This window comes from Chenopodium album, chromosome 11, assembly GCF_948465745.1.
Source record: "Chenopodium album chromosome 11, dcCheAlbu1.1, whole genome shotgun sequence".
Taxonomy (NCBI): domain Eukaryota; kingdom Viridiplantae; phylum Streptophyta; class Magnoliopsida; order Caryophyllales; family Amaranthaceae; genus Chenopodium; species Chenopodium album.
The window spans coordinates 2444509-2587501 of NC_137844.1; the positions used below are offsets into that span (position 1 = coordinate 2444509).

General features: G+C 33.6%; 16 protein-coding genes and 1 pseudogene across 17 annotated transcripts in view; 6 read left to right on the top strand and 11 right to left on the bottom strand.

Moving 5' to 3' along the window:
* Positions 1-3936: 3936 nt before the first annotated feature.
* LOC145568059 (uncharacterized) lies at positions 3937-5827 on the bottom strand. The gene is made up of 2 exons (XM_081627498.1): positions 5611-5827; positions 3937-4466 (listed from the first exon to the last, which is right to left on the bottom strand). The coding sequence occupies exons 1-2, from the start codon at positions 5825-5827 to the stop codon at positions 3937-3939; spliced, it is 747 nt and encodes a 248-aa protein (XP_081483624.1).
* Positions 5828-8790: 2963 nt separating this feature from the next.
* LOC145567147 (transcription factor UNE12-like) lies at positions 8791-12547 on the bottom strand. Its single transcript, XM_081626382.1, has 6 exons — positions 12085-12547; positions 11549-11668; positions 11110-11175; positions 10411-10476; positions 9764-9841; positions 8791-9604 (listed from the first exon to the last, which is right to left on the bottom strand). The coding sequence occupies exons 1-6, from the start codon at positions 12418-12420 to the stop codon at positions 9374-9376; spliced, it is 897 nt and encodes a 298-aa protein (XP_081482508.1). The 5' UTR covers positions 12421-12547; the 3' UTR covers positions 8791-9373.
* A 2106-nt stretch (positions 12548-14653) lies between these two features.
* LOC145568204 (uncharacterized) lies at positions 14654-19273 on the bottom strand. Of its 2 annotated transcripts, none has more exons than XM_081627642.1 (7): positions 19062-19273; positions 18848-18969; positions 17950-18085; positions 17737-17864; positions 17461-17659; positions 17250-17363; positions 14654-15144 (listed from the first exon to the last, which is right to left on the bottom strand). In XM_081627642.1, exons 1-6 carry the CDS (start codon positions 19120-19122, stop codon positions 17254-17256), a joined length of 756 nt encoding a protein of 251 aa, XP_081483768.1. In that variant the 5' UTR covers positions 19123-19273; the 3' UTR covers positions 14654-15144; positions 17250-17253. The 2 variants fall into 2 exon arrangements, with proteins under 2 accessions (XP_081483768.1, XP_081483767.1); XM_081627641.1 differs by having other exon boundaries at positions 14654-15248.
* A 939-nt stretch (positions 19274-20212) lies between these two features.
* Positions 20213-25244, top strand: LOC145568206 (tryptophan synthase alpha chain-like). The gene is made up of 9 exons (XM_081627643.1): positions 20213-20577; positions 21766-21912; positions 21987-22052; positions 22160-22268; positions 23386-23462; positions 24174-24251; positions 24386-24463; positions 24695-24754; positions 24839-25244. The coding sequence occupies exons 1-9, from the start codon at positions 20377-20379 to the stop codon at positions 24971-24973; spliced, it is 951 nt and encodes a 316-aa protein (XP_081483769.1). The 5' UTR covers positions 20213-20376; the 3' UTR covers positions 24974-25244.
* Positions 25245-25956: 712 nt separating this feature from the next.
* Positions 25957-30455, bottom strand: LOC145568207 (V-type proton ATPase subunit F-like). The gene is made up of 5 exons (XM_081627644.1): positions 30301-30455; positions 29940-30030; positions 29122-29203; positions 28311-28393; positions 25957-26309 (listed from the first exon to the last, which is right to left on the bottom strand). The coding sequence occupies exons 2-5, from the start codon at positions 30000-30002 to the stop codon at positions 26148-26150; spliced, it is 390 nt and encodes a 129-aa protein (XP_081483770.1). The 5' UTR covers positions 30003-30030; positions 30301-30455; the 3' UTR covers positions 25957-26147.
* A 1968-nt stretch (positions 30456-32423) lies between these two features.
* LOC145567148 (histone acetyltransferase GCN5-like) lies at positions 32424-41448 on the bottom strand. Its single transcript, XM_081626383.1, has 13 exons — positions 40757-41448; positions 39297-39361; positions 39106-39186; positions 38795-38866; positions 38152-38320; positions 36846-36889; positions 36559-36658; positions 35721-35789; positions 34926-34980; positions 33958-34076; positions 33166-33259; positions 32797-32938; positions 32424-32704 (listed from the first exon to the last, which is right to left on the bottom strand). Exons 1-13 carry the CDS (start codon positions 41384-41386, stop codon positions 32644-32646), a joined length of 1701 nt encoding a protein of 566 aa, XP_081482509.1. The 5' UTR covers positions 41387-41448; the 3' UTR covers positions 32424-32643.
* Positions 41449-42471: 1023 nt separating this feature from the next.
* Positions 42472-43446, top strand: LOC145568060 (protein ELC-like). Its single transcript, XM_081627499.1, has one exon. The coding sequence runs from the start codon at positions 42472-42474 to the stop codon at positions 43444-43446; it is 975 nt and encodes a 324-aa protein (XP_081483625.1).
* Positions 43447-44071: 625 nt separating this feature from the next.
* LOC145567149 (uncharacterized) lies at positions 44072-54552 on the bottom strand. The gene is made up of 16 exons (XM_081626384.1): positions 54072-54552; positions 50986-51088; positions 50694-50763; positions 50548-50586; positions 50329-50446; positions 50185-50242; positions 49921-49992; positions 48787-48847; positions 48429-48488; positions 48293-48312; positions 48132-48197; positions 47483-47650; positions 46750-47007; positions 45969-46181; positions 45016-45287; positions 44072-44494 (listed from the first exon to the last, which is right to left on the bottom strand). Exons 1-16 carry the CDS (start codon positions 54161-54163, stop codon positions 44353-44355), a joined length of 1812 nt encoding a protein of 603 aa, XP_081482510.1. The 5' UTR covers positions 54164-54552; the 3' UTR covers positions 44072-44352.
* A 10716-nt stretch (positions 54553-65268) lies between these two features.
* Positions 65269-67985, bottom strand: LOC145567151 (uncharacterized). The gene is made up of 3 exons (XM_081626385.1): positions 66919-67985; positions 66647-66836; positions 65269-66286 (listed from the first exon to the last, which is right to left on the bottom strand). The coding sequence occupies exons 1-3, from the start codon at positions 67267-67269 to the stop codon at positions 65700-65702; spliced, it is 1128 nt and encodes a 375-aa protein (XP_081482511.1). The 5' UTR covers positions 67270-67985; the 3' UTR covers positions 65269-65699.
* A 13235-nt stretch (positions 67986-81220) lies between these two features.
* Positions 81221-85617, bottom strand: LOC145567152 (pyruvate kinase isozyme A, chloroplastic-like). Its single transcript, XM_081626386.1, has 6 exons — positions 84857-85617; positions 83640-83730; positions 83356-83549; positions 83121-83242; positions 82218-82696; positions 81221-81852 (listed from the first exon to the last, which is right to left on the bottom strand). Exons 1-6 carry the CDS (start codon positions 85385-85387, stop codon positions 81551-81553), a joined length of 1719 nt encoding a protein of 572 aa, XP_081482512.1. The 5' UTR covers positions 85388-85617; the 3' UTR covers positions 81221-81550.
* A 2125-nt stretch (positions 85618-87742) lies between these two features.
* On the bottom strand, positions 87743-88380 carry LOC145568061 (two-component response regulator 24 pseudogene; annotated as a pseudogene).
* A 2756-nt stretch (positions 88381-91136) lies between these two features.
* Positions 91137-91848, bottom strand: LOC145568062 (two-component response regulator 24-like). Its single transcript, XM_081627500.1, has 2 exons — positions 91645-91848; positions 91137-91307 (listed from the first exon to the last, which is right to left on the bottom strand). Exons 1-2 carry the CDS (start codon positions 91846-91848, stop codon positions 91137-91139), a joined length of 375 nt encoding a protein of 124 aa, XP_081483626.1.
* Positions 91849-95019: 3171 nt separating this feature from the next.
* LOC145568208 (F-box/LRR-repeat protein 25-like) lies at positions 95020-97329 on the top strand. The gene is made up of 2 exons (XM_081627645.1): positions 95020-95174; positions 95671-97329. The coding sequence occupies exon 2, from the start codon at positions 95681-95683 to the stop codon at positions 96554-96556; it is 876 nt and encodes a 291-aa protein (XP_081483771.1). The 5' UTR covers positions 95020-95174; positions 95671-95680; the 3' UTR covers positions 96557-97329.
* Positions 97330-98845: 1516 nt separating this feature from the next.
* LOC145568209 (putative histone H2A variant 3) lies at positions 98846-102006 on the top strand. Its single transcript, XM_081627646.1, has 2 exons — positions 98846-98994; positions 101438-102006. The coding sequence occupies exons 1-2, from the start codon at positions 98887-98889 to the stop codon at positions 101732-101734; spliced, it is 405 nt and encodes a 134-aa protein (XP_081483772.1). The 5' UTR covers positions 98846-98886; the 3' UTR covers positions 101735-102006.
* Positions 102007-102612: 606 nt separating this feature from the next.
* Positions 102613-104706, top strand: LOC145568210 (beta-carotene isomerase D27, chloroplastic-like). Its single transcript, XM_081627647.1, has 7 exons — positions 102613-102844; positions 102945-103084; positions 103345-103437; positions 103557-103618; positions 103737-103843; positions 104292-104384; positions 104488-104706. Exons 1-7 carry the CDS (start codon positions 102613-102615, stop codon positions 104526-104528), a joined length of 768 nt encoding a protein of 255 aa, XP_081483773.1. The 3' UTR covers positions 104529-104706.
* Positions 104707-111995: 7289 nt separating this feature from the next.
* LOC145567153 (uncharacterized) lies at positions 111996-119056 on the bottom strand. Its single transcript, XM_081626387.1, has 4 exons — positions 118694-119056; positions 117229-118593; positions 116934-117144; positions 111996-113303 (listed from the first exon to the last, which is right to left on the bottom strand). Exons 1-4 carry the CDS (start codon positions 118856-118858, stop codon positions 112693-112695), a joined length of 2352 nt encoding a protein of 783 aa, XP_081482513.1. The 5' UTR covers positions 118859-119056; the 3' UTR covers positions 111996-112692.
* A 21530-nt stretch (positions 119057-140586) lies between these two features.
* LOC145567154 (2-methyl-6-phytyl-1,4-hydroquinone methyltransferase, chloroplastic-like) overlaps positions 140587-142993 on the top strand; it is a 3133-nt gene continuing 726 nt past the window's right edge. The window contains exons 1-3 of the mRNA XM_081626389.1: positions 140587-140741; positions 140844-141433; positions 142338-142644. Of these exons, the coding sequence (XP_081482515.1) occupies positions 140862-141433; positions 142338-142644 (879 nt within the window). The 5' untranslated portion in view covers positions 140587-140741; positions 140844-140861. The remainder of the gene's footprint in view (positions 140742-140843; positions 141434-142337; positions 142645-142993) is intronic.

The following is a 142993-nucleotide window of genomic DNA, read 5'->3' on the forward strand; positions in this document are numbered from 1 at the left end:
AACTGGGCCCGGTTTGATCTTTACATGCGGCCCAATGATCTAGGGAATGGTCCAATGTTAATTATTATTCCTAGAGTTATTAGAATTAATTATAGTCTTCTAGAATTCTCTAGAAGGTTCTCTTTAGTCCTAATAGAATTAGAATTAATAATTATATTTTGATAAGTTTTATTTGGAATAAAATACTATTTTATGAAAAATACGATTTCAGTTTTCATACAGACTTTACAAATCGATTTTGATTGATAAGTGGACTCCGTGTTTGAAAGCGCGTAGGAATCCAGGCTGTCGCCAAACGACAGGCCTGTCGCTACGCGACAAGCCTTGTCGCCACGCGATAAACCCTGTCGCCTGGCTACAAAGTCGGTTTTGCAGCGACAGAGTGGAGTTTTATTCCTTATCAAATTCTACGTATTTCCGGACTGTTTTCTTATAAATAGGGTCCTGAACCTCCGTTTTTATGGACAATCAACAATCCACAATCATCAATTCTCATCTATTCTCAATCAATTCTCTCTATGCTCTCATCTCTCTAGCTTTTTACAAACAAAATTCCGCATTCACGAGATCTAGACACACCCAGCCAAGTTTGAAGTTGTCTTCGCCCTAGACGTGATAGGTTATAATTTTTAAGGGTTTGGTCCCTAATCTCTATTTCAATTATTTAATTTGATTGTTTGATTTTATATTTTCCTTGAAGTTACTAACGCGTGTATTTTGTTATTAGAAAGAGGTACGAGGCATCAAAGTATGTAGTCTTATTGCTCTATTCTTGTAGAAAGCATGTTTATTATTTATTAATTCCTAGCATCATGTTAGGATGTTATTATTGCTTTCTAGTATCATGTTTAGGGTGCTTCCTATGCTTTCTAATATCATATCAATATCATGTTAGTATCATGCTAGGACTAAAGCTTTGATTTTTATTGTTTAGTGACATGCTAGGGTTTGTTATTAATCTTGTTAGTATCATGCCTAGGATCTTGCTATTATATTTAAGCTTTATTATTAACATGATTATAATTATGATTGTTATTATGTTGCTTGATGATTATTATTGTTATTGCTTGATCACGCCTTTTATGCATGTTTAAAGGGAATTTGCACTTGTAATCACGCTTAATAAGATAATTAATAATCTTGTTTAGGGCTAATATGATTATAATTCAAGTGATCGCCAATAATAGTTTGCTTGTGCATTAAATTCAACCAACATAGATAAACAGGTTTAGGGTTAATCCTATTGATTGCATGTTAGTCAGAAAGCGCACATGAATACGAGTAGAATAAAGTAGAGGCCTATTTAGGGCAGGTTCAATCTCTTTTAGGTTGGATTTGTACCTTCATCCCCGAACACCAGTCATGGTTCCAGACCTATTGGAGTTGACGATCTCCTAGATCGTTAAGGGGTGTAACCTTCACCTCGTGAACGGTTTACAAGTTCCTAAAACTTGTTGGCGACTCTTTTGCTCTAGCTTCCTTCCATTTGGACGCCACCATGCTTAAATGTATGATCACAGTGGGGTTCAAGTTTGGGGTAATGCTTGAAATATTCCCTACACCTTGTGAAGACCAAAAGCTTCAGCTACAAAGACGTTGGTGGTTCCAAGGTTGAAAGCTTAAGCTGCAATGGGTTTACCGTCACTGTCTCTGATGATGACTCCTGCTGCTGCTGAATTGATTTTTACCGAACCATCGAAGTTGAGTTTGAAGGAGTTGAGAGGAGGAGCTTCCCATGCAACTAATTGTGGGTTAGAGTGGTTTGGTTGAGGAAGATGATGGGTTTGGGATCTTTGCATTAGAGACCCCGAGCTTAAAAAGGTATCTATGAGCATGCGATAATTCCACTCTTTCAACGCAAATTGCGCTCGGTGGAAGGTTCTAGGGATGTCAAGAGTCTCATTCTTAAAATAATAGAGTTCCGTTCTTTCCAAATACTCCATAAGAGGAAGATAACCTTTCGGAGGGAGGAGTTGTTTTTCCAAAGCGTAGATAGTGTCGTTATTAAGTCTGTAGGTGGAAGTTCACCAGGCAACCAGCTTTGGGTTAAAGTGTGGTTCTAAATTTCTTTGGCCCTATCACAAGTAAGAAATAAGTGATTGTGAGATTCCGAATAAGCGGAACAAAAGGTGCAAAGATTAAAAGGAATAATCTTTCTTTTATAAAGGGTGTCTCTAACTCCAGACTATTATGCATTATTTGCCATAAGAAGATTTGAAGTTTAGGAGGGATATCCAGTTTCCATATCCAACGATGTGGCCGTTTTACAGCATTTGGCTCTAAATCATGTGCTATCCATGTAGCCGACTTTACCGAAAAATTCCCCGAAGGCGTAGGGCGCCATACTGGTGTGTCAATCATTTGAGTTCTAGGTAAAGGGATGCCTATGATTAGTTGTACAATATAGTGTGGTAATAAAGAACAAAGCTTATGTTTATTCCAATGTCGATTTGGGAGAATAAAGTCTGCAATCCTTAAGTTAATGTTGACTTGGTGGCCTTGTAACTCCAAGGTTTCTAGGAGATTTTTATTTGTGACCCAGTTGTCTAGCCAAAAGTAAATGTCATTGCCATTATCGATTTTCCAGTGAATGCCTTTGCGCAGAATTTCCCTTTGCGCAAGAATGGTTTTCCATATATGTGAGTCTTTAGGTTGAAGTTGATATTCAAAAAATGAGGAGTTATGGAGATATTTCTCTTTTATGAGTTTAACCCAAACATTAGTAGGGCCTGATAGGATCTTCCATCCTAACTTGGCTAGGAATGCTTTGTTTAAGGGAAGGGTTCGCCTTAAACCTAGGCCGCCGTAGTTCTTAGGTTTACAGACTTTATTCCATGCTATTAGAGGGGTACCGTTTTTTTCTTTTTGTTGCCTCCAAAAGAAACTTCTATGGAGGGAGTCTAGATTTTTCGCAATATCAGTGGGAAGGAGAGACAAAGAACAAATGTAGGACAGAAAAGCTTCTAAATTACTTTGGATTAACGTATGACGACCCGCTTTAGAGAGGTAATTTGCTTCTTAAAAGCTTATTCGTTGTTGGGTGCTATCAAGTACTCTTTTAAAATCTTTTTTCATAGGGTAATAGGAGCTAAAAAAGACCCTTAAATATCTTCCGAGAGATGACTTGGGAGTCATGTTGAAATGTGCTGCAAGGGCAGTGCGACGACTATTTGTAATTTGGCGTGAAAAAATGATTGATGACTTGTAGAAATTAATTAGTTGACCAGAGGAGGAGCAGAACTCGTTTAGTATTCTTTTTAAATTATTACAAGCCGACGTTGTAGCTTTACATAAAACTAAGCTGTCATCTGCAAAAAGGAGACACGGAATATTAAATGAGCGAGGGGCAATTTTGAACCCGATCCCTGATTTATGTTTTTGACTTTCTAGGGATAATTTCCTAATTAGAACTTCCATGCATAAGATGAAAAGATATGGAAAGAGGGGATCCCTTTGTCTTAGCCCCCTTGAAGGCTTGAACCATTCTGTAGTTTCTCCATTGATTTTGAGAGAATATGACACTTTTGTGACATATTCTTGAATCCAATGAATCCATCGTGGGGAAATCCAAAACCTTTTAAGGTATCCCACAAAAAATCTCATTCAATTCTGTCATATGCTTTTTCCATGTCCAACTTTAGTGCACACCAACCCGTTTTATTTTTTGATTTATGGAAGGTGTTAAGTATTTCTTGCACTACAAGAATGTTATCATGTATTAGCGATCGGGGGTAAAAGCATTTTGTAAGGGGCTAACCGATTTCTTTAGGATTGGACATAGACGATTAACCAGGATTTTGATATGGCTTTGTAGATTGTGTTTACCAGGCTAATTGGTCAAAAATGATTTAGGGTTTCTGGGATATCTATCTTCGGTATTAAGGTAATAATAGTATGGTTCACAAAGGGGGGGAGATGCCCATGCGAAAAAAAACTCTAAATTGCTATATTGATGTCGTTCTCAACTATTGGCCAGTAAGCTTGAAAAAATTTAGCCCCAAAGCCATTGGAGCCGGGGGATTTATTTGGATTCATATCAAAAAAGACCCTTTTTATTTCTTCTTTAGAGATTGGACTGAGGAGGGTGTTGCAATCATCTGGTGAGACAATCGGTTCGATAATCGAGAGATCAAGTTGTCGACTAGTAAGCGAATTAGAACTGAATCTATATTTGAAGGTGTCAAGGAGAAGTTTGTGGATTTCCTCTTTAGATTCTACCCAAATATCATCAGTATCTTTTGATCTGTAAATTGTATTAAGAGCTATCCTTTTATGCATTTTATTGTGAAAAAATCTTGTGTTTCTATCACCTTGGGTAAGCCAATTTTTCCTAGAAAGGGCACCCCAATGTCGTTGGCCAAAGAGTAGAAGTTTTTCTCGTTGGCGTAACATTCTATTCATATGACTTACCAAAATCGGGTTAAAGGGTTGTATTCGTAATGTTTCCTCGAGATCCTTTATTTTTTCTGCATTAAGTATGAGCTTATTATTATTATTCCCATATCTTTTTTGTGCCCAATGTTTTAATTCGATTTTTGTACAGGACAATTTTTGTTGAATTATGTAGAATCTTGAACCTCGAATTGGTGATGGCCACGTTTTTTTCACGATTGCAAGAGCACCGACCTCGAGTGTCCAATGGTTTTGGAATCGAAAGGGTCGATGGGGCATAATTTGATCATTGTAATGAGAATCATAAATTAGAGGAGCATGGTCTAATATTGTAAAGACGTCAAATTTTATTTGAATTTTCGGGAAAATTCAAAGGAAGTCATTACTACCGATCGCACTATCTATTTTTTCATAAATAACTTTGTTATTGACACATTGCTTCCATGAAAATGAATTTTGGGTACTAGGGATGTCTATTGCATGAGTATTTGCTATAAAATTAGGTAGGCGTTGTAATTGATGAGGAAGAAACGGTCTCCCTCCAATTTTGTTATTTACACACATCATTTCATTAAAGTCTCCTAGAATAATCCAAGGCATAGTAATATTTGAGCTAAATGAATCAATGTAATCCCAAAATTCATTTTTATTAGACTCTTAGGCTGGACCGTAAATGCCACTTATTAACAATTCACAATTTAGAGGTTTAAAAATAATAGTTAGATGGGCACACCTTTTTGTTAAAGTAGATTGATTGATACTGATTTTATCATCATTCCAGCAAACCCAAATGTCACCAGAGTGACCATTTGGTTTGATAATAAGTGTGCGATCAAAATTTAGAGATTTTAGTATTCTCCTACTATTAACAAAATTTGTCATAGTTTCCAAGACAAAGATTACGACTGGCTTATGCTAGCTTTTTAAAGGAAAATTTGTCAAAAATAAGCCAACCTTTGTCCGGTTCGCTTAAAATAAGTCAACCTTTCGATTAACTCAGAATAATCCAACCTTTATAGGGTATTCACTTTAAATGAGTCAAAACCTGTTGTAACCGGTTATTAAGGTTGGATTATTCTGAGTTAATCGAAAGGTTGGCTTATTTTAAGCGAACCGGACAAAGGTTGGCTTATTCTTGACAAATTTTCCCTTTTTAAATGTACTAGTTCAGCCAACGCTTCGGGTCTTTTCCCACGACTCAAAATTGTAAAACAATACCTGAGTTATTTTGATTTAAAACCCTTGGTATTGCCATCCTCTCTAGTCTTCTTAACCCGAACCCGAATACATGGGGTTGAACCCAATTGAAATTAGGTAGTAAATTTGCTAATTCATCACCCTTTAAAACCTGTTCTGCACACTCCTCGATCAGCTCCGACAGCAAACTAGATTGTAAAGTAGGTATCGCGTTCGATTGCACTACTAACCCGGCCATTTTAAGGGTTTGGTCGAAATGTGGAAGCTCTAGTTGTGAAATATAGGCGTTCAATAAGGGAGGCCAGTACGTTAGAGCTGAAATTGTGAAATATAGGCGTTGTATAAAGGAGGCTAGTAGGTTGAAAATGGAGGAAAAATAAATGTGCAGTAGGTTGAAGAGAAAGAGAGATAGGGGAAAATAGAGAGAGAAAAATAAATGTAAAAAACAACTTGACAATGAAAATTGCTTAACTTACTGTAATGGTACCATTTTTTATATCTTAGTTTTTGTTGAGAGGTTGGAGGGCAGACAGACGGGGGGACTGCACCGCTCCAAGTACATCTTAGTACTGAACCATATCTTTTCGAATAGTGACAAATTAAATTTCTAACCCCCTCAGGTATGAGGGTCTGCCGAACTGCAAGGGCAGGAAGTGAAAACCGGTAGATGAATATTGTGAGAGTAACAGTAGAGACATCCAACAAGACGACTATAATGTGAGTAATATCACATATAATAGTAATGACAACAACAATACAGTAGAAACTAACGGCAGTATAATTATGAATATGTAACCTGGTTGGACCCATGTCAATGAATCTGTGACAAAGTAACAACACTTCTAGCTGTTATCTTTGGTGATTTCAGAGAAAAAAGTGCGCACTGGAGCATCAGGATTATCTTTCTCCTTAGCCTTGCAGTTAAAATGGAAAATACATGTATCCGCCTGCTAGGGGGCCAGTCTCCACAAGCTCAAACTTTGTTTACAGCCATGATTGCATATTTCTTCCTTTGTCAAAACCTTCGTCTTCAGAATCAGATAATATCACACAGACCAAAGTTATCACAGATCATTAAATTAAATGTATATCAGCAGAGATCGAACAAAGTGCAGTCATAGTTGGGTGTAGTGTCACGTATATAAGTTACATTCTTGGAACCCTTAAGTTTGACTACAATGATCCCGGAAACTCAACATCCTTAGTGTACAATAAGAATTAGTATCATGTTTTATTATCCACTATACCAACTAATGTAATCAAACAATTACATTATATCATACAGTTATAATTGAAGGAAGTCCAGGTTGATCTCCAAGATAAACAAAAATCGTTTATTTTATAAAATTTTGATAAATAAATCAATAACTTTATCCATTAATCATATCAACTTGTATTTTCTCTTATAATTGGCGCATAATATGCACATAATAATTTGAGCTTTCATGTTATGGTTGTCAAATTCTATAAGCATGCTATTATAAAATGTTGGTTTTTTTTTGTAATCTTGATCGACTATGAAGTTGATCTTCACAGTTCGTAGTTGTTTGTGTTTTCATTCTCATCATCCTCTAGCAGGGGTTGTGTCCACTTGGTGCCGAGTTGATAGTTTAACTATGCCCATTGTTCGAAGTAATTGTAACGTACTGTGTTTGAAAAAGTTCATACTTTGTATTTCATTCATCTTCTAAGGGTTTCCCAACATTATCACTATCATACGATTATTGGCGCATTCTTCAACTACAATTAGAAGGCACATTGCCAGGCGATTTTATGGAAGTTGTAAAGAAAGCATGTGCTTCAACCTGAGAGGATCAAAGAGAAGTATACTTGAGGTGGCTAATGGACCACATCAAAGACTGGAACATCATCCAAGTCTCCAACAATTGATCAAACACAGATCAACAAGGTTAACTCAGTTATCCCAGCTTTTTATGCGAGACAGCCCTGCTCCGTACATCAGTCTTAGCCCTGGTTTTTAACATGGTTGTGGAGTATTTATTCATGTGCCTTCACTCGAATAGATGCAGAATATACAATGTTTATATATGGTTAACATTTACACTTTCAAATATACAAGTATATTGTAGAGATAATACCCTGTGTTATTACTTATCAAGGCAAATTCTTGGGCTGTGAAGGTTAGTAAACTGCTTCACAAAGCACCCCCCAGGCCTTAGACTGAACCCCCTCTCCCCGAGTCACTGGTTCCCAATTTCAATTTTAGGTTGGGAGGGAAGTAGGGAACCTATTCTCCCAAAAGTACCCTCATCATATGCACATGCACACAGCACGCGCGAGTGCACACACACTCACCCTTGATCTCTTTCCCTCACCCCAAAAAAAAAAGGCTACATAAAAATTGAGATCACTCAAAGACCTTTAGCAGCCACTCAGCCTCCCTCAAAAACAATACTAGACTGGCTTGATACAAAGACAATAGCCAAGCAACCACTTCACCTTACATAGGTAGCCAAATGATTAAACTCATAGTGTGTCTTAGCTAACTCGATTGTGGTAAGCAAAGTGATCACAGCACCCCTCTATATTATACCACTTCAAGTATTGGGTTTGTGACTAGCTAGACTTGAAACAAAACCAATTCACACTGATTTATAGTAAAACACTAAAACATATACTCGGAAAAATTTACAGGTCTCCTTGATTTCAGAATACTAATGTGAAACTGTCTCGTATCTAATTTAGCTCTGAGTAGGACGCTTTTAGTGGATGTTCCTTTTTCTCCAATCCCTCCAAATAGCTTTTTACCCTCGCTCGCTCCCTTCCTCCCTCCAAGTGCCTAGGCTCTCTAACTACTAGAGTGGCTGGAGATAAAACCCAAAACCCAACCACCCCACTTCACACAATAAAACAAAAAAGTAAGCTCATAGTGCTTAAGAAAGCGACTCGGGGGTATCCCCTAGTATGTACACCTACCTAGACTCCTTTCAAGAGAGGTTGGTAAGATAAATCAACAGCTACTTTGGCAGCAAACTATGATGACAAGTGAAATACCCACCTAAGCTGCAAAGTAAGCAAATGGGATCCCCCCAAACAAAAAAAGAAAGGAAAAAAAAAAAACTGATTCTACAGGCATATAGTTATTCAGGGGATGGGGCTAAAAAGAGATCAAATTTGTCAGCTGACTTTAAAAAACATAAGGCCAACCACCCTCCTAAATAAAGATCAAAACATATAATATAATTAAATGATATGAATTGAACTATACAATAAAAGAAGCTATTCTGGACAACCAAACATTATCCTTTCTAAAATCTGCATTCTTTCCTGATAAGAAAAATACATAACATCTTACAAAAGATATATGTACTCATCCATTCCTTTATCAAGGTCCCACCATCCACTAAGAAAGAGGAAAAGAAATTGACAACCCTCCACTAACATAATATTACATAAAGTGCTTTTGTCATCCACCACTAACTCTTCATCCCCACCATATTAGAATTCAAAATTCAGAAAATCAAGTTAAGCTTTGACAATTTTCCCCAATTTCTTGCCTTTACTTGAACTCAACAAAGACTAATGTTAGAGGTGTGCTTCCAATTTTTTAGCCATGATATTAGTCCCTATTTGTTGACAAAACTAATAAAGAAAAGGTCGGGCACTACGGCATCTGACTTTGATATCAAATTCAAAGATGAGATGATTGAACTGATTTCTGTGGAGAGGTTGGATTTTGACAGCTATATAGAGTGGGACCCAAGATCAGATTAGCGAGTTAAGATGAAGGAAACTGAGGAAAATCACCTTCTGATATGGAGATTTATGAAGGTGGGTTTGACTCGGGCTTCACAAGTGACCCTGCATCTGGCGGCTGAGTGTGGTAGATTGCGGATGCAAGTGAGATAGGCATGATGCAAAGTGCCTTGGATTGAAGGAATTGCATTGCGGCCCCAACATTCTCTTCCATGAGCTTTGCAACTTGTCTTTCAGTTCCGTCATTCGACCATTTTTCCCACACGGGTTGACCTCGCCCACCTTCCCCACCTTCTTCCTGTTGGGAAAATAAAGCGTACAAGAAAACGACGTTAATGGAATGTCTGAAACTATATCATGTGACATGAGATGAGATATGTCAAACTATTGCCTTTTCGTTTTCTCGTACCAGAAACGATATAATATGACTGTTCTTTTAGGGTTTTTTTAATAATACCTCAACAGATGATATTGGCATGTCTGTAACGAGTGGCACCACTGCACCAGCTCCACCCAATCTACTCATGCTCAAAACCTGACAATCAATGGTTAATTATCAGCATTCATACTAACTTTAATTTAAAACAACTACACTAATATAATTGAGGGCAAGTGTCTCCTTGAAGTAAAGAGGGAAACAATCAATTTAAAAATAGCAGGACAGGTTACAATATAATAACAACAATCTAATTATAATCATTTAATTATAGTGTCTGGGACTCTGGGTTATAGATACTTATATTAAATTGAGAGCCTAAATATAGGGAGTCATGATTGAGGGTCTAATGTAAGAATTATAGATAACTGTATCATGAAGTCATGATATAAAATGATGAAAGACCGTACTAGGATCATAGGGCATTATTTGCTTAATAATTCGGGCTATTAGTATGGGTCCATGTGTCAATCGAATAAGCATAATGAATGGAGCAACTCACTGGATGCTAACTACTGGGGAAAAGAGACCAATACATTATTTTTGGATTAAAATTATGATGCTAGCATTATGCTAAGCAGCTGAATAAATCTTCCACCAGGAAGCAGCTGCTTCCATCATGAGACAAAGAATGAGCAAAACAAATCCCAACTCAAACATAAGGTTACCTTGACTTGCAACCTCAAGAATTTCACATAATCCACGATTTCATCAAGCATAGCAGCTCTGTCTGTCTGCAAAATCAAATGTAATGATGCAAGGATTACAACCTGACATAAATGAACTCTTTTCAACAGTAAAAATGCAACTATATAGGTAGGACATTGAATTAGTAATGCTTGTTGCAATGAAATGCAATATAGTGTAATATGCTGCCATTCAAAATGAAGTGTGGTGGAAACTCTGTTTGATGGAACCACATAAGATTAAACCCTTAATTTGAACCAATGTGAGACCTATGAACATGATGAAGGATGAAACTAGACTGGAAATATGGAGATCTTGAGAAGATGAGGGTGTAACCATTTGTAAAGGGCACAATTGCACCTAAACCCTTCTGTATTGTGATAATGTCCATGAAGCCACATAAAATAACCTTTAGGCCTCAAAAGTGGTGTCATAGTAACAGAACTCGATTCCAATATATAACAACACAAGATGCTTATCACACGAGGAGTGTATTGTATCAAAGATTTGTAATCCCAAGATTATGTTACAGGTTTAATCAAATCAACCAAACTATCTGCCATGTCTAAAATAAAAGCTAAGGCATACTTTATCTGCATATGACAAGGAAGAGACATCTTAGCACCAAACAATCCATGTTATTCTGAGGGAAAAAAAAAAAAAAAAAAAAGCAAACTGACCTTGTTGACACTTGGAACAAGCTCTTGCAATGCCCTGATTCTTTCAGCAATTCGCTCTCTACGCAACTGTTCAGAGAGAAATTGAGAGTATGTCAGGCATAATTTTCATCTAAAGTGGTTCAAACATACAACACTTGATAACATCCCTGGATGATTTCTCTTATCCAAGACATAATTTGAGCCAGAAGCAAGATGAGCATTATATTCACAAAGCCTATATATAACCAATTCGCTAGAAACATAAACCGACATATGGAAGTCTAAGCAGATCCACATAAAATTCAAAGACGCAACCTCTTCTCTCCTATTGATGATGGAAGGAAGAGTTGCATTTAGACTCTCAAGTACATCAAAAACTGTACCAATGAGATAAATTTGACAGATAGTCATGCTCATAACCAATACTTCTTTTCTAACACCAACTTAACTGAAATCTTACCCTCTCAGCAATACTGTGTGGATCAGTAGCCTGTCCTCGCCTAGCTCGTACTCTCGGACGAACAGCAGGTTGATGCGGCGCCACGGGAACAGGATTCGACATTGGCTGGCCATGGTATACCTAAAAAAAGTTCCACACCAAACACATCCTCAACAACTCAACATAAAGATAGCAACTTTAATTAAACAATGTAAAGCTTCAGCTTTTTCTCACACCCTTCATTTAACTCAGCAACAATCATATGTTGCAACTTTACCCAATATCATATTCATTAATAATTCTTATCCATTATTTTCCACAAACCCATTTAATTAACACCCTTCTTCCCCAAAATTCAAACTCCAAACTCCCTAATCCAAAATTTAAGACATACATACATACCATATGCTAAATTTCTAATATATCAAAATTGTTACACAATTATACACTTTCAAACATATACTATTCCAAAATTCAGTAAAAAAAAAATGAATATAAAAGAAAAAAGAAAATTGCCAAACAAATTATATTTCTTAAAAATAAAATTAAAAACTTACATTCTTATGAGCAGAATTAGCAGAAGCATCAACAAGATGATGTTGAGGGTCATCACGAAAACGCTTATTAGCACTACTAGAACCCTCGTCATGTTTCATAAACCCAGAATTGGGCTTACCAGCCTGGTCCAAGCTCAAGCCCAACGGAAAAACGGGCGGCCCATGAAACCCACCTGGGCCGGAGCTTAATTGGAGCATCATCGGAGCTCCGGGGCCCAAATTCACATCAGTTCCCGCCAAATTAGGGTCACCGGCGGCAGCTGCGGCGGCGTAAGTCTGCATCTCAAGAAGCTGTTCGAGGAAATCTTGGTTAGGAGTATCTGGGTTGTTCGCCATTGAAGAAGAAGAAGAAGAAAGCAAGAATTTTGAAGAAGAAAGAATGAAGGGAAAGAGTGTTTGGGTTCTTTTTGTTAAGTAGTAGTAAGAGAGAGAAAGAAGAGAGAAGAAAAAAAAGAAAAGAAATGATGAATTTTTGGGTGTTTGGTAGACTTTTTTTTTTTTTTTAAAAAAAAAAAGTAAAAATAATATGGTTATTAAAATAAAAAGTGGGGTTTTTTTTTTTTTTTTTTTTAATTATTGGGCAGCTGTAAAGAAATAAAAATGGGGGGAGAAATAATTATGATAATTGTATAAATATATAATAACGTGTTGTTTTGGAGTTGTTTAGGATTATCTAACTTTGTTTAGGTCTTAATCATGGGATGGATGATAGAGTTTAGGAGCACTAATTGAATTATGCCATGTCATATTTTGTAGGGTTGTATGAACTAATTAAACATTTGAGGATGAATCTAGTTGTTTGATAAAAGCTAAAAAATATTGTACTCTATTTGTCTCTAAAAGTTATTCTTATTTGGACGGTGATTGTCTAACAAAATATGTCAAAACATGATAAATTTGTAGAGACGGATCATATGGAGAGTATTTTATGTATTACCTAATAATTCATAATTTTTCAAATATGAAGCTGAACTTTTTTTATAGAGTATTTATGGAATTATTTTTGTGAAAAGGATAAGCTGATGTTAGAGAGTTTTAATTCTTGTACTTGGTTCAATGAATCAAATTCTAAGAGAATTGTAACTGTAGGTGTGAGACAAACATATCCAAACAACATATGAGTGGTTGTTTGAAATTTAGAATGTGAGATTTTAGGCATTTTGCAAAGTTTTGTTATATTATAGGGTTGTCTAGAATTCTATTCACTTATTTTATTTATTTATTTATTAATATTCATCATTTGTCATTAAAGAAATGATAAGAAAATAGCAACCTTAGGATTAAACGATTAGCAAAATGGTCGAGTCAAACCATTTAACTTGAATTTGATTTTGAAATAATTAAAGTAAACAACACATGTTGCAAAATACCATAGTCAAAAAGTGTTTGTTACCATCAAGTTGAGTTTGAAGATGCCACAATTCTACAACACGAGTATAATCGTCATTCACCAAGGAGACGCAGATATTGACATGAGTGGGTGCTTGATAATTGATATTATTCATTAAGGAGTGTTTGAAGATGTTATAGATATAAGTTTACTGGATGCTATAGATATAGATGGCATAATAAGGATTGTGAGATAGCTCATGTAAGTTTGAGTAAGAAATTCTAGTGCAACGCACTATCTTGTGAATGATCAAAATACTTGTTGAATACTTGTCACTATACGAGAGATTGACCAATAACTTAACCTTTAATTTGAATTAAAAGTATAGTAGTTATGAGGAGAACAAAAATGCCAATCAACTTTACCAAATTTAAGACATCACAAAGAATTTAGGGTACAATTAATTCATTTCATGCTTTTACTTCCCGCAAACATGTAAAGTAACTTTCAATAATAATAGAAGGCAATCAACCATACTCTAGCACCATATTTAGACACGATTTCGATCAAACGATTGAGGAAGATTACTCTCCTTTTTCTCAACTCAATTAGAACCATAGATCCAATGTCATAATCAAAGTAAACTCAAGCTCGTTGCCTTTATGAGTTATGACTTCCCCAACTTTAAAAAATAAATACATAATGTCAATCACTTGTCAAATGGGAGTTAGGTTTCAAATCCTAAAATAAACATAATCCTAACTTTCAAAGAAGTCATCTCCTGTGGGAGTTGATCACCTTAATAATTTAATATAATTATTAGAATAAGTACAATATTACCAACTAGTATTAGTGGAGCAAGCCGTTTTATTTAAAGAAAGTTCACTTTTTTTTATTTTAAAAAAAATATAATATTTCTAATAATAATGTGTAATAAAATAAAATACTTGTATATAAAAAGGCAATTACGCGTGCGGCAAATGGGTAAAAAAGAAGTTGACAAAAATGTGTCACGGGGTAAGTATCTATCAGATGATTGTCAAAAGTGTCATCATTTCGCTATATTCATATATTCTACCGCTCCATCTCTTTTTTTTTTTTTGGACATAGATTCATTCCATGTGTTTTTCAATCTAAAATGGCAAATATAGACGTAGTATATACCAAGTGCTTGTATATACGAGTATTCGTATATATAAGTTGATGTTAGATGTCGTAAAACAAGATGTTTTTGCAACAATTGACCTCCATGCATAAACTCTAAAATTTCTTTAGCTCAATAGAATCCGTTACATAATGATTTGAGAATATACAGTTTATCGCAATTAAAGTTATTGCTCAATCCCATTGTTAATGTAGTATTGGAGTAATATGTTACCTTGACTTCGCTGCAAGTTATTGTGAGACGTTTCATACAAGATTTGCTGCTTTCTTTTGATACACTTCGTATTATGTAGCATAACTGATAGCATACATTGTAATAAATAAATGCCAGCACCATATGCAGTTCTCACCTAAGTCAAGACTTGAGTCATTCTCCCTCGCCAAAATATACTGAAGATTTCAACAGATCGTGGGAAGTCCTGCAAGGATCGTCAATCAAGGTTGCGTTGCATGAATCAGACTTTTAAACTCCGGCTCTAGCCAATCTTGAAAAATTCTTGGGTATATAGTAAGATGAAATTCCCACAGCAAAAATTGCATGCACATACAGGAATCACAGGTAATTGCTGCCATAAATAAACCCCAAAATTAATATACTTCTGGATCAACTCTGGCAACTAATGGCTCTCTTGACCAAGATTTGGAGGCATAACTGCAGTAAACCAAAGAGCTGAAAAAGAACTTACATATGTAAGAAATCATCCGGCGACCTTGTTAGTACATTAAATGTTTATAGTTCAAAGTATGACCTATCAGCTCTCAAGTCAATATAATGAGGGTAAATAAATATGCCAATGATTTTATGCATTAGAGTTTTCTTTCTCAAAACTTCAGCAAGAGTGCGAGTCTCTACTTATACCTAGACTAGACACAATTTAGTTACAAAAAGAGTTTAAGGAGTCACAGGTTCTCCCATTCATTCTTTAAACTTTCCTTCATGAATTTCTCTCATTCACGCCACCCCTACCTCAAAAAGGATAAAAGAAATTTGTTCATACTGTTCATCACATATACGATACACATACAATGATATGACACCCTCAAAAATGGAAAAATATAAGTTTTGTTTAAATTGAACAGCTGCAGGGGCAAGAATTGGTGAATAAATGGAGCTGGGAGCCTGAGAGTTAGGAGAAAGACGATAAATATAAGGATAAGCAACGCAAGGAGTCACATTTTGCCTCTCTGAAGTTTGAAAGAGCAGAATAACCAATTAAAGCAAAAATGATAAAAGGGCAAGAAAACTAGATTAATAGTGTATTTGGATATAGGGAATTGGAGGGAAGGGAAGGGGAGTGAGAGCCAGAGCGAGGGATCTAATTTCACTTATTTGGATAAGAACTGGAGATTGGAGAGAGAGACGGGAAAAGAATTGAAGGAAACAAATTTCCTTTCCCTTTCAATAAACCAAATCCGTCCACTGTTGAGAAAATTCGAAGGAAAAAAGTCAAAAACTCACTCCTTCCCTTCCTTCACCTTTATTCTCCGTCACTTGCCTTTTCCACATTTTCTGAACCTTCCCTTTCCCACCATCACTTCTAACACACATTATAAGAGTGATTGGCCCATATAATCTGGATATAGTATTAAAAACAATTCTTGTCTAGTGCCTAACACCTAGAAAAGAGAAATGATCCTTTCTCCAGCTAAGCACCACTAAGCTTCTGCTATGAAATTAATGGAAAAATGTAAGGAGAGAAGAAGGAATTTCGATAATTAAACTTGAATTGCAGCAAAATGAAGGATATTCAAGCTTTTAATAGGTTTAATTCTCTTCCAATCAACAACCTGAATGCTAAACAAAGCACCCATCAATATTAACATAACCCCTCCTATCTCTAATTAGCTCTATTAACAGAAATTTCCTGTGACTGAGCTTATTATTTAAGCCACATACAACTACCTACATTGCCCCTCCCCCACCCCTCCAAATAGGCAAATATCAATTCATAGCTGCTTCTATGTCAGCTACATTGCATAGAACAACACAAAGCACCCATGTCTTCCCCATCTTTACCCCCCTTTTCTTTTAAGATGAATGAAATATTATGAATCAATGAAAGTATATACAACCCACATAAATTAATCAAGGAAAGAGGGAACTTATCCAGGAATGAAAACCTCCAGAATTTCAACACATTTAATCCAAGCTATCCAACATAAGCCTCATTTCTGCACCAATTCAACTCGCCCCTCAATATTACAAGCTATGTCATCCTCAAAACTCTTTCAGCAACTATAAGATTCAAAGAGAATTAGCACAAGTCTGAAGAAAAATTGGTGATGATAGTCAAGTCAATTGAATGAACTTTGAATGGGCTCTGAAACAAGTATACACCAGTGAATGGCAACTATCTGAGAAGCTGAATTTGTTCAGAAATGACCTCTTTCCTAGAGGTACTAGGCAAACATCACAATAGTAGTCATTTAAAAGTTTTAAACTATTTACTAACGTTTGATCTCCAAAGATCCATGTAGACTCCTACAAGCAACAAATTCAAAGACAATCCTACAGCCACAGTTGCAGAAAACAGTCAACAGAATATGTAGTATTGGAAACTTTTGTTCAGATTTTCGGAGCTGAATATTGTTAGTGGGGCATGACAACATGTTTGCCAGAAATCTAACATAACTAGACTCAACGTATAGACAAAGGTGTAAGGGAACTTACTAATTTATTCAAATTTGATCTCATTCTGTGGCTGGGAGAAAAATTCTTTGGCATTGCGAGCAACTTCTGCCTCTAATACTGCTTCTAGAACAATATCAGAACCTGTTACTTCACCTAATTCATGACACAAAAGTCAGTCTCCTTTGATTCCAGTAAATCTCTCAGCAGTTTAAGCAAACATCTACAAAAGTATGATGACATCAAACCATACCTTGACGATTTGGCAGTAAACCTGCACTCTCAGCAGATACAGGAAGGACTGACAGAAGGCCAGGTCTGTCATCCACTGTGTCCATACTGACACTACCTTCTATTGTCCCAGATTTTACTGCAGGGGTTTCTGCCAACTTAGCATAAGCTGTTGCTTGACTATACAAACTGGATGTTCCAGAAGCCACTGAGCCATGTTCCTGGAGAACAAAATCTCAATGAGTTTTCCATCCTACATGTATAACATTGTAAATAGTAATTTGTTCAGCTATGAAACCTTAAACACTCTAGTCTCTGTCTTAAAGCTGTGCAGCTGTTGTTGGATTTGTTGAGGTTGGACCAAATGTTCCCCAGGAGCAGTGCTCTCTTCACTGATCTTTAAAGGCCCAGTATTGGCAGTAGCCCCTAGAAAACAATACAGCAAATTACATTGTATTCATGGTACAAATAATGGGACATCATTCATAATAACCACAATATCAATTAATACCTGTGTTCGTATTATCTTGGTCAGGATTATCCATCAGTCTTCGTGTCAATGGACCAGGGTTCATGACAGAAATGCTGCGAATTTCATAGCGAATAGCTTCTAGCTGTGCCATTGTATCTTGCAATTCTTTATTTACCTTGAAAACAAGTTGAGCAAAACAGATTTGAGCACTTGAAGTTAGTAGGTGTCAGCCATAATATCATTGACTCCCAAAGAGAACATCTGAACAACAACTATTTATACAAACATAGGAGCATTAATAGACCAAACTACAAAAGACCAGCATTATTAGCAAAATGCAACCTTAATTAACTCAAACACACATATCAAGCATATTATTAGCAAAATGCAACCTTAACTAACTCAAACACACATATCAAGCATATTATTAGAAAAATGCAACCTTAACTAACTCAAACACAAACATCAAGCATATAAAGCTCAGAATAAGCAAGCTTCCATTCAATCAACGCTTTTTACATCACACACTAAAATATAAGCAAATTAATAAGTTAACTCATTATAGGTAGATCATCAAATTACTAGAAAAATCAATTCAAACCCTCGATACAGGATAAACCAGTTTAAGCATATCCAGTCAGGTAATATCAAATATAGATTTGGTAGATTGTGGGTCAATTTCTAGATGACAATTCTTTTTTGGGTTGATTTTAGAATGTTGGTTCAAGTTTTGGGGCCAAAAATCGAAAACCCATGTTCAAGACCCTAAAATACCAGAAAATCTCACTTCGGATTTAAATTGACCTAGAAAAGATCACCCGATACAGAAAACATCTATATGTACCCAAATTACAACAAGAATTCCCCAATACAGATAAAATCAACTCAATCCATGAATCATATTAATAATAATACAATGTATAAAATTGAAAGAGACCTGACGAAATTGAGTTTGTTGCATGACATTTTCGAATTGACCACGAGCTAATTGAACATAACCAATAGCTCGGCCAGCTAATCGACCGGCAGTTCTTGCAATGAGCGGAAGATCCTTAGGCCCTATTGATTGTAAAATCGAATAAAATCAAAACTTTCACAATAAAATTGGTTGATAATCTCATAAAATTGCATAAAAATCAGGGGATACAAACCTATAAGAGCAGCAGTTGCTCCAAGAATAACGAAAATTTCACCATATGATAATCCCAGCATGATTGATTACTGGCGTTACACGCAGCAGAGTTGTTGATATGAGGAGCCGAGAGAGAATAGACTAATCTAGCATATTTGAGGCTGCACAATGGTGGGTTCAGAGGCTGCACGGTGGTGCTCAGGATTTTCTAAACAGAAGAAGAGAAAGGACGAGAGGCTCGCCCAATTAAACGCTCCCCTTAGCGCGTTCTTATTTACTAAATTGAGCTAACTGAACTGAAATGAATTGTTTAAATTAGGAATTGAACTGAAATGAAATAAAATTAAGCTAAAGAGAAGAGGCCATTAGTATGGGTGTTTGGATAGTCATGTGTTGGCTCTCTTGCTTGCTACTCGGGCCCGATGGAAAACCTGGAAATTCCAGCTCTTAATTTTTACGAGTAGCTTTCACCTTATTTTTATTTATCTTATCTAAGTTAAACTTATTTTTTCTGGCTTGATCTTTAACGGGCTCCGTTCAATTCACCTTTATTTTTAAGGATTGGAATTAATTTACTGAAATTGTTGAAGTTAAATTATTTTTACTGAATTTAAATTATTTCCTCAATACAAAGATTGTTAATGGTTGATTAACAAAGTAAAGGGTGTGTGATAACTGATACAGGGTACGAGAGAGAAAGAGAGGATAATTAATTAATCAAGGGTCATGGAAGTGGTTGTGTGCACGTTTCCCTATACAAAAATTATTGCACGTTTCCCAGTATAAAAAATTTTTAATGGTTGGGAAATATATAAGCATTAAATATACTTTTTAAAATGGAATTAAGTTGGAAATTTATGACAAAATCACGCGCAGATCAGTATAATGAATGTTAATTTATCTTTAATATTTTTCTTTAGGGCTATATTTATCATTTTTCATTTTAGTTCACTAAAAATAATTTTAATTAATTAAAAAATAATTTTTGTACTCGTATTAGGAAACGTGTAACAACATAATTTTAAAGTTGAAACAGAAAAAGCACACCTTGTTACACATTATTTGAAACGAAGAAACTACTAAAGGGTCGTTTGGTTCACTAAGTTGGAATGGATTCTCAATTTCTCATACTTGGGATGGATATAAAATCCTCCAACTAAGATACTCCATACTTAAATAGCCCAACCAAACAAATAAAACCATGGAAAATTCAACCAAACGCTCCCTTAATTAATTGGAGTAATTATATTTTGTTCCATAACAATAAAACTTGTTCGAAGCAGCAAACCAGAAGTGAGAGAGTGAGCGTTTCCCTTAGATAAGAACTCATTCAAATGGCTATAGCTTTCAAAGCTACTTGTTTTCTGCAACACAAACGTTTCGAAACGCAACCCTTTCCTTCTCCTTCATCCTCACTCAGATTCCGAAACGTGTCGCCAAAGAAAACTTTCGTAACAATGGCTTCCCTTGCTACCTCCGCTCAACCAATTGTCGGACTTTCTGAGACTTTCAATCGATTGAAGCAGCAAAACAAAGTAATCTTCTTTCTCTCCTTCGATTTTATCATCGTTTGATGAATCTGGGTATTAATCTCGTTGAATGAATGGTTTCAACAATTGGGGTTGTTGTTATTTGACTAATTCTGCATTTGGGTATTTTTAATTCAAGAAATTTGCTACAAATTTCAACTAGATTTTTGAAAAAAGTTTTAACCTTTTTTTTTTTTTTTTTTCTATTTTTTATCTTTATGAATCGGAAAGGTTTTTGTTTCATGTTAATTATTAATTATTCGATTGCTTTGGGTGATTATATGAATTTATTAAATTTATGTGATTTACAATGCATGTGAGTAATATTCAGGGAGGCATGGAAGAGGAGAAATTGGATGACATATATGGCCCTCTTCTTCCAAATGTCTTAGTTTTAAAGGGATTTTGATGGGGTTATTAAACATACTTTTCCTTTGATGTCATTATGTTTGCTGTTATTCATATGGTCTTATGTTGTCAAATTGGAGGAAACTATTAAAATTCTTGTTGATTAGCTACCCATGTCGTATATGCTTGTTAGTGTCTGTGTAATTGAATACTTGTATGTTTTGCTTGGATAGTTGTGTAGTGTGTTTGCGTTTTGTCAATGCTGAATGTTTATTTGCAAACATGTGTGTCAAAGGTTTGTGTTCATGTCTGCATAATTTTCCTGGTGAAATGAATTAATAGATGAGTTTTCAATGCGATTGCTCTATGTGTCATACTTACCTCTTTTATTGGGGTGTGATTTATTAATTTTTTGAGTAGAAAAGGTTGTTGGAAATGATGAATTACATCTTTTGTGTTCATCACAATTCACAACTCTGATGGGCAACGTGTAATATTTGAAAATCATGCCATTTATTTACATTTATGTTCAGTACTATCTTGTCCAGTTATTGTGGCTTCCTAGTAAGTTTTGTGGTATGTTTCTTTGTGTTGTCCTCTGCTGCATTAAACATTAGGATTTCATCTTTTGTGCTTTTGGATGATATATTGCTGTTATGCTGATCTTTGTTGCATACTGTTTGCTTGAAGCATCTTTCTTGAGGATTAGCTTCTCTGATTGCAATCTTGTTGTATGTTGACGGAGATGGAGGGGATATGAATCATATGATTAAGAGTACTAAGGTTTTTTTCCCTTTCTAATTCTGTGAAGTCCTAACTCTTGTTAAATATGTATGTATTACATAGGTGGCATTAATCCCTTACATCACAGCTGGTGATCCTGATTTGTCAACCACAGCAGAAGCTCTGAAAGTGCTCGACTCTTGTGGTTCAGATATTATAGAACTGGGTGTACCATACTCTGATCCTTTGGCAGATGGTCCTGTTATTCAGGTACTTTAGAATTTTGCTATTGTGAATTCTGTTGCCAATCATTTCAGAATTTGAATGTAGGTATGTCTTTGTAGGCTGCTGCTACGCGTGCCTTGTTAAAGGGAACCAATTATGATAACATTCTCTCCATGCTGAGGAATGTAAGTTCCCGTTGTCTCTCTCTCTCTCTCTCTCTTTTTTTTTTAATCTGAACAGTGTTTCACATTGGTAATTCTATTATTTCTAATCTTCTGCTCTCCCTAACCAGGTCATACCACAACTTTCTTGTCCAATTGCATTATTTACATATTACAATCCCATACTCAAACGTGGTGTTGAGAAGTTTATGTCTACCATTAAAGATGTTGGTGTCCATGGTATGGTTTTAATTTTGATGTCATAACTTCCATGTTTTAGAACTACTGTCATTTCTTTAAAGCATACTGAACTACTGAAGCGTGTTGACAATTTCAACCACAATCAGTGTTGCCAAATTCTATTTTTTTACAGATGATGGCCACAGATAGACTTACTTTTGTTTAGAGGAAAATTACTTAAGAGGAAAGGTTGTACTCCATAAATAGAATCAACAAACTATTAACAGTAGAGGAGAAAATACATTAGATGCTGATTGTTAGCTGCACAGGAAATAAGTGTAAATTTATTCTTTTAGGTTAATTTGTTTCTGCCAATCTCATGTGATATTCATCCATCTTGTTAATAAAAATTTGAGCCACTGAGCTTGTTTTCTTAGTGTGTTCCATCTCTCAATCATGATGCTTTTTGTTTCCTTCAAAAATTATGATGCTTTTCTCTCTGATATTACCCTCCTATTTCTTTTCTCGTCCAGAAGCTGTTAGGTCTTTAAATTAACAGGTTTTTTAAAAGGATGAAGCAAGTTTGCAGCTGTTCTTTGCTGTTATTAGTATCAAGGAGTGTTGTAGGACTGGTTTCCTTCTTTGAGAAGAGAAATTATCAATAATTACATTCTTGCAAGCTGAGCTGCACAATTTGAATAAGTAGCAAATACTTAAGTAGAGCGATTGCATGAGTAATTGCACCTCTTTCATTGATTGGTTGGGATAGGAGAAAACTGTGGCTTTATTTTCTGTAAGCTAACTAAAAGCATTTAGGCGAGTTTAAGCATGTGGAGCTTCCTTTGATACAGTTGCCATTTGACGCAATTTGTTTACCTATGCGGCTGCTTGCTTCATAGATACACATAATTTCCTATCCTATGCAAGTACTCTCTTCCCCTAACTTGTGCAGGTTCTTTGACTCTCTTACCCTAGTTGAAATGGAAGGGATTTTTTTTTTTTTTATTTTTTTTATTTTTTTTTTTTTTTAATAAATCTTGATGGGGAAAGGGTGGCGGTGTTGGGTTATGTGGCTACAGATGTCTCATCAAATCATACTGTTATAGTTGGACCATTTTTTCACTCGTGTGTATGTGTATGATAACATTCTGTTCATGTCCAATATCTATCCTTATAGGGTTGGTGGTACCAGATGTTCCCTTGGAGGAGACAGAAATCCTAAGAAGGGAAGCTCTGAAGCATGGAATTGAATTGGTAGGCTTCTTCATATGACCACTCCATATTTTGGAAATTGTTTTTTTTTATACAGTTCCTAGTAACGTAAGTATTAGCAAGAACAAAATTGTGAGCTTATGCTGTATCTAGAAAGCTGGCCAAAACCAAAAAAGTATACTTCCTCATAATATAATGAAGAAAGCTTCTTATAACTCTACAGGAGAACTACATGATAATTAAAACATGATTCATTATAACCCAGATGGCCAGGTGTAATCTAGAGAACTCAATAGATTATGTATATACATAAAATTGTTTTTGATACTGAGCTTGAAAAGGCTATTGGTAGCGAGCCAGTAGACAGATAATTACCTTGTTTAAGCAAACTAAGGAAAGCCATTAACTTTTTGCTGTGCTTTTAAATGAATAAGATTGTTAGGAAGAAAATCAGGTCAAGAATTATTGATATGTGTAGTAATTATAGTTAAAGAAAATTAAACAAAAATAGTTAAGAGTATTGTGATATTTGTAGCTGAATATTGCTATACATTCGATGGGACAATCATGTTAATGATAAGAGGTAAGTTACAATAAATTCTTTTTTTTTTTTTTTCTTTTTTCTTTTTTCTTTTTGGTTTGTCTGTTTTTTTTCCTTCTCCTTGTTTGATGGGTAAGGAGATATATGATTGAAGTATTCATCAACAATGTTTACCTTCTGACCTATTCTGACTTCTTGTATTCGTGGTTAAGGTCTTGTTGACTACACCAACCACCCCTAAAGATAGAATGAAGGCAATTGTTGATGCTTCAGAAGGCTTTGTCTATCTTGTAAGATCTCTTCTTGATTATATGTAATACATCGTTTGTAATTAGAATTTAACTGTTGATTTGGGACGTGGTGCTTGCTTATGTCTTCTAGACAAATCTTGCTGTTTTGTGCTGAATAAGCTCTTCATGAGCAGGTGAGCCAAGTTGGAGTTACTGGAGCTCGAGCAGATGTTGGCACACGAGTTGAAGAGCTACTTGGTGAAATAAAAGAGGTGTGTTCATTTGTGAAATACGCAATTTGTTGCTCATGCAACTGCATCGTAATTTGTTTTTATTTGATATTTTTAATCTGGCACCACTTTAGGTCCATTTCTGAATATTATTGTATCTGATTATCTACTACGGAGTACATATTTTAAATCAAATATGACAAAATCACTACCTCCTTGTAATAAATTTTGCAAAATATTTGTTTATCTGACCCTTTCCCTCTTTGTACTTAGGCTACTAGTAAGCCTGTGGCTGTCGGCTTTGGTATCTCGAAACCTGAGCACGTAAAACAGGTGAATTTTCTAATAAATGGCTTGATATGATCTTGGACTGCTTGTTTATGATGGTCTGATTGCTATGTTTTTGGGGGAGCGTAGGTGGCTGGATGGGGGGCTGATGGTGTGATTGTTGGAAGTGCCATCGTGAGGCTGTTGGGCGAAGCCAGTTCACCCGAAGAAGGGTTGAAAGAACTCGAGAAGTTTACTAAGACTTTAAAGTCTGCCCTTATTTGAGAGTGGTTTGAAAAAACCGCATGAAACATCATTATTGTTACCTGCATTCTAGTACATGTAGCGCTGCCCTTTCAAATAGAGTGATCATGTATGTAGTTTAGTCTGGCCGTTTGTTTGAGAATGTCTAGCAATTACAATGATGATAGATCAATCATACAATAAGGCTCCTGTAATAACTAGTAAGTATTCGTGAGCCATACTGTTCCGTTTTAGGAGGAGAATCCTACATTTTGAGCTTCAGTGAAAATGATAACTCAATTTATTACGAATACTCTTTTTGGTGAAGAATCAGGGCTATTATCTGAAATCACTTAATGCTAAAATGACTACCAATTAACTACATTGTTGAACTTCCTACTGTTTTTATTTCTGTAATTTAGATTGTCGCAAAAAGTCAAGCTACTTTCTAAAGTTTATCAAGTTAAACCTTTTGGTACTGAACTGTGCTGTGAGAATTATTGCTGTACAAAGATTTTTCAATATGTAATCTTAAACACTTTGATCTACAGTATTAAAAAAAAAAAAAAAAAAAAAAAAAGTTGGAACCTTTATACGTAGTATTACTCTACTCTTAGCCAAGAATTCCACAGGGATTATAATTTATAAAGTGATTTACTCCAGTAATAATACCTTTTGTAGTCTTCTATTAGTTCAGTACAGTACAAAATTCTGCAAACTTGCCCCAAATTACCTTCAAATTTGTCAGAAAATTTGGTTCTATGAGTGACTCAGTTTTTTTGGTAGAGGTAAGAAAATACCTATTGAGTTCTTTTTTTTTTTTTTGGCAAAGGGTAATCCCAAATTGCATGTAATGCCAAATTCTAAGTTAATAGGCCAAAACAATCTCTGATGCATCACATCCGCTTCAATGTATCCTGCATTACCATCCAGTGCATACATTGAACGATGCACTCCCTCTAAAAGCAAAGCTTGTATGTATTGGTTGATTAGACAATTGAAACAGATAAAAACATGGTTACCAATGCTGAACGGAGCATAAAATATGGGATTGCTGAATTCATGTTTGGTTCAGAAACAAACTCGTTTAAGGTTGACATACAAATGTGATAACTTAATTACACTCCTTATTCTGAGAACATAAGAATGGAATATCAACTCAAAATGTGAACAGTTCTACAAACTCAAAGCATTCAATATTTAGACAAACATCTGTCTAAAATCTGCTGGATGCTGATTCAGCGGAGAAGAGGTACTTCACCCGTGAAAGAACTGAGTCATGAGCAGCATCATAGGGATGGTCCTTTGATGGGATCTCCAAAATTGCTGGAATTGGTTTGTTGTAGCTATCAACAAGGAATCTTATCATATTTGCAATCTGCAACAGGGCAAATGAAGCTTTTTATGGGCAACCAAAATCAGAGAGAGCGAGAGAGAGAAAGAAGAGGGGGGGGGGGGGGGGGGGGGGGCAACAAACCAGAATGCTTAAACAGACATGCAATCAAAACAAAGGATAAACCAACCAAAGGATCAGATAGAAGCACTTCATAACAAGATGGGAGAGTAGTTGTGTATGATTCCAAAGAACATTATATGATCTCAGATGCCTCCCTTACCATCACTTGAGGGTCCTAAAAATGGTCTGATTTCGTGTATTATACTTTTTAAATTAGGTCTTCAGATAACTTATTTTTTATTCAACAAGGTTATGAATTGAAGTGCTTCCAAGGGTCCCCAAAGGGCCCCAAGAGACCTATTTGGTGTCGGTAATTGATCGACCCCACTTTATCATATTTTAAGATGCCTTGTTTTGCCTAGCCTTGCGAAGTTGTGTTGCCTTGCCTTGCAAAGTTGTTGCCTTGGCCAATTGTTGCCTTCACCCTAAGGCAAGCCCAGTGGCGGATCCAGGAATCCGAACTAGGGGTAGCACTAGACAATAAGAAAAAGAAAAAGCATAACATTGTTGTAACGTAACATAATATAATCAGCCAAATATGGATATAATGCATTGTGTAGTCATATAATAATTAACAATCAAATTTAAACATTTATATTGACATTGTTTTTTTTTATAACTAATTATTTAATTATATTGTAAATATCGATTATACTATTATAAACTTTCCACCTGTGTATTTTTTATTTTTGTCAAAGTTGCATATGAAGTTATACTGAAATCTTTGGTATAAATTTTTCCTTGTGCACATATGCTAACGTAAAACTTTGACTGAAAATAACTTTAATAATTAAACTTATAACAATTGAATATTAATAAATTTGACGGTTCCAACAAGTACCCACATGACTATATTTATTGTTATGTATAAATCACAAATATTAGCTAAAGTGAATTAGACGAATTGTGCAAAAAGTCAAAACGTTTCATTTATTTAAACACAGATGGAATATGATATTTTATATTCATTTTAGTGTAAATTTTCATACTTTTATAAACAAGATTTAATAATGGCCAAATAAATATTATGTAATGAAAATAAGAAGAATGTCATAAAATATAACGGAGAGAGTATTTCATATTAATAAGGACAGTTTATAAAAAATGTGAAAACGGAAAAAAGAAATTTATCATGAAAATATAGTAATAGTTTATCCTTGTTTTAATTAAATAGGAGGAAAGTGGAAAATCATTTGAGTTAAAAGAAAAAAAAAATGATGCTGAGGGGTCTCGAACCTTGAACTTCAGGAACAAATTAAACCCACTTCACCCATCCAACTCCCTTACCACTGAAGCAATGCTGAAGGTATTTACTATAATTACAGATTATAATATTTATATAGATATAAAGACTCTTTTTTCAGCAATTTTTTTTTTTCTTTTTTTGTGGGGGTAGCACGTGCCCCCCCGGGCATCAATGTGGATCCGCCGGTGGGCAAGCCAACATGCTACCCTCAATTGCCAAAAATAGGTGTATTTTTTTTAGGATGAGGTGTTTTTTTATGCCTTGTCCTCATGCCATGCTCCTTGCCTAGGCCATGGCGTGCCTTGACTTGGGCAGAAGTACCCAGTTCCCATGCCTTGGCTTAAGCAGCAGCATCAATGTGCATGGGCAGCAGCAGAGACACTGAATGAGGGGGAAAGAGCATTTACATAATAGACTTCTTTGATTAAATCCATAGCTGGGGCTTGTCTCTTATCATCCTCCCCCCCCCCCCCCCCCCCCCCTCTTTTCCCCCTAATACGTAACACTTAAGTTAACTAAAACTCAGAGACTCTAATTAGTAATTAATGGGAAGAGAATATGCAACTTCATTTACAAGTCAATCAGTCAATAGAACAGTCAAGGAGCATCTATCATTACAACAATCACAATTAGACAAATAAAGATAAATATAACTTAAATCAGCAATTGAAACTTACATATTGGCTGATCAATACGATTGCTATGTCCTCCCTTGCTGTGAACTCCTTAAATGCTTCTTCAATTTGTTTTACCGTTGTTTCTAAGTAAGATAAACAGGGTCAATGAGATAACACATAACAGTACCAAATTACTTCGTATAAAAAAGGTTTACCAAGAGTAAGATTAGCAACTTAAAAAACTCAATTTTAATATACGAAAATTATAAAATGTCTATAGAGTCTGGCTCGCCCTGGGGTCCAGGAGCACAAGCTCCTGTCTTATACAGTGGTTGAATGTAGAGTAGTCATAAGCAGGGACAAAAGTATACCACAAATAAATAGACTAAGTGCAATGCTGAAACTATTGAGAAAATTTTGCTATAATATCGTACACTGACACAACCACATCTTACTATTCTTATAATACGAAAAAGGCTTAGCATATGATAGGAAACAAGAATCAATACATTGCATGATTACATTTTAAACAACCGAAAATTTCTTTTCTTTATCTTTTTTTTCTTTTCACATCGAGGCCTTGTTTACAAGTTGACAGTAAAGGTCAACACTTTCAAATTAATGCATCAAAGGTGAAAAGACAAAACACCCTTTTTTTCTTTTTAGGTTACATAGAATACAACTCACCAATAAGATAGAATTGATCACTATTTCTTGCATTGAAAAAAGGCTATTAGATGCAAGTCAAGTTGATATTCAACAAAGGTACAAAATTTTTCAGTGCTGGAAAAGGGTAGAAGAGATTACAACTGTAGCACACTAAAGTACTAGACTACAAGCATTATATCATTTTGAAGATTCAGGCACTTACTATTGTCCACAATCAGGTAATTTGTCTTCCTCCGGATATCAACGTTACCAACTCCAGCAAGCAAAAAGCCAGTAATGGTGTCCTACATGTAAGGAATTAATAAGATAAGCTTATAAAGAACATCAACAATCCAATATAAATCTCACTATAGCGAGAGTTTGAGGTTGTCATGATGTAAGCAACTTCCCTCCACAGGCTTCAACCCCAAGAGCATGATTTTATATTAGTCCATGCGGTGTGTCTCTTATATAGAAATTTGGAAGCATCCCAAATAGCTCGAATTTGGAATACATTCAAGTTTGATCAAAATCTAGCCTCTTATATTATGTAAATTTCTTGTTTCAAAATCAACAAAATTCCAATAAAAAAGTTGATCATTATTGAAAAACTCTAATAGAGGATATAAGACAAATCTTAACCCAACTTGCATCATCAATCAGCAATAAAATACGAAGGATCATAAATTCATAATTCTTAGAGGCCATCTGATTCGCATCTGAGTTGCAATTACTAAGATAACAGTAACACAATCCCACCAATGCTTCCAAGAAAACACCATAGTATCATCGAGTCACCCTCGATATCACATTGAGCTATTGATCACTAAGATTGAAGCTAAAGCATTAACAAATTCAATTTGATGATAATAATTGCACAAATAAACTTAACCCTCATTGACATGCTCATTCAACCCAAATTTTCATCTTTCTTAAATGTTTAGCAGCAAAATTACACCCCATCAAAACTAAAATTAATACCTCCATAACCTAAAATACAAAGGGCCCAAAAAAAAAAAAAGGAAAAAAAAAAAAGCATACCTCATCAGCAATAACAGCAATGAGTGCAGAATTCTTATTAGGGATTTGAGGTTTATTCGACATGGTTAAACAAGGTCAACAACCAAAATTTCTGCAAATCAAAGAAAGATAATAAATTTTATGAGATTTAATCAATACAACTCATATCATCGTCAAAATCATAATGAATTTTCAAAGACTTTCAAGAGCATAAAATTGAAGGAATTACATAGCGATAAACATCAAAAGCATGAAACTTTAGGCATCAAATGTAATTTTATAAAATCGAATCGAAATTTAATAATAATAAAAAAAAAAAAAAAAAAAATTGCTCAATGTAGATTAAAGCTAATAGAAAATCAAGAATTGTGGAGAGATAAACCTGGGATAAATGCTCTGATTAAAGTGGATAATGGTTGGAATTCGGAAGTAAAATTGACCTTGGATGATGATGAACACTGATTTTCTCTCGTATGAAATTTAGACAGTGCAACAGAGATAGATAGATCTGGTCATCTGGGTCATATAAAGAGCTTATTCAATCATTTACGGTAGAGGTGATTCATCGGCCCAACCCGCTAGCCCGACCCAAGTCGACCTGAAAATAGAGCGGGTTTGGGCAAATCTAAAAACGCATTTTTGGGGTCTGTTTTAATTGACTGAACTGAGCTGAATTTATTGGAACTGAATTGAACTGAATCAATAACTTATTACTAAAAGCGAAACTAATATTCCCTCCAATTTATCTTTCCTTTTTTTTTTGTTGATCTTTCATGAAAAGTATTTATAGCCTATAAAATATTCACCTTCCACGTTAGCAATTAATATTTTTTCCATACAAACTTAAAGGAAATATTTTAATATATAAATATTTTACATTAAATAATTTTTGTTATAAAAATTAGCATAAATAAGTAGTATATATATTCGGATACCATAATTTTTTTTTTTTGGATATAATTGTTAAATTTACGTTGTACGGAGTACCTATATAAGTAATTTAGTAAAATCCGTACATTGCACGGGACTTTAACTAGTATTTTATGAGAGAAGGAAATTAAGAACAGAACTGAACTTATTGGAGCAAAACTGAACTGAAAATAATCTGAAGAGAACAGACCCTTGATTAAAAACCCAAATCCAACTTGAAAAAGCGTGAAAACCCGCTTTGACGAACAATCCTGCTACTTTTTTGTGGGTTTGGACACGAGATATCATGTTAAGGTCCGGTCCGATTTTTTTATCACCTCTAAATTTTACTGTTATAGAGTACTTGTCTCTCTCTCTTTTTTTTTTTTTTTTTTTTTTTTGTTTAAATTTAATAATTTTATTTTCCAAAACTCCCCAATTTCCTAAATTTATACTCTCTCCGTTTTTAAATACTTGCTTCACTTTCCTTTTTCGGCCGTTTTTAAATACTTGCTATATTTCCTTATTTGGAAAGCTTTTACAATATTTAATTAATTTTTCTCACCTAGTGGACCCACCATTAATCATATTTTAATAATTTCATGCTCTCTCTCCTCTAATTTTCTCCACTACTTTTGCTTTTTACAATTTTTTTTATTCTTCCACCTACCCCCACTACCTTCATACGGAGTATTTTATTACTTTCTCCAATTTCTCCTAAAACTCCGCGCATGAAGAAATGGAGAAATATTTAAAAACGGAGGGAGTAATGTGTTTGATCATTAGTATTATGTGGTGAATATAGCCTCGTCAAGGCTCAAAACCGAAATTACCTTACTTGAAAGTGTTCTATCAGTAAGAAATTAGTTGTCACATTACTCAAATAAGTGTATACTTCACAACAATAATTTTACAAAAGTATCTACTACTACATTTTAATACTTGAGCTATTCTTATTTGCTTCTTACGGAGTAATAGTTAATTAGGTGATGGCGTATCAGAAAATTTAATCATGATTACAATTTATTTCAATGACGTGATGACTTTTTTTCCAAATGATCTAAAACAACACTTAGTCCCCTTTTAATTGCAGAGATGAGACGTTGGGCATGCACAACAATTCAAGATTATGGAGGAAGTAGTTGCTATTGATTCTGGATGGGAGTATAAATTGCTTTTGCCAAGATCTCTTTCTAGCCCTAGCATTGGTAAATTGCAAGGCAATCAAAATTGACAAAACAATAAATGGTGCTGTCATGCAGATGATCTAGAATTTGAACAAGCTAATGGAAGTTAGGAGCTTGTCGAAATCAGCAAACATTGAGAGGTAAAACCAACAAAGGGCTTGTTTGGCATTGTTGTGATTTTCTATTTTTTTGTTTTTCAAAATCATATGATAGATGTCATATATTGAATAAAAAAAATAATCAAATTTATTTAAATCATGATAATTTTGAAAACTGACAACAGAAAAGTGAACACCATTTTCTTGTTTCTTGTTTTTGGTATTTGGTTTTCAAAAAAACTGAAAACTAAAAATAAAAAACGATGCCAAACAAGCCCTTAATTGATGAAACTTACAAAGTTACAATCAAGTGTTTTAATAAATAAACTGCTTCCAATATGAGATTTTCATCAATATCTAATTTAACAATCGGATTCTAATTTAACAATGATATTAATGGTATACAAGTTCAATTGTCCATCAACAGCTGCAGTTGGTATGTCATCTAGGGTTTCTAACTAATGTCCATCTCGCATATATACACATTACTAAGGCCGTGTCTTTGGATCAGATTACACAGTTGCCTGAACTTTACTTGAGAAATGGGACTCCAGCTTGCAAATTTGCTTTACTTGTGAAATGTGCCTCCAGCCTGAAAAATAAACCAGATAAACAAAAATTCCAGGGGAGATAATAGTGTACAGTACTAAAGCTGAAAATGATGTTAAACAGATAAAAACATGCCTGGTTGCACATTTATAGTAAATGGTTTCTGGGGAGTTATAGGTGCGTGCATTCTCAAACATTCTCCGGGAATCAGCAACAAACATCTCAAATGTCACATAATACATTTCTGAATCCACCCTCTTTGACATTGTTTTCAGGTCTGCATCATAAAATTTGCGATATAGCATTATGTATTAAAACCTATATACATCATAATTAAAATCCACCAATTGCTCAGAGTTGAATTACTGATAAAAGGAACTTAAAGAATTTATAAATAGCAATTAGTCTGGTTGAAACATGCAACAATGCAAGTCACCCAGCTAATTCAACTAGAAACAAAAGATTACTGGAATGCCAAAAGAAGTTTGAAGAAATTGCTCATACCCATGGGATTCTTGATGATATCGTAATAATCAGGCACATCACGAGCATCAACCGGTTCCTTAAATGGCCAAGCATCAGGATGGTCTTGCATAGACTGTGTTAAGGAGAGGAAAATGTATCATCACAAACTACTCAGTGCTTCAGTGTTATTCAAGTATCAAAAGAAGTAAACCAGGGAGAGGACGTTACACTACATTCAGATTAAAATTTAAGGAACTGGTTCCTTATATGGCCAGGTATTAGGATGGTCACGTGTATAACTTATCTAAATATAACATATTCATTACTATTTATGCAAGGCTTTAGCAATATTTTAAGCATCAAGTGTAAACCATGGCAAAGGTGTAGCATACATCACGACCATAGCACAGTTTCTTTATTGTCAAAAACATTTTTAAGCAGTTTCAGATATAGATGTCTATGTCCACAGCATAGTAGCTTCAAGGCAGCTGAAGCTGAAATTATGCTTTTCATTCCAAGCAGGAGCTTGACAGTTCAACTCCAACACTACAGAATAATCCTTGAAAAGGCACTCCTTGCGCTGGTGTCCAAGCATTTAGAAAAGGTCCTAAATGGGTATTTTCATCAAGGCATACAAAAGCACATTACAACAAACAAAAGCTCACTGGGTTACAACCTAAAGAACCAAATTTTCAGCATAGAATCTGTAATAATTTAAAAGTGAGCCTCATGCCCGTGCATTGCACCTAGAGCTCAAGGACCCAAGTGCCTTGAACCTTTACAAACACTGCTACAGAGAAAGCAAAAAAATGCACAAGCAAAGAAACTAACCTTCAAGAGTGAGCGCATGAACGCAGTAAGAGATTTCTGATATGAGGCATTGTCCCCAGAAGCAATTGAAGGTTTAAACCTTGAATGTCCATATTGATCAGGTGTCCACCCAGCCTCTCCTATAATAACATATATTAACAAGATCAATTATCAATTACGATATGTGTGCGTGTAGTTTTATTAATAACATTATCACTGCAAAAGTAAATCCATTAGACCTGATAACATAGTAACTCTACAAGTGGTGCTGAGGTTGTCTTCTGAAAGATTATGTTTTTAGTTTTAAAATGCTTTAATTCTCCCCAAATAGTGGGTGTATACAATATGCAACTCACACACTGAAGAATATAAGCAAGGACAAAGAAAGAAGCAACATGAACCCCAAAAATCAACTACCAGTACAAACACAAAACATAGGCTCAGAATATGAAATCAAATAATCAATACCAAGTTTCAAGCCAATCAGAAAGCCGGTACTCCATATGTACATTTTGATTACACACTATGACAAAAATCGTATAATGTACAAATCCAAAATACTTCCTAGAGTCTTCTATAGGCACTATTATATGCATTCCTTGTTAAGTGTACAACAGCAGGACAGTTCTCTTTGCTTGCAGAGATATTGGTCCGACATATATTCTAGTTAAATATACAGACAGCCCAAAAAAAAAAAGACTACAAAAGAATCTAAAACATTCAGAGAAAGGATTGGTAGAAAAGAGCATACATAACTATGGAGGGCATATGAGAAAACAATGGATGACTGGTTGATATAACCCCATGTTATCTGATATATTTAGGTCATCAATGCAAAACAATTTACAATTAGTAGGTTAAAAGAAGAATCCAAAACACTCAAAGAAAGGAAATTCATCAGAGAATATTATACATCAACCATAAGAGTTGTGAAAACGTAATGTTTAGAGATATGCATCACAAGTGCAGAAAAGATTGACCCTACTTACTCAATCCTGGAATATCCTCGACTTTGAAGACTTTTTTGGGGATACCAGCCTCCTTCTGAACAATATACTAAACAGTTAGATAAATTCTGAGTGTATGATTAAAGATTGTACAGCACTTGAAAAAATAACTTTTAGAAATAAGCTGTCTCTTATAGTTCCCTATGTACACACAATTAAGACCAAGTAAATGATTAAAAAAAAAAGTCAATGTCGTCTCCAAAATAAGCAACAAACTCCATTTTCTCTTTCATTTTATGCCATGAGAATAATGCCTTTGAACAATTCCTAACAAACATGACCTGAGAATAATCACTCACGCCTTCACAGCTCAATAACTTTAAAACTCAGAATCTTTCAATGCCAGAACGGCAATAGTATAGGCTAGACCTCTCTGGCAGTTCATTAGAAAGTGTCATGATGCGCAAAAAATGATTGCCTTTAGGAAGCCTAGAAGCTCATTGAGATTAAGTAGTGTGCCTCTGCACACCTGATTAGATTTTCATCTCAGTTACCCTTGTGTAGTGACGTGATAACAAGGAAAACCGTGATTCTAAATGCATTTTTTTTGTCCTAAAAAATTACTAAAAAAAATAGTTACTTCTATTGCTAATTTAGTCAGTCACACATGATGATTGAGTAATATGATCTTGATAAAATAGCATTTTCAAAATTAAAGGAAACATGCGCCTCACTTCAACAAGGCATGTGACTTTGCCTTGCATAATTTGCCAAGGCTCGAAGACTAACATCACTTCAGTGCAATCATGTCTTTCAAAAGTTAAGAGTTGTAATTACCTTCTGAAAATCAATCCCAGGGTAGATAGTATGACAATTAGAGAGCTCTCGGATTTTCTCATCAATGGCCTGCATCACCCAAACAATGAGGTTATTTAAAGAAAATGTGGTATTCCAACAGAATAAGCACTGTCAAACTAAATTAATATATCCCAAACTAACACAGGCAATTTTCCACTCGAGGAAAGTACTTTATGGCTCATTTCGTATGCGGAAAAGAGGAGTCAGGAGTAGGAAACTAGAAACTACTCTAACAAGGGATTGATTCCAGCAAAATATACACTTAGTACAAGGGAGAGGAAAATGGCTAGGGGATGGAGAGGGAATCAACTCCAACCAGTATTATCACCAATAGAAGGGCTAGATTTCAGAAAGTGGGGGTGGGAATCGTGGGACTACAGGAATAGTTTCCATATTAAATCATTACTTAAAGCAGATGTTATTGGTACTTATTCACTCCATCCCCTTTTCTAATATGTGTATACCAAATACAGAAATAAGAATGATAACTTTCATTCTTGTTACCAACAATAACTTTTTACACCTTTTTCCCTATTAGCAAATATGATTAGCACATACCTAACTAGTTGTATATTAAGCTTTGTTGAGGCTACAAAAATGAGCAAACCTATGGCCTATAAATACATGCCTGTATGAGAAATAAAATCCTAATTGCTCCTTAACATTATACCAGAGAAATGTTGGCATGGAGAGCTTATATAGTTGCTTATAGCTTTATACCATTTGGCATTGTCGAATAATTATAAACCAGAAAACAACATAAGAGGTGAAGGAGTTAATGTGCCAAAGCTACATATGCAGGTTTGAAGCTTGTTACCTGTCTTTGACGATGGATCATGGTTGACAAATCTGTATATGGAAGCTTAGGATCCATTTTGCATTCCATAAGGATTCCTCCATCATAATCTTTAATGTACCTTAAGGATGACACAATAATACATAAAGGTATAAATAAATATAAATAAAATACCAAACAAATTAGCCAATCAATCGACAAAAGTAGAAGACAGAGATACAAGGAAGATGGTGAACAAAATTTATTTACTTATAAAACTTTGTTTCCCAACTCTCATACATACAAGTGGTGCAGCTTGAAAAACTTACCCATGCCATATGTCCTTCTCCAAGGAGATTTCTTTAGTAAACCCCTACAGAATATAAAATTGGAAGTTTGGAACAATGTCAGCTACTATTCCAAGGAAAATAAAAGTAAAAAGAAAAAAGATGAAGTACAGAAAAATGCAGTATCAGCCAGTTGAAAAGCGCCAGAGGGAAAAAAAAAGTTTTAAATCAAACAAGAGTGCGAATCCAATTCTTCTTTACAGTTGAGGCCCATATTATAATCACACAATCATAAGTTCAGTATGAGGTTCTTCTTGTTCTTGGTTTGATTTTGTGTTTTGTTCTCATGAGAAAAGGGATAAGAATTTGGTATTTTATATCACCTTGCAAAGTTAGCACCTGTTGGTGTTGAACAGTGTTGGGAATTTCATTGTCCGACACAAGCTTCACCATATGTATTTATGGCAAGCTGTCTTTAAAGTTATATAAGCACTAACATTTTTTCTCCAATTAAAACAACAAATTTCAGTATAAGGCTAAGCCATGTGATGTATAGGTTCTTTACTTTTGATCCATAGAAAAACAAAAAACCCTGCATTGGAAGGCTGATTCATCATTCATCTGCAGGTTTACCTTAGTCTACCCCAGTGACACTAATCTCAACAAAAAATCACACAAACACACAATTTTAGAGGTCCAAATCTCAGGCTATAGAAACACAAGAATCATTAATGACACTACTTGACAGGCTAGATAAGAAAACATTATTAGATACTTAAAAGATACATCCAGTTTCATTTAAATCAAATTGGCCTATACAAGAAATTAAGAAGACCCAGAACCCATCATAATTTCTAATTTTTCATGTACCATTTGGATGTTAAACTACTCCACTTGACACTAGAACAAACCATACACATGGAACGGCAAGAGGCATGTTTAGAGTATCTTATTCCTCCAGGCTCCAACTTAGGCTCTTCTCAGCTTATTTTTGCTGAACTAAACTTCTTATAGGCTTATTGCTATTTAATAAAAAAATAATAAAAAAACTAATTTTTGCTGAGTTTACTAATTTTTGCCAAACTAAACTTATTTTTGCTTAAGTCTTCCCTTGTATTTTACACTTTTCCACAATTCAATTTGCTGAAAACAAACTTGTTCTTACTGAAAATTATTTACAATAATCTGAGAAGAACAGAGCTCTAGCCAGTTTGATACAAATCATTCTTTTTGATGAAGAAATAAGGCATATGTGGAGGAACCTTTTGCTGTTTCCTTAGATCAGGATAACCATTAAATCTAATTCAATCAATAATGCCACTAAAACAATCATGGATGATAGTTGTACCTGTTTGATGAAATAACCAACAGCATTATTGTCTGCGTAAGTGAGAAAATGACTTAAACCATCAATATCGCGTGCATGCTGTTTTAGGTGATTCATAAGTCTAGTGCCATAGCCTTTTACTTGTTCATCTGCAGTAATAGCACAGAACGCTATCTCCCCAAATTTTTGGCTGTAACATACCATAGACAAAACAGTCAGAAGCTATAAATGAACCAATCACCTATGCAGAAGGTGATTTTGCACACACAACAAAGCAAGAGAAGGAAATTGAGAATATTGTAAGAACTTGCATCAGTGCACCTAATATAGATAGGTCATGCTAATAGAGTTCAAAATAGCACAATGAAGGTCCTTTGAGAATCTGTCAAACAAATCTACCTAGTTACACAGCACCAATATCTTACAAAAAATTATAACAAATTTTCTCTCATAAAGAGAATTTATGTAACATTCAGATGTATACTGAAGTAGGACTGGTTGAACTCTGTATACAGCATCAAACCAGAATAAAGTTAAGTTCACAGCAAAGTAACAAAATCAAGGCAAGTGTTTGGTTTCTCCTCCATCATCCATTTTCTCATAAAGAACATGATGTCATAATCCAGAATAGAAGATAATTAAATAACCTGAACCTAGCATATACCTCTTGTATGGACGATAAGTGATGCCACCAACAACAGTCGAACGTCTGATTACCATCACAGATTTATGGCTTCTGCAAAAAATTCAGCACAATAATGGATGTCCTAGAAAGCATCAGCAACTTGGTAAGGTCTGGAATGAAAATGCACATTTGCAATATATCCACTCCCTCACCCTTTTCCTTTATCAATCCCTCTCTAAACAGAACAGGGATCTTTTGCAGAAAGATTTATGACTTTTATGGATAGAAAATTTGTAGGAGCATTTATAAATTTGCAGTTAACTCTGCAAACATCACACATATGGATATACCTGTCCATAACAAGACGAACAATGTATTCCTTTGGCATGTTAGGAAGTTGCCTAGCAAATATATTTTTCAGCCCTATCAACCTGAATAACCAAAAACAAAAATTTCAACAATTGGTCATCACATCATTTCTTTACAGCTACAAATGAAAACATTTGTTCATATAAGCGTCTAATGAGTAATATTAAGATACCAAACCATATGCTCGTCAACTCCATCATTTGAAAGACATAAGAATCTAAGTTTTCCAGTCTCCTCCTGCAAGATTCACCAGAGAAGTAAAGCTTGAATATCAAGACCAATGTAAACACCAGTTTTCTACAGAAATAACAGTCCGTATGTTTTCTTTGCTGGTGTAGCATGACCTAACTATTTATTAAGGTTATTAGATACAGCCATACAGGTATTTTTTCCAAAACCATAGGCAGTTTTTAGTAATAATCTGGTCTACAACCTAAAACAGATCATTAAAAGTAATGACTTAAACTACTGTACATAATGAATGAGGTTAAGCCTTTCTTATACAACCAGATAGGGATAAGGGTACTGCACATACAGAAAAACATTATTATGAAGCCAAATTTAAAATAGTTTTAAGAATATGTTCAGTAGCAGGCTAATAAAGTTCAGTTCACTGCTTAAAAGTTAAAATTCAAGGTTACTAAATCATTCTGCGGATAACAAGTAAAGATAAACCTAGTTCAGTATGTTCAATCTTCATTTAAAGACATTATAAATTCAGTTCTGCACTAATAAGTTCACATATGTTTGGGTTTGAGCTAACAATTCTATATAATGTACAGAGCTAATAAGTAAAGATAAGTGTGGTTCAATTAAGTTAACAAGTTTGCGAGTGAAAACAATATGCAGATTATGCACAATAATATAAGAACAATGCTACCTGAATATTAATGATTAAAAATAAACCCTGAAAGAAGCTAACAAGAAGAGTTACAGTTCATTAAGCAATCACAATGCCTATCTGACTAAATAACATTTCAAGGAACTTATTTATTGGAAAAACACATGAGAGCAATACGCACACCTGAATAAGTACAGTTGAGTTTCTATTAAACCTTAATTGATAAATCCATACTGATTTAGAGCCAAACAAATCTAAATTGCCAAACAAAACATCAGTCACACTAAAAGCAAATCTCTTTCAGCATTTAACCAACATTTAGTAAACCTTGTTATATCATACAGAGTTACTTTGTACGGAGTACTAACTAATTGCTCATACTCATCATAAGATCACCAAGTGGATGCCCTCTAGTTCCACGGAGTCCAACCAAAATTACATTCCATTAGCGCCCAAAAATATGTTAAATTAGCCATCGAAACAAACATTACAACAGCATCATTGTAGTTTGTTAAAAGACTAGGTAAAATATATCTCCTTTACGTCTTTTTTTTTTTTTTTTTTTTTTTTTTTTTTTTTAATGAAGCTCCCAAATTCTGCAACAATGAACTATGAATCCAATTTAAACAGCAGAATAACCTAACTGGATGAATCAACTCGATTCGAGCCATGAAATTAACAAAATGTACACATAAAAATGCTGTATCACCCCAATCAATCAACTAATTTTCCAATACATTAATCAAAATTGCAGCAATTAACGAAAATAGTGATAAAATTTTCAAATATACCTCGTGCTTCAAACCTTCTTCACGAGCACTATAAGCACCACTAGTCTGAATATTCTCCGTAAAAATACTCTTGACAGGATCCTCCTTCACCGTCACACCACTCGCATTAGCAGGACCAACAGGAACAGCACCACCACCAGAATTCGCGCCATCTTTCGCAGAATCAGGAACCTCAACCTTCACAGAAGCACCATCAACCTTGCTAAGCTTAGTACTCCTCGGCGCACCGTCGAGGCGAGCGGCAGTAAAGGTACGAATAGAGGAGGAATCATTGGGAGGAAAGTTATCATTATCGTCGTCATCGTCGTCGTCGTTATCGGCGGGAGTAGCGGCGGCGGCGTCATCGGAGGAGTTATCGGCGGGAGTAGCGGCGGAGATGGAGTCGAGATCGTCGGTGGTGTCGGCGGAGAGGAAGGAGGAGGGAGGAAGAGCGTCGTTGGTGATGGTGGTGGGAGGAGGAGGGCGTTTGCGTTTGTTGTGGTGAGGGTGGTGGTGGAGAGAGGAGGTTGCGGCGGAGACGGAGGCGGAGGAGTGGGAAGGAGATTGGGATTGCGAGTGCGAGTGTGAGCTCCGGGAACGAGCTCCGGCAGCGGCGGTGGTGGGGTTCAGGTGAGATGGGTGCGAGTCCATCGCAGATCAGTAGGCAGGCTAGCCGATGTGACGCGGAGTGAAGGAAATAATCTGATTTCAACTCACGGTAATGCGGAGGTATGGACTTGACACTTGAGTTGTATACTTTATGTCTTTATCCGTCACTAAATATTACCGTATCAAGTAAAACGCTTTGACTTTTTGCACTATTTACATAATCTACTTTATTTTAGTGATATTTAGGCTCTGTTCTCATCAGATTATTTTCAATTCAGTTCAGTTTAGATCTAATAAGTTCAGTTTAATTCAGTTCAGTTCAGCACTAATCAGTTCAATTCAGCTCCTAATTTCCTTCTCTCCTAAAATATTCATTTCACTTCAGTTCAGTTCACCTCTAATAAATTCAGTACAGTTCAATTCAGTCAATGAGAACAGACCCTTAATGATATTACTCCGTAGTAGTCAAAGTTTTGCATTAGAATACGTGTATCAGTGTTTGAGATTAATGAGAATACGTGTATATGAGAATACGAAGTGAGTAATCATGTTTTGACACTTGTCTATCTTTTAACCACAGAGTATTTAAATGTTAAGTGATTACTTGTAATTCGTACTTTACAACTAATGCAACTAGTTATTCATACTCCGTATCATTGAAGCAAATCTGATGTCAATATCACTATCAAATTATCGATTATGTCTTCTTAAACACACTAAAAAAATACGAAAGTATAATTTAGTATATTCCGATGGTATAGAAATTTGGAGGAAATGTCCCTAAATATTACAGTACATGAGACGGCAAAGACGCTATCTTTATTCTTCCTTAATCCTTACACTCACAATCAATGGATAAGCGCGTAAACAAATCTTAATTCTTGACTAATGAAAATTAAAAAAGACTATAACTAAGCTGCTTGTTATCTTGGTCAAGGCCATTTAGTTTAATACTACTAAATGGTAGATGACTTGGTATAATCTTAGCCCTTAAGATAATTTATAAATTTGGCAGTCCATAATATTATGAACCCCTTAAAACATTTGCTTTTGAAACTATATATTATATCATAAAAGTATAAAACCATATTTTTTATGTATTTTAAGCCATGAAATCAACATCTTCAATGGAGTTTATAGACACTGCCCTCTTTGAAAGTTGTTCATTTGAACTTTCTTATAATCCTCTCCAAAAATGGTTAATCCGAAAACATTTTCTTAAACTTTTCCAAGATTTTCCCTGTTTTATACCATCAACTAACAAATTTGATCATTTTGATGGTACTTCTATGAATCTTTTGAACGTTAATGGCTTTCTTCATGTCTCGGATTTCTTACCTGATGTTCCTCTCATTATTTGGCTTCATGAAAATTACCCTTTGGTGTCTCCTATGATCTTTATCCCATCTAACCCGGATTGTCCAATTCGCGAAAACCATCCATTTGTTGATCCTTCTGGTGTTGTTACAGCACCGTACATATTAGACTGGGACCAAAAAAAGAGTAACCTATGTGATCTTGTACACAACCTTGTAGACCTTTTTCAACTTGAGCATCCTAGCCTGCCCGAGACTACATTGAAAGCGACAATCCAAGATGACCTAGACGTGAGGTTTTATGATGATTTAGATGTGAAAGAGACTATCATAGATGATCTTGTCAGGAAGATTACTGATGATTTGGCTGCCTTGGATGTTCAAGTTCAAAATGATATCGAGAGAGAGTCTAACACCCAGGCGAAGCTGAAAGAAAGAGGTGATGTTATAGATGGTAATATTAGTGTTCTTAAGGATGAACGCGACAATCTTGAAAAAAGTGTGGCAGAAGTGGAAGAGTATAATGATAAGCTGTCCGATTGGTTGAGAAACACCCAGAATGCTTCTTCAACTGCTCATGTTCAAATAGTTGGCGACAAGTCGAAGATGATGGTAGAGTGTAAGGCTGCAAGCAAGGCATTAGACGATGTCCTATATGCTTTGGACGAGGCTCTTGAACAAGGTGTGACAAGTTTAGATGTGTACATGAAGCAAGTTAGGGTGCTAGCTAGAGAACAATTTTTTCACAGAGCTATGTTTTTCGAGTTAAAAACACCCAGTTCCTAAATTTCATCATTGTTTTGTAAATTTTGGCTTCACAATGAATATTATTGTTTCATCTCTTTCCTAAATTCCAGCATGTTTATATGTTCTTAGGAAAAGCAAACATATAGAGTTATATGGTTGATTGATGGATTGCAAACTTGTGCGCACGATTGCTAGAAAATGTTAGTGGTTATACCAAGTAGATATATCACCTGATCCAATTGATGCTACTATGAAAAATGGATAAGTCGCATGGAGTGAATGGAGTCGAACAGACACGAGCCAAGGACCATCCGACTTTTTCACTCGTTGCTACCTCCATATCACCACATTAGGACGTAAGCAACTGGATCACCCTGGGTTGGAGCAGCTTGTCAAGCTCCACAAGTTGGAGGAGTGGCTAGCTCCTTTACCTCCAAGATCCGCCAACACCATGACATGTGTTAGAACCTCATTAATTACCCTTATGCTGTGAGGCCAGATAATGGCTTGAGATAGAGCGCTGCGCGCTTTATGCTCAAAAACATATATTCACCATAATATAGTGAATTAGTGACAACAAAACTGAACGTCAAAGAATTCATTCTCAAATGCATGTAATATAAAGTCTGTGATTGGGAAGGGGGAAATAAACAAAACACAAACACAAAAACAAAGGAGCTGTAGTCCAAAAAGAACATTTTCATTAATTTTGATAATCATACATATGGGGTGGTATGCTACAATTGAAATAAACACAATCGAAGCCGACACTCGACAGTGTCTACCGTCTAATCCTGATACCTGTTTATAGACTGGTAATTTAAAGGGTCCATGAAGCACCCCAAAATCCCAGTTTACTGAGAGAGCTCTATATATGAAAAATCAAAGGCTCACCCAAACGAACAAATCAAGAGAATCTTAACGGTATACATAGTATGGGTATAACTAATCTGTTCTTGATCGATTTGAACTACTTTTTTGATTGTTGTACAAAGGTAACAACCACCTAGAGGAGTTCTTCTTCCTCCCATAACACCGCCAGTAGAGTATAAATAGAGCCACGAAAACACACAAGGGAATTGCCCACCTGGTCAAACATAAAGGACCAAATGAGAACAGGAACTTAAAAAATTTATTAGATCAACGAAGATAGTACATAAGATGATTTTGTGAAGTCCTTAACTGAGTAGCGAATAGTGACACACTCTTCCCAGAAACAAGCAAGAAGAACATCTAACATCAGGGTCAAGTTTTCATACTTCTGACATAAACGGGTGTTTTGGAATTTTACTGATTTGGAGTGGCATAATTTTGGAATAAAAACCTAAGATGGGACGAGCAATCACAATTTAAGTACTCCTTCACCCTTAGATAGATTTTAACCAATATGCTGGTTCTATATTCACTTTACAAGGTTTCTACAGACTGGTGATTGGTGAATCAATGAAATTGCCATCTGAGAGTCATTCTGAACGTTCAGCTAAAGAATCAATCAGAACATTTGTTATTGGTAAATTGCTGGAAACTTGAGGGGGGAAATCAAGCTAAAACAGACATAGAGGAAGACCAAAAATTCTTTGTCAAATAAGTGACAGTATGTTTAATTACCTGTCCAAATCAATGATCGGGCTGTAAACGACTGTTTCCCAAGTGCCTACAATGATGTGCCACGCGGGATTGTAATATAGAGATTCTGCTGACCAGAACATCCTCGTATATGTCTCCAAGAAAATGAACATGATCCATGCACCAATCTCTAGCAAAAAGAACTTAATGATAAATCGCCCCACCACCACCATCACCAAAGAAAAGGCAACCAACCAATTAAAAAGTCTGTTGTTGTATTCCTTAATAAATAGAGAACGCGACTTTCCCATCATCTGCAGAATAACATTGCACAGGTATTACTAATCAGCTAGTGAAACAGGACTTGCAAGACTGACTTTGTTCTATCACATGTCAAAAAAGAAAGTAAAAAATTGCGGGAGACTTAAGTTCAGGTAACTACAGAAGGAATACCAAATGCAATTACACAAAACAAAGTTTGGATAATTACACGCAAGTTCAAATTAGAGTAAACAAGTTCAGGCAACGGGAGCTCAAGTGAAACAAATGAAGCTTATTTAACCCATTATACTACTCAGATATTTGACTTATAAAGTTACTGATGTAAAGTTGTAGTTGCCACCAACCCCGACCCCAGCCCACACTTAAAACACTCTTTTACATACAATACTATCTAACCTACTTTTTCTTACACATGGTGCACTTGCTACACTCTCCTTCTAACCCTCCTTAGTGTTTGTGCATTTAGTAACTGTAGCTAACTCAAAGGAAAAGAGAAACTATAACCTACAAAAGGTTTTACAGTAGCAGGCCTTTCAGAACTAACAAAGTGAACCAATATGCAAAGAAAATTCTAAGGAAAACTAAATGATTTCTCTTTAGCAGTATGTAATAATTAATTTGTCAAAGTATACAGGCAGGCAGGAAGATGAAGCCAAATCACGCAAGTAGGCATTGACATCTAGAGTGGAACATAGTAGATCATGAAACATAACCTTCATCATCCGTTGTTCATAATTGACTTTTGAAGGTCCAACACACAGTTGTTCAAAACTCTCATTGCACTTGAGAAATCCTGCATTGAATTTGGCCATAGACGGAAGTCTGAGCACCTGAAGCTGGTCCATCTTGTCCTCACAAGTTGTATACAGCATCTCACAAAGTTTTGTTGATTCATATTTATTTGCCATTACATAATTCTCAAACACCTACAACATAAATAGCAACACTCATCCTCAGTCTAATGTCCAATATCATTCTAGCCTGTTGTGAGAAATGCAAAATGCAGATAATACAGTACAGATGTAAGATACTGCATCAAAAAATTTGATTAAAATTAACATATAACCTAAAAATCTTATTATATACTTCACGCTTCATACTTTTTTCATTCTTCCCTTTCTAGTTGAGTGGGAATAAAAGGAAAGAATAAACAGTAAGATGAAGAATGAAGTGAATTATCATGATGCATTCTAGTAAACAAAGCTTTACAACACTGCTTCTGGTGCAACCAAGAAATCAAATTAAAGACAACTGGCATTTCTTTCAATGTCACAGCCCTTTGCAGATTAAGGAGTGTGATATTTACTACATTACTAGTACTAGTTTTTTAACACAATTTTGTTGGAAAAATGGTCATCAAAATATCAAGATAGTAAATCTAAAGGTAGAAACTATTCATGTGCAGTTTGAAAACGCCATAACCAAGTTACAAAGGCTTTCAAAGTTTCTACTGGTAACGGATGCTATGGTAATAGTTCAGCTGGATAAATGTACCTTCTTAATTTCTTCATCCAATTGATCAACTGATTTCTTAGCATGATTACGGCCGAAATGCTGTTGATCAAAAACTTTCATGGAAGCATCTCTAGAATCTTCATGGGCTATTTTCAACGAATCCTCAGAGAGAGGCAATTTCAAGATAGACATCTTTTCATTGTATAACTTCAAACACCTCTCAACAATTTTCTTATTAAAAACCTCAACAAGAGATCCAGTGGAAGGGATTTCTCCTTTGTTCAAAGCTTCAATAATCTGAAACACCAAAAGAATAGTTTTTCAGAACGTCGAGTCAAAAAGGAGTATCACACAAGCTGATATTAACATCTTCCATATCAACCCCACTCAACCTCTCCCCTCTAGTATAGACAAGTAAAGGTGGTCATTCTTATTATAGCTTCCAGGCAGTCATAACACATAGTACACACATGAACATGCACGTGCACACAGGTTACTAGGACAAAGGCCAAAAAAAGTACCATTCAGTTTACGTAATACGATACAAAAGATATGGGAGAAAATTGAATATTAGGTTTAAAAATCAGTGAGACAAGGCAAAATATTAATTATGTTGCCAGGCATCTAGAGTCTAGACATCCAATCATCCAAGTCCAGCTGATATGGTCACTATCTCACATTCTAAATTTGGTTTTAAAGTCTTGGAGCACTGCAAGAAACAGTCCCAAAATTGATCACAAAAATTACATTTTAAGTGGAGTACAGAAGGCACCTGTTCCAAAAAAGAAACAAACTCCTTCCCATTTAGCATTTTACCCTGCACAATTTTTGGTCGAACAATAGAAGCAACAAGCTCCTTCATCTGGTCCCTCTTTTTCACATAGCCAGGATCAAGTTCAGTGTCATTCATGTCACAGAGTCTTGTTCTCTGTAAATGAGGCTGTTTAAAATCCAAACATTAATATTTATTAGAATCGGCTAGTCATAGAATTAAAAATTTCCTTACTAAAATCCAATGAGCTATTCATAATATGATAAATATATAGAAGGATGGATAAAAGGAGTGAGAAAATATCAGCATACAACCAGCAGGCAGATATAGCTTCAAGAGTTCCCACACAAATTGTCTAATTTATATAATGCTTGATGATAAGGTCAACTATATCGACTATTGAACCACAAAGGCAGCAGAAGAAGGGCTGACTACAAAAAACCGATGCAAATATATACTTAAAGTCATAAACAAACATTCATGCAAGGATGCATGCTCAACTGCTTGAGTAATTTGCCTTATTTAAGTGCAAACGCCTTGGATACTGATCATGCAGGAGTATGGTCACTTATATTGACTACAGAATAAAGGAAACAAAGGAGAGTCTGAATACGAAACTTGATGCAAATATTTACTTAAAAAAACACACCTGTGGTAAGCTGAAAGCTGTGCTGCTGTCACCCATAACACCCAATGATTCACGGATCTGGTTAACCTGATAGATAAAATTCAACAGTGAGTCCTCTCCTTCAGGTAGTCATCAGTAAGTTATTATGGAAATATTCATTTAATCTAGTTAAGCATGCATACCTGCTCAATATCTTTGTCATCTGAGCGGACAGGTTAACAGCAAAACCCATAGTCAGAATACCCGTAGGGAGAAGTAACAAGACTCAAGATTAACTCATAAACTTAATAGACAGGTGCAACTAGAAACTAGACAAACCATTTTGATTGGGGATACGCCTAAGAGCTTCATTTACCATTTCTTGCACAGATTTCCCTTCTGTAAAGCACCAATAAGAATTAGTTCTTAACATGACTCAATATCATTCTTGTAAAAATAAAATCATCAAATCCCGTACAACTAAAATAACAACTACAGTAGGGCATAAACTTTATAGGTAGTTAACCTTGTCCAAAGTTTTTTTATTTTGGGTTTTGTTTTGGAAACTCATTTTCAAAGGCATAGAGACCCTTGATTGTTCAAAATCATCAATTGCATGTTTTAAAATTGTTAGATAACCGTTATTTCCCTATCTGAAAGCAATCACTATCAAAAGTTTTTGGAATTTAGAACTTACGTAGGAAATCACGTTGTATTAGCCATAGAAGCTTAGCAGGTTCAAAAGCAACATCTTCACCCTACAAAAGTGAGCCAATTAAATCATAGCAAAAATTTCAGACCACTACAATTGAATCATTTTGACTTTCACAATTGGAAATGCACAACTTTGATCTTTACTTATCTTTTAGTAATAATTGTAAAAGGTTATAATTTGAATATATACATTTGAAAAAAAATCTGTTAACATGGTACATGTTCAATTTTGTTTTCATAGACTAGAAAAAACTTTAAACATATGGAAGAATATGGTAAAATAAAAAGGGTGTGTGAATAGTGCAGAAGTCAAAATGATAAAATTTAACATAAAAAAGGGGAAATAACATTTATCACTCAAAAAAATGGGAACTTGAAAAGGAGAGCATACCTTTACTCTGCTTTGTGTGTAAGAAGGCATACATGGGCCAAAAAAATAGAAAAAAAAAAAAGAAGTTAGTGATAACAATTTTTATTAAGGGAGAAAGGTTGATTTTTTAAATAAATAAATAAAAATAAAAATAAAAAATTGTCGTCCACGAGCAGTCTGTTAAATAACGGAGTAACGGTTTATAAACAAATAACTAGTGTATGGCCCGGGCGTTGCACCGGGTTACCACTTTGATTAAATTGTTTATTTATGAAATATATTATCATTGATTATGTATGTTATGCATAAATGTTAAATATAATGTTAGAAAGACAATTTTTAACACTCTATTGTTTGAGAAATGTTGATTTTATTCCTCTTAATTTTATTTTTTTTTAACTCTGCTTATTTCATTTTTCCTTTTTAATTGATGCATGTCATTTATAGTTATATTTATTTGCATAGATGACATGAATTATCATTGGCTAAGATGGTAAGGAGTTAGATCTATTTCCTCAAGGTCTAGTGTTCAAAAATCAAAACCCATTAAATGCTTTTTAATATTAATATCAATAATAGGTGGAATAATTTGTTAATTGGTAATGACGTGTCATTAAGTGATGATGTGGCACAATGGTAGTAGAGTGATAGATGACATGGCACAATGCTATAAGAGGGGAATGACATGGCACATAAATGATTTTAGAAACGCCTTTTAATATATAGTATAGATGTGTACACCAAAACTCTTAACCTTCCATAAAATTCTTCAGCAAGCTCAACAGCAAAAGAAAGTCGTGATATATCTGCTTCACGCACCTGAAACAAGTAAACACCGATCACTCTGCAGCACAAGTACATCATAAGATCACATATGAAATACATCATTGTGTAGGCAGGGTCAAACAAAAGAAAGAGTTCATCTTTAACTTCTACAAGAAATATAAATAAATAGAAAATACACAATAAGAAGGAAAAGAGAAAAGAGTGATACAGGTAGAGAAAACAAACCGTCTCAGGCAAGTTATAGATAAGTACAGAACTCATTACAGTAGCCAGAGCAAAAATCCTGTGGAAGAAACATCAGAAAGGCTTTACAAAAACTTACTCACAAACGAACTCCAGATTCAAAGTTAATTAAAAAACAATATTTACCGGTCATCATAAACATTTGATTTACCAATGCTTTCAAATCCCTCTGTATCAAGGTAGAGTACAGATGTCTTGACACCATCAACCATCATTTCCACCGGCATTCCCCACACCCATATTCCTGCATAGTGAAATTTCAGGAAAAACAAAAAATTCATAGCAAAAATCAATAAATTTCATGAAATTTCCAAAAGAGTAAAATACTAACTCATTAAATCATACCTTTGGTTTTAGTATCTCGCATGTGTCCAACCCCAAAACCTGTTAGAAAATAGTTTTGAAAGTGATTATGATTAGGCAAAATTCAAGCTATTATACTTTCACAGCAACTATTTAAAGTATATAGTACCACAATATTAGCACATCACCTTCATTACAAGAAAGTGACAGGAGCTGATTAAGTAGAAAAGATTTGCCAGATCTATAGGGTCCAATCACCTAAAAATATAACCACAATGAAGTCAAAAGAAACACGTAAATGTACATATGCAAGAAGCTTAGCATCAATAATCTCTGTACAGGAAATGCTAAAAACAAAATTTTATCTACACCATCTTGACGTAGGAGGAAAAAAAAAATCAAAATAGATAAACGAGCAGTATTAGAGAACAGATGGAGGCTAAGTTGAAAGAAATATTCAAAATAACAACATTAGCTTACAGCAACAGCAGAAATTGGTGTTGTTATTCTCTTAATGGCCTCCAATCCCTCCATTGAAAGGCGTAATTTTGTATGACCAGGATCAGGTTCTACAATTGGAAACCTGAACAAACAGAGACCAATGTCAGTATTGTCGCCAACATGACATTCCTCAATCAAAAAAACACTCTTCCCGGGCAGCACCCACGCAAACAAATAAACAAAAAAATGCAGTGAAAGATAAAAGAAATTCAAGAGCAAATGCAAATGTGGGTCAACAAGCATATATTCGTATGGAGTGAGCTAACATTAGGCTCAAACAGACATATATTTTCATGGAGTAAGCTACCATCAAACAAAGATCCCCGAAATAAAATGCACGTCCTACATAAGACGTGAATTGTCAACCGCGTAGGATAAGGGTAGCACATATCAAAATCTCATGAGCGGAACCCTAGTTGTTAGAACTAAAATAGCTCATTCCGGACTAGTTAAATAAAAGCATTATAGCCAATTTTGCATAGCTCAAAGACTCAATATAAAGTTAAATGAGCAATGACCAATCTATTAAAGCTGAGTAGCTGAATCAAATCAAATTGATGGTAAATTTGATGATTGGAGTCTTCAGTTTAATTAGCAATGAAGAAAAAACATACCCGCACTTCCAAAACAATGACACTACCCAACACTCCCCTACCCATTACCACCAGTCTCCCACTCCAAAAAAAAGGAAGGAGAGAGAGAGAGTGATTCGGGAGCAACATCACATGATTCACATCCATGCAGCTTTATGTCTCTAGCAATGACTAATAGTCTACATGGCCCAGTCTTGCTGTAAAACAGCATAAGTTTTAACCTTCCTCTACATAATAAGATAACAAGCCCTTCATGGACATCTGTATACTCCTACCCATGACTAATGGTCTACAATGCTGAATCTTGCTGTAAATCAGCATAGGTATGTGGATTTCCCCTACATAATCTAATAACAAGCCCATCATGGAAGTTAATAAACTCTTCTTTGCCTATGAAAACTAGTACTAAAGTCCAAATTTTGGTTATTACAGTCATAATAGCGTATCAACTTAAGGATATATTTAGCGGAAACAAACCAGCCACATAATAGTATCAGAAGTACTGAAACAAATGTTCTGAATGAGAAAATTTTGCTTTTGTGATTGCAAAGACATAATAGCAACAGTAAAAACATGACCCCTGGTGCAAGATTAAAAGAAAAAACCCTATTGTTGAAGCTCATATGCACATAAAAGGAGGGATCCACGCAATAATTCATTCATAAAATTTCACAAAATTTTGAGGACCTGCATTACTTATTGGCATGCGCTCTGACATAATCTTAACTACTCGCTAATTGCCAAGAGAAAACAGGACAAGTATCTAAATTACAGGTAGCATGACTGGCATTCTAATTTTCAAGGAGCAACTTTTGAACAATATTATACTGTAGCTAAGGAAAAAAACTTATTCATCATACAGATTTGAATGAAAGAGTAGAGCAGCAAACAAAGTGTTATACCACTGAAGGATTGGATTCATTTATCGTATTAAGTGCTCATTACAAGGAGGTCCAATAAGTAAATCAATTAACCATCAACTTCACCATGTGCAGAGCATGTGCCTCTTACTGTTTATATCACTGTTTGCTAATGATTATATAACAGAAACTTCTTGACAATTCTACAGCATCTCTTAAACAAGTTTCCATTTACCTCAGTTCCTTGTCACTCAAAGTCTTTCAAACATATGAAAGGACCCATTCTAGGTTCAGATAGGAATAACTGAACACAGGTATGAACATGAGAATTCTTCTGCACAAGCTGTAAACTTATAGATATCCTTCATAATTTATTGAACTACTCTCACATTCACTCCATCACTCAATATAATTATATAAGTAAAGGCATCTTGGCAAATCCTATTATAAACCATTGCCTTACGTAACGACTAGTTTCTAATTTTCCGACATATTATATGTAACTATTTTCTGAAGTCAGAGGGAGAGAAAATTTTCCAAATCGATGACACTTATTAGTTTAGAGAACATATCTCAGTATACACCTTAATATGGTGCACTAGTCTGTAGGAAATTATCTCGATTCTCCTAGGATCATGTGACATTCTTTACTTGCAATGCTGTCACATGATCAATGGTTGTCTTGCTTGTCTTTATCTGATGTATATCATAAAGGGTCCAAAATATTAGAGTTGTAGTCTAACTAGTCTCTACCTATTGTACAAATACTGAAGCTGCATAATACATAGCAGAAAATTCTGCACTAACAGAACACAGCTGAAATAGAAAGAAAAAATCTTTCTTAATCAAGTTTCATTTTTTAACTTCAATAATCTTCACGATTTATAAAAGATACTCGTCAAAAGATCCGCACAAACACACTCAACTCAAGTCGAGTTTAATATTCGACTATTGTTCATCTTCTGTCCAGTGGAATTTTGAGTTTGATATTCTTCAATTAGGTCAAATGCCAGTTTCTTTGTTCCAACCAGTAAAAACAAAAGTAGTACAAATTGCTAAAATTAGTATGTCAAAATAAAGGTTAAAAACTTTAAAATCCCCTCTATTTCTGTTTTTGTCTTTTTGATGCTCAAACTATAACAACTAATGTGGTATCTTGAATCTTATAAACGATCACACTTCCTCTCTAATTGTGTTCCTTGTTCTAATTCTCTTTTCAATACAAAAAACTAAGTTCTTGGTAGAACCTATAAGACCACACCCTAATCCATTTCACCGGCATTGCTCCAGCAAGGTACTGTCTTGCCGGTCATTTCTCGGCACACACGGCCCTGCCCACGGTTGCACAATAAACTTATAATGTATGTAGCTCACACAAAATGTGACATAAGTTATGTCATGTATAGAAACTTTACTCAATTTGAGCATAGATATTAACATATGCATGCAATTAATACTAAATTTACCCAAATCCACAATTAAAGAAGCAATTATAAACATATACACATGATAAATATCAGTAAAATTTAGAACTACATAAAAACATAAACCTTGATTGACCAAAAAAGAAAGCAATAAACTTGATGAATGACAGAGAAAAATTATAACATACGCTTGATGGAAATCATCAATTGAAGAAGTCCCAATTGCAAAAACCGATGAAAGAATCGAAATAAGCAAAACCCAACTCCAAATCTTCACCATTGTTCTTGATTAAAATGTAACCCAGATGCTGTAAGATCCCAGGTGGGTCGGGTCGGGTTGTATCAAATTGAAATCAAGAACCCATCATTTGAATTGATAATTATAACAACCCCAGAAAACCCAATTGGATTAATTTGGCATCAAATCAAAATTCTTCAAAATTGCAAAAATTGGGTTAAGTTTTATTACGCTTAGAATCCTTGCCTTGCACCTTTTCTTCTCCTCTTTCGGGCGGTTTAAGGTTTCCTTCCCCAAATTTTCCGAATTCAAAATATAAAATATTATCAAGAAAAAAATGATTAATAAGTTTTTTATTTATTTCGAGTGAGAATGTTTAAGATCTTAAGAAGAGGAGAGAGAGTGTTTTAAGAAGAACGAGCTTTGAGATTTGAAGATTTTGAGCCATTGGAGGTGATGGGGCCATGGGGTAAATTGGGAGAATGATAGGGGTATTTTAGGTAATTCATGTTGGTTATAACGTAAATTGTTATACGTGGTTTGAATCTATTGGATACTGATGTTGGTCAATGGAGCTTAAGAAGAGGAGACTTTCTAATTTCAATAAGTTCATCTTTCGAAACATATTGACTTGATCATGAATTCGTGTAAGTGAGCATTTGCCTAATGACCTTATTGAAGGAGCGTTCTTTTTTTTATGCTGTGATTTGAAAGTGTTTATATAGACAATATAGCCTCTTAATGTGAAATTGACATGTATTGGTATAATGGCCTTGTTTGATAAAGAGTTTCTTGAAAACCTTTTAGCTTATTGAACACTATTAGAGGTTTAAGCCGTTTGACCATTTTAAAAAGTTAAATTTATTTTTTGGTAATAGCTTGTTTAAAGAGTTTTTTAGAATCAAAAACTCTTTTATAAAATAAAGAGCATTTTGAAATTAGCTTTTTTAGTACTAAATAAATTGAAATAGCTAACAATAATTACCAAACAGGACCAATAAATAGAATTGTAGCATCGGAAGACGCTAGTTGAGATGCATATGAGTAGGCTTTACTATTTACACATTATTCATCACCAAAACAATCACTCTTATGAATGATCATGGTATTCGATCTTAAATTCAAACATTCGATGGATATCTAAACGCTCACCTAAAAACAGGCATGTACAATTGTCATTCTTTAGAATTTTTCACACTCATTACTCACATTGGTGCTTTATACGTATTATAAGGCATTAAGGCAATATCATTTGTTATTTTGATAGTACTATTTACAAATATCAACTCCACATACTTTTTTTTTTAATTAAAACTTGATTAAAGATATACCCTACTTCAATACATCATTACAAATGTAATACAAAGTACTTCGTATATCTTGAATATTGCACATTTGCACCCAAAAAAATTATGTACTCCATGTTGAATTGCTGATTAAAGAGCTTGTTGTCTTAAAGTGTAAGAAGGTTAGTACTTAGTAGGCCTAAATGATTTTAGTAGCCCAAAACTCAGAAGGTAGTTCAGCCCATTAACTCATTAAGCTCGGCCTAATTGAAAGCCCAAAACTGTGCCATTAATTATTTGGAATTATAATGCTGATAAGAATGTGGGCTTTATGGCCAGTTTTGAGGTAACTATGTTGTCTAATAGACCCAAGCAAATTAATAAGAATTATCCTGCGTAATTTTAAGAATGACCTCTAGTATCTGCAATTAATTTAAGAGTTGAAGAGTAATTGTTTGCAACATTTCATCACTCATAATCATGAATTAAATTTAATCATACATTCATACTCCCTCTCCCTTTTTTTTTTTTGCTCTATTGGACTTTTCAGGGTCTTCAAGACGCGTGTTAAAACATATATATTTCAAGATCTATAAGTGTAAAAATTATAAAAACTTGATATTAATAAAATATATAATTCGACGGATCCAACAAGATCCCACTTGACTATATTATCTCTTATACATTAATGGGAATTTGCAGTCAAAGTTATTAAAAATTGACTCAAAAATTAGCTATGGAGCAAATAAATTGGGACAAAGTGAGTACATGTTAGTATGTTACATCACAATTGCACTTTGTTTGAAAGAGTATAGTCACGTACTATATATCTAAAATAAATGAGTATGTAGATAAAAATAAAAAAGATCATATCTTATATCTTTCATGTTCTATGTTATTCAAATAACTTAATCACATATTTACGCTCATTTATTTATACCATATGTCATTGCACTATGTCTTCATTTATTAACTTATAGTCTTATATAAGTAATCCGTACATTATTTTACTAATGAAGTAAAATAAGATTTTTTTTTATTTGCTTATTTTAAATCATGTTTTTTTTTTCCCCTTCTATTTAGATTTGCATGTTTTTTCATGAATACGGTGTGCACCATGCTTTTTCTAAATTAGTTGTTTAAAACAACGAGAGTGGACACGTAAAGTATTTGAGTACCATTTTCTATAACTACTTAATCAAAACAACAGTGAAAACCCTACATAATTTTACCATAAACTTTTTTAACTTTTACCTTAGAAAATTGACATTAGTTGAAGACTTGAAGGTAATCTTTAATCATAGCATGACTTTTGTTAGGCAGCAATGGCTTTAAAATAGTGATCAATGTTAATGCCTTACGACTTTAACATCATTTTTGTCAGCCTTTTACACTTTTTTTTTAAATTTTTTTTTTTTTTTTTTAGCACCTGTCTTTTTAATTTTTTTTACCCAGACTATCCCATGCTGAAAATGTGACTACACCTATAATTTTATTTTACCTCACTACATTATTTCATAATTGCAGTATTTTCATTTTTTTTCATCATTTTATATTTGTAGAATTTTAATATATAGTATATACATTGGTGATACGAGTAATATAAATTAAAGGGAAATGATATACATAGCCCTTGTATAAGAAGCTAAAAAAGGAAATAATGGGAAAAGATTAACATTAATTACACCGATCTATACGTGATTTTGTCATGAATTTTCAATTTAATTCCATTTTAGCAAGTATATTTAATGATTATACATAATCCTAAAGGCTACATATATCATTAACCTAAATTAAATAATATAGTTGGTTCTTCTAAAAAAAAAAAATAATAACATAGTTGGTTACACAGTTGGCGAATATTACGGTACTTGTAGATGGTAACAGATATAGTTGCACGTGAATGCATTATGCTTTTGCACTCTTGTTTGGTACATATCCCAACTGAAGTCTGAAGATGAACATCACGCATTTTTAGGAAAATTAATAACGTACGCACTGCACTACAATACAACTAACTATTACAGTAATATTCTTTTGTACAAGTATTATTATTATTATTATTATTATTATTATTATTATTATTATTATTATAACAAAACCTACAGAGTCAATCAATTTACAAGAAATTGGTAGGGAGCCGAGATACAATCTGGGCCCCCACCCCTCTAGCTATAGCGAACCCGATCCTACTGAAAATGTGAGCAGCTGCACGAGCACCAATATCCTGAGACTTAGCGAACGCCTGAACCCGCTTCAGCAACGCAATAGCATCCTTGTCTAATTCCCCTAATGAAGAAAAGGAGAAAGGAAGAAAATCATAGCCAATAGCCCTACAACGTGCCCTATACTTGTCCCGCTTTCGCTGAGCCGCCGCCGACACAACACGACCAGGAACGAAGTCAGACAACCCCGAATGTGTCAAAGGAGAAGACCCCGTCAAGTCGACACATACATCACGACCTCTCAGGAATAAAGCAACACATCTGCTGGTCGTAGCGCCCCCTTGTTCCCACCAGTCAACCCAACGTTAACCTCCTTTCGAGCAGAAATCCCATACCGAAAACAAATATCAACAAGGGTGTCACGAACAACATTGTGCCGATGTTTAATACCTACTATCCCAGCACAAGATACTGCATGATCCCCATAAATATCTCCATCAAAAACCCTTGAGCAAGTAATATTTTAGCATATTAATATTTTAGCATAATATTATTATTATTATTATTATTATGACCAAAATTCAGAATAATATTTTAGCATATTAATAAATAAGGAGGTCTCTTATCCACCTCCTACAATGTATACTCATCTCTCAACTTATTCAACTACCACTGTAAATTCCTTTCGACCCTTTTTTCATTATGTTGCGCATTGTAATCACGTTACGGTCAATATATTAAGAACTTTATAAAATGGAGAATATACAAATTCGGACTACTACTATCGCCGATACAAATATATGATATGATGGAGCTTCAAATGAATAAAAAGTAACGAGTAAAAGGCTAAATGAGGTTATACCGTGGTCATAGTGTCATAAGTGATACCATATAGATTTTGATTATTGATCCTCAATAAGAATAAAATTAATACTTAACTCAAAATTCTTTAGGTCAACATCAATTAACATTAAATAAACATAAAAAAATACTTGTAATACCTCATTGATTAAATTAAACTCAAATTCGATACTACTTGAGAAATATTATTATATTTTAACTGAAATTTGAAGCCTTTAACAACTGCAAGTACTACTATACATAATGTTAGGGAACTGATCGCCTTTAACCATTAGAAAATCAAACTGCGATTAGTAATATCTTAAGGAAAATGCTATACATAGCCCTTAGGGCTACATATAAACATTAAATTTACACTTGAAAATCGTAAAAAGTTAAGAAATCATAAAAATATAAACACTAATTACACTGATTTACGCGTGTTTTTGTCATGAATTCTTAATTTTATACAATTTCTAAGAGTGTATTTAATACTTATATATAGCCCTTAGAGTACATATATGATATCTTAATGATTGATTACTAACTCAAGTAAGTCAAGATTACTATAAGAAATAAAGATATAGATATATATAAAAGTATTATTTTCAAGTTGCCTCTTATTAATTTCTTAGTTTGGAAGAGTAATTTTGTTTTTCTTTTTCTCCCACCATATACATGTCATAAAAGTCAATAATATGGATGTATAATTGTATATTCAAGTCAATATATCCAATACACCTTTCAATGGATCATTAGTCAAATTTTCTGACTTCACCCTCTTTAATACTTCGTATTTATAATTATACGTAAATATAAAATGTATAGCCTCTAATCAAATACAAGAAGTATGCAAGTTAACAGTCCGGTGGAAAGGATCAGACTTTTAGACTTGACGGTTATAAGATTAAATCTCACCAAAAACTATTTAAAGTGGGAATTCTCTTATCCACTCACTTTTAATGAGTCTAATCTACAAATAAAGACGAATTAGATTGATCATTAAAAGATGTCGATTTAATAAGATTTTTTTTCTCTGTATTACAAATATAATAGAAGAAAATAATAATAATAATAATAATAATAATAATAATAATAAAAGGCCACCAGAAGTCAGCCAAAGTTAAAGGAAACGCCATTACTACAATTTTCCATGCAAACAATGACACAATGTTCAACATAATGTTATTCTACCTAACTAGCAGTATGAAGAAGAAACAAAAATTAGCTCATTAAAACCTTATCTAACTCATGATATATATGTCGTCATACGAAGAAGAAGAGGTGGTCCAAAAATGCATGGTATATGAAATACTTTAGACCTAAATATAGTGCATTTTTGCCTGCACTAAGAGCCGAGGTAGGATGATGAAATTCTCGTGTCTTTGGCAGTTTTCTCTAAAGAGGAAACCGCTTCAACATCTCAATTCACGAGTATAGAACCACCCCCCCCCCCCCCCCCACTCCCTCTCAACGTCCTATAAGACGACTCATTGTTTTTACGGATGAGTATGTATTAAATTAAAACGGTCTTACATACAATTAGGTGTACATTAAACACTGAATAATCGCTTCAATGCTTCATACACATGAAGCATGGTGTTATGTCTAACATAAACTTGTAATTAATAATCAAATATAATTTGGTCAAAATAATAATAGTCCCTTTACATTGGAATAACTACTCTCTTAGATATTATCTCTCAAAATATGTGCCCCTCCTTAGAGTCTTTACTCAGGGTAGTTGCATGACTATATGAGTTGAATAATTAGCTTTATTAGATTTAATTACTTGATTATTCTTATTGCATTTCCTCCATTTAATGATTGATAGTAACGTTAGGAAGATTGGAAGAAACTAAGATAAGTAATTTTGATTTGCCATTCAATCTACTTCCGGATCAAGTTCATCTGATCACGATAGTCCATGATCGATCGAGTAAAATCCCTAAAAAGTAAGATAAAAATAAATAAATAACACCTCGAGAAACTACTACAATAGAATCAATCTAGCTAATCATTTTGAATGAATTAAACCAAAATGTACATTGACACCCACCAACAAAAAATTAATGGAAGAGTGATGAGTTCACTTAATGAAATGGTAATTGAAAGTAAAGCATGGTTATTCAACTAGGTCATATTGTCATTAATCTACCAAGTTCATGACCTATTATCAATTCTATATTTATATTTCTATATAAAAACCTAATGGAGCACTTCATCAGATCATAGTGTCTAGATTATAGCTACATAATCAAAACTCAATTATTCCAAATATACTTAACTTCAGGAAGACTCAAACTCAAGCTAAGTCTTACGAGCTTAACTCGCTTTAAGAGTCAACAAAGAATGTAGAAAAACAAACACAATTAAAGCATATATCAAACAATAATAAAGTTCTTCCAATTTCAAAATAAGTACAAAAAGTTGTTTTACAATAAATTTTCTGTTAGTTTTTGATCTACAATCCATAATTTGATTTCTCATTAAAGAATCTCTTAAGTTATATTCGAACTCGGCTTGGTCCAAACTCCACTAAAACTCGCCTTAAGCCGAGCTTGATCAGCCACAACCACAATTTGGTCATAGTACACCTAAATTTCAAGTGATCAAGATAAACACCATTTATTAATATATTATCATTCCTTACTTGATACTACAATACTCTCCTCTCTCTAATCATTTTTTTCAACCCTTTAAATGTCAGTTAAGTAGTTAGTGAGAATAATGCACAAAATGTACATATTAGATTTGACAACCATCTGAATCTATTGACTTTCTGTACATCCCTTGTATTTTAAAAATCATACATTAAACTTTTACTCCTCAGACAATACTACAACAATAATAATCTGTAACAAATCAGTACAATATACTGTTAAACAATGTAGGTCAACCAAGCTTACTAATCTTTGGTAAATTCCAACTACCTTCGTTGGTTAAAGTCTAGTCAAGCCGTATTACACGCAAGATCTAAAATCGAATCCCTTCTACAATACGGATTATATACGTTCACTGGAAATTAAAATTAAAAAAAAAAAATAAGAAGTAAGGTTTCTGACAGGCAAGAAGCAATTAAATTTGTTGACAGGGGCAAGATTATTGATAAACTACCAAGTCTGAGAAATAGATGTCAGTAAGTTAGGTGAAACATTGCTTTCTTCACATAAAAATGGTTTAATAATTTCTTAAATAAGAGAGTAAAATTGATTAGTTTTTCCTGCCAATAATATACAACTCCAATTTCTGAATAAACCAAAACCCCTAACTCTGTATTTATACCTCTTTCTTACGTCACAAATTTAATCAACTTACTCAGCCATAGCAAAAAGACAAGTATATAGCTTTCAAAAAATTTGGTGAAAAAAAATTGAACATTACCAAATTAAATTATTTAACCCCAAAAAAATGCAATGATTGTTTCAACCAGCTCTAATATTCATAAATATATTAAGCTTCAATTTCCAAGATATTCTTAATTTTTTTTCTGATTAATGTGGACCCTCCTAAGTACGAGGTGTATGAATATATAATCAGACTACTACTAGCTAAGCTTACTCAACTTCATGAAAGTTGTAACACAAGAACATTTACTGATCGACTTCCTTACAATAAATTTCAGAGTTGATGGAAGAGTGCAGTGATGTGATGAAGTTATGTGTAGTTTTTAATTTATGCAGTGCTGCTATGAGCCTATAGTTTGCATGTTAAGGCAAAGTATCCCTGGTGCAATATTATGATATCAACAGCCTCTAGTATGTATAGCCGTGAGGCAAATCGAGTTGCGGATTTTGTTACAAATCAGCAATAGTTTAGAGGTCAAACAAGGAATGTAGAAAGGATAAATTAGGCTATTGTCTTAAAAGACGACAGTCTGTAACTATTCATGGTTAATCATTATCTCATCTTCTAAAATTAAGTAATATTAAGACAAGTTTTGAAAGTTAACAATGCTCAATGTAACTATATAAGTATAAACATCTCATAATAACCGTGAGTAGTGTTCTAATTTTGCATATAGTGTGGTTACATGAATGATAAGGAAAACAATGCGAACACTCACTAGATATGGATTGGAAAAGGGTTTACATTAGCTCGATTCTCTGAAGAAGGTCTTGCTACTAGCGGCTCACCAATTATCCACATAAACTAATCACAAAACACTACTCAATAGTCAGTAGAATTTCTATTCGAGGTGATTAACGGTTATTAAGTTCAATTTAGTTTACAACAATATCTATGTTCGTATAGTGATAAATAGGTTCAGATAAGTTTGATTTAGGAAATGAATCCTTAATTAATAAAGAGATACGGAGTAATATGAAACAGATCGGCCATATTTCTTCCAGAGAGTGCAAATAAAAAGTTTACACAAAGGAACTAGGTATGTATGTAGATCGGTGAAACTCCTATAATTAGACAAACATTTCTTAATGAAGCTCGGCTGTATCAATGCTTAAATTTGTAATACATGCCTAAAAGGTTTGATTAGTCTCAGCAAGTTACTAACTCGCTTTAAATTGTAATTTTAGTGCATTTAGTGAAATATAATTAAAGTGACTTTGAGTAATTACTTGAAGCCATCACTTGTGCTTCAAAGCATCGCACATAGTTTGTGTGTTTTACTCATTAAAGTAAAAGCCTTTTCGACAAAATTCATCAAAAAACTGCATATGTAATTCAAGTTTTTGACGCATTTGGTAAGTTTAATTTTGGTGCAATTCCTAATTATAGTCGATTTTCCATCATTAGAAAGAGTCGCGAAGACTCTTAAGTAGGACACAAACCAATTTATTAGAGTAAATTACCTTCAAAACAACCATCTAGCCCAACTTAATTAGTTGAGATATTTAGCATGTAGATAAGTTTATAATAATCTCAACTTCAAAGAATAAAAGGTAGAGAAAAAACAGGGGAATGTAGCCGTTAACAAGCAAACACCTTATGCAAACTTTATGCGCAACAACCCTTGATGATAGGTTCACATAAAAGACCAAAGCTAAAGGTAAAAGAGCCTGAAAGTGAAGCACAGGAATTATAATTATGTACAATTTCAAATAGACCCTTCCTTCAAATTTGAGTAAACAACCAAAGTTGGTGACCCCTCCACTCCAACCCCACCTCACCAATATAATATTAATTAATTTAATAAAAACAAATAAAGAAAAGGGTAATATATATATATATATATATATATATATATATATATATAGTAAAAATAATATTCCCATCATACCCTTTTCTTTTCCGTTTGTCCCATACTATAAATTATCTCTGTATAGAAATCACAACCTTACTCTCACATTTACTACATACGAACATATAACATACGGTCCCTTCTACTTATACGTGAAACAAAACAGATCAAAGAAATTAGTTGATGAAGTATATAAATCGATCATGAATTTCAACCATCAAATTGATTGAATTGGTCTAGTGTGGTAAAAAATTATTCCTGTGACATTAACTTTATTTGAAAAAAGGGGTAAAGGTGAAAGATAAAACAAAGAATGAAGGTTCGAGTAAAAATAATGCAGGAAAAGAAAAGGAAATGGATCCCACCGACTATTAACTCTTTGCGTGTACAATGGGTCACAAATAGTGGGCTCCTCCTGTTTGTTCCTCCTGGTGACCAAATATACTCCATTTGTCAGCCTAAAAAAAAGTTTATAAAATAAAATCCCTTCATAATAATAATTTCTCTTTCTCCTGAAACCTTTAAATCCCTATTTTACTTACTTGTAGAGAATAACGTTTCACCAGGCATCCCATCACAAAGGAGACACATTTTGAACATATTTAAACATCAAGGAAAAGGATTGCTTAACCATAACCAAGATTATTCATGTATCCAAACATCACCGGTTCACCACCACCACATAATAATCCTATAATCTTCGAGTCGTTTGCTTGTTGATGATGGACTCGAGAAAGTTCTGGACTAGTTGAACAAAATTTAAACGAGGCTATACACCGCCTTTTTATTGCTACAAGTGAAGAATCATACAACCACAAAATGAGAGAGCTTAGATTGACTGAATGTGGGAGGCTTCCCTAAAGAGTAAAGAACCATCTTTTTCTTTTTTTCATCTTAATAAAGAAGGTAAAAGATCAAACTCACAACCTACCCAGTAACAAGCAAAGAAACACAAAAAGAACAAAAACCCCATATTATAAGTGTTCACATGAAAAAAATAACAGAGAAGAATTAGTCAAACATTAAAAAAAAAAAAAAATCAAGTCAAATTAATCTGATCAAACCCAGAATCTGTACTGAAAACTAATTAGAAGTACTAGTTTCTAATGTACTTTTAAAAACCATTTGATCTTATCCAAAATTAAGATTAATTTATAATCGTAATTGAATTAACAAAGAACAATGGCAGATATAAAATAATGTTTATTTTAATTTTATTTTTTTTATTATAATGTTCAAATAGTGTGATGAACATAAATTTTCTCACACCACCTTCAATCTCACCCACAATAATCGAGATAGCACGAGGGTTCAATTCAATTTTCTCACTAGATTCTCCACTTCCCAGCTTACCAAGAAAGTAATTTAATTAAAATATTAAACTAGCCTGAAAAGAGGATATAGTAGTAGCTAAACAACAAAAATAGAGCTGAATTCAGAATTCTCACCTTTCTTTTCCTTTCGTTCCCCTTTTTCTTCTTCTCCCTTTTGTCTTTGCTGTATTCTCAAATTGTCTTAAGCTACTGCAAATCAGATAATTAAGCTTCACACTCTTAACATTAACAAACAGCAAAGGTATACATACCAACACAATCGCACATTACGAGTTGAACAAATAGAGAACAGCGTGAACGAATTGAATAAACAGACATCGAATGATGGAAAACGAGATCAAAGGTGTATATAATCGATAATTAGATCGAATGAACAAAAGATTGAAGGTGATACTATATATGACAATACATTTGCTGCTTTTTTGTATATTATTGATATGATTCATATCAGTAGGTAGAGATTGTAATATAATATAACCCTTACAACAAAAAACCAGAAGGGATTGAAGGGAGAGAGAGCTAGAGGTCAAAAGCTACCACCCACCCATGCAATTCACTTATCAAGTAGTAGTAATAGTAATAGTTGTTGCTAGTAGTAGTAAGTAGTAGTTAAACATAATCCCCTCTATAAACTTTTGCATCTTCTTAATAGTAATTACCCAAAAACTAACTCCCTCAAAAAAGAAAATTTGGACCAAAAAAGGGATAATATAGAAACAAAAAAAGGATCAAAATTTCTTCTTCTTTCATTCTCTATGGTTTCTCCTCCATGATAGAAGTTAAACCAGTGATGACAACCTCAAGTTCAGGGCCTTTCTTGGGATTATTGTTCCTTTTCTCCTTGACATCCTCCTCACCTGAGCTCTCGGACATCTCAAACACCGACTCCGATGGTGGCGAGCTCCGGCTCTGCTCTGACTCATCAGCTTGGTGGTGATCAGACTCCACGGCCCTATTAGGGCTCGGCCCATCGGAATTGATGACAAAGCTAGCAGGGGAGAGTGGGCTCGGGGGCGGAGTAGCGGTGACAGTGGCAGTGGTAGTGGTGGTGACGGGGGCGATTCGGGTGGGTGGAGACAGCCACTTAGCCTGAACATAATCAGCTTTTCTCCAAGGAGGGATGTGCATACCCTTCTTCTTAAGGCTTTGTTTAGCAGCTTCAGAGAGAATACAAATTATCTTCGAAAGGCGGTCGGATTTTCCCACAAAGATGTGAGGGAGTGTCTGAAGGATTGATTTGTAGGTCTTGGTTGATCTTGCAACCTCAAATTCTGACCTGAAGTCTATGTCGATTATCAGTCTCTCTCCTCCCACAATCACATCCACATACTCATATTCCCCTGTTCCACAAATTCCCCAAAATTTCAATCAATTCATTTTATTTACAAATTATTTAATTTATAGAACCCCAATTAAACAGTAATCACTAATTTTCAGGCATAAATTTAGAGACCAATATGATAAATCATCCTAAAACAGAAATCACTATTATATAGGCAGAAATGTAGAGAATTACAATCTAATCTTTATACTACAGTATAATACTACTATTAACACGGGAAATTTTGAAATTGCTAATAATAATCAAGAACTAAAACTTCGATATTTCGCATTCAGAAATCAAATTTGGAATATAATCAGGCCAAAAAAAGAAGAAATAAAGTAGCAAATTTAATTGAATTGAGAGGAAATTAAATTACCAGCTGGAAAAGAGGGGGATTTCTCCCATTTAGATTTGCAAATGGCAGCATCATACCCAAGCGCCATTAAACCTTCAATTACAATCTTCCTAAGCTCATCTTTTCTCTTGCATGTCTTCTTCTCGGCCACAATCTTGGCCGTATCAGCCAACACATTCCTCTCATTCACACTCGCACACACCACCAAACTCTGCACTCGACAACCAACAACAATTAGCTCCAATCGAACAACTAAAAACGAAGAGACGACAATCGAATACACAATCATTTACCTTGAGAAAGTCACAGACATCGGCGGAGGACACAGTGTTATCCGACTCGCCATCGGACCCGTCACTTCCGTTGCCGTTAAAGCAATTACACCGGTTCCTCCCACACCTAACCGCGGACGATTGTGAGGGTTTCTCGTTACTCTCCTCGATGAAATTCTGAACCATCTTAGCTAAACAAACTGAACTCGGCTCAAACATCTCCGACGAACCCACCGGAACAGTCGGCTCAGAAACCGAGATCCTGAACAGCCGTTTAAGCCGCGACTTCACCATCGGCTGCTTCGCCTGCTCCGCCACCGGAATTTCGCCGGCGCCGGCGTCAATCGGCTGAATCTTCATCGATAACGGCATGATGAAATCGATGATCAAATTCCACACCAAAAACCTCCAAAATTCTCTCTCCTCTTTGTTTACACTAACTCTGATGAAGCTTCGCTTTTCTCAATTCCTCAGTACTCCATTTTTGTCATTTTAACCTCCCAAAAAACACGAATTTCAGCTCGATTTTCCCGCCTTTTTTTCTCGAATATCAATTGATGTAGATAATCTTTAAATCGCGCTTCATCGCCATTTCTCGCATCTCCCAACAAACCGATTACCAATTTTTTTTATCCTAAATATTAATTATTGATTACAATTATAACTATAATTATATATATAATTCACGAAATCCGAGAAAGATTAAGCTTAAATTATACCCTAGAAATGCTTCAACATCTTGTGATTTGCGAGGTAAAGCATGGAATAACTTGTAAACTCTGCTAAGTAAACTCAACCTTTTTTTTTCTTAATCAGGAAAAAAATAAAACAAAATTTCAAAAAAAAAAAAAAAAAAAAAAAAAATCAGTGTTCAAATTCAAACTCACACGAATTTGCGGCCATTATTTCTCAGAGTAAGGTGAAGCGGTTAGACTGAATTTTCATGGAGGAGAGAGAAAATGGGAAAAAAAAATGGAAGTTTATTTTCTTTTTTAATTATTCTTTAAATTTTTAGAGTTTGGTGGTTTTGGTTCATCGGTTTAAAAAGGAAGAGAGAGGGTGAGAGTCTTTATGTATGAAGAAGGATAAAGAGGAGACAATGGAGGCTATGTGAGTTTTATAGGAGTAATGCTGACTAGGATTGACCATTTGCCACGTGTTCATCCTACGTGGCAGGTGGGTTGAATTAGGTTCGGGATTTCCAAAGCTGAATGTTACGTGCTGTGGTTCGGGGGATATTTGCGTTTTCGTGGTACGACCGTTTACAGCCACGTCTAGTGTTGGTTACGCTTCATAGGTGGTTAAATTACCAAATTATCCTTTGTTAGTTTTTTTTCTTCGGAAGAAGTTGGTGTAATGTTGTAATAACCCTTTTTTGTGTTTTTTTTTTTTTTTTTTTTTTTTACAAACCCCTCGTAATGCGGGGAGTTTCAAAACTGTCTGTGCCACGTGGCGGATGTATGTGAGTCGGATTCGGAGGGATGAAATGTCGAAATTACCCCTAGAGAAATTTGTGACTGAGAGGTGAAAGTGGACAGGAGTTCGTCTAGGAAGGTAAAGTTATAAGATGGGTGCGATCGTAATTTCGTGGGTTGATTGTAACTTTTTTATATTTTTGTGAGTGAAATTGATTATCTTTGAATTTGTGATATGACAAGTTTTATTTGTTTTATTTATTTTTGAAAAGGAGTGAGTGTAAGTGACATGACATCGGTAAGTCCCACTATGATCAACATTCACTCAACAATTATAAAATTAACATTGTGATAATTTTTTATTTTTTTTTTGAAAGACGTTTAGCACCAAATTTTATTAATCAATGGACAAATTATCCATTAGAACATAAGAAGAAATTACAGACAGACAATAATTTTTCCAAATTTGTTCAACGCCGTACGGTACTAAACTAGCAAGGTGATGGGCGACATAGATCCCCTCCCTTCTTACATGAGGCCACGAGACAAAATCAAAACTGGAAATAAGATAGAAAATATCATCAAGCACCGAATCAAGATCCGAAAAGAAAGTTGCAGCCTTTGAGAGTCGAGAGATAATATGCTAACAATCTGACTCAAAAATTACTTTCTTGTATCCATATCTTCTGGCAAGCGTCACCCCAAGCAACAAAGCTTTGCACTCAGCAATATCAGGTGGCAAGTAGCCACGCACTCGTCTCACACTAGCAAACAGGACCTCCCCCGCAGCATTCCTTGCAGCAGCACCAAGGCCTATCCAGCCATCAGTCTTTAGGCAGGCATCGCAGTTGATTTTTACAAAATCAGAAGGAGGAGGAAGCCATTTCTCTGAGCTGCTGCACTTACTCTTGCTGACCGAGCTATAAACCTTAGCAGCATATTGCCCACAGTCTTCAATCAAGCGAAAAACTCTGTTCTTAACTATCAAGTGAGGGGTTTCCTTGTTGTTGAAGACTTTCTCGTTCCTGCGGCTCCAAATCTGCCATAGCAAAGCCACCCCAACAAGACATTTTTTCTCACTCTTTTTCTTCCAGTTCAACAGCAATTCTTTGAAATCAAAAGCAGGGTCAGATATAACAAGCTCAGAGCAATCACATTCTACCCACAAGTCCTGTACTGCAGGGCAATCAAAAAAAGTGTGATGAAGCGTTTCTGCAGCACTTGTACACCACGGGCAGAGGCTAGAATCCTTCATATGTCTGTAATGTAGGAGGGCACAAGTTGGCAGGGAGTTAGTGCTAATGCGCCGGAGGAAGTGCTTGACTTTAGGAATCGTATCAAGACCCCAAATTTCAACCCAAGCTTGATGAAAAGCCCCCAAATCACAAGACTTCCCAAGCATGTATGCAGTTTTAACATTGTAACTCCCATCTTTGGAGAATGCCCAAGTCAAAGTGTCATTTTGAGCTCTATGACTAAGGGGTATAGACAAAATGCATCTCACATCCCTCTCCTCAAAATTACCAGAGAGCAAATCATAATCCCATTCCTTGGTATCAACATCCATTAAGTCTTTTACCACAGTCAGCTCGTCAATTCTTGGAGTACACACAAACCTCCCATTCTCATCCGCAAGCCATGGATCGTCAAAAATTTTAATCGTAGAACCATCCCCAACTCGCCAGATCAGCCCTTCTTTCACAAGGGATTTTGCACCCCAAATCCCTCTCCACGAGTAGCTACAATTACAACCAAGGGAGGACTCCAAGAAATCCGAGTGCGGATAATATTTGCTATTCATTACTCGCCCAAATAGAGAGTCGGGATTGTTAATAAGCCGCCAAGCTTGCTTACCAAGGAGAGCTTCATTAAAAACCCCCATATCACGAAACCCCATTCTAGCCAATGAACTCTCCTTCTCGAATCCGAATTACCCCACCAAAATCTTGCGGTAAGGGCACGAATTTCCTCAATGACGCTATTAGGCAACTTGTAGACTCCCATAAAATAAGTCGGAATGGCTTGAATCACAGATTTTATAAGAATTTCCTTCCCGGCTCTCGATAACAGCTTTCCTTTATATCCCTGCAACTTTTTCCATATTCTATCTTTCAAGGCCGCAAAAACCATTCTCTTGGATCTTCCGATGACAGTAGGAATTCCCAAATATTTTTCATGTTTAACAACAGGTCGCATCTGTAATAGATCAATCAACTCTTCCTGCTTCGAAACATTTACACCTTTGCTGAAAGAGACCTCTGACTTATCATAATTAATTTTCTGTCCGGAAGCTGCTTCATAAATGTTGAGTATATCAACTATCTTCGAGCATTCCACACGGTTGGCCCTTGCAAATAGCAGACTGTCGTCAGCAAAAAAGAGATGAGAAATCTTTGGTCCTGTCCTACTAGCCCCAGCACCATGAACCAATCTATAATCCGAAGCCTTTTTTATAAGAGCCGAAAAAGCGCCAGCCACCATGATGAACAGATATGGTGACAGCGGATCACCCTGTATCAACCCCCTAGAGGGTAGCACCGAACCAACCACAACACGGTTAACAATGAAAGAATATGTCACCGTAGAAACACAGTCCATAACAAGCCTCACCCATCGATCTGCAAAACCCATCTTAATTAATAAATTCTCCAGAAAATACCATTCAACCCGATCATAGGCCTTGCTCATGTCTAGTTTCATCGCAATTGTCCCCTTCCTACCTTTACTCCGCTTCTTCATCGTGTGGAAAATTTCCATTGCTATCAAGGCATTGTCAGTTATTAATCTGCCGGGAACAAAAGCACTCTGATTCTCCGAGATAACATTCGGGAGAATAGATTTCAAATGCATCACAATAGCCTTAGAAGCAATTTTGTATAGCACATTACACAAAGCAATAGGTCGGAATTCAAACATGGAAGAAGGAGCATTAATTTTCGGAATTAGAGCAATATTTGTATTATTGACCGGCTTAGCAGAGCACATACCATGAAGAATGTTGCTGACAAAGTGGAACACTTCATCACCAACGATATGCCAAAATTTATGATAAAATATGGCATGGATTCCGTCAGGACCCGGAGCTTTACATGGATGCATTTCGCATATAGCTGCAAATATTTCATCCTTCCCAAACGGCCTAAGAAGGAAGTCATTATCCTCCTGTGAAATTGTCGGGGTCACAGCATCAAGAACCTTCTCACATTCAGTCATCGATGGTCCTGTGGACTTAAATAAATTGGCATAAAAATCCTGCACAATATCTTCGAAGTCCTCTTCTTCTTCCTTCCACTCACCATTAGCATCAAAGAGTCCCTTGATTTCATTTCGTTTTCGTCTCTGGGATGCCTTATGATGAAAATACTTTGTGTTACGGTCGCCATCTCTAATCTCGGCCACTCTAGAACGAAGATACCAGTAGGCTTCTTGTTTATCACTGAGCTCATCAAGCTTAGCTTCAAGTGTCGTACAGCGCTCCAAATTTTCATTTGTAGCAGCCCCTCCCTGGACTTCACGAAGAGCCTGCTCGGTGTCCTCAATCTGCTTATCAATGTTTTCAAATTTTTTGCCCCCCCAGGCTCTAAGTGCATTGAGAAGATACTCAAGCCTATTAGCAATCGGCTGCCCCTTCGTATCTTCCCAGGCCTCACGCACAGCCTTCTCGCAAGATGCATCCAGCAACCATGCCGTATTATCTAGTTTGACCAAGCTGGAAATGGTCCAAAATTTAGTCATCATATCCTAAAATCCTAAATCCATCCCCCCAAAAAAAGTAAAATAAATAAATAAATAAAATTTACGAAGTTAAAAGTATGTCAGTCAACCTAATACAAGCTATAACTTCTTGGTCAAAACAGGATAGCTGACGTGTAATCGTATATTCTGTAGCATCAATTTGTTAAGATTTTTTTATACTCTATTTTTTGAAAAGAAAGAAAAAAGGGAGCCCACTTTCTGGGCCCATGGGCTCATTAATATGTCTCACTTAATGGGCCGTACGAGTAAAATTTGTTCGGCCCATTGTAATTAACTTTCTCTCTCTACTCCTCCAGATACACACTCTTTTCCTATTGGATAAACCTTAGTCCAATAATTTGTGGTTGGTAGTAATTATATATGAGAGCTAAATTTAATTATTAGTTATGTTTATGTAGGGTCCATGTTTAAGATAGGGATTATGTGGCTCAAATGTTATCTTATTGTAAGCCAGATCATTACGAAGATGACTCATTAATACTTGATTGATGAAGTTTTAAACAATATCTAGCTAGCTTGTCCAACTGTACTCGTTTTCTAATATCAAAATTAGGACTTGTTTTCGATTTAATGAAAACAATTGAACTGAACTGATTGGAGTTGAACTGAACTGAATAGAGCTGAAATGAATTGTTTATGAGAGAAGGAAATTAGAAGCTGAACTGAACTGAAATTAAGCTGAACAAAATAGGCCCTTAATTGTCATATTGTTCCAATTAACTTTCTTTTTAAATATCTTTGTGTAATTATTAATTCCGAATAAAGGAGATTACAATCTTATTGACTACAAAAATACATAAGGTATTTGGTATACAAATAAAATGTAATAGCTTTGAGTATGAAGTTGAAATACCTACATGAAAACTCCATCATTTTTGAGTATTTGGATGCAAAAGAGGAATTATAAATGTAATAATGGAATTGCATTCTAAACTAAGTGAGCAAGTTACTAAGAGGATAACGTTATTGTTTATGGTCCACATAAAGTGTAACCTTGTTCTTGTAGGATATGTATATGCTAAGCTATAAGAAGAATGTTGTGCATTCTTATACGTTATAATTTTCGGAATATGGAATTTTTTTTTTTTTTTTTTTTTTTTTTTTTTTTAATACTATTGCAGTCACGAAAAATCAATTTAGATTTTCTCGTTGTGTTGCATATGTATTGTAGTGTAAGAGATAATCTATTTCCCATCCATGTAATAAACTTGTAATATGGTGTTTAATCACGTAAAATGCTTGAATATCTAAGAGTACTATTTTGAAGGGTCCTACGTCCCATTTCTGCCCATCTCCATCTTTTATGGAGAGTGCATAATATAAATAGAAAAAAATGTGCATATATGACCAAAATAGCTTATCAAAGAATTTCTAGTTATGAATTTATGATCGATAACATAATGTATTAGGAAATAAAGTTTCTTGCGTATGACCTAATCAATCAAGGCGACTAGAAGATTTTATATTTTGGTGTTTAAATGACCCTTTCACATTTATTCTTGTAAAATAAAAGACACTTCTAACTAGTAAAGTTGTAATCATTCACCCAAAGATCGAATATTAATTTAATAATACTATACTTCATAATTAATTATTTATCAAATTAATTTTGCGTGTTTAAATTACCCTTTCATCTCTCTCTCTCTCTCTCTCTCTCTCTTTTTTGGTAAAAAAATTGTTAAAAAAAAGTATTGCCTTATTAAACAAACAAGGACTGCAAAATGTATATCCCAGGATTCAAAGGCAGATGTTGCCTTTGCAATCAAGTCACTACAGTTTGGATATGATGCTTGATGTTAGCCACTAGCTGGGTCCCGTCCAATAATGTTTTTCCTTATTAGACTAAATTTCATGTCAATTAAAATATATCAAGAAAAAAGGAAAAATATACCACAATATATACCACTTCATCCATTCATAAGAGTTTGGGCTTATTACTATTTTTTTTTTTTTAAATAACATTATAACATAACTTTGAGCATTTCTTATAAATAAATATATGAGATCTAACCTAACTAGGTGTATCTAATGTATATATTCAATTTTTAAATATTTTATAATTTTTATCTAATATAATTGATTAATTGAACATATTCAGAATAAAAAATATATATTAAATACCGTAAAAAATTCAAATAAGTCGATTTTTTAAGAAATAGAGGGAGTACATATAAAACAAACAATGAAAACCCAAAGCTTAGGGCGGTGGATGAGAAGTCTAAATTTTGGTGTGGGACCTTTTAACATGAATGGCAACTGCATTGCATAAGTGGGTGCTCAACTGCCCTATTATTTCTTTTTGTGCCCAATTATTATTTTGATACAATCCTTATTGAACCCAAGATAGGGGGCAAGGGAATTGTACATGTATCTTTGTTAGTTAGGGATTATTGGATTCAAAGACATACTATATTATAGTATATACTTTACTAAATTTCAAATGGATACATAATTATGTTAATACTGATTATTATTCAAAGATACATTTGAGTTGGCATGTGTTATATTGTCTGCTATAATATAATCTAGACATGATTGATTTTTTTTTTTTTTTAACTTTCATGATATGTATGATCAGTTTGATTCAGGCAATATTAATCAATGTATTTTGTCGTTCGTGAATTGATGTGTTTATATACAACTTTGGTGAATTAGTATTATTACAACAATTAAAATGTTACATGATATGATTTGCTTTGTTCAAGATACCCCACCCGATAATTTAGATCAAGTTCGAATAATCAAGATTCGAGCTAGGACATTTATATGTATCCCAATTGAAGAAAAGTCTTTAAACAGTTGTTACTGCAAATTTAAGCTGAAATAAGAGATGTATGATTAAATTATAACAATCTACGTTACACCTAACAACCTGCGGGATAGCTTGGGTAGGAACGTCAAGATAACTTGGATGATAAAAGAGATTAAGGAAGTAGGTGCGACCTTCCACAGATGTGTAATTCTGAAAGTCCCAAGAGAACAGGTTCAAACGGCTAACGATATTGCAAGAAGATGTCGGTTTATGATTTCTAATTATTAGTTGTTTGTTTGTTGCCTTTGCTATTGTAAAAAAAAAAAAAAAAACTGACCTAGACATTTGAATTAGTAGTGTCACAAATAGTTAACAAATTTTTATCACTATTTTTTTTAGGATCATGTGGTAATGTCTATCTTTTGAAAAAGAGTAAACATTTTTATCAATAGTTAACAATACACAACGTCAAAAAAACAATGTTCTTATGAATTATTATTTCCCCCTAATTCTTTATCCACCAGAACTACTTTATCCGAGGAAATTGAGTAGATATAGGCCATGTGTCTGTTCACCTTATTTCCACTTATTTCAGGGTTAATAAGTTCAGATAAGATAAGTTCAGGAAAAATAAGTTCAGATAAAGTTGTGATAAGGGTTAATCAGGGCTATTAAGTTTAATTTATAACTAAAATAAGCTCTAATAAGGACAGATAAGTTCAGTTAAATTCAGATAAATTAAGATAAGTTCAGATAAGTAAAAATTAGGTGAATAGAACACACCCTATAGTGTAGTTTTTTTATTATTATTATTATTATTTTTTTTAATTTATTTTTAATACGGCATTACGAAGTATAAACTAGGAAGGGTAGAACGAATATGAATTGGTAGTCTTGAGTTTTGAGACCAAGAATAATCAATTGGTTAAGTCACTCATCTCTTTTGAAGATGAGAAGAGTTTGTTTCTCATTACCCCTTCCAAACGTGTAGACTGTAGTGTATAATGTTGTCATATAAACACTATTATTATTAATACTAGATTAGACTCATGCATTGTACGATTTTATTAATTTTTATTATTATGCATAAAATAAAGTTTTATCATTCGTGTAAAAAAATAGTGGTAATTTTTTTTGCCAGAAAAAATGTATAGTGTAGGTTAAAAAAATAAAATAAATGATGACATTACTCATAAAAAATGGAGGAAAATTTTTTAATGTTAGAATGACACGTAGGATAATTTGAGGGTTGATGATGCCAGCAATGTTTTGTTTTAGTAAGGGTTGATAATGTCAGCAATGTTTGTTTTAGTAATAGTTAATAGATACCTTTTAGAAAAAAATAATAAACGCGCTTGGAAATGAATAGAATAAGTTTATGCAATCTCATCACCAAATGCATGTATCAATGTAGATCTTCATCTATTAGTTATCACTTCAATTAATTAGGAAGGTGGGAAGCTTCTAAATACCTTAGAAGCAATGCAATTAAACTAATCCGTATCACCGTACAGTATGAATTAGTACTCTCTAATTACCTTAATTGTTTCCTTGCATTAAACTAGTGCACACCACAAAGTAAATAAACAGTGTATTAAACACAAAATTAACGAAGTTGTAATTTCTTTGTTTGTGCCAAAATCAAGTTATAATTATGTGCATTAAATTTCTTAATATTTTGTGCTACTCAATTACTAAATCTAGATTAATGATGATATCAAACTATTGGGTTACCTTATGATCAATGAGCAAATGATCTATGTCTACTTTTTCCCAACAATTTCACTCAAAAGTGGGAGCAAGAACATGGAAAAAGAAAGAATAGCATAAAAGATAACAAAATAAAAAAGAAAAAGAAATACTCCCAAAATAAGGAAAAGAAGAGAAACTGATGCCATTATAGTCTAATGGGCCTACTTTAATCCTGAAGTGACCCATTCACTCATTACATTTCCCTATTGCTATTAGGCCCACTTATGACCCATCTCTTTATCCCTTTCTGTAAAGCATTTTTTCTCTCTCTCTTTTATTTTTTTATTTTTTTTATTTTTTTTTATTTTTAGGATTAGAGACAAGTTACATCAACAAGAAATTTCGTGACAAAATTAGCTTTTTCTAGCTTGCTCTCTTTCTTATCCAAATTAATACAAGCATAAACATAAAATTATTAAAATTGCTCATTTTTGTATTGTCTATCCGTTGTCATTCAGCAATATAATTTGAGCATTTAAGAAAAATATGCTTCCCCTAATTTCTAATAAACGTTATAAAAGACTGTAAATTTAAAGTTTAAACTGATATATAAAATATAAAAGTGAACTGATATGAATAATATGACGAGAATAGAGAGAACTATTGACCAAATAAAACAATATTACAATTGAGTTATGTGCGGGGCTAACTCGATAAGCTATAATATGTAAACAAACATATAAAAAAAAAAAAAGTAAAAAATAGGTCATTTTAAAGATTAAAAAAAAGAAGAAGAAGATATATAGTACTTGAAAAATAAAAGTTAAAATCCTTAAAGTGTAATGTGTAGCACAAGGTAAAATAAAGTAAATTATGAAGCATCAACGGTAAGAACTCTTGAGAATTAGTAAGACTTTTGAGTTGTAATGAGTGCAAAATAAAATTAAGTTGACGATTATGACGAATAAATTTAGTGAAAGCGACTAACATTTTGATGAATCCGGACCCATCGGTTATTAAACTTCTTAATTAATTGTTTTGTTTTTTTTTTTTTTTTTTTAAAAAAATAAAAAAATAATAATCTATTATCTATTATATATACTAAAATAACAACCGTTGATGTCATCATTGCCTATGTGTCACTTTTTTATTTAATTTTTTCCCTCCAAAATGAAGGATGATGTCATATATTTTTTTTTTCCTTTTTAAGTTACCCTATTTAACATAGCTTTGAAAATATATTTTATTTTTAATTTTTAAATTTTAAATTTTGGGTTTTCTACACATATTATGCTATTTAGTTAATTACGAGTTGTTAACAATAGTTAATAATTATACCTTCGATTTTTTTTAGTTGCAACTTTCGAATATTTTATATCTCTCAAATAATACCCCAAATTTGCAACTAAAAAAAATCGGATGTTGTATAATTTAACTGAAATTTCTTAATTAAATATGAAAATTATGAACTTTCGGGAATTGTATATTCATATTTAATTAGAAATTAGTTAGGAAAAATGAGGAAGTTATTTTCTTTCATTACGTGTTAAAAGTCTATAATTCAATTTTTATTTTCAAATCGTGCATCGCACAGGGGTTAATCTAGTTATTATTATAATTTTACTCATAATTAATATTCCCTTCGTCTCATTTTAATTGCAGCTAAATTACTTCTCACACAAATTTCAAGAAACATAAGAAACACAAAAGCGATGAGTATAAATTTCATCCCGAGATAAATAAAAAGTATCATCAAGAAAAATATATAATATACACGAAATATTAAAAATGATAGTGTTACAATATAATTTTTTTTTTTTTTTTTTTTTTTTTTTTTGGAAGGAAAAGCATAATGTAACGCGTTTTTATTAAAATATAAAATTTTGTTGATGCATTGTAACTTTCAATTTTTAAAAAAGATCACGTTAGTCACGTATAGGGTATAGTGGTACAATTCTTTTCATGGGCAACTATATTATCATGAAAAGGACATTAAAGAAAACCACACGACTTTGAGATTAAAAAAGGGTGGAAGGCATAGTTCGAATGGTGCTGGGATACAGGAAACAGGATTTAGTGTACGGAGTACATGTTTAAACCAATTTATTTACTGTGCGTGAAGTTATTTCACACTAATTTAATGGTAAGCATTTTATATATGAGTATGGAAATAGTGTTAATTTGGGTATGATCATAACTATACATGCTAAAACTTACTATTGTACATGCTACACGAACTAGATATATTGAACATTTTCATAATATAATTGGATTATAGGATATGATAAACATAGTTTGGTTATCTGACGAAAGCTAGCTAGTTCTGGTGTAATTGGAATATGGAAATGAGCTTGTTCATTTGGATAATAACAATAATTTTAGTTGCATTGCTTAAATTAGGTTAAGATATGTCACTCTTTAAGTTTTGTGTTGAACACTAATAGTTTGTATTTTTTGTTCAATTAAGCATATGTAAAAACAAAAAAAAAAAAAAAAAAAAAAAAAAAAAATATGTTGACTTATCTAAAATTATCTAAACCTACATTATTTGAATTTGTGAGTGTTTTAACTTATTTTGCCTATAGTTTTGTTGTTTGGCTTATTTTGTTGACAAACATTTTAAGAAAATCGGATGTACAATAAAATATTGTACATACGCTTTAAAGTTACCTTAAAATGATCAAAAGTTCCTCTATAATGAATGAAAGTTACGTATATATAAGTTATCCTGATATAAATAAAAGTTATTTAAGCTTTCTGGATAAAAAATACCCTAAATTCAACAAAAGTTACCTCGATATACCGTAATATTACCGTACATCGGATGTATATAAAAGTTTTTGCATTTTGTTTCTTGAAATTGTTACGGATTGGAATGTATCATTTGGAGAGAGTGAAAATTTTACCTTAAGTACATGCAATATGATAAATAATAGAGTAAAAGCAAATTAAAGCCACAAAAAATCCTGTTAAATTCGTCTCAATGTTTACTTTAAAGAAATTTACTTTTATACTACACAATTCTAAATGTTGATACTCAAATGTGTTTATTGAAAACTGTAAAGATCGAACCGAAACACTTACAAAAATCAAGGAGTAACTGGAGTGAGTGTATTGAAGCATACACATTTTAACAATGAAAGAAATTATAGGTGACTCAAGGAGGAAATACAAGTTTATCTCTGTGATAAATAAATTTTGTTTATCACAGGGACAAAAGTGTAATTTTTTGCGCTGAAAATTAGTAAAACCGCTACTTGAGGTAGCAGTTTTGCTTTGAAGTAGCGGTTTTGCCCAAAAAACTAACGAGTTTACTCTGTGATAAACAAATTTCTTTTATCACGGAGATTAAATGGGGCAACCTCTGACTCAACAAACATCCCTTCCTGTACGGGTTCCTCAATTTATTAATAAAAACAATAGGGTTATGAACTTTTACCGCTTATTGATAACTTAATTTAAACCAAAAATGGCCCTAAATGAGAAGGGCATATAAAACTGTATATTTTTACAAAATGGACATAAAGCATGTTACTTTACAAATAAATAGGCGACCACGAGTTATTTCTAAGAATTCAGATTTGGATACTAATAAGCATATTTAGCATAAGTTATGAAAACAATAACTCTAAATAATAAGACCACTTATACCCATATTACCCAAAATTAACATATTTTTTGTGTCTATATCATTGTTCATAATTATGTTAAACTGGTCATTAAAATTATTTACTAGTAACATTATCAAACAAGTGTCAGTATCAAATGTAAAGATTAGTCACAATTAATTCATTAAATCTTGTAATCAAAAGTAATTTCTTAAAACAATGGGACATAAAAATTGGTAAATCAAACATGAAATGTCATCAAATATATGGTTGAAAGGAGAGAAATTCTAAACCCATTGCAATCAACTAGTCATAATCGGAAGTGATGCTTGATGTAGTACCTAATTTATTTATTTATTTATTTTATTTTTTTTGAAATAAAAGTAGTACCTAATATTTCAAAGAGAAAGATAACATTTTTTAAAGTAATCTAAGATTTTGCACCAAATATAAAGTTACTTAAGATTTGCTTTAGAATATTGTAAATTTACGGTTATGTCCATGACTAATCACTAACTACTTTATTTAAGCGTAAAATCTTGAAAATAAATTTTGTTACAGTACAGTATATGGAATTTCAGAAGCATATGCTTAATCTTAAAAAATGAAAAAAATAAAAATAAAAAACAAAGAATGATTAACAAATTCTACTGTAATTCCTAAGATTGGACCTAAACCTACTTGGGCTACTTCAATACATGTAGTCAGTCCACATCATCAAAAGGCCCATATGATTATTTTTTGTTTAATCTGATATTATATAGGATTTGACTAGTATTAATGTGCATTTTCCAAATACGAAATTTTCTTATCGTAGTATATTTGGAACCATTACTAAATTAAACATACTCTGTATAACATATTTAGCTATAACTCTTTAAGGCGTATAAGAAATGTAAAATTGAAGATGTGGTTCGATTTGGTTTGGTTTAGTCTGATCAAATTTTGGATTTGGACCAATTTTTATGGCCTTTTATGTCCCTGTTGCACATGGCTTAGTTTATACACCACAGCTAAGAGGATCTGAGTACGTTGACAATAGCTACTCGCATAGCCATACGTTCCATCCTTCCTAGTACGATGACTTTTGAAAATGGATCTAAGAAACAACTGTAGGGTGTTTTTCACCAAAAATGTACTCACGGTTAACAAAATACTTCGTAAAGACCAATTCTAAAAATACATCAGAAGTCTTTTTAAAATTACATCAAGAAACGACGGGGAGAAAAATACACGAGTAGATCTAAAAATCTAGGATCAAAGTTGGCACTATATACCTAAGTAATAATACAGCCTTAAGACTTCTACAATCACAAGGAATGTAGAATATCAGAATTTCTCACGCACACAAATAATATCTAAAAAAGCCTTTTAAGTTACAAATTGCTGAATTCATCCCGAACTCAATCACATCACCAGCAGGCAGGCATTCAAGGAACGATCCTTACCTGGATAGATTGTAGCATATCAGAAACAGCAACAATACGGTCTCCAGGTTTGATCATGCCTCTTATTTTCAACAATGACAGAGTTTTGCTCAAATTAGTGTCCATGTCTTCGGAAAAGTTTAACCGAAAAGGGATCAACCCCCATTGCAGATTTAATCGCTTCCTCACAGAAGCAGTGGGGGTAAAAGCAAATATTGGACAGTCTGGTCGCCAACGTGAAAGGAGGGATGCCATGTGTCCATCTGATGTGTAAACAAACAAGGCGTCCACTTGCAGACTGCTGGCTGTAGAATTGTAAATCACACAGTTATTACCATATGATGGCATTAATCCTCAAAAGACATCAAAAGATGCTAACATTTCAAAAACGTCTAAACTAGCCATTTTATGAAGTGTCTACAATGCTTTTTCTTAAAGGAAAACCACCGCAACCTTACAAAATTCAATATGCCAAGTGCTCAATAGCAAACATACTCGGTGTTGTTCAATAACCAGGCTTGTTTCCTAGCCATTATCTCATAAAGATATGAAACAATCAAATAACCATCGTAGAACTTTTGGCTGTTTCAGTTATCCAAGGTTGAAATAAATTAGGAATTTAGTTCAGTTTCAATTTTTACTTGTAAAATACTTTAGAATATTTGCTTACCTAATTTGGCAGCAGACCGGCATATCTCTTCTTTTATGATATCTGAAAATGATGACGATATATTTGCTAATTCCAATTCTTCACTATACTTGTCCTCTCTGCACCACTTTTCCATCCGCACGCTAACACTCCTAAGAACTGTTAATGCTTTGTCAGGGTAAAGACCCATTGCTGATTCACCAGAGAGCATCAATGCATCAGCTTGCTGCCTGACAGCTTCAGAAACATCAGCAACTTCTGCTCTAGTTGGTATAGGATACTCTATCATGGACTCAAGAAGTTGCGAGGCAACAATGACAGGTTTATTAAGCTGCCTGCACAAATGAACAATTTTCTGCTGGGCAAATGGAACCTGCTCTAGAGGAATTTGTGAGCCCATATCTCCTCTGGCAACCATAGCTCCATCGGAAGCTTCTAAGATCTCTTCCAAGTTTTTCAGTGAGTCAACACTCTCTATTTTAGCAATTACACCAACATCCCTGCACGTCAAAATTGACAGTTGAGCTCTAAATTGAAAGCAACATGCAATAATTCTTGAAGGGAGCAAAAGAAGAAAAATTGATGAGTTGAGCACAAAATTCACAGAACAGCTTTAGATCGTTGCTTAGTATCTATATTAAACAAAACAAAACTGTATTATAAAAGTATATCAGATATAAACAATAAAGCACAATATCAGATTCGTGAGTAGCATCTATTTTCAGCAATTTGGCATAAACCACATACCCCACTCCCAAATTGCACTATCACCTGTATGATGCATCTTTAAGATCTAGTAGTTTTGGATTTTTCCCTCTAGCAAAAAAATACAATTCCAGCTAGAAACAAAGCTGCTTTCCTGAAGGGCAAAATTGAGACTGAGGGGATTCCGAGAATTGATTGATGGCAAGTAGAAACATTTACCTATTAGGAGATCGTGCAGCAATATAACTCCGCAGATGATTGATTGTATCAGCAGATCGAACAAAAGACAATGCAATGAAATCCACACCTTCAGCTATAGCAAAATCAATATCCAGCCAATCCTAGGATCATAAAAGGTTTTTGGATCAGAACACATGATACCTTATTATGAAAACATAATGAAGGGAACAATGATCATTAGGTTGATGATAAAGGTTGGATGAGAGAGACCAACCTTAGATGTGATCGTTGGGAGCATACTGTTACGTTGTTGAACCAGTCTTCCTTTCCTCCACAATGCAAGATTCGCACGAGGTAACAACAATCCAGGATCGGTGCACAAGCACTTGACATCAGGGCCAATTTTTTCAACAACCTCAAAACGGACCATACCACCATCCACGACAAGTTCATCACCCACTTCAACATCTATAACATTTGGAACAAACTCAAAATTTGATCAGTACAGCTTTATTGCTCTTTCCAGTGTCCACAACAAGATAGTAGTCTAAGACATACCTTCAGCAAAACCATCATAGCTTGCACTGATGGTGCGCTCTGGCTGACTCTCATCAAACGAACGGACGCTGAAGGTCCAAATATCACCATCCTAAAGAAGTCAATCAATGCACATCAGTGTAAAAGGGTGATCAAACTTATTGCAATCATTTTTGTAGCCACTTTGTACGTAGAGCATGTTGATTATAATATTTTTTTTGCTAAATTTTAAGCTAAAGAGTCAAAGCCAAATTGGATATTCAAAATTCCTTATTCACATTGAAAATTTATTAAGCACATATTTTTGGTAATTTGATACAGAAAAAAAAAAAAAAAAAAAAAAAAAAAAAAAAAAAAAAACCACACAGGTATACTTCGGGATATGTTAATCAACACTAGAAGACTACAAGACAAGAAAAACAACCAATTCGGATCCACTTAACATCCTTTGGGAGTCTTTCGAATAGAGGTAACATAATAACATGTAATTCTTCTGTCCCAAAAAATGCTACATAGGCCACAACCACATTTGATTAAGTAACTTGACTGAAATACTGAAACAACAAACCAAGTTCAATTTTTTTTTTTTACATCATTAGCATAGAACAAGGTAATCTTTTCTTAATTTACTCATTAAGGGTGATACAAACAGGTTGTAAATTAACTTTATATGAACTACAGAGTGTATTATTTTGGGACAACCAAAATAGAAATGTGGCGTTTTATCAAGGAACTGGGGGACTCTCACAACACATTAAGAATGGTTTAAGTCTCTCGTGCCTATCAGTCAATGTCACCTCACTCTCTTTGCACTTTGCTATCAATGTATGTCACCTCACTCACTAAATTCCCATCATATTTCAAAAACCATAATCTAATAAAACCCAACAACTAACAATTCATAAACACAATTATACAACCATCAAAACCAAATCTCTTGTTAATATCAAGTTTTGATTATTTTTTTTTTAATTTATCCAAAAAAAAAAAAAAAACAAAAAAGGTTCAAATTGTTACTCAAATTTCGGCCCACATCAATGTTTTGTCCTAGTTAAGATGCTTCATTCTAAACTCCTAATTTGTAAGATTCAATAAATTTCGGGTTTTGGGTCGTAAAACCCTGTTCAAGACACAATCTTTTTGTCAATCAATTTCAATTCTATCTCAATTCTGCAAATTATAACAAAAAAAACAACCAATAATAACATCAATATTTAAAATTGAAATTAAGAAAAGACCTCAGCTTTAAGAGCAGAAGCAGCACCAAAATCACCCAAATGAATCTCACTCCCTTGAGTATCTATCATGACTGCAACAGCAAACCCTTTTTCTTCATTCAACTTTCGCACGTGCTCAATCACCTCCTTGTGCCACTCCCTCGTGTTATGACACATATTCAAACGTGCCACATTCATCCCACCTTCAGCAAGCGCCTCAATCGTCTCGAAGTCGCACGTGCTAGGCCCAATTGTGCACACGAGTTTCGTCCTACGCGTGCTGCGAAACCCATTCTCCTTCATCTCTGCCGAACTCACATGATCAATCTCCAACGATGTTGTTGATAACGACGAAGACGGTTCCTCGGGTATCACCGGAGTAACCACCGGAGCTCCAGCGACGGAGATGGGGTTGTGGAATCTGGGTTCGGATCCGGGTCCGGGTCGGGCGGGTAAGAAAGATGGACGGGTTGGGAAAGAGGGTTTAAGGAGGGTTTTGAAAGGGGAGATTTTTGTGGGGGTTAGGAGAGAGAAAGCGGTGGACTGAGACATTATTTGTCGCCGGAAAAAGGCGGGTTTTTTCCGGCGAGGAAGATTGGGAGGAGAGAGAAAGTTAAAGAGAGAGAATTTGGAGGCGGAGTTTACGAAGAATGAAAAAGAGGAAATTTAGGGATTTGAGGCGAAATTTAAAAAGGGTAGATTACGGTTGACGGATGTTTTTAACAACTTGTTCTTAATTCTGCAGACTATTTATGTCGGTTTTCTTTCTTGTTTCATACTTACATTTTTTGTAAAGTCTTAATTTATGTTGTTAACCTAACAATAAACAACTATAGAATACTCAAGTGATAACTTTAGGTCTCTAGGAGTCTAGGGTAGACCTGACAATTCTGACCCGATCCATAACCCGAAAGTTGACTCGAAATCATTGATCCGAAAATGACTCGAACCCGAACAAGCTCGACCCGACCCGAAATGGAGTTGACCCGAACATGACCCGATGACCTGAAGTAACCCGACTCGAATGACCTGATCCGAAACCCGAACTTGACCTGACCCGAAACCCGAAGTGACCCAACCCGATTTAAACCCAAATTATTTGACCTGAATCGACCCGACCCTAATTGACCCGAATCCTAAAGTGAAATGGTGAATTACTTAGTTTAGGGTTTCCTTTTTTACTAAGTAATAGGTATTCACGATTTTTTTATATTTTTTTAACTTTACTTTATTTTTCCAACTATTTTTTTAAGTGAATTTATTTTGGTGACCTAACACAAACTTGACCCGAATAGACCCGACCCGAAAATTAATCCTGAAAATTGACCCGACTCGAACTTGACTCGAAGTGCTGACCCGAATTTGACCCGAAACCCGAATCGACCCGACCCGACCCGAATGACCCGCTTGCCAGGTCTAGTCTAGGGTAGGTAATCTCATATCGGGGTTGTGGTAGGATCGGTTTTAAATGGATTGACTACTTTTGGTCCGATTATTTTGACTTAATTTCTATTTCTTGAATGTAATTTAGTGAATGGACATGATTAACGTTTTAGTTTGATAAAAAATAAATAAAAAGGAAAATAAATTTGAATGTGGAATAGAGGGAGAATATAATTGATCGATGAAGTAAAGTGGTTAACAGTATTATAGTATATACCGGTTATTGCGGTTAAGTTTGACCTAATGGAATGAAGAGAACTTTTCAACATTAATATAACTATATGAAGGATTTAAATCATTTAATTCTCACTATAGACATTTTAGAGGAGAGGTCACTTCACATTTCCTTCAGCTCTCCAACGTCTGTCCCACTGTTTTGAGCCGAGTTATCTCGTAAGGGGTTTGGTCTAATATGCAAGTTTTAACTAACCCACCTAAAAAAAAAAAAATATTCCCTCCGTTTTTAAATACTGGCTCCACTTTTCTTTTTCGGCCGTTTTTAAATATTTGCTCAATTTCCTTATTTGGAAAGTTTTTACAATATTTAATTAATTTCTCTCACCTAGTGGACCCACCATTAGTCATATTTTATTAATTTCATGTTCTCTCTCCTCCAATTCTCTCCACTACTTTTGTTTTTTACAATTTTTTATTCTACTTACCCCATTACCCTCATATTTTATATTTTCTCCAATTTCTCCTAAAACTCTGCGTATGGAGAAATGGAACAAGTATTTAAAAACGAAAGAAGTATTATACAAGTGCATTGGAACTAAAGCCTGATCATGAGTCGAGCTACAACAAAGAAAGTTTCGAGCCAGGCTAGACTTAAGTTCAGGCAAAAAAAAAATTATGCTGGCCCACGCCTAGAATCCATGCCCAACAAATCTTTCCAAACCCATGCAATTCAGGGACGGGTTAGGTCGAGATGATGGAGCTTTAATTGAAACCTCACCCTAGGATAAGAGGTGATTTTTAAAATTCAAAAAAAAAAAATAAATTCAATTGATAAGGAAAAATGAATTTTAAGGGATGATATGTTAATTGATCTTATATAGGTTTGTATTTTATTTTATCCATCCGGATAAGAGCATGAAATAACATACATTATTTGCCAAAAATCAAAAAGTATAAGTATAAGGGGAAAAAAAAAAGAACTCAAATGGTAAGCGGATAAATGATAAACATAGCCCTAAGGGTTATGGATAAGAAGCTAAAAAAGAAAATATTGAGGATAAAGTAACATTAATAATACCGATCTGCGCTTGATTTTGTCGTGAATTCCCAACTTAATTCCATTTTAGAAAATATATTAAATGTTTATATATAGCCCTAAGGGCTTCATATATCATTACCCAAAAAAAAAAAACATATTATAAACCCAACAAATTCCAAGTCATCTTAAATTTATTGACTCTCACTTCATTATATAAATTGCAAGACACGAAATCATGCAATAGTAACTCAATTAATAAGACAGCCAACAATGGCTGCAAGTTTAGCCATGTTCATAGGCTTAGGGTAATAAGCATCTAAACCAGCATTAACAAATTCTTGAATCTTCACTTGTGAGGATGTTGAAGACATTCCAATGATCAAACTCCTTACTCCCAAAGCTCGGATTTCCTGGGTTGCCTAGGTGGATGAAAAAGACACATCAAATTAATTACATAACAATGTAGAATTTGTTCCCAAAAAAAAAAAAAAAAAAAAAAAAAAAAAAAAGTAAAATAAAATTGTAACAAATGTGTTTAGACTACCTCCGTTTCATATTATTTGCAACAATTAGACATTTGTAATATGAAACGGAGGTAGGATATATAGTTAATGATTGATTTGACATAATTGTACATGTGTAAATTTTGTTAAAGATGCATACAATTAATCAACTGATGTACCTGAAGACCATCCATGACAGGCATTTCCATGTCCATCAACACTAAATCAAATTTGTAACCCACTTGAAAATACTCTACAGCTTCTTCCCCGTTTTTAGCTACTACAATTTCAAATCCATTTTTGCCTAAGTATTTTTTATTGTTGGCTCTATTAGTGGAGTCATCGCCTACAATTAAAGCAGTGAATATTTTAGGAGTTACCATTTTTTTCCCTCTTTACAAGACTAGTATTAATGTTTTTGAAGTAATTAATTTCTTTGAGCAACTACTTTATATAGACGTAAAATTACATTAAAAAGGTATATCGTTCTTGATTGATTTAATTTTATGAATAATAAAGGATATCAAAATAGATGTCGATCTTTACAAATAAAATCCAAAATTACATTAAAAAGGTTTGTCGATCTTAATTGATCGATTTGATTATATGAATGATAATGAAAAGTATCTGAACAGATGTCAATCTTTATAAATATCCAAAAAAATATTTGGATATATAATTGAAATGTTACTTTGTAGAAGATGATACGAGTATTATTTATTTAACACGTGGCTTCCTCTTCTTTTTCTGTTTTTAAAAAGCAATTTTTTTTTAACATTTTTTTTTTAATGCAACAAACAACAACAACAAAAGAAAAGAAGACCACTCTAAAGTCTAAACCAATTGCAATTTGACCTAATTAATCAAATTTACTTATTTGTAATCAAAATTAGTTGTTACATTGCTAATTCAAATTACCATCGTTTCTGAACCCTAAAGCACTCGAAAATGTTGTCAAAAAATACTATTAATTATAGTACTACTTTTGGAAATAAGTACATTTTAAAAGTTTTTTTTTTTTTTTTTTTTTTTTTTTTTTTTTTTTTTTTTTGTAAAATACTTCCCTAAAAGTCGAATAAGTTAAGGTAACACTCCCATTTAGGGGTGTCCATTCGGATTCCGGTTTGGATTTAGCCCAAATTCAATATGATCCGAAATAAAATTTGGTTTTTAATTATCAAATCCAATCCAATCCGAATTATAATTCGGTTATTTGGATCGAATACAAAATCCGAATTAAAATAATTTGCTAATTTTTTGGGTCTGATGCGATTATAAAAATAAAAATGTAATTATAAAATTTGATTCTTGAAAGCATAGTTGTACACAATTAATACAAATACTAGATGAAGCCTTTGTTTGAATTTTTTAAAATAATTTATATATATATATATATTTATGTGCTAAAATTTGTTATCTATTTAGATAAAATTCCTGATATCAAAAGATAATAATTTATATTTAATTAATTTAAACTGGAAAATCTCATTCGCCAATTTTGCTTACGTGTCATTTAAATTATTTAATTCTAAAAGAAATTAATAATCTCGTATTTAATTGGCTACCACTAAAATTTATTATCCTATGTGGCGCGCTGAAAAAATTAAATCCTTCGTGGCTCTCTAAAAACTCGGGAAAAAACTCCCTTTTATATATATACTAGTTTTGTGCCCCGTGCAATTCCTGGGTTGTTTATTAAATTTTTAGATAAATTTTTAATTTATACGTCAAATTTCAAAATATATCTCTAATACAAAATTAGTTTGGAATTGATGTACTTTTATGACGATTTAAACATGTAGTAGGCATGTAAATGACTAATAATAATATTGATATTTTTTTAGAGTTATAATCTAACATTTTTTTGAATAAAATTATAATTCAATTTATATATGAAATATTGGTATTTATCGAAAATAATTAAAACTCTCAACTAACAATTTTATCCTAAAATATCATCCAAATTTGATTTTTTTTTTTAAATCCTATGAAGTCTATCTAAATATATCCAACGTGGCGCGACACTTGGCGAAAAGTTAGAATGCCAAGTGTCACTGTCTCGTGGCCTGAGTAAAAGTTTAGTTTTATATATTAGTTATATGATATTAGATTGAAAACATAGGTTTACACGAATAATATTAATATAATCATAAAAATAGTTAAATGATTAATATTACCAATACTTATTTATAAAATAGCGTTATCATATTTTGATTATTTTGGTTTTTTGGATTCAAATAAGGTCAATCCAATCCGATCCGAAAATCCGAATTTTTTTAAAAAATCAATCCGATCCTTTGTTTAAAGTTTGGATCCGATCCAAATTGATGATTCAATTTGAATTGGATTGGATTTCGATTTTTATCCAAATAATGAACACCCCTCCTCCCACAATCCCACTAACGGTTTCCACCTAAATATATATTTTGTTTGTGATCCCCACTTTATTATTATTATTATTATTATTATTATTGTTATTATTATTGTTATTGTTATTATTGTTTGTTATTATTGTTGTTGTTGTTGTTGTTGTTGTTGTTGTTGTTGTTATTATTATTTATCCACTTTCTACCTACAAATTTATGAAATTGACTCATTTTTTTTTTTTGAAGAAAAAATTGACTCTAATTTGAATAATTAAACCTTAATTTATGGTTATGGTCTTTTTTTTAAAAAAAATAAATAAAATAAACCTTAATTTATGATTAATTCGAATAATAAAACTTAATTTGAACCCAAATTGATAAACCGTAATTCAAATTCCTAATCCCCTAATTTTTTAAAACCTGATTATTATTTTAATTCAAAGCCTCTAAATTGATATTAGATAATAAGAACCCCAAACTCCTAATTTGATTCAAGAACACTATACCCCAAATCAAAATCCCTAATTTCCCAACAAATTTGATAAGCCCAAAATCCCTTGATATGAAGACCGACCTTGCTTTCTCAAATTAATAAATTTGACATTTTCATTTGTAAAACTATGCAATATATTGCCTCTTTAGATTAATTTTCATAATAGTAATGAACTTATCAATTCACAAGATTTATTATAAACTTTTATTTCATTCCAAATTCCACGCTCTTACACTTGATATAAAATGCATGATATACAATCATGCAATACATAATTAGCTTAGTTTTCAAGGCGTCGAATAATGGCTATAAGTTTGGCCATATTCATAGGCTTATGGTAGAATTCATCTAACCCAGCACTAACAAACTCTTGAATCTTTACTTGCGAAGCAGTTGATGACATGCCTATGATCAAACTTTTCACACCCAAAGCTCGAATTTCCATTGTAGCCTGGGAACATGAAAAAAATAAATAAATTAGTTAGTATCTATGTATTACCTTTGTTACATATTATGTGCAGCTTTTGGTTATTATTTGTGAGACATAAAAGATGAAGGACTCTAGTGAACCAACATCTCTCACAAGTAAAACCGCTTGAGAGTTAGAGGGGGTAGACGTACTCTCAAGCAAATGTAATTGGTGAAGCTCAAACTCATGACCTCAAAATCACGTTCACCAACCAACTCCACCAAATTTTGCTTGGTTTTTAACAATTAACTTAATGTGATTATATATGCACTAATGCATGTAAATTTTGTATAGATACATAGAGTAAATTTTGATGTACCTGAAATCCATCCATTATTGGCATTTCCATGTCCATTAGCACTAAGTCAAACTTGTAGCCCATTTGAAAATACTCCACAGCTTCTTGCCCATTTTTAGCTACTTCAATTTCAAAACCATTTCTAGTCAAATACTTGAGATTGATAGCTCTATTAACAGAGTCATCATCAACTACCAATGCAATGTACTTCTTAGTAGTTGCCATAACTTTTCTTATTTAGTGAATTAGTTAATGTTGTTTTGAAATATTTTGTTACCTCCAAAAAAAAACTCCTTATATAGCTTTATATATAGGTGCATTTGAAAGACAAAAAGTTTGTATATCTTAATGGATTTGATTCATTAAGATATGAAGGAGTTACTCTATAAATGACAATCTTAATTAATATAAGAAAATCGACCCTGTTTACTTTTTGTCCAATTAAAATCTCAAGTGATTTTCAACAATGTTTAGTGGTGTCAACTGAAATGTTAATGGTTTTAAGTTATTATTGCGTATCCGATATGATATAGTTTTAATGGTTTTAAGTTATTATTGCGTATCCGATGTGATATAGTTTTAAGTATAATTGCGTATCCAACGTGATGCAGACAATAACAATATTATTGATAAAGTTTTGTGAAGGATATTTGTTGATCTCAATATAATTTAATATATCAAGTGGATTGTTCTACCTTTTTTTTTTTTTTTGATAATAGACTAGGGTCTCATTAATTTTGCCGGATTTGAATTATTTTTACTAAATTGAAATTATTTTGTCAAATAAAACTTATTTTTACTGATTACTTATTCTCGAAAGTTACTGATTTTTAATAAACTGAAATTATGTTTACTGAATTGAAATTATTTTCACTAAACTAAAATTATATTTATTGAATATATTATTTTAAGGTGAACGTGATAGGTTTTAAGTGTTTAGTGACTTTCTTACCATTGAAATTTGGTGAAATTGGCCTCAACACCCTATCTATTATCTTGGGTGCACCTTGAACTTTGACTAATTTCTTAGCTTGTACGGAGTACAAATTATTGATGGTCACTCATCAATAATTATAAGAAATGTCTCGGGCTGAATGCCAAAAAGATGCAATAATGACATGTGTTGCATCGCTATCAATAGTTGATGGTGTGCTAGTAACTTGGCACACTTACCCATACATGAGTTTGACCACTATTAAAATATTCATCCGTTAAAATTTAACATTAACATATATTGAAAACATATCGCATGATACTGATTGCTTTTCATACAAAATAACACAAGAGTTGTTGGTTTGTCAAAATTCATACATGAACTTTGAAAAAAGTCAATGTGTGTGAAATATTATATATGTGACGGAAGGAGTATGACAAATGGACTTCTCTACCTTTTCGCTAAAATATGCATTGACGTTAATTTAAAGAGTTGACAATGTTAAGTATAAGTGTGTAAACATGTGTAGAGCAGTTGTAGAAAAATGTTCAATACAATAACACATTTTTGTTGATTTTATGTCCTTAGGGCAGTTGCCACTATAACCCATAACCTACCCATTTAGGGCGTGTTCGGCGCTAGCTTTTAAGTAGCTTTTAGGTACTTAACAAAAAATGTAAGTGTTTGACAAAGTAGTGGTTAGGGTAGCTTTTAGTGGTGGAGGTAGCTTTTATGAAAAGTTAGAAAGATTAGCTTTTGAAATTAGAGGTAGCTTTTCAGGTACCTGTTGAAAATTTAATCTATAGTTTTAAAAATAAAATATTGATTTTTATATGTAACATCTAGTCAACCGCTACTTTACCGAACACTCATATCTAAATTATTTATCTTCACAACTAACAGCTACCTACACAGCTAACAGTTACCTCCACAGGTACAGCTACTTTCACAGCTATATTTTGCCGAACATGCCCTTAGGCTAGCAAAAGGGCCTAATTTTTTCTTTCTTTCTTTCTTGTTTTTTACTATTTTACAAAAAAAGGGTCAAAATAATAGTGTGTATAACACTGAATGACATACATTGAGATAGTATAAACAACCCATGTAGCGCATGCATCAACAATGGTAGTAAGCAATGAGTAAGCGAGTTTGACTTTAACCAATGACGGATTCTCGACACTTTTATAAATCCCAAGATGCCAACCTGGTGATTAAAATCATCTCTTGCAACTTTTGAAGGCCAATGTAAATATGTGTGTAACATAAAGCTGAAATAACCATATAATTTTACCAAATTCATTCTTGGAATTCATGGACCTACTGTTAAAGCATGTGTCGGTTGTATGATTTCAAATCAATTTATATGTTGGAAAAAATTATTGAAATCGGTTCAAAACGTGGATTTTAGCCTTCAGTTTTAGACAATAGTTGACATTTTTGAGTCCAAAAAGGATGCTACTCATGTTCCCCACGAGTTATCCGAAAGGCCATTCGAATGGTCAGAACCATCAAAAGTCTTTTAATTGTCAATTTAGTTGAACATGTATAGCCGAAGGAAAAAAAAAAACTTACACATGCATATGAGAATGCATGCAAAATTTCTTCTACTAAAACTACAATCTTGATAGTTACCAATTCACCCCTCTCCGCCTTTGGGCTTGTTCGGCAAAATATAACTGTGAAGGTAGCTGTTAACTGTGTAGGTAGCTTTTAGCCATCAACAAGCTGTTAGCTGTAAAGAAAGATAATTTATGTATGAGTGTTCGGTAAAGTAGTGATTGACTAGCTGTTACATTTAAAAATCAATATTTTATATTTAATACTATAGATTAAATTTTCAACAGGTACGTCAAAAACTATGACCGTGTTTGGTGAATAGCTTAAGCTGAAAGCTGAAGCTGATTATGTTAACTGATTTTGACTAGCTGATTGTATTAACTGATTTGACTAACTTATTTTATTACCTGGTTGTATAAAAGTGTTTGGTAAATAGCTGATAGCTGGTGATTGAGTATATGAAATGACCAATAAGCTAATTGTGGGGTAGGTAGTTTAAGTAGAATTTTAAGTTAAATGAAGATATAAGTGTCATTTCACAATAATTAATGAATAAACTAATTGAAAAAGCACTTAAAAGGAGTTTTTTCAAAAAGAGTTTATTTAGTGGAATAAGTTCTTCTAATAACCTTCCCACCAAACATCTTGAATTAGCTTATTTAATAGTCAATAAGCTAATAATGGTCAAATAAACTAATTTTGCTCAAATAAGCTATTTACCAAATACAGATTACCTCTAACTTCAAAAGCTAATATTTTTAACTTTTCATAAAAATTACCTTCACCACTAAAAGCTACCATAACTACTCCCTGAGTTGGCTGGGCATGGCCATGTAATCATGTATGGAGATTGGAGGCGTATGCCCCATATTGGGCTTTGTACATGGTCACTTTTATCAGTAAAATTCAGTATGAACACTACTTAAGCGATCCGATCCCTTTATTCCCATTTAAATTTGTTAATCAGTTAATCCGAGTGTTAGGTTCAACGATTATTTCCCTCTTTCTTCGCTGTTGATTGCATATGCATTACTTCGCACTCAAATTCCTCTCTCATCAGGTAAATTTGCTCTTTTATTTTCGATTATTGTTTCCCTGATTTTATTTAAGTTATGATTTTTAATCATCATGAAAGTCTTCATCTGTTGTTTTGAATGAATTTCTAATACAAATTGTACGATATTGATTGTGTTTAATTGAAATTTTTAGGGATAAGTAATTCCCCCCTAATTTGTTACCCTATTGAATAGATACTAGCTTAAAAAATGTGTATTTTTCTTGTAATTAACCTCGCTTGTTCGATTCTTACCATTGATTTTCATTAATATGAACTGGGTATTTGATTTTTATGGCTTTTAATTGCATAGATGAAAAGGGTGATATTATTGGAATTCAATTATGCTGTGGTTGTGAATATTTCTGTTATATATGGCAAATTTTTTTCTCAATTGTTATATTATAAGTTAATAATGCATAAAGAATTAGTGGGTATTATGTATACAAGTAATTTTGATTATAAGATAAGAAGATGTATTAATGTGTTAATGTTATTTTAGGTGCAAAGGAATGGATGAAAGGAAACAATTTAGATTGGGTGACTTGTTAGACATGAAGTCTGATAGCATTTTGCTAGGTAGGATAAGTTTGCTGCCTGATGAACTTCTCCTTCACATATTATCCTTCTTGCCATTGAAACAAGCTGTGAGTACTGGTGTTCTTTCAAAGAGGTGGAGGAATTTGTGGATGAAATCTCTTAGTTTGACATTTGATACCTATAACATGTTTGGCCGGGAGCTCGGTTATGTAGAGCAGCGTTTGAGAACGCATCAGTTTGTTAGATTGGTGGATGGGGTTGTTAGCCAGTTGGTGTCACCTTCAATTTGTGTTTCTACCTTTTCAGGGCACTATGAATTATCTGAGGAAGTGGTATGTTACATTGATCGTTGGGTCTTGTTTGCCCTTAAGTGCAATTTGCAAAGCCTTAACCTACATTTCCGAAAGGGAAGTGCCATTGGTTCGTGGCTCTTTCCTCCCCAGGTGGCTAGTCCTCAAACCAATCTTTGTTGTCTAAGCCAGCTTCGTTTGGGCGGATGTGAAGTTGTTCCTGCTTTTAGCGGTTTCAAGAATCTTAAGTTGGTATCTTTGACCTATGTGGTTGTTACAGAACAAGCTTTTGAGGATCTGCTGTCAAATTGTTTGCTTATTGAGGACTTGTTTGTTTGCTCAGCTGTGAATCTGAGAAGTATAAGAATCCCGGAGTCATTGATCCGGTTGAAATTTTTGCACATATACCTTTGTCATGATTTAGTCAAACTGGAAGTTAATGCAGGAAATCTTGCATCTTTCACATATATTGGACCAAAATTAAAATTCTCCTTTGAAAATATCTCAAAGCTTAGGGTGCTGCGTCTGGGATGGATAGATGAGATTTTAGCCAACTAATGAGTAAAAATCTATTGCTCCATACTTTAATCTTGGATCTTGATCTTTTCTTCGAGAAGTTTGATATGAATTATGAGATTTTGCCTGTACTGGCCAGTCTTAAGGTATTGATTATGTCAGTTGTTCGTCTAACTGGTGCTTTTACCGGGTTCATTAAATTGCTTAGAGCAGCCCCTTCTCTGTATAAGTTCGGGTTGCATTTAAAGGGCCCTGACTTCTATACTCCTGAATTAGAAAAGGGTTTAAGAACGGATTTTCGCCATGAACATCTTCGGGAGATTGAGCTCAGTGGCTTCTTGGGTAAAAAAGGGCATATTGAACTAGCTCTTTTGCTGATTGAATCAGCAGTTGCTTTGGAAAAAATGACTGTTGTTCCTGCCGGTAAAAGGTTGTACCTCAACAAATGGGAGTGCGACTTGCCAAAGCCAGATGAGCTTGATGCCATCCGAAAATGCACTGATCAGATTTCCAGTAAACTTCCAGCTGCAGCTAGAAATCCGTGAATTTTGAGTAGCTTGCTACACCTTGCTGAACGTTTTGAACAACTTTCAACCAGAAAAATGTATGTCACTTCATATGAGATCATTTGCATTCTTTCGTGTATTCAATTTCTACATTTTAATTTTTTGATTATACTTGTATATATTTCGTATAGCAGCTAAATAGCTGCAATGTATTGCGCTGGAATAATTTTGAATAAGTATTGTACGTGTTGGGAGAATCGTGCAGTTGAATTTAGATATTGCAATACTGGCATTTTTTTTCATTTTGTTAGTAATACAGATAGTGCAGGTCTTGTATGATATAATTATGTTTCTGTATTTGTACACTCTGTAATCTGTATCATTCATCAAAAAGTGTTTTCTCCGTACCTTGTTTATTACAGTTTCTATTTAAACTACTGTTGTTCTATGGTAAATTGATATTTTGGTACCTTGTGACTGTTGTGAGCTTGAGGTGTAGAAGCCAATAACAAATATACATAAAGCTGAAGGCTGTAGGATTCGAATATTGAATCTAGTGTTGCTGTAGGAGATGGTATACGAGAGGTACTAACTACATGCAGTCTACTTGTGAAACTGAAGCACTTCTGCAGTATTGGCTTATCGATTTCATCCTAATCATGTGCAATTTGGATCATATACAATATGAAAAATAAAGGAGGGGAAGTGGAGTATAAAACTACGAAGTATGAAAGATGGCTTACTGTTGCAGTGTCAATGGAGGTGGCTACGGGTAAGTTCTTAGCCGGCTAGGCTACTACATTTGGTTCTAAGCTAGCCAATTTGTGACAGGCTGATTAAACAATCTTGAAGCACAACCCACCCACCAGCAAAAGGCATGATGAAGCTGTTAGTTGTAGCTGTTCGATATATGATCATTTTTTTTTTTTTTCTAGTGTTTAAAGAGTCACAACGGTAAATGATGATTGCACTAATGTACGGACTTTGATTAGTAAATCACTAATAGGTACCAAGTAAAGCTTGACCTAGTGTAAGGCCGTAACGGTACCACCTTATATCTTTACGAGATCGTTATTTGGGAAATTGGGAGTGGGGATTTCATTATTTTTCTCTATTGAGTTTGACTTGGGCTTGCATACAGTTTGCCAAAGCCCATAGTCTTTCAAGTCAATACGTTAAAAGCCCACATTAATAAATTTGGATACTTTAATTGGTAAAACAAGTCCAAAAATCTTGGAATAATTTTCATTTTCGTTTTCAAAAAAAGAAAAGGCGGCAAAATTTCGAAACTTTGAAAACCCAGAAATTCCATGAAAATTTCAGGGAATTGGCGCTCTTCAACGCCTTGTTAAAATCAAAACGTAAGTTCACCGCCATTAATTTCAAAACCCACTTTCTCTCTCCTCTATTTAATTCCTTCTCTACGCTTTCTTGCCAAAGTTTCTTCCTTTGTTAATTCTCATAGTCACAGGTATGCTTCTCTGCTTCGTTATTTCACCATATTTTCTCTCTATTATTATCTGCTATTAATCTTTGAAATCTGGATATTTTTTATTTTGCTTGCTTGTTCAGAAATCTGGGATTTTATTCTTTCTGGGTTTTGGTTCTTTAAAACCCTCAAATTTGGGGGTTTTCTTTCCTGGGTTTGACCCAGATCTCTAATGTTTGGGGTTATCTTTAGTTTCTGGGTTGTTAATCTTGTATAATTTGTGAGGGATTTATCTTTAATTTAAGTTTTCAAACTCAAATTTGTTCGAATTTTTTTTCATTTGATGATAAAAATTGAATCTTGATAATTTCTGCCCTTTTTGTGTGTGTTTCTCAGTGTATTTGGGGTTTGAAGATCTTGAAATTTGAGGACGAAAGATGGCAGGAAAAGGAGGAAAAGGGCTATTGGCTGGTAAAACAACAGCTGGTAACAAAGAGAAGGAGAAGAAGAGACCTGTTTCTCGCTCTTCTAGAGCTGGTCTTCAGGTAGTCTTTCCTGTTCTTTCTCTGTTTAATTGTGGATCTTTTTTATGTATGATATCTTGTTATGTGTTACAAAGTATTACTTCTAGCTAAAATATAAGTGTAAATAATTATCATAGGATTAAAGCATGATAGTTAAATATATACTTGAGCTTAATCATGGATGTGTTTAGTGGTTGAGTTTATTTGATTTGTAAAGTACATAAGCATTTGTTTTTATTATTTCTGTTTGCATTTGTTGAGTCATGATTTGTTGTAGCTAGCAAGTAGTCTGGTAAAATGTATCAAGTTCTCATAAATTGGTGACCTTGAATAAAGGTTATACCTTTTGATTTGTTAGTGTAGTTGTAATGTCACTTTTATTGTAATTGGATTATATTTAAAGCCGTTGATGGTAATTTGTTACTCCGTATTAGTTTGTTATACCTCTCAATACAAGCTGATTGATTCATTTGATTTTTCTTTGAGATTTTTTTTGAAATGGTTCTTGAAGAGTCATAGATTTCTCTCATAACCAACGTTGCCTAGTATTGTTTAAAGCTATCAAAAGGTCAATGTGATTTTAAACAATTGACAATATGAGTTAACTTCATAGTTAACCTTACTTGTCAAGCTAAAGGCAGATATTTAAAAGAAGTGAAACCAACATCGCCTAATGTATTATAAGATGCATTCAAATACTCTTAAGGCTTTAGGAAGCATGTGTTGGGGTCTTGAGCTTAGGATGGAGAAGTTGCTCTTCGTTTACTCAATTTAAATTGTTGAATAGCATCTCTTTATGATTTGAAACTATATGCTCTAAAAATTGAAGATTGAGGGTAATTTTCTTTGGTAGTGCCAATAATGAAACTTAATGTTGAATGAAAGGAGATACTAGACCAAGTCATTAAGAATTGTTTGCCCAACAGTATTAAATTATTTCTTTCCTTTTGTAGTTTTTCAGCCAAAAGACAACTATTTAGCGGATTCTTTAAGAGCTAAACAATTGTTCACTTACCATCACTTATTGATAAGTTCCATTATTGTGTGGCTTCATTGAATTGTTTAAGTAGTATCTCAAAATAACAATTGAAGAATTGCCTTTTTTTCTCATTAGTAACTAGTAGTGTTTGAAAAGCGCGCCTAGGCGCTGAGGCGCAAGGCGATCAGGGCGAGCGCTTATTTTAGTCTAGTCGAGCCGTTTTGGGTTAGGTGCACAAAAAGCGCCCGAGGCGCACCTAAGGCGCACTTCAGCCAAAATTATTTAACTGCCCATATAGTGCGCCTCACTTCAAAGAGGCGCACCTAGGCGCAGCAGAACCCCTCTCGCTTTAGTGCACCTTGAGCTTTTTTATACATTGGTAACTATTTACATGTGCATTATGGAAGCTATATGATTAGAGTTTTGGCATAAGGAGAAATGTTGTTGATCATGAAAGATGGGTGGAAGTAACCTTGATAGAGTTTTTGTTCTTTGTTTAGCTCACTTTTCTATATTGAGCTTAAGTAGTATAAACTATAAGGAGATGTTAAATGTATTGCTCTTGATATCATGTGAGAGTTGATTAATGCCCATTTTTCTGTGAGGATATAATGACTTGATGCAACTCTAAGTAGCATGTTTAGTCAGTCATCTGTTCATTGTCAATTTTCTTAAAGAAGTAAAATCAACAGTACTGATTTTGAACGGTCTATTGGTGAAGCTGTGAAGGAATAGTTGTTTTACTCAAGGCATTGTTCGAATCATATACCTCTATGAGTTGTAGTAGTTCATTCCATTAATCAATATATATAGAATTACATTTTTGGAGAATTTGTGGAGCTATAATGTTTTTGGGAAAACTTCTCACTAGTTTTTTTTTTGGGTCATAAATCAAGGAAATTTTTGCTATTAGAAAGAAATCTACTTGTATGTTATGAGAACCAAACAAGCTTTCAACTCATCACTAAATGATGAATTAGTAAAATGTGTTTTCCATTGCATTATGTCAGTGTTCTCAATAGTCTAATAGACAGATTGAAGAATCAACCCTTTGTTTATTAGTGATTTTGTATGCCGTATGTGTAATTGGTTTTAGTAAAGTAGAGAATTTCACTTCTCATCAATGGTTTTCCCTGCGCAACAATCTAAGCCTTTAATAATTCCCTTGTATTAATATGGAGTACTTACCTGTGTATTAAAAATATTCAAATATCAATGATTATTTTGCAAGTCTAGCTACTGCCTTTTGCCTGTTTTGTTTTCCTATTGGTGGCACTACTTATAGTATGATTGTCATGAAAGCTTGAGTTATTGATTATTATGATTATTCCCTTGAATTCCTAAAGTGTGTCAGATTTTCTAAACAACCATTCTGCTTATAATGAACTCATTGTTGACGTGATATATTCCCCTTGATTTCATTTGATGTTTATTTTTTTTATAAATTACTAATTTTGCGTGGATTGCCTGTGCGGGGTTCTTCAGTTTCCAGTTGGTCGAATTCACCGTCACCTTAAGTCAAGAGCCTCAGCCAATGGCCGTGTAGGTGCAACTGCAGCTGTCTACTCTGCTGCGATACTTGAGTACCTGACTGCAGAAGTGCTCGAGCTAGCAGGAAATGCAAGCAAAGATCTAAAAGTGAAGAGGATCACTCCTAGGCATCTGCAGCTTGCTATTCGAGGGGACGAGGAGCTCGATACCCTCATCAAGGGAACCATTGCTGGTGGTGGTGTTATCCCTCACATTCACAAGTCCTTGATTAACAAATCAGCCAAGGATTAAGGATTCTTTATCTGATAATATAGGATGTAGAATCAAGTATATGTGGGATTGTTCCATTCTAGCAATTTCAGCTGTAATATCTTTCTGCCGAACCTGCTGTAGGATTTCTAAGTGTGATATTTTATTAGCTATTTAGGTGCTTGTCAATTTAGTTCATTCTGGTCTCTCTGTGCAGTTCTAACTGGATTTGTCTTGTAACATGTGTTTGTTTGATGATTCAATTAAGTTTCTTGCTTGATTAAATCAGTGAAATTTCTACTGCAAATTTAGCATGAGTTTTGTTTTTTTACATGTGCATATCCAATTCTTTTGATGGCATCAACAATAGCTTCATCTCATGGTAGTATATTAATCTATTCACAAAATGTTCAACTAGAAGGTGTGAAATAAACTTTTTATCTAGCTGAATTAAATTTTTATCAGTTTATAAGATTAGAATTTGGAGGAGCAGGGTTAAATTTCTGTGTATATCTTTGTAGAAAAGATTAAACTGATGCTAATTGAATTTTGTATGTTTAACGATGAATTTGATATGTTAGGAACTCTTCAAACATACAAAAATTGGAGCATTGCCCAATTGTCTAATAGTGAGGCAACTAAAGAACGAAATGCGCAGATTGTCCTTGTGTTTTCTTTCCCTAACAGAAATTTAACTATAAATTTCGCTCATGGGTAATAAGGACATTTTGCCCTTTTGTTAGATGGTTTGCTATCCTGCAACCATTACTTGAAATTTAGACGTGTAAGCAAAATACAGGAAAACAGCACACAAGAAGCATTGGTTGTTTTCTATTACCTATATATATATTAGTCTAATGTGAATGAATTCTAAGGGAAACTCTTCTCAACATTTCATTACAATCATCAAACAAACATCCATGGATACCAGCGCGATAAACAGCAAAATTTCTCATCTAACCTTCCCTAGCCCTCACAGAAAATACATGCACCATAACAAGATCATATCCTTTACTCCTTTTATGTCACTAAAACCATCAGCTCACAAGGTACTCGAGGTAAGAAACGTTCCAAAGATAACTAGCTACCACGATACATGGCTTGATCTTATGGCCATTAATCATCTCTCTCAAAACCTACAAGCTGTAGCAGGTTTGTAATATAAGGAGTAGCTAACAAACATATAATTCGATCTCTATTTTATAAGTCCTGTATACTAGTTAGCAAAGCTGATTTATATGTTTTTATGCAGGCATTCAGATAGAAGAGAAAGGTTATGATGGTTTGTTGGAAACTTGCAAAGAAGTGACTGTGAAGTTTGATCCAGTGCAACAACGACAACTCAGCTTGGAAGGTCTTGCTAGATCCATTCCTAAGGAAATTTTCCCTTTGGCAAGTACTCTTAACCTGTTATTTCTGTAAATTTTACATATTGTTTGGCATTAGAAATAGAGTACTAATCAAAACAAATTTGACATAAATTTGTTTTAATAAGTTGAAGAGAATGAGGCCGTAGTCCTACTAATCTTCTGAACCAAAGAAGTAATATAAAACAACATTCTCATTTTTTCTTTAAATCGAGTAGTCCTATTTTACTTTGTATGTAAAACCAATGACTAATTAGTATTGTGTTCTGAACTTTTCGTGGACAGTTGAGGGCATTGGTACCACATTGTAAGTTTACAAGAGAACTCCTAGCCAAATTCACAGGCTTGTTTTTTTCTTGGTTAGTTGGACCATCTGAGGTAAAATTTCAAGCTAGTTATAAATATGCTTAGCAATCAAGGAAAAATGATATCTTTAGAAAAAACACGAAAATGTGTTAAGCACTTGTTACAAGTCTAATAATGGACTAATGATGAAGTTGAAGGAATCAGAATTCAAAGGAACAACAGAGAAGAACGTGGTGCACGTAAAGAAATGCAGGTAATGTATTAACAACATGATCTTGGTGCAAACTACCGTGATTAGATAAATTAATCACATTGCTTAGAACTATATGTTTCTCTAATATCTAAAATTAAAAATTTGTTTTTCGAATCAGGTTTTTAGAGAGCTCAAATTGTGTAGGAATGTGCACAAACCTCTGCAAGTTTCCAACTCAAACATTCATCAAGGATTCTCTAGGAATGCCAATCAACATGGTCCCTAGTATGTCTAACAGACTAACTGTTACCAACTAGTTGAAAAATTAACAGTAAATCTGCACTAATAACACTAAGGGTCCCATAATAACACCATTAAGGGTACATGGAAACACTATAATTTACATGCCCTCAAATCACAATTTGTTCTTTCCTTAATTAATTATAAAAACAGCACTTTATTTATTTAGCTGCATGATATCATCCTAGATGGTTATGAATCTGTTTCCTGAATGTCGTCGAGAGTTGACAGATTAGGCGTTTTCATGTATTGCAGCCAGTAGATATACCATCTATTATTCTGTTATAATCAGCAGAAATTAACTAACAGTTAGTCCAACTACAATATAATACCGGCTTTTTTACACTAAAAATGCACTCGAAATCTCTAGGAATTGGTAAATTTTTGTATGTGATATGCAATAATTAAGTGTTATAACAGTATGATTTTACAGATTTTGAAGACATGAGTTGTGATATGATATTTGGTGAGGAACCACCAACTCCTGATGAAGATCCAGCTACAAAGCAACCTTGCTATAAACTATGTAAAATGACTAAAATCTACCATTTTTCAGAGAAATCAGAACTTTATCTTAGCTACAAAAAAAAAAAAAAAAAAAAATGTTTATGTTTTCTTGTTTGTTTCAGGTAAAATCAATAAGAGGCACACTACTGAAAGGTGCTCCTAATATGATCCCATGCTACCACCTTGGCCGCGACACGTATGAGTACGCATGCTATATGATGCTAAAGGCTCTCAATTTGATCCTGTAGGATATGAAATCTCCACGAACACTCGCTCAGTTGTGCATTATGAAGACCATGATTAGAAAATTGGACTTAAATGTGATATTATACTGTGAATGATGTATTAGCCGTACAATCTGCAATTGCATTGTGGACTTGAAACAACTAAGTTGTTGTAGGCCCCTGTGTTAGTTAAGTGCTTAAAAGGCAAATGAAGTTATGGAATCGGCTATTAAATTTATTTATTTTGTGACTACGGGCATAGATGATTAGAATTTTCGCTTCATTTTAGGTGGCTCAGCTAAAAAGTAGGCGGTCAAGTAAAATTTGTTTATTTTTCTACATGCAAGACAAGTGCTCATTCACATGCCATTAATGCGCGGAAAAAAAAGAGTTAAAACTTAAGACAATGGCCCCACCTACCACCCCTTGGACTACTAACCTAGTGAAGAATATGAGAAATGAAGAGATAATTCATTAGTGGTTGACATGATGATCAACATTAGTGGATTATTACAGCTATATAAGTTGTCAACTTACTGTAAGTTTATGAATCTCGTCTAATTAGGCCAACTAGAAAACTTCAATGTTTGTGAAATAAATAAAATCATACACAAGTTTTTAAGAGAAAAAGAATATACTTGTATAAACTTGGGTTGTTAGTAGAAAAACTAGCAAAGGTGGACCAACAATGTTTGCCACCAACTAAGATACAAAATGCCATAAGTAGACAAAGCTTAGATTTAGGTGGAGTTTTCTCTGCCCTTAATTGAGCATAGCCCAAAAGGGAAATTTCATGAAATGCAAGTGGAAATCACCATAATGTAATTTTTGAAGCCTTTTAAAAAATTAGTTGTTGTAATATTATGGGATTCTAGGGTAAGTGGAGGGACAATATGGGGGTTTGAGGGGCACACTTGGATACCCACAAATCACAATAAAAAAAAAAAAAAAAAATTAAAAAAAAGGTGGGGTTTGAATGTGTATATTAGCATCAATAGACTTGGTAGAAGAAATTCGATGTGATCAATAGTCGCTCACATACAGGCTCATGGTGGCCATAAGTCAATGAAAAAGGAGTACACGTAATCAACTAATTTGACAGTTTAAAGGCAATGTTGACAATTTCAACTCTTCGAATGGTCTCCCGGGCTTTTCATGTGATCCATGAAAACATGAAAAAGGTCATGACGTATTTACTTTGCTATTCCGAAAAAAATAAAACATTTAAAACCTGAAGGCTATAATCCACACTTTTAGACTTACTATATTTATGAGGATTTGTGACTTGGTGTTGAAAACTTTTGGGATGTAAAGGGGGTGCATCTCATAGTCTATAATGATTTTTGGAACCATATGTAATCTCATTATGTCACATAGAGACTTGAGGTGGTCTTCAGTCAACAAATGGAGGAGTATATGTGATTGGCTAAATTAACAATTTTAAGAAAAAGTGGACGGTTTCAACTATCTAAATGGCCTCCCGGGGCATTGTGGGGTCAATAGGAAGCACACTAACCTATTTCTTTTCCGGCTTCAATGAATTAAAAAATGGTCTAAAACTTTACACTTTTGGACCAATTTCGAAAATATGTGAATGCGTGTCGTGTTTTCAAAGTTATGTTCCAAAATCCAAATCGAGTCACACTTAAATAGATTAAATTTTGTATTGTCTACAAACAATTACAAAGAAAGTCCACGTGTGTTGATATCTTAAAGATTTGATTTAGAGTAATAGTTAGTAAATTTTGTTTTTTTGAGTAATAGTTAGTAAAAATAAATAATACAGAGGGAAGTGAGCTCCTCGTCTATACTCTTGGGTTGCAAAACAAAGGCCTGGTCCATAGGAATGGGCCTATTCTTTTGCAATGTGTCTTTAAATTGAATTTTAGAGCCCAATTACCACTATGATCATATGATTTGTCATTAATTCATGTAATTGTATGAGCCCAATTACCACTATTGATCATTTTTTTTGTGTGTTTCACTCGGTTTACCCTTTGAGCTAATCTGGATTAAGGGGTCGGTTTTGGGTTGTTAAGTTCCAGTTTCCTCTTAACTGTTGTTGTGGGGGATTGAACACGAATTCCTCCCTACGAAATGCAGTCTCAATCACCATTACACCAACATTCAATTGGTACCACTATGAATCAATTGATTTGTCAAATAGTAGAGAAAATGAACCAAATTACAGTACCTCGTATTTGTTTTAATAAGTTTCCTTTTACTATATAACATAATATAAAGGTTCTTGATGTAACACATAAAGATATTTACTACATTATCACAAGCCTTTAAAGTATCACCAAGTTACCAATCTAGTTTACCACTGAAAAGAGAAAGGAAATTGACTATTTCATTGACTCAATGTCAACTCTCAGTTCACGACTAGGGGCTTGTTCTCTTCAACTTATTTTCAGTTCAGTTCCGTTCTTAATTTCCTTCTCTCATAAAATATTCAGTTCAGCTCAATTCAGTCAATCAGAGCAGGCTCTAGGGTGGACCATGTTCTATTAGCTTCACATGGAATATAGACATTCCCCCTATATAGCTTTAGGCCAACTTTAGTACTACTAAGTTACTAACAACATGTTCATATCAAGACAGTTAAACAGTGTACTAAGTTTGATTGTTTAAAGCAAAATTGACTAGTGTCCATGTTTAATTAGCTCTATTCTAACCAAGAAAGGGACCATCAAAGGCCTATCTATTGCATTCAATTCAATTAATATATGTGAGCCCAAAATCCATAAGTTGGGTTAGCATCAAACCAGATATCTATAAAAAGGACCTAATTTTGATAAAGTGCCTAGCTAAGTATGAATTTGACAACTATGTACTATAATGAAAAAGGACTGTATTTAATATAATTAATGAAAAATGGTCCTTTTTTTAGACAAACATGGTCACTAAATAATGAAACTTTTAAAGTAAATTTTTTTTGTACAGTACCTGGTTTTTGGTCCAAGCTTTAATTTACTAATACACCAAAAATATTGTATTGAAATATAATTATTATTTTTTTACCTATTTGAAAGGGGGCAAAGAACTTAATGAAATTTGTACGAAAGAGGGACAAGAAAGGATGTTGTTGGATAACTATAGTTGTCAATAATATTGCATGGAAATGACATAGGCAAGCTGTCAAAATTGGGCCAGAGAAGTTATAATGGACTTACTTAAGCTAAGTGTATAATGGAAGGCCCATGTTCTTGGATGAGAATATTCCCACTATTATTTCACATTATCTTTTCTATCTTTCCTTTTCTTTTTTATTTTTTTTATTTTTATCAGTAGAAAGAAATGGTGTTCCAATTTTAGTTTCATTCATTTAATATACTTCTTCCGTTACTAATAAGTTGGCATTTTTTTGTTACGTTTGTCAATATAAAAACTCAATTAAAAATTATTTTTGATTAGATAATTATAAACTATTTATACATTAAGTAGACATTAAAATAACTATTTAAAAAAAAAAGGATAGACATTAAAATAAACTAAAAAATTGAATTCTAATTAGTACGCATTAAAACGAAGCTAATAAGATTGTACATGACTATGTATATTCATATCTATAAATCACAAATGTATTATCAAATTGATAGTGTCAACATGCAGTCAAAACGTGTCAACAAATTTGGAGCAAAAAAATGTATACATCATTAAAATTGTGATCTATATTACATACACTGATATTTGGATGAAAAATACAGGAATAAAAATACAACCTAAGGTTTGATTTTATGTGTATATTTAATAATTATTGAACCATTTTTTTTGCTAAATGAAATATTAAAAATATAAATGGTAAATTAAAGTGTTAAAATGTTGATTTTGACAACATCATGTGTACTTTATGTTAAAGTTATAATGTACGCATGAGATTTTACATAAATTTTAGTTAAAAATCGGCTAATTAAATATACTCCTAAAATATTTTGTATTTTACACCAGACTTCATACTTGGTATTATATACTACATAGTACGGACGGTATCAAAAGTACATCCGACCCGATCCGATTCAAAACCGACTCGAAAAATATCCGATTTAGATTAAGACTCGTGTGGACGACATGATAATTTAGTATAATTCAAGTTTAAAAATTTACTCAATTGACCCGACTTTATCAGATCCAATCTGATCATCCGAACTGACACCCCTAAATACAGTAACATACAAGTTGCAACCTGTTGTCTCACATAAGAAACATGTGAAATTGGAGTGCTATCACACATTCACACCACCAAAACAATCACCATCTCTATTTCAAACTAGTGTATAATAAGTCCATTGAAAATAAGCCTAAAAACTCTTAATTATATTATTTTCCACAAAAAAATATGAAATGTATGTTCTTCGCCTTAACTTCTTTCCAATGGAGTGTATGATCCTGCCAATAAAGAATTTCAACTCCATATCCGCCAATATGTGTATTTCTTCTGGTGGTCTTATCAATTTGGGACGGTCAAATGTTATCATTTTGTGTATGGTCATTATCAACAATTGTTGACATGCTAAAAGAGTAGAGCTTGGACCAATCTAAGAGATGAATGATCAATAAGACAAAGGGACTCAATTCATAACTACATGTAGGGTATTTTGGAGAAAAAAAAAATTACTTATATATATAATTGCCTTCACTATTGCAATTTGTTTGATTATTTGCACTACTTTTTGTATTTGTATGGTATATGGATCTAGCGCGTAATTCATTCAAATTTCATATAATAGGCTTGTAATAATGATACATAGGAAAGTATAAATTAAATTTATTAAGTAGTTTGATCTTCTTTTTATCTTATTAGAGTTTTAATATACCTAATCGTTTTCTTCTAATATACGAGTAGAATTAAAAGCAAAATATGACTTTATTACTCCGTATCATTATGCGTTACACGACCAACATCTATGCTGAGTGTAAGATGATTATTGCTCAAACTAGGATAAAATGTGACTATTCTTATAACTATTGTTAGACTAACATATCTCAAGGCTTTTACCTAAATAACTTTTTAGCTTAGTTACTTGACTTACTTCGTTCAATCTTGTCAAATCAGAACATTACTTGACTCGTACATTATTAGTAAAAATCTAAGCATACATCCAACTAGAGTAATTGGCAATCACTTTTGCTTTTTTAAAAATGGAAGGAATATAATTTTGTAGGTAAAAAAGAGACAGTGAAGGGTCCTTCATATTCATAATTGAGGAAAAATAAAATATGGGCTTGTATTGTCTGAATGTAACGACATTAAAATGCGGTTTACTGCCCCACATGTGTAAGAGTAACAAGGAAGATAGAATCATACATGCATCAATTTTGCATATTCAATACACCTATTCAATTCCCCCATATTTATCTATTTTTAATGTCTCATAATTTTTTTCTCATACCATAAAATGATAAAATGGCTCCTTTATTTTCTCATCCATTATTCATTTCGACTAATTTTTTATTTTTTGTCAATTACACATTTTATCAACCTAAATTTTCCTCTGTTCGTTTGTTCAAAAATAATGGTAATATAATTGACCTTTTGCATTATTCTCATATTTCATCTTGACCATTTTTATCCCTAATATAATATACTATAAATATATAAACAACTGTTGCCTGATGATATGTCAGTAATGTATACTTTCAACACATCAGCATTTCATAGACATTTTTCTGTCCTGATACGATGTACGAGTGTTAATAATAGTAATCAAAATCATGCATTAACAATTATGTTGACATTTATTTTCAAAGCAGATGCATGGAGTAAATTTTAACCATTTTCGTAAGAGCCAAACCCAATAGAAACATAGAGAGAGTATTGAATAAAAAATTGTACTTGTAGTAAAAAAAATGATGGCACATTTATGTGAAGCCAATGATGAGTAAATGGGTTATTATTGTTCAGAGAGAAGAATGGTGCGCAACTCCCCTAGGCTGCTAGGCTAGGCTAGTCTAGTCTAGTCTATGAGTGGCATAATACAAATGTATTAGATCTGACTTTTAGGGTATGGCATCCCTGGTAAATGGTATGGTAAGCTTTTCTTTTTGCTCAGTTAACATGTGAGAAAGGCTATGATTGTAAGTTCAGTGGAGTATGTATATATTCTACTGTATTGTATTGTATTGTGTTCATTTCTCTGCCTATGTTACATCCCTCTCTTCTCTTTTTCTATCTTTGACTTGTTTTTGATGTTTTGGATTTGTTCTTTGAATGGGAATATATATATACAAGTATTTAGTTTGGTTTGAATTTGAAAATGATTGCATTTGATTATAGTGGAAGAAAGCTATATATGATGTTGAGGTGTAACAAATTAAATCATTTGTGTACATTAGTTCTTTATTTCTCCTATGTTTCACGATGATCATTTGAAGGAAACAATAATGCTTGTCTTAATTCATGATTTATTTGCTTAACTATCATTGTGGCTAAGGATTTGTATTTAATAATCATTGACTTTATTTTGGTAGGCTACTACTTGTTTTGTATTCCCTCCATTCCCAAAACTTCGACCCTTTTGGGTTGATGTCACAGTTATTAAGAAACTTAAATAAAAAGAAATAAAAACATATTGGAAAGATAAATTTACATGGGATTTGTAAAAAAGTAGAGAGATAAAGTATTAAAAATAAATGAAAAAACAAAATTTTATATGGGGAAGTTAATTTTGCACAAATATTGTTGTAAATTGGTGGGTATTTTAATGCACATGGGTCAATCATTTTGGGACAAAATTAGGCCAAAAGGGTCAAAGTTTTGGAGACGGAGGGAGTATAATTAATGAAATGCACAATTATCTTTAGTATCGTATACAAATAAGATAGTAATTTTAAACACCATATGTAATTTGATTCTTAAATATATACGATACATATAAACATTCATGCATAGCTCTTTATTTAATTTAATTTTTACTATTTTCATCAGAAAAATTAAATGCATCTTATATTATAGTTATAGACCTAAGATGAAACATAGGTGCAATTGAGTTCTACTTTTAATTTGCGAGTGTAAGTGAATGATCAATGAAGATGATGAATTCATTCGATCTCCACTTTCAAAGTGTCTATAGTGAGGATTGAACCCCGTTGAAACTTGAAAGGTACAACGCTTACTACTAGATTAAGCTTAGTTTGGTAGGCGAGATTGTATATTGACTATTAAAAGTCAAAATATATTATCTAACTTAAAGCAAGGTAGTATACTTCTTGAGAGTAATTTAGGTTTGGAGAGAACGTATTAAAGTAATAATCATCATCATTGAAGGAGGTTGAGAAGGTATAACAAACGAAAATGGGGAATTCACAGTTGAGCGCACGAGCAATGAGAGGGCTAAAAATAAAAGGGGCCATGCCTTTCTAATAAATCCACAACAAGTATCGTGCATCGCAATGAGCAGTGGATATAATCTTCAACCTCACTCTGTCATTTCCATAATCTTTATCACAACCAACACTAATACAAATTACAGTTTTAATAATACAACTACTACTCATCATTACAAATCTTTCTTACTTAGAGACAAAAAACACATGGATTTCCCCCATTTTTAATTATTAATCACCAAACATTAATCCTAATTGGACCCCACCCTTGTTTTTTCTCTTTTTATTTTTTCCATAAACAGTTATGATATGACACCTTCTTCTGCCCTTTTCAGCTCACCCACATGCTCTTCACATGACACTTCCTTTATAATTATTTTCACTTATAAATCTCCTAATTACTTTACATCTTTTTCACTAAAAAAAAAAAAAAAAAACTTGAAATTAATATAGGACCAAAAAAAAAAAAAAAGAAAAGTAAAAAGTGACCGTTAGATTTGCCTGGGTTTCAGCTGAGCCTACATTCTCATATCTAAGTCCACAATTCCATAAAATTACCACAAAAAACCATGGCCGACGAAACCTTTAGAAATTAAGTTAAAAAATTAAAATTAAAATTTACTCCTACTAATAATAAACTAACCAATGAGTGGAGGGGGCCCTTTTGATGGTGGATATTAAAAATTATAAAAACCCTAAACAGAAAAAGCGCGCCAAAAGCTGCTCTCTATCTCCACTCTTTGCAAATTTTCTAATTTTGTCTCTTTTCCCGCGCTTTTAGAAAACTAACTTCCTACAAGGTGCTTGTAGTTCCATACTTTTACCAGCAAAGGTAGCGAGATCTCGGATGGTTTCGCCGATTAGATCCTTGAATATCATCCGTTCGATGTCAAGCACCGCCACGGACATCTCCACCGGACTATCGGCCCATCCGTTTACTGAATCCTCTGCTAAGTCCTTTTTTAGCACCCCACATATGACCTCGAAGAGATCCTCTGATGGACCTTGCTTGCGGATTTTTTGGAATTCCGACCAAATTTGCTCCAATGCTGATCTCCCGGAGGCTGAATTTGAGATTGAAATCAATTTCCAAGGAGGGAGTTGTCTGTTTCGATCAAGGATTTCCGTGATGGTATCGAAAATGAGCTTCCTTTGAAGAATAGAAGCCTTGGACTTGTCTTTATTGCCTCTAATCGAACTTTGCTTCTCTAGTAAGAGAAATAAGTTAGTGTTGTCGTCTGGTAGGTAATTTGATGCTCTGAGTACCTCTGAAACATAGCTGAATTCTGAGTCGTCTGATGAATCAATATCATGATCAAGCTTAGATAATTGGATTATTGAAGATGGGCTCCACAGTAGTTCATCTTCCAATTCCATAACTACTTGATCTGGTAATCAGAAATGAAGAGATAAGTATTATTAAGTCAGGGATTCAGTCCAAAGTACTCCAAAAGAAATTCATACAACTTTGATTAAAACACAAATAATAAATACTGTAAAAAAAAGGACCATAAATAGGATTTTTCATAAACATGAGGCTCGAGAAATTGAATGCGACAGTTATCATGTCAGTTGGAAGAAATTTTTGAGCAGAAAATCTTCATCAAAATATTAAAGATCCTCAACCACTTTACACAGATCATTCATCTTTGTAAATTAATCTCATTTATTACCATTTCAATGGAGGTCTAATCTGTATCCTACACATGTTTACCAAATCTAGCTAGCTAACGAAGATAATGCAAAGGCTTAGTCTTTGGTACCCCTACCACTGAAGTAGTAGTACTACACTAAATTCCTACTGTAGTGATGTTAGTGTCATTGTGTAAATAATTAAGGATACAATTAATTGAAAAACACATGACAACACAACTATTAATACTGTATGTTTGAATTCATTCTTTTCAGATAAAATTTTCATTTATCACCCACCCTAAATAATTCGCCATTCCTTTAGTACCGACTTCCCAACCATGGGGTTTGTGCTCGTTTATTTATCATTGCGGCCTCACTCTGAATCACCCCATAATTTTTTTTTTTAAAAAACTTGTATAGTTTTATGATGCTATAGAAGTTACAAACAAAGTTAAAAGGTTGGATTGGAAGTACAGTCCTAGCAGTACCACACTACCACCAAAGAAGGCCTACAGTTAAATTTATGAATGAGTAATTATAAAGTAAAGTATGATTTATATCTAAATCTAATACTCGTACTGTAGAGTATTTATCTTTTGTTTTCATAAATAAAAAAAATAAAACTAAAAAAAATTGGAAAAAAAAAAAAGAAAAAAAAAAGAGAGAGAAAGAGAGCAACCCACGTGATGGGATCAGGTATGTGTGGGTTTAGGCTCCCCTGCTCTACTTTAATTTAACCCAGAAACAACCCCACTGGCCACTAATCTGAGCTAACATAAAACCTCTTCTTTACCCTGATTGGCTCTATTTATCAGATTGAATTGGCTCTCTTAATTGCCAGTCTGTATTTTTTAGCATCTTGACCAATGAATATACCATCTCTTTCTTAAGGTGCATTTCATTCTAACTAAATTAAAACTGCATTCGCTAGTACTAACTCTCATTCATTTTACCTTAATTAATAATCATTGACTACCGACTAATACGAGGATAACATCAATATCAATGCTAACCCAATTGACCAAGCTTTTATTGTGAGTTTAAGTTATGTGACCAAGGAATTTATACTTGTACTTTATACCCTATACGGAGTATTAACCGTATAACATAACATAGTGGTCGTTTCTAATTGATCGTTCATTTGATACGTGTCACAATATCAATTGATTAACCGAACATAATCACCTCTTATCCCAAGAGAAATACAGTGCTTACAAGTAGAGCTGTCAATTTGGGTAAATGGGTCGGGTTTGAGTCGGGTTTGTGTGGGTCGGGTCATCTCGGGTCGGGTCAATACGGGTTAATGTTAGGACCTATGTGGGTCGGGTTCGGGTTGGGTCATGCTTGAGTCGGGTCACGTGGGGTCATATATCTTTTCGGGTTCGGGTCGGGTTCGGTTCAAGTCAATAATTTGCGGGTCATAATCAAGTCGGGTCATTATCGGGTTTGAGTCGGGCTCTATTCAAGTCAATAATTTGTGGGTTATAATTAAGTCGGGTCATTCTCGGGTTCGGGTCGGGTTCGGTTCAAGTCAAAAACTTGCGGGATATAATCTGGTCATTTCCAAGTCGGGTCATTCTTGGGTTCAAGTCGGGTTTAGTTAATAATTTGCGGGTTACAATCAAGTTGGGTCATTTAAACTTGTCTGGTCATTCTCGAGTTCAAATTGGTAAGTCAATAATTTGCGGGTTATAATCATGTCGGGTCATTTCCAAGTCGGTCTCGAGTGTGGTTCAAGTCAAAAATTTTCGAGTTATAATTAGATTGGTCCTTTTCAAGTCTTTTTATTCTCGTATTATAATAATCAAGTCGGGTCATGTTCGTATTCGGGTATCAAATATTGGATTAATAGGGTTTAAGTTTGATATCAGGTCGGTCATATTGGGTCCAGTTACATTTTTTTTTAATTTTTTTTAATTTATTTAAAACTCCAAATTAAATTACGTAATTTAAAAAATTTCCAAAAAAAAAAAAATTAAATAGACATGTGAATAATAAAATTTGAATTCCCTTTAAAAAAATAATAATAATAAAAAAGGCCACTTTTGTTTTTTTTTTTTTATTTTTTATTTTTTTGTTTAATTTTTTTTTTTTTGGCTGCTGTCCAGTTCAGTTTTTCTTTGACGAGGATTATGTAAGAGATAAGTCAAGTAAGATGAGAAAGGCCACTTTTGTTTTATAATTGGAATCCATGTTAATAAATTGAAAAAAAGCCTGAAACTCAATAGTCAATACGGAGTACTCTTTTTATCCTAAAAATTCGAAAATCCTAAAATTCGGGTTAGTAATAGGTCGAGTTTAAATTCGGGTCGGGTCAATAACAAGTCGGGTTGAATTAACAAGTCGAGTTGATTTCGGGTCGGGTTTGTAACAGGTCGGGTTTAAATTCGAATCGGGTAAGGAACAGGTCGGGTTGAACTCGGGTCGGGTTAGTAACAGGTCGGGTTGAATTCGGGTTTTGACGGGTTAAATCGGGTTTGGGTCATTCTCGGGTTCGAGTCGGGTTCGGTTCAGGTCAATAATTTACGGGTCACATTCGGGTCGGGTCCTCTTTAGGTCGGTTCATGGTCGGGTTCGGGTCTCAAATACTCGGGTCAACTCGGGTCTAGGGTTGGTTTCAGGTCGGGTTAGGTCGGGTTCGGGTCACCATTTTTTTCGAGTTCAGACGGGTTAGGGTTAGGGTCGGGTTAGGGTCGGTATTTCGGGTCGGGTCAACTTTTGACAGCTCTACTTACAAGCATTAACTATTAGACCACAATTAATATCAATTAGGAGAATTTATCTAAAAACTTGCATGTGCATTTATAATCCTACCTCTAACATGTTCATTCCTTTGGTTTGATTGATTGGAATCTTTTAAATCTTAAAGATTATTGTATGTTATAATCACTACATCAGTTAATTAGAATCAGTCAAATTACTACCTTCGATTTTTATTAGTTATAATTTTGGATATTATTTGTAAGATATAAAATATTCCAAACTTGCAACTAAAAAATTCGTGTTAATAGAAAAATTAAATCAGAGTATCAAGACGGTAATTTCTTGATAATAATTATAAAAGGAGGCAGATTACAGTTGTAGGGCCGTAAAAGTACGATTTATATTGGATTTTCATAACATGATCATCACAGATTCAGTACGTAAGCAGCGTGATCGTTACAGTGACAAGTGAGTAGTACTACTTGAAATGATATAACAAAGATTTCCTTACAGAATTCATTAAAAACCCCCCAATCTTACGTAACAAAAATCATGAGTTGTGTTTGTTAAGAGGACAAATCGTGTGAATAAAACATATAAAAACAGCTACGAAACGTCATCATCAAAAGTCAAAAACATAATGCGAAGTTAGTAACAACGGTTTTAAAGTGTGTGTATACCTTTGAAATCAATGGTACGTTTTTTAACAGGGGACGGTGACGACTCATCCTCTTTGTAAAATGATGAGTCCAGCACCGATACCGGACTCGGTTGCTGTAACTCCGCCGAGCTTGAGTTCGAGTTAGCAGTTATCTCAGCTATGCTGTGCAATAGCTTATCACACCTCTCAAGTAGATTCCGTCCATCTCTATACTCTTCTCCCCTCCATCGCTGCAAAAATTAAAAACAATTAATCATGATTAGTAAGAGACCTTATATTAGTATTTTAATTAAGAAGACTTAAACAAGATTTACCTCATTGTCGGTATGTGAAGAAGTACTAAAACTACTTTCGGAAATAGTCGTAGATGCTTCATCCTCAGCAAATGCAGGACCACTCAGGATTCTATCTCCCTGACAATTCTCGACCGTTGATCGCCGATTCCGAGGCGACCGATTCACCGTCTGATCAGACCGCCTTGTAGGAGTCATCTTCGGTGAATGAACCGGCGAATGTTGCGAAACTCTACTGCTACTTGATGTCGTCGTTGTCGTTTCATTGGTTCTCCTCTGCGTTTCGACGCTTAATGGACCGCCTTTTCGTCGAACCGAAGGACTCGAGCTTCGGTTCTCATTCCTCCCCGGCGACCTCATCGGACTTCTCGCCGGTCTCTCTCTCCTCGGACTCTCGCCGGAGGAAGCATTATTCACATTCCTCCGGCGATTATTCACTGGAGACCTCGCCGGTCTCATTAAAACAACCGGAGATTCTTCCTCCGATGAGAATCTCCGGTTGTTGCGAGAAATAGTTGTCGTAGCAGTTGATGAATGTAGAAGGCCTTTGAGCTGGAGAGCTTCTAGAATATGCTTAAGAGTTTCTAGATCCTTCAATGGCTCATCGATTCCTCTCATTCTCATCCGCCGTCCGATTTCGCCGTAAATCGACACCGCCGCTTGATGTTGCTGCTGCTGTTGTTGCTTCACCGGAAGTTCCGGCGGAAAAAAATCCGCCGTATCATAATAACTCTTCCTTTCTACCACTAATCTCCTCTGATTATTGTTATTATTATTATTATTAAAATTATTAACATTATGATTTTTTACTTTCTGAATATTGTTAATTTTTCCGCCATTGTTGTTCTGGTTTCGAGTGATACCAGGTTTTTGATCCGATTTTCTCTCTCCTATAACTTCGTTTTTGGTTGTTACAGGAGAGAGAAAGCTCGGAGTATCAAAAAACCGATAATCTCTCGATCTAGACTCAGAAGCTGATCTACGAAGCTCAACCTTCTTCTCCGGCGGCTCACCGGAAGAGCTCGGAAGCTGTTCGAGCCCCATAAGCCGAGCAATAACGCTCGGAGACTGACGCTGATTCTCTCTCGCATCATCGGCGGCGGAAGCGGAAGTGGAGACAGTGTTGATTCGAATCTCTCGCGGCCGAAGTCCGCCTTTCGCGTCGGTAATTGCTCGACTGTCAAGCGAGAGCCTCGGAGCTTCTCTGTTGAACTTCCATGGCGATGATTTTACCGATTCCGTCGTTGAGTTTGGCGTCGCCGGTACACTTTCTGGTGCTGGTGATTTAAGGTCTGGTTGAGGTTTCTGCTTCGGCTTCTCAGAGTCCGTCGATAATGGCGGAGGAGATCCAACGATTGAGATTGATTCTGATGCAGAATCACCCGCCTAATTCATCAAATTAGGCCAAAAATAACTCAATCAATTAATCCATCAATCAATTTACAAATCAAAACTAATGAAGAAAATTATCAAATCAAATGATTACCGTAGAAGAGATAGAAGGAGGAAGACGTTTAGGATAAAGGCGTTTTCCAGAAAGAAGATGATTACGATCAAAGAGGTTGAAGAAACCAGCCATACAACCTCCCATATGCTTCTCGATTTGCTTCTCTAAGTTCTGGTCATGGATTGTTATCCCTGTCGTCGTCATTTTCTCTCTCTAAAACCACCTAAACTCTCTCTTTCTCTCTCTAAAACCTCCTTCAATCTCCAGAAATCAGAAAACCACCATTGAAATTTCTCAGTTTCTTCTTCTTCTTCACATTCTCTCTCTACAAAAATGAATACAGTCTCTCACTCTTTCTCTCTCTAGTTCACTGAGTTTTTTAGTGTGTGATTTTGGGTTATGAGAATTTCACGGCTTTATCGTTAGCTCCCGCTTTTCGGGTCTTTTAAAGGGTCTTACGAGGTGAACCTTTGAGAGAAAATCCCTAAAATATCCTTTGTAATGTGGAGTAGAGAGAATAAAACGGAGGGGTAGTTTGGGAAGATGAGATTTGAGGAATTGGGCTTTTTCCGTGGGTGATGCTCTATCGAATAGTGAACGTGTCAGAGTCCAACTTCAAAGTTTGACCCTTTTTACCCCCTTCTATTTTTACTCTCTAATCTCAATGTTATCATTTTTTTTTTTTTAACTTTTTATTTGTTTTAAATTATTTACAACAATTAGTGTCTTTTTTACCTCTAATCCTGGTGTTTCTCTAACTTTATTTTACTATTACCTTCAATTTAAATTATAAGCAATTAATCATTAATACTAAGCTGAATAGGGTAGGATTTGGCAAAACAAAGCGTAGCAGCACACAACTGAATAGATTGAGCATAAGTTAACAAAACAGACAACTTAAAAGAACAACGCTTATTTAATCTTTTATATGCGTGCTCTTGTATTAGATTGAGTTGCAAGTTAAAGAAAAACGTATGAAAACTAAATACGATAAGGAATCATAAATTAGCTAAGGTGATAGATGGTTATATACAAATAAAATATAATAAAAGTGAATAAAAATAAAATAAAAAAAAAAAAAAGAAAAGAAATGGGTTAAACTTAATAAAAAGTGGGCAGTAAAATATAATTTACGGTGGAGGGGAGCAAAAAGTGATGGGAAAATGAAGGTTTTGTCCTATTGAAGAAGATGAAAACCCCAAATGTCGTATATAGTGTATGTATTTGTGTCTTGTTCAGGGTTAACGGTTATGCATGATTGCATGAAGCATAAATAAATGTGGACAAGACTTTATCTTACCGCAAAATTTTACGATTTGTTGAGAATAAGGTGATTTATGACTTGTGAGTCAGAGGAAGGAAACATGGGTAGTTGATTCATCAAGATAACTTGATAATCTCAACAATTTTTGGTTCATCTATGAACTCATCATGCCTATATTTGGTGAGATTGGATTGTACACGGAAAGTTTTTGCACATTTCCTAGTTTTAAGTGAAGTTTGTGTATTTTTGGGAATTTTAGAAGGTTTTCTTTCGAGGATGATTGTTCAAATTTGCTTGTTTTGCTTATAATTGGCATGTTAATTTGAATTCTAATGTAGTCATTTGCCTTCTTGGTTCAATGGGTCGAAAAATATTGGTCTAGTTAGTTATTTCTATCCTGTTTATTTTTTTTAAAAAAAAAAAAAAAAAAAAAAATCTTTGTTAGCTAGGTGAGGATATATCAATCTTTTAAAAAGTAGTTTGTTTAAAAAAAAATCATTGTTAGCTAGGTGAGCATATTGGGTATGAAATTTCGTGTCCTGACGTCCTTACACTATAATTAAGGTTATTAAATAATTTTAATAAAAAGACTCTTGGTCATTCATGGATCACTCGTTAGAGTAATTTATTTTTGCTACTTAAGGTGTGTTCTATTCACTTGATTTTTACTTATCTGAACTTATCTAAACTTATCTGATCTTATCTGAACTTATTTGATCTTATCTGAACTTATTTTAGTTATAAATTAAACTTGGATAGTCTTGATTAACCCTTATCACAACTTATCTGAACTTATTTTTCCTAAACTTATCTTATCTGAACTTATAAACCCTTCTCTGAACTTATTAACCCTTAAATAAGTGGAAATAAGGTGAACATAACAGGGCCTTAATGTATATATAGAAAATCAATTACAAGTATAAAATTATAACGAAACACTATCTTAGAATAAGTGACAAGTGATAACTATTACATTATAAAAAGTGAGAATTTCAACTTTGAAAATTTTAGCAAATTTGTACTCTATTGTTCTTCTGTAAGAATTGGGTAAACACAAATTAATCTCTGAGATACACAAAATTTGTTTATCACATGGTAATTTTGTGAATAAATCAATAACTTTTTCAATAAAAGTGGGTTCCACAGTGATGATGACTGGAAAAAGTTGTTGATTTATTTACCAAAATGTCATGTGATAAACAAATTTTATTTATCCCAGAGATTAACTGGGGCTTCCTTGTAAGAATCCAGTTCGAGAATTTTAATTTGTCTCATTTGTTATTTGTGAAATTTACGAGTAAAATAAATTACTCTATTTAAATAGTTTTTTCAATGAGCTAAGTTCATAATTTAAAGGTATAATATGATATTACCAAAAAAGACCCTTAATAAACATTTCATTTGTAAACTATATTACAGTAGCTTGCTTTCTTGTAGTGATCAAAACTTGTGTGAATCCACTTACTATGTACTGTAATTGACAATGCATGGCTTGTAATATTAAAGTAATCTAGAATAGACTACACTTCTTGGCCAGAATTCTTAGCTCAAACTTGATTACGACTATCTTAATTAGCCATACAACATAAGATTAAGTCAATGTCTGTCACTCTCTCCTCTTTAATTTTCGAATGGAAAGAGTAATACATATGGCTAAGAATACTCCGTCCGTCTCTTAATTAGATTTTTACTTTTCTCTATTATGTGAGGAATAAATGCTAGAAGTAGGAATTTAATTAAGAGGTGGAGGGAGTAATCCGATTCCTTATCAACACATATTCCAATGAGTATTGGACTATTCTATACTTTTAATTAATGAACAATGAACGGTACGATTAGGACAATAAACACGATAACATGAACTCATGAATAGCACAATACGTTTGTTTGTTGAATATATGTTGATGCAAGGCAAGATAATAGAAAGGGAGAACTCATAATTTCAATCACATGGAAGGAAATGAAATTAAGGAATGGAAGACATAAGATTAGGCAACCCGTGAAGCGTTACCCGAATAAAGTTCCCGGATTTCGGTAACCCCAATAATGGTGCAAAGGATTTACACCACTTTGGCACGTGGAAGGTTTAATTTCCTTTTTAATGGCTACAATTTGAACGAACCAAACACATTCAACTATTTCTATCATGTTGATAATATGGACCAACCTACTGATCTTTGCATATGGCATCATATTCCATAGGCTTGTCACTTTTGCCATACTCTCTTTGATACTACTCCGTACCAATTATTCTACTCGTAGTAGCTAGAGCTCGTGGCCGTGGTCATGTATACCAATTATTCTAGTAGCTAGAGCTCGTGGCGGTGGGCATATATGTATGCGATAAGTCACGTGTTAGGATCCGTAATTTCATAATTGTTATTTTGAACCAAAAAAAAAACAAAAAAAAAAAAAGTTGTTTTTGATTAAATTACTCCATAGTTTGCATGGTTTTTGACTAAATCTCGATTGATATTTTGTTAGATTTGCTTCATTCATCGTTTAACTTTTATACAGTATATCAAAATTTTATAACTTGTTTACATAAGAAATAAAAAATATCAATAGTCAGATGTGTGTCATATGTACAATGCAAAAAATTAGTAGTTACATTACAACTAGCTAATTAATTTAGGACAAGAAATGTTTCCTCTTTTATGTCAAGTTTTCAATTATGAGGTTCAACTTCATGTATGTGTTTTTGATACATTACTGCAGAAACTAGCCACTATAATTGTCACATGTTTGCATCATTTGAAAATAATTAGTCATGCATGCATAATATAACACTCTAAAAGATATCGATCAATTTTAATTTAACTCACACAAATAGAGTAGTGAGTGGTGGAAATACGATGAGAATACATAACTTGACTCTCTGTGGATGAAAAGGAGAAACGATTTTCTATTATATATCTTTTTTTTAGTTTTATAATCAATTATAAGGTTATCACCACACATTCTCTACATGTCCGAATTCAAGTGATCAAGTTAATTATCATATTAATGACGATAGTATGTATTTAATTAGCAATATTTTCATGGATGTAAACATTATGCAATTAAAAACACAATTAGATGCTTGAAACTAATAACTAGTAGGCAAAAACTGAATAGCTGAAATACAACGCCATTAATTCATCCAAGCAACATGGCCAACTTTCCAAATCAATGCCCTAATTAAAGAGTAACCTAAACAAGATCTTCTTGGGTTGCTCATACTAACAATTTCCTGTTTTGTGATGTGCGTATTTAGTTTATCTCTTCCATCAAGATTTACTGTACTTAGTAAATTAATCACTTTTATTTATTAGACCTATATATATTAAGTTGCTTGCGGTTAGGGGTGTCAAAAACTCACCCGACCCGAAAGGTTCATCTAAAACCGAACTGTTTTCGAACTGGCTTAACCCGCGAATTTTTTATCCGAATTCGATCTGGAGTCAACCCGAAGTTAACTCATAACCGACTTCACCTGGTAATATATGGTCCAAACCCAACTTGGAATCGACTCATAGTTAATCCGAAACTATTAAGACCCGATAATTCAAGATCCGAATTCGATCTAATCCGAAACAAAATCTACCCGAAACCATTTTGACCCTAAAAGTATCTCTTTTTACCCGATCTATGTATTACCCGACCTCTATTTACCCGACTTGAAACATCCTTTGACCCAACTTAACCCGACCCAAAACTACTCATGTTTAATTTTTACCCGACCCTTTTAATTAACTTAATCCAAAAAATTTCATGACCATCCTCTCCAACCATTTTAAGTTGTGGGGTTCAAGCTTAGTTATAATTAGGAAAAGTAAGACATACACTATCACATTTACTTATATATCCTTTGCATTCGTCTAACTAAGCTAACAAACTATAATTACATCCAAGAGCCCATGATTTCACACATCTAAATATTCTACATTTCTACAACATTGCAAACTAAAAGCTCATGGATGACCAAAAATTTAACGCATGTACATTATTAATTAATTATTCTTGTCAACACCAATGCCAAAATCAATCCAATCATTCGTTAGAGTGAGATATGGACCTTGTGTTAACATATTTTATATAAGTTAAATAAATCTAATACTAATAAAAAAAAAAAAGTTAGAATATATCCTCTGCATTCATCTAATACTAATACTATACTTATCCTATGCATTCATCAATAGATCTAATACTTATCATCTGCTTGACTGCTTTCATCTAAATGATCAATAAATTATTGTATTGAAAAGCTAGAATTTAAAATTTGATAAACAAAAATAAAATTAATACTGCATTGAAAAACATGGAGTAAAAATTATTATGTAATTTTATTTCTGATGTCCACTACCGCTACCGAAATCAAATTACATTTATTTAGAGTTATAAAAACCATTGCACACAATAACAAAAACTAAAAATCTGGGAATGTAATCTGATTCATCACGCAGCGACATCAACACTTCAGCAATGTTGAATGGAGTCAACATATTAGGGACAATAAAAATGTACAAATTGTCATTGATTGATATTAGTGCATGGATTAGGGACGGTACAATGATCATTGATTGATATATTTAGACAATTAGTCTATGATTTTGCACTCTAAAGTCAAACAATCCAATATTATCATTATACCATGAAATATACTTCCTAAAATGTATAAAATTTGAAGTTTATGACATTAAATATGTATATATGTTATATTAATGTGATTAGGTGTATTATATTCACGATTTTGATGAATCTAAATTTATCTGAATTTATTTCAACTTAATTGAACTTATCTGAATTTATTTCAACACATGTTACATATATGGATTTATCTGAATGAATCTGAAATAATCTGAATTTAATTATTTGAATTTATCTTAACTAATCTTAATAAATTAAAACTTATCTAAACTTATATGATATTGTAGGCGTCGTTCGAAGTGCGCCTACGTAAAAGCATGTTGTGAATATGCTTGGCACTCATAGGAAGTGGGAATTGACATAACGATTAGGGACACGATTAGGGACAAGGAAAGTAGGGAGTCGCCAACAAGTTTTTAAGGAACTTGTAAACCGTTCACGGATCATAAAAGGCAACCACGAAAAGGGACAACGAAAGGCAACAACGATTGACCCGTGAAGGTTACACCCCATTCATAATCCATGAGATTACTAACTCCATATGGTTCGGAACCACGAAAGGAGGATCGGGGATGATGGTACGAAGTGAGTCATGGAGTCACATTTGCCCGTATTGGCCTCTACTCGATTCTTATATTGAAAAGCATTCCTGTGATCTCAAAGGCATACAAACAAAATTCAAATTCGCTCCAAACTATTATTATGCTAAGTTGGTTTAATATTAATGCAACACATAATTCTATTTATTAGTGATCACTTGATTATATAACAAGATTAAAAGGAACCTAAACCGGTTGTCCAAATTATCTTATTAGGCGTGATTTTCAATTACATATTCCCTTTAAACATGCAATATGGTGATCAATAAAATATAGACATTAATAAACATTAATATTGGAAACAATTCAACAATAAATCCAACAATATTAAATCGTTAGAAAAATAATAGAAATAAAAGGAACATGATTCCTTACTTTGATTTTGTTTGCTTGCTACTATAAAAACAATAAACGCGTTAGTAACTTCAAGGAAAATAATTAAACAATAATTAAAATGAAATTAAATTAAATTAAATGAGTTGATTTAGGGCCAAACCCTCAAACAGTTCTACCTTTCACGCCGTGGTTTAAGGATAGAACCCCGGGTAAAGTACGGACTCCTTGGAGTGCTTAAGGAAGGTATTTTGAAAGAGAGAAGGGTAGGCTAGTGTTTAGGCTAGAGCATAGAAGAGAAATGAGAGAATTAATTGATGCCCCGTACATCAGAAATGAGGGGTTATTTATAGGAAAAATGTGTTGAGGGAACACACGGAACCCTAAAATGACAGAAACCCTAGAACAGTATCCCGTGACATGGCAAAATGTACCGTGACACGGGAAACTCCACCGTTAGACGGGAAAGAATCCCGTGACACGGTGCACTTTTGCGTGACGCGGGATACTTTTAAACAAACGGGGGAAGAAAACGCGTTAGGGTTTACACGAAAAAGACACGAACTGTACCCGTGTCACATCAGGTTTCCCGTGACACGGGATTGCTTACCGTCAGACGGGAGAGGATCCCGTGACGCGGGAATTCCTGCCGTGGCGCGGGACAGTTTTTGTCATTTTTCCGTCTAAATTCATTTTTAACCCTAATTTCATTCAGCTTTTAAATGCCGATTGATAATTTCGGGCCATTTTCTGATTTATTAAAATTGGGCTAAAATAAGAAAATAAATAAAAGGTTTGGGCCAAAATAAGTAATAAAACAATAAAAAAGGTTTGGGGCTGGAATTAAAACTATGCTTTTACCAAACACCAAGACTGATCCATGGGCAATCCAGAAATACGAATTTAATTAAATATGATTTTTAAGCACTCTCGGGATTAAATACTGAACCCGACCAATAATAGCGGCGAAAGGTTGTTCATCATCGGGTTTGGTTTTGGGGAGACATTTTTAGGTGTCTACAGATATAATCTGAACTTATTACACAAAGTCTTATATATGTGGCTGGTCACATCGTGTGGCAGGGGTTACTTTATTAGTGTAATCGCGGTTACTTGATCAGTGTTAAAGATGTTACTTGATCAGTGTTAAAGAGGTTACTTGATTAGTGTTAAAGGGGTTACTTCGTCAGTGCTATAGGGTTACTCAGTGTTATAGGGGTTACTAAGTTTGTATTACAGGGGTTACTTGGTCAGTTCGTTTTATATGAGTTACTTTTTTTTTTTAATAAGTGGTTACTTGATGTGGCTGGCCACACACAAGACGGGCTGCTGAATTTAGTCTAGTATATTTCATCTGATTGTCATTAATCTTATCTTATTGCCGTATTGGCCTAGTTTAGGGTTTGCATTGCATAAAGTTGTAAGAAAATTACAAGGTATGGTCCAAATTGAGAATTTTATAATATAAAGTGTAGTTAGTGGAAATATAATTAATTGTTAATATGAGTAAGAAATAATAAAATATTTTTGCTGGTAGGATTAATGAGGAGAAATAATAAAATATTCGTAGTAACGTGTCCTTACTAAATAAGATGTTAGAATTATTATGAAACCAACGTAAAGTAAATATGTGTTGCGATTATTATGAAATGGAGGGGTATAACTTCATTAACAATAACAAAATCAAACGTTACTAAAATATGAAAAATCTTGTATTCTTAGTCACGAGTTAGTTGCTAATATACAATAGACAATCTTGATACTTCTAATAATCGAGTAGCCAATGAATTGGCGATGATAAATAGCCACAAAGACGATGATAAACCAAAACGTAAGGAAACATTTTATAATATGTGATAATCACCTGATCAAGGAGATAAATAATCATTTTAATTTCTTTAATAACTTGAGTTGTCAATCTTATATCAATTCTGATAAGCCAATACAAAAACTTAAACGAAACCCAAAAAATGATCTGAACTATATGAATAAAATCTCCAACAACAAAAATGACATGACTATTCTAATATAGCTAAAAGCCGAGTTGAACCGAGATTAACCCGAATTCAAATTATTCGACCCAAAAGAATGAGCTAACTATCGAAGTAACGAGATTCAATTTTTTGCCGGAAGTGAATTGATTTGAACCGAGATCTAATCGAATACGAAATGACCCGACCCAAAGCTAAATAAATCCATTTTAACCCAAATAAACCTGATAAAATCCGGACTCGAGTTCTTCTGAACTCGGTATGACTCGACCCGAATTTGATATGGGCCAAGTTTGATTTGTATCCGACCATGCTTGAACTCAACTTTAACCCGAATCTGATTAAGCTCAACCTGATTTGATTTGGTTTGTTAAGTTAAAATGACCCATCATTACCCGATACGAACATCCCGACCCGTCGTGGGTCAACCCAAACTCCATCTGGGTACCCGATTTGACACCTCTACTTGCCGTTTCAACATATGCTTACCTTATTTTATATAGATGCATGCACATTTATATGTAAAGTCAATGATTTCTATATCTTGATGTTCACAAATTTGTAAACTCTTAGAGCAACAATTATAATTGTTATTACCATAATCTAAGTTATAACTCTTTAAATCTTACAATGCCTCGTCTTTAGCAAAGAATGCAATTAAATCTAGAGAGATTAAGCAACAGTGCAAAGATCTAGCTAGCATCAAAGCTAAAGCATCCTTAAACTAATATCCAACGGTAAATTAGCTTTTAAGTAGTCGATTTCTTTTTTAGGTATATTTTTATCCACAGGTAATTACTAAAAATCAAGACGAATTCTTGTATACTCTAATGCTTTGGTAAATCAACCTATTTTGTAAAATAATGTTATTAATGGATTAATAATGAAGCTATGAATCGTTGATGTTTATAATAACAAGACAACTTGATAATATTATTTTAAATACACAATCATCGAAATATCCTAATCATCCGATGAAATTTCTAGAGGTTTATTAGGTGTTGGTGCAGTGATATCGCTCCACACCTCATATCCCCTAAAATATATTTTAGGAATTCCCTTATACATCCCCTCATCGAGAGTTTACCTTAAAAATATATACTATATCCCTCGAAGGTGCGTATAAGTTTGAGTCGGTGCCGGTAGATGTCTACTACTACTCCGCATGAAGATAAACAATCCCATGTTGTCCTTGACGATAGATATCAATTCTCAAGTGTTCGAGTAAGGGATAATGGGATGTCATTTTCAAGTCGATGAGAGTTTCTATGTTTTGAGACTTTCCACTAGTGTCCTTTTCTAAAGTATGAGAAGTTATTTTCAAAGTGTAGGACAAACCAACATTGAATATCCAATTTTAACTAAACTATTCATTAAAATAACTATTCATCAGTTCCCCCTCCCTGTTTTTCTTGTCTCTACAAATTATTACCTCTAACCTTCACCCTCTTGGATTTTAACATACATTGTCATCTTTTTAAAAAAATTACTCATTTAACTTTCTAGTGAAAATCCTCAAAGTTAGAAGTTCGACCTAATTATCTATTGCTTAGTTAAATTTATATACTTCGTATTATTTGAACTTGTATGGCTCTTCATCTACAAGACTTCTTCATTTTATTTTGTTTTAATTTTATGGCTATTTTAATCACTTTTTGCATTTACTATTCCTTTACTATTACTATTGTCTATTCATTAGGTCTTTGGAAAAATAGGAAATCATGCAAGATTTGTAAATCTCTTTCAAAACAATTCAAGACACAAAAATGTTGAAAGCAATATTGGTGTCTCGAGGTAGGAAGCTGTAAATTGTAAAGTTAACGATGTACTAAGATTACTTCTCCACTACTTTCTACATATACAACGTGTTTTATGTAGACAAAGTGAGGGCCTGTTCTCATACGATTATTTTCAGTTAAGTTCAGCTCTAATAAGTTCAGTTCAGTTCAGTTCACCTCCTAATTTCCTTCTCTTATAAAATTTTCAGTTCAGTTCAGCTTATTCCAGTCAATGAGAACAGGAGTTTACTTAGAAATAAATAAATGAAACATGTTTTACTAATTACAAATACTCCATAAAAGAGAATATGTAACACCCCTTAGTAAATCAGACCCTTTTTTAACAATTATTGTAGATATAAGCTAAGCGCGCCAAGAATGTGATCAAATAAATTTGCCACTATATTGTCACAAATCGATAATCTAATATTTTTTCTTACCCCTATCCCAACCCACCCAGCCATCCACGCCCCTCCCCCTCCCACCCACCCCCCCCCCCCCCCCCAAAAAAAAAAAAAAAAATATTTTTTTTATCCCCCACCAAAATGGCTAGCTAGTGATGAACTTGTTGGCAAGAAAGGAAGCAAGGTTAGATGGGTGCAACGATGACAGAGAAGATGACATTTTATCGGTGTAACTGCATGCTAATTGCTAAAGGCTATTCTTTCTTACTTACACCCAACTTCACCAATCATATAGTCCTACCTTTGACAAGACACCTGATAGCATGTCCACATATTATTGTACTCCTTTTCCTTCCAAAAAAAATTTAAAAAAAAATAAAATTATTGTACTCCTATTTGCCCGTTTAATTTTATGCCACCTTTTATTTTTACTCACCAATTTCACATGAAAAATTTCTCATATTGTACAAAATTATGGTCAATTGTACATATTGTGGAATCATATTTTACTTAAATTTACAAATTAACTGCAGCAAAAACCAAAACCTTGTCAATATGTCATTGATTACAGATTTTTGCAGCATATAGTGCTTGGATGTGCATAAACGCTCAGGTTTTTACCGAGTAATAATGGTCGCAATTACTACGCAGTGCACAATTCTTTTGCATCAGCATCACACCACTACCTTGGTAGTTAGTAGTCTTACCCTATGTTCCACCATAATAAATACTCGAATGTATTGATCAATTCGCTGATCAAGACTTAGGGCCTGTTCTGATTTACCAAGCTGAGCTGAACTGAACTGAATTGAATTGTTTATGAGAGAAGAAAATTAGGAACTGAACTGAAATTAAGCTGAAGAGAACAAGTCCTTAGTGTAGTTGGTTGAGAACTTATCTTAAAATAGAGCAAAAATGTTGAATCTTAATTACGGGTGCTTGAAATGAGGGCATCATGGTACCTTTTTTCCTTATTGAAGTGCCTTTTTTCATAAAATTTAAATTAAGATGTCATGAGAGTTGAGTATTAGTTAGGATCCTTATATTACCTTTTACAAAAATCGAGCAATAATTATCTTACAATAGTAATTTTACATGCTTGTGGTCAAGGACGCGTTGGGAGGTAAGATTGCTTAGATTAGAGTAAGTTTTGCAAATTACGGTCATTGGATTTATAAAGAGGGTTATTTGAATTCTTTGAGGAGAACAGAACCACTCGATTGATGATCGATTGTGTTTGACCTATTCAGCCACATAGATCAATCACATTCGACATTGGCCTAAGTAAATGGCTAAATTTCCCACATTTTAGTTGAAAACAATCCGGCTAACAAAATCATTTCTTCTTGCCAATAATTTCATTTATTTCAATTATACAAACAAGCTCAATTAATATGATTCAATAATGTATTGATTAATTTGGCATTAGTGGCCATTATTATAGGTAAAATGGGTCTACTCATTTCACATTGGTAGGGCAATTTAAGTTGCAAAACTCTACATGCAAATTTTGGCCTTTGTTGAAGGACAAATTAAGGACACCCATTCATAGCCTTACTGATTCCTGCATGTGGGGGGCTATGAATCTGGCGTTACGCTTACAATATATACACTCCTAAGTATTACTCCACTTATATTATAAATTCATTGATAGGTTGTTCTAACATCTCTTTCATATGTATTGTCTACAATATCATCCATTGCACTTTCATATGCTAATTTAAACCTACCATTATCTTCTTTCCTTTTTCATGGCCTTCTCTATGTGCACCCCTTACTCTACCCTCATGCAACAACTTTGTTGATTTAAGTTTTACATTATCATATAATTATAAACGTAAACATATATTTTTATTCGAAATTAGTAGTCATAGCTTTCCTACCCGTCTATCCATGACTCCATGTTCAAAATTAGTAGTCATAGCTTCCCTACTACCCGGTTACCCCCTCCCTCGTTGATAAGAAAGGTATATCTATCGTAAAAACAATAAAATTTCCTTATATAAGTAATTATTATATATGATACGTGTATAATTATCCGCCCCATCAATTAAATTTAAGTATCAAGTTGGTCAGTTTTTCAGTAAACTCTACAACCAATACTGTAGGTGATAACCCAATTTAACCAACATATCCATCTACATTACTACATTAAAGACTTGAGTGTACTTTGTAGTATACGTACATGTATCTATTTCGAGGTGTTTTCGGATATAATAATCGCATTATTGATATATTTCAAATATATACATAGTTCTGAGTATTAATATATACAATACTCTTCATAACTTAATCTCTAACAAAAAGTGGAGAGTATTTCATTATTAGTCAATTAATCATAAACTCACTATGGTAATTAGTCATATCTATTAAGCTAAGCCATGTGATAATTATCATTCATGAACATAAACATGAACATGCATTATGGTAATTAAAAAGTTGATTGTTAACAATAATTTAACCTCATTAAGGTAAAAAAAATAAATAAATAAAAATAAAAATGTACAACTCTATAGACAAAGAAAATGGTAGGGACCCAAAAAGAATTTACCATGGTCCACAATAAGCTCTCAAGTTCCTATGTCCTGGTTGCATGAATGTGTTAAAAGATAAACCAAGACACAGTTTCCAACTTCAATTCCCATGTTCTTTTTCACCGACCCTTTTCTTCTGCACACATTCCTTTACCATAGTCCATCATTTTTTACGGAGTTATAAAAACTATAGTACTCGTATTATATAATTAAATATTCACATAGTTTGTAGTAGCACATATTTTATTGGCTAAATGCATAATCACTACAAATTAGCTAGCTATTTAACAAGCAATTACATTAATAATTGGGTTAGTTGTTACAGTAGCTTAGAATGTAACCTAGAGATCTATAAATGATAATTACGTGATGAGAATAACGATAATAATGATTGAGACTCTACTAACACAGGAATTTCGAATTGTACCATAAAAAGTTTGTCTAACCTAAAAATCATAGGCTTAATAAAAAGCTTAATTCCATCATTATTCCTACAGCCTAGCCACGGAAGTGTGTGTATACATAAGACAAAAGTTATCTCATTTGTTAATTAGTATAGCAATGGTCTCATTTTTCCAAATCATATATTATACATTTATATGTAATAGTAGCAAAGTTTTTGATATGTTGGCCCCTAAATCACTAGTCCTCTAAATTGTGGGGATGCTACTTAGGCCTTATTTAGTTCACCTTATTTTTATTTATTTCAGAAAAAATAAATTTAGATCAAATCAGAAAAAATAAGTTTAGATCAGAACATCGTTTTATGTGCAGTTTTTTATCTCTAAATATCTTTAATTTCATATTGAAAAAAATTGTGAAAATTACATATTAATAAACTACACATTATTACGAATCTAACAAGATCCCACTTGATATATTTTTTCCTTATAGATTATCGTACATTTAAGGTCAAAGTTTGATCAAATCAGACAATCAGATCATACCAGATCAGACCAGGCTAGATCAGATCAGAAAAATAAAGTGAACCAAACAAGGCCTTAATTTAATTAAACATACTTTGCCTCTAAAAGTTTAATCATGTAGTTATGAGACTAGGCCAAAAGTATAAGATAGCTCATTAAGGGAACAATATACCCTATACTATTACTCTTAACATATTGTTAATATGTTAGAATTGCCTCATTGAACATGTAATAATTGCCTCATTGACCAACAATAACTATTTATCAAGATTACAATCTCCAATGAAAACTTTCAATTTATGAGTTTAAATATAAGTAAATAACAACTTTTATTTTAGAAAGGATTATTGTTTTAATAAATCACACAAAAATCGCACATGATGACTTTTATTGTCTATTTTAAAAGAATAAATTGTGAGGTAAGTTTGGTTTATCATAAAATAGTATCAACTACTGTATCAATCAGAACTTGAAAATAAATAAACTGCATGCTCGAAAAAAAAAACGATAAATAAAAAGAGGTTCACATGGAAAACCAAGAATTGGAAGGCAAAACTACAACACTGGCGTAAAAAATAATTCAAATTCCTCTATCCATGACTTCAGAGCTCACAAGAGAAATAATAATTGGCCTAAACTTATTTCTTTCTAACATAATAAATTTTTCTACAATTAATCAATAAAATTTCTTCTCAATAATAGAGAACATGATATTAAAAAGATAAACATAATCACGAACAATAATTCAATTTATATAAATATCGTAAAAGTCAACATGAAACATTTATAAAAACGGAAAATGTACGGGTCATTTGGCATTGCTGTGGTTTTCTGTTTTTTGGTTTTTTGTTTTTTAAAAGTATGTCATATGTGTCCCATAATAAATCAAAAATTATTTAAACTTATTAAAATCATGATAATTTTGAAAACTGACAACAGAAAAGTGGAAACACCTTGTTCTTATTTCCTGTTTTTGATTTTTGGTTTTCAAAAAAATAGGAAAATGAAAACCAAAAATAATGCCAAACAAGCCCGTAGTTATGCTTTAGACCTCCTTATTTACAACACGCATGCAAGAAAGGAAATTATACCCTAAAGTCCTTTGAAGAGGAGGTAGCTAAGGTTAATTAATTTAAGAACAGTAATAATTACTCCCTCCGTCCCTAAATTACATTCCTCTTTGGAAATTTACACGGGAATTAAGGAGGGAAGAATAAGTCAAATAACAATAATTAGATAATGCAATGGGAAGTACAAAGATAGATTAGTTATTACTCATGACTAGTCATCAATCCTTTGCAAAAAAAAAGGACCAATCACATGCTCCTAATTAAAAAAATTTAACCAATCATATTCATTGTAATTTGGCACAAGGATTATGAGTGATATTAGGTAAGAATGAGTGAGAATGCATTAAATATAAAACAGAAAAAGAGAGTTGATTTACCAAAAAAACTTACCAAAAATAGAAAGGAGGAATGTAATTTTGGAATACCAAAAATAGAAAGGAGGAATGTAATTTAGGGACGGAGGGAGTAAGTAGTTACCTATTGCATTAATGTACTGTTATAAGATCAAGTATAATTTTTTGTTTGTTAGCAACAAATTAATTGATTGGATAAAAGTGGGTTTGGGAATGCTGCTTCAATCATCAACAGATATGGGATTCTGATTCCTCCCCATTTCTAGATTTTAGTATTTGGACCACCTTGAAGACTGCTCTATCTCTATTATTCCACTTATTTTTATCTTATGCTAAATAATTTTAATTTAGAAAAATAAAAATATGACTACTTTCAGTGAATTATGGAAATTTTCATGTTTTAGGTCAAACCAATATTATCTGTGACCAAAGCACTTCCATACTCAATATAATGCTTAGGAAATTGTACTGTTCATCTCTGAAATTTGCCTCTTTGGTACGCAGTAATTAATCATTCATATATGCATTACGAAATTTAGCACATCACTCTGTTCTTGAAAGTTCGACTTACGTAGTATATAATTAATGTAGTGAACGAAAAGGTATGATGAGAGAAAATAAGGAAATTAAAGGAAGGGAAGTAAATGAAATGAACAGTGATTCAGTAGCAGCAGTTGGCATGTTTGTCTAGTAATGGTGAAGGTATCAACTATATTTAATTATAGTAATAGCCTAATAGGATGATAATTGATAAATTTAAGAGGATCAGATAAATTAGTTATTTGAAACCAATTGTGTCAGTTAATCAAAAGATAAGTAATTACAATTAGCTAATCTTTCAGAACTTATGCACATGATAGGCATAAATAAGATTTTCTTGATCCAAAGTCAGAGGAGGGAATATTACATCCACGTAAAAACTTGTACAAACTTGATAAATTGAATTGATCATATAGATTCATGTAATTTGTGTTAGAAATTTCAAATTAGTTAATGAAATACAATGAACTAATTTCATACGAAGTATAAGTCATGCACACCTACACGGGTCAACACACAATTTATGAGTTGTATTATTATAAGAAACTAAAAGTGATTCCAAAATTAAAAGAGGATGGGAGAAAGGCTTTGGGATGAAAATATATGGATTTTTGGAAGGAGTTGATATCGTGTCATTTATGTTTGAATTTTTATTGACCAGGGGCTTGTTTTGCTAAAATTAAAAGAGGATAGGAGAAAGGCTTTGGGATGAAAATATATGGATTTTTGGAAGGAGTTGATATCGTGTTCATTTATGTTTGAATTTTTATTGGTCAGGGACCTGTTCTGTTCAGCTTAATTTCAGTTTAGTTCAGTTTAGCTCCAATCTGTTTACTTCAGTTTCTAATTTCCTTCTCTCATAAACCATTCATTTCAGCTCAATTCAGTTCACTTCACCTCCAATTAGTTCAGTTCAGTTATTTTCATTAAATCGAAATACGCCCTTGATATCAATTTCAGTCTACATATATAGTACTCATTCTTAAGACTATAGCAATTTAGATAGCCTTACAAGTGTAAATGAATGTTGGGCTTTGGATTCTAAGGAGTTTTGAGACAAAGGATCAATTTAAAATTTACTTGGTCAGGTCTAGTTCATGTCATTATTGGATCCATACAACTATATTACACCCCAATTTTAATCTCACAATTGCAATGCCATTAGACCATTACTCGTGCACATCATTCCATTTTTTCCCGTCAAAATTAATATCCTTTATGACTCTCTTTCATCTACGATTTAAATTCAAATAAAAATATTATGTAGTATTTTTAATTTCACACAAGTTGTTGATTCTTAGCTTGATGAACTAACAGCTAAGATTAAAGTCCACCTAAACCTAATTAGAGAAAGTCAAAGTAACTGGTAATATAACTAAAACATTCTTAATTTGCAAATCACTTGATGCATGCAACTAACTATCCAAGTTGATACGTAGTAAAGTTGTAGCTATGTTAGTTAGTACCGTACTTTTATAAGTATGAATTAATATTTATATGTAACTTGTGCATGTTAATCGCGTCAAGTTGTAGAATTACAGAAGTAACAAGTTAACAACTACCTTATAATTATATAAAAAATCTTAATTAATCTCTTAATTAGCTAGATAAGAGTGCAATAATGAAATCAATGTGAGATTAGAATCGTGCATAGGGTATACCTAGGATAGTAGCTAGCAGTGGCGGATCCAGGATTTTTAAGGTGCTGGGTCACTGTCACCTATATCGATCATCACTCATCGACCGCATATCGGAGGTGGATGAATTTTGTGATAGACGATGAGTTTGTGGAGGAGGATGCTTGGGACTAAAGAAACTTGTTATATCATATGTTTTTTATGAAAATTAAGTCACAATTTCAATTTAATTACAAAATCCAATATTGTCAAAAATAGATTAATTCAATCTTTTTGCAACTTATCTATTCTACCCAAGTGGTTTTAGAATATTATAGCCAATTAAGTCACAATACCCAATTTAATTATACAAACATAATATATACAACACAAATTAGAAAAACCACTTAATGTAATGTCTCAACAACACAAAACATAACAACATTGAAGGATAATCAAATTAATCACATGATAATCAAATATCATAAGTTCATCATCATTTCAAAAGGAAAACCAAAAAAAAAAATATTCTATTTCTAGCTAATGCTACTACAATGAATTAAATGAAAAAAGAAGGAAAAAATTGAAATAATCACATGAAAATCAATAAATCACATAACCATAACATAGGAAGGAAAAAAAAAAAAAAACAAAAAAACAAAAAGATAAAAGGAATTCCAAAAAAAAAAAAAAAAAAAAAAAAAAAACAAAAACAAAAAAACAAAAAGATAAAAGGAATACAAAAATTACAAGTAATAGGGCTCACAAAAAGATAAAAGGAATTCCAAAAAAAAAAAAAAAACAAAAAGATAAAAGGAATACAAAAATTACAAGTAATAGGGCTCGAACTCAAGACTTGTGTGGCTAGGGCCTTGCTAATTGGGCTTTATCCCAATCCCTCCAACCACTAAGCTACAAGATTGTATTGCTAACTTATAACCAAAAATAATGCTTATATCCTATTTTCCAATAGGTGCCATTTAAAAAAAAAAAAAAAAATTTTTTTCCTGCTAGGTCACGTGACCTAGCAGGACCAAGGCTAGATCCGCCACTGGTAGCTAGCATATACTTAACGTCATTCTCGAATATTATTAATGACAAGTCATCAAGTAGCAAATAATATATTTCCTACAACTATATACTATATTTAGTAGGTAAGATATATCGTGTGCTCATTACTTGACTACTCAAGTATCTACTACTTCTTAGACAAACAAATGCATTATTAGAGAAAAAATATTCAAAATTGCAACTCATAGGCGTAAAATGCATAATAGATCAAATCTGTGTGCTTGTATCCGTTTTCATGCAACACACGCAAAAGAACTTAAAAGGTAAAATTGTAAATTGGTGTCCACTACAATAACTCAAAAACTTTGTTTGTTGTATAACGTATTATTTTGATGATCATCAAAGTTATCATAAAATAATGCTCTAAATAACTTAATCTTAATTTTATTAAACATCTTTAAGGTTTTGTTTTTGGTAACTAGTCAAACATGAAAAAGTGAGTAAGATGTTAGAAAGGGTCTTTTAATGGTCTTCTAGGCTGGCAATTAGCTTGGGAACTTCCCTTAATCACATGCCTCCCTTCCTAATCTCCCTCACTCTCACTGTCTCACATATATTATTTGACTACTTTAAACTATACTATATAAAAATACTATATGCATAGAATATTAAAATAGTTATGTATAAAATATGAAATTATATAGTTTAACTAGTACCTTATTAGTGATGTATGATGATGCCATTCACTTCAATTAAGGAGGCAATTAACTTGGACTCAGCTCCCAAGTTGATGAATTAGTACAAAGTTTAAGGCAATCTTAGCTTAAATTTTAGATTATTATGAAATTGAATATAAATATAAGTGTATAAGAGTATAGTATGTTCATCAGATCAGTAGTATGCATTAGTCCTTGTTATCTGGGGGATTACATATAAATAATTGTTGTTTGATGATGTAATTCTGAGGTATACTTTAGACTAATCACATTTTTGCAGATTTATTTATACTCTTCTGTGCAGTAATTTGTCAGTCCATGCCTTAATTTTATTCACTGTACTATACTACTACGGAGTTTAATATACTAGTACCTTTTTTTTTTTTTTTTTTTTTTTTTTTTTAATTTTATTCCATCTAAGACAAAAATAAATGTACTCAGTAATAAGGGCAAGCAAGCCAGTTTTATTTAAAATTTGACAGGGATTAAATTTTTGTTGATAGATTCATAGATTCTTCATGGTGGAAGCAAGTAAATAAGAAACAAAAATATAAAATTGAATATAATGTCATAGTAAAGACAATTCAATGATGAATTTAGTTAATTTTTTGGATAAAATCTTCATTTCATCATAACAATATAAATTTATATTGTTTTAATAATCTTTTCTTCTTTGATCAAGTAAAATGGGGATTATGGATTTTTTAAAGAGGGTAGGAGATCAAATCAACATAAGATAGCCGTGCCCATCATATATCATCTAGACATCTACAAGTATACAACAATAAATATGTACTCTCAAGTAAAAGAGAATGTAAAACATTAACATAAGTCAACATTAACATAAGTTCTTCATTCAAATTCACTAAAATGAACACGTCGATAATGATTTTTGTGTGTGGTAATGTTTCATTCATAAAAGAAATTTAGCAACATTAATATGCCTTGTATTTTTATTATTTTTGTAAAAAAATCCTTCATTAATCTAAGATGGAAGATCTTTATTTACATGTTCACCAAATGTTTTTTTTGGTGTTTAAAGAGAGCCACAAGAGTGGGGGTGAGAATCGATCCAGGATCTTCTGAATCGGGAAAAAAGCTCTAACCTCTTGAGCTATCAAATATTGGATTTATCAAGAGAAATCATGAGACAGAATGTTCATTTTCACCAATATAGGCTAAATAGGGATGGCCCAGTAGCTGAAATGAAATGGAGTCAAAGGCCTCATTGTCCATCCTGAAAACAATGGCCCAATTGGCTTCATAGGAAGAGTCGGCCTATCAATATAGGCCCAATAATTTATCTGGCCACGTAATGACATCTATCTATCGACCACATTATCGATTTAGCCCACAACAGGGTTGTATTTGAGCATAAAATTAGTTAGTAATCTAGGACCTTTCATTTTTGGTCAACGGGTCAGGTTATATTTCACCATTTTGGGTTGATTGAAATTTTTGAATCATTACAAAATAATGATATGATAAATAAGTTAAATTGGGTTGATTTCGGGCGTTTGAGTCGGGTCGTGCTCTCTCATTAACTCGGATTTGAGTTTAGGTCGAGTCCTCAAATTGATAGGTTTAGTTGCATCATATTCCCTCCGTTTCAAAATAATTGCATCAATTTAAATTTTATATTATTCACACATACTACTTTGACCTCAATCAGTGCTTTATACATAAGATTAAACATGGTCAACACTTGTTAAAATTATTTTAATATTCTATCCAAATAGCACTTTTATTTTATATAATTTATACTTGATGAATAAATAATTTTATAACAATTAATAATTTATAAACATTCAATTATTATAATTTATACTTCATATTTATTAATTATTAAAAAATTATTATTTAAAATTATACATTAGCATACGTGATAAATCAAAATGTAGCACTTAAATAAAAACAGAGAGAGTAAGTCCGAAAAGTTTCCACCTACCATAGAGAAGGGTGTCCTAACAAAGAGACAAATGGTATATCAAGTTACTCCGTATCAACGATCAACCAGTAGTCTAGACTCTAAAGGACTGTTTAGATTTTAGAACATGACAATGTCAATCACGTTAATTAAAATGAATCACTAATTCGGCATTTATCACATAATACAGTAAGTCGGTTGATTAGTGGATTACTGTAATAGTATTATAGTTGGCGGATTACTCGAGCAAAATACTGGCTATCACAAGTACACCCATATAGTGATAGAACGAGAGGGCCACTCTGCATCATTTCAGTCCATAAAACAGTATCTATGGTGCTAATTTAGTGCTCTCTCTCTCTCTTTCTCTCTCCTCACTGCCTTCTTCTTTGGTTGGTTAGTTCACTTCTTTCTCTCTCCAATTTGTTCATGCATTCATTCATTTCATTCTTTAGTGATTTAATCTGAATTTTGTTTCTGGGTTTTTTGTTTTTGCAGTGATTTTTCATTTCAATCATGGCTTGTTCAATGCTAAATGGGGTTGATAAACTTGCCCTAATCAGTGGGACAACCCCAAATAGATTGGGATTTTCTGGGTCTGATTTTAATGGAAAATACCAATTACCCAGATTGAGTTTACCCCCAAATTCCAGGAATTTAAGGTCCAAAACCCTAACTTTAACCCCAAAATGCAGTCTTTCAGCCTCTTCAAGGCCTGCTTCACAACCCAGATTTATACAGAACAAAAAAGAGGCATTTTGGTTTTACAGATTCCTGTCAATTGTGTATGATAACATTGTGAATCCTCCGCATTGGACAGAGGATATGAGGGATGAAGCTTTAGAACCAGCAGATTTGAATAACAGGAATATGTTGGTTGTTGATGTTGGGGGTGGAACTGGGTTCACTACTTTAGGTATTGTTAAGCATGTTGATGCTAAGAATGTCACCATTTTGGATCAATCACCCCATCAATTGGCGAAAGCGAAAGAGAAAGAGCCTTTGAAGGAGTGTAAGATCATTGAGGGTGATGCTGAGGATCTCCCTTTTCCTACTGATTATGCTGATAGATATGTTTCTGCTGGAAGGTATATAACTATACATTTAGTTATTTATATGTTAGCTTCAATTTTTTCAGTTTCTTGTAATATATGCATGCTTTGGTTCTAATTTTTGGTTGTTTCTGTATACTTATGGAATTGATGTGCATTTTTCTTGAGTTATGTAATTGTTGATTGTAGTGTGATTTTAACAATGTGTGGTAGTATGTATTTGTTGATTATAGTGTGATTTTAACAATGTGTGGTATGATTTCTACAAAATTGATGTGCATGTGACCTAGAAAGCTTGCTAGTTGAGATCTTATTATCACTTTAATAATTAAGATGCTACGTAGTATATAACTTTTGGATCATGAAAAAGAAGCGTATAAAGTGATAATGTTATGTGAGATTTGTTTACCAAGGTGATGAACTGGTATTTTCTCGTTATGTGAATTGAGAAAATTTGGAAAGTTCTAGACCAATTTTGTGGACAATGCTTTTATAAGGGTGTTGAGCCAGTACTCTGTCATGTATTTGTATATAATGCGGAATCATTACATAATTATTACAAGTACAAGAAATATGCATTGGCAAGACATGAACAAGACTTGGAGAGTTGGAGGTGCTAAAGCCTTAAAGAGGTTGTGTGCCTGTTTGTGTCTTTTGGGTATTATTTTTCGTTTGTCTCAACTGTTAATTTCTACTGAATTGATGTATGATGTGGATTTGAATTATGTGTTCATATAAGGGGTGAAAAGGTTTTGGACATGCATTGGTGAGACATACTGAAATCATTGAATTTTGAAAGTGCATAAGAAGTTTCATCTCGTATGCCGGTATTGTTTGTTTGGTAATTTGCTTGTATTGTTAAGGAATATACATATGTATGTGGTGGGTATCGTATAGCATGAGTTAATTTTTGTGCTTTGTTTTGATAAATTGATCACAGCATTGAGTACTGGCCTGATCCACAACGGGGCATAAGGGAAGCATACAGGGTGCTGAAATTGGGAGGGAAAGCGTGTTTGATCGGTCCTGTTTATCCAACATTTTGGCTATCTCGCTTCTTTGCAGATGTCTGGATGCTCTTCCCAAAGGAGGAAGAGTATATTGAATGGTTTGAGAAAGCAGGTTTCAAGGATGTTCAACTGAAAAGGATTGGCCCTAAGTGGTACCGTGGGGTTCGGCGCCATGGCCTCATCATGGGGTGCTCTGTAACAGGTGTAAAACCTGCCTCTGGAGATTCTCCCTTGCAGGTATTTAGTCTTTCTATACTTGCATATGATATCTATGTTGATTGAGCTAGGGTAGAAGGATGCTTGTCTCTTAAAGATTTTTGTTTTTATATTAACTTTGATTGTTACTTTGGATGCAATTAATTGTTGCCTATTCTTTCTCTGTTACACTTATGAGTATAAAGTATAAACAAGAGTACAGCCACTGGAAAACTGATGTGTGTTCATCTCAGTACTTGTTCTGATTTGATCATTTGATTTGGCTAGAGGATGAACCGATGAATCTCTTGTTCTATTTTGATGTGTTTTGATTTTTACTTTTGTTTCATGGTTGCAATCCACGATTCATGCTTGCTGATCCCAAATCATT

Bases quoted from the DNA above. Each gene is read 5' to 3' on its own strand.
- LOC145567151 (XM_081626385.1), bottom strand. From the start codon at position 67,269: ATGCCGTTATCGATGAAGATTCAGCCGATTGACGCCGGCGCCGGCGAA. The intron at 66,837-66,918 runs GTAAATGATTGT...TGTCGAGTGCAG, and splicing joins ATGTCTGTGACTTTCTCAAG to AGTTTGGTGGTGTGTGCGAG. The intron at 66,287-66,646 runs GTAATTTAATTT...TTTGTGGAACAG, and splicing joins ATCCCCCTCTTTTCCAGCTG to GGGAATATGAGTATGTGGAT.
- LOC145568208 (XM_081627645.1), top strand. From the start codon at position 95,681: ATGGATGAAAGGAAACAATTTAGATTGGGTGACTTGTTAGACATGAAG.
- LOC145568060 (XM_081627499.1), top strand. From the start codon at position 42,472: ATGGAGTTTATAGACACTGCCCTCTTTGAAAGTTGTTCATTTGAACTT.
- LOC145568207 (XM_081627644.1), bottom strand. From the start codon at position 30,002: ATGTCGAATAAACCTCAAATCCCTAATAAGAATTCTGCACTCATTGCT. The intron at 29,204-29,939 runs GTATGCTTTTTT...CCTTACATGTAG, and splicing joins TTGCTGTTATTGCTGATGAG to GACACCATTACTGGCTTTTT. The intron at 28,394-29,121 runs GTAAGTGCCTGA...TATCTTACTTAG, and splicing joins TTACCTGATTGTGGACAATA to AAACAACGGTAAAACAAATT.
- LOC145568059 (XM_081627498.1), bottom strand. From the start codon at position 5,827: ATGGCCGGGTTAGTAGTGCAATCGAACGCGATACCTACTTTACAATCT. The intron at 4,467-5,610 runs GTATTGTTTTAC...TACTTAATGCAG, and splicing joins TTTAAATCAAAATAACTCAG to AAAAAATAAAGGATCTCGAG.
- LOC145567147 (XM_081626382.1), bottom strand. From the start codon at position 12,420: ATGGCGAACAACCCAGATACTCCTAACCAAGATTTCCTCGAACAGCTT. The intron at 11,176-11,548 runs GTAAGATTTCAG...CTCTCTGAACAG, and splicing joins CACACAGTATTGCTGAGAGG to TTGCGTAGAGAGCGAATTGC. The intron at 9,605-9,763 runs GTATTATTAAAA...TTTTCCCAACAG, and splicing joins TGCCAATATCATCTGTTGAG to GAAGAAGGTGGGGAAGGTGG.
- LOC145567153 (XM_081626387.1), bottom strand. From the start codon at position 118,858: ATGACGACGACAGGGATAACAATCCATGACCAGAACTTAGAGAAGCAA. The intron at 118,594-118,693 runs GTAATCATTTGA...TTGATGAATTAG, and splicing joins CTCCTTCTATCTCTTCTACG to GCGGGTGATTCTGCATCAGA. The intron at 117,145-117,228 runs GTAAATCTTGTT...TAATTTTTGCAG, and splicing joins CTTCACATACCGACAATGAG to CGATGGAGGGGAGAAGAGTA.
- LOC145568209 (XM_081627646.1), top strand. From the start codon at position 98,887: ATGGCAGGAAAAGGAGGAAAAGGGCTATTGGCTGGTAAAACAACAGCT. The intron at 98,995-101,437 runs GTAGTCTTTCCT...GGGGTTCTTCAG, and splicing joins CTTCTAGAGCTGGTCTTCAG to TTTCCAGTTGGTCGAATTCA.
- LOC145568062 (XM_081627500.1), bottom strand. From the start codon at position 91,848: ATGGCAACTACTAAGAAGTACATTGCATTGGTAGTTGATGATGACTCT. The intron at 91,308-91,644 runs GTACATCAAAAT...TCATGTTCCCAG, and splicing joins CAATAATGGATGGATTTCAG to GCTACAATGGAAATTCGAGC.
- LOC145568210 (XM_081627647.1), top strand. From the start codon at position 102,613: ATGGATACCAGCGCGATAAACAGCAAAATTTCTCATCTAACCTTCCCT. The intron at 102,845-102,944 runs GTTTGTAATATA...GTTTTTATGCAG, and splicing joins AAACCTACAAGCTGTAGCAG to GCATTCAGATAGAAGAGAAA. The intron at 104,385-104,487 runs GTAAAATGACTA...TGTTTGTTTCAG, and splicing joins GCAACCTTGCTATAAACTAT to GTAAAATCAATAAGAGGCAC.
- LOC145568204 (XM_081627642.1), bottom strand. From the start codon at position 19,122: ATGCTGGGATTATCATATGGTGAAATTTTCGTTATTCTTGGAGCAACT. The intron at 18,970-19,061 runs GTTTGTATCCCC...TACAATCAATAG, and splicing joins AGCAACTGCTGCTCTTATAG to GGCCTAAGGATCTTCCGCTC. The intron at 17,660-17,736 runs GTTTCATAGCTG...TTTGTTCTCCAG, and splicing joins CAGAGACTAGAGTGTTTAAG to GAACATGGCTCAGTGGCTTC.
- LOC145567152 (XM_081626386.1), bottom strand. From the start codon at position 85,387: ATGTCTCAGTCCACCGCTTTCTCTCTCCTAACCCCCACAAAAATCTCC. The intron at 83,731-84,856 runs GTCTTTTCTTAA...TGACTTCTTTAG, and splicing joins CTTCTGCTCTTAAAGCTGAG to GATGGTGATATTTGGACCTT. The intron at 83,243-83,355 runs GTTGGTCTCTCT...TTATGATCCTAG, and splicing joins TCCCAACGATCACATCTAAG to GATTGGCTGGATATTGATTT.
- LOC145568206 (XM_081627643.1), top strand. From the start codon at position 20,377: ATGGCTATAGCTTTCAAAGCTACTTGTTTTCTGCAACACAAACGTTTC. The intron at 24,464-24,694 runs GTGTGTTCATTT...CTTTGTACTTAG, and splicing joins TACTTGGTGAAATAAAAGAG to GCTACTAGTAAGCCTGTGGC. The intron at 24,755-24,838 runs GTGAATTTTCTA...GGGGGAGCGTAG, and splicing joins AACCTGAGCACGTAAAACAG to GTGGCTGGATGGGGGGCTGA.
- LOC145567149 (XM_081626384.1), bottom strand. From the start codon at position 54,163: ATGGTGAAGATTTGGAGTTGGGTTTTGCTTATTTCGATTCTTTCATCG. The intron at 50,764-50,985 runs GTAAGCTAATGT...TTATATTTTTAG, and splicing joins CACCAATTTCTGCTGTTGCT to GTGATTGGACCCTATAGATC. The intron at 44,495-45,015 runs GTAATTAAACAT...ATGTTTGACCAG, and splicing joins CCGATCATTGATTTGGACAG to GTGGGCAATTCCCTTGTGTG.
- LOC145567148 (XM_081626383.1), bottom strand. From the start codon at position 41,386: ATGGACTCGCACCCATCTCACCTGAACCCCACCACCGCCGCTGCCGGA. The intron at 39,187-39,296 runs GTATCTTAATAT...TTGGTTATTCAG, and splicing joins GTTGACGAGCATATGGTTTG to GTTGATAGGGCTGAAAAATA. The intron at 33,260-33,957 runs GTTAGTTTCTTT...TCCTTAACACAG, and splicing joins TCATGCGCTCACTCTTGAAG to TCTATGCAAGACCATCCTGA.